The sequence below is a fragment of the Pomacea canaliculata genome, linkage group LG6 (assembly GCF_003073045.1).
Source record: "Pomacea canaliculata isolate SZHN2017 linkage group LG6, ASM307304v1, whole genome shotgun sequence".
NCBI classification, from domain to species: Eukaryota; Metazoa; Mollusca; class Gastropoda; order Architaenioglossa; family Ampullariidae; genus Pomacea; species Pomacea canaliculata.
Genome location: NC_037595.1, coordinates 20343591 through 20453905, shown reverse-complemented (window position 1 = coordinate 20453905; position 110315 = coordinate 20343591). Strand labels below are relative to the sequence as shown.

The window sequence follows — 110315 nt, the reverse complement described above, 5'->3', positions numbered from 1 at the left end:
GCAGCGGTCATGTATTGAACAAGTGAAATAGAGAAACAAAACGTGTTTAACGATTGTTTAGCAATGAATAAACTAATACATAATTTTAATAACGCCCACCCAGCACTCAATAATCTAGTTCAGGCATTCGGTCATTTGTGACAACTATGATGCTATTAAAGAGAGAATAAGCACATTTAAAATGAAGTTGACTAAATGGGCTAAGAAATATTATTTTTTTACTTTGTATCCTCAGTTAAACGTTATCAATAAAAGGAGTTCAAGTCAGTGTCGTCATGTACTAACGATGGGCAGGAGATAATATGCCATTTAAACCCTGCAGGAGGCTTTAAAACCAAAGCAGTTAAGATGTGCAGGTTATGAGATTGATAATTGTGAACACGCTGGCTAGAGAGAAAACCTTCCTCTAAAAGTATGTATATTTCTTCCCAAGATATTTTTAAAAACATGTGGTAAAGAATTAAAATCAAACGTAAAAAAATTTACTGCTTGCGTTAAAATGGGAGATTTTATTGACAAACAACATTGTATTTATTGGCGAGGTAAAGGTACAAATATTCGTAGTGGTGTTTAGCGACAACACTACAGCTCAAGCATTCTTGGCATTTGTCTGCTTCAGAGCGGTAAGTACAACTTGTAAGATACTTAAAGACTGTTTAAAGACTCTGTGCCTTGGTGTTCCTCTGTCCTCGAGGACTGGTGTTACACGTTTGATGGATCACTGGGGGTTTCAAGATTATCTTCCTTATTATATAATAAAACTTTGAAGAGCTGGACTTTTCCTGCTGAAAAAAGATTCAATATGCTGGCATCAGCAGTCAATCTTTACAAAATTACACGCAAACGGATGACAGCATGGAAAAACGGAAAAGTAGAAAGCAGAGATTTTCTCTCGCATTTAGTGTTTGTGGTTGATCACGATCATCATCATCATATCATCCATCAATCCATCATCAAACATCAATTCATTCGTCATTCTTCATCATAGCAGCATCAACATCGTCTTTCGTCATCTTTCATATCAACTACTTTCATTATGACGAACGAGTTTTTAAATTTTTCCAATAACAGATAATTTTGTGGGATTAACTTTTATGATGAAGATCGCATCCGTGTTGTTCTTGTTTCTGCTGTGGTTGGTATTAAAGTATTTATTTGTTAATTAAACTATTGTGACTTTCTCTTGGTCTTAATTTCTCTAACTGACTGGGAAATTTATTGATGAGATTTTGTAAATTTGTACTTTTTATCAAAGTCTACAAAGATTAGTAGAAAGGCTGCATGTATTAAAAAATCTTCTTGAAAAATCACTTTGAGTGATGATGCAAAACAAGTTTGTAAATCTTGTGATCATCTTCAATTAGTGGTTCATTAGCAGCCTGCATATCCTCTCAACTGTACTCGATAACTTTCGCATATATTAGCATATGTATTACAGACTTATATTTGATCACCAACACAGCACCCGGAACAGCAAAATACCAAATCCGCCACAACAAATCCAATGTCCATATCAAAACAATTCATACAAAATATTCACGTTGCGAAGAATAATGCATCAAGAATAAGGAAAATAATGAAATATTTTGATAGTTTCAGTTTTTGAAGACAGAGTTTCGTTATATTTTTTGAATACATAATGGAACACAACATAAATGAATTCGTGTCAAGAGAGGAAATAAAGAGCTTTTATCTGAAATCGACGTTGACGGTAATCATTCGTTTTTCTCCTCTTTGCTCATTTATCTCGTTTATGTGAGATTTGCATCATATATCTCTACTTAGCTCCTGACATTCATGCAACGCAGAAAAGAAAAATAATCTCGTGTCTTGTTAAGTGATCACACATCCTTATCTCTTGTTAAAAGTACTTTTCAAGAAAATTGTTGCTTTGAATTTTAATGTAAGAGAAGATGTAAGTATATATGTTTATATTGTATCATAAACTGATATAAAATCATTTTAGGCGGAGAATGAATTTTTATTTTAAAAGATCCATAGAAATGAATTTTTTTTTTAAAATCTTGTGATGTAATTTACAACAATGGACTGTAAAAATAGCTTCTTCAATAAGAACTGAAACATTCATTAATTTAACAAAGTTTGCACACATTTCTTGTAAAGGCGATGGAAAACTAAACTACGACGAGTTCTCAACACTCCGTGGGTGAGATGGACATATTTTTTTATAATAGGAACATTCCACAACTGCTACGACGAAATAGACGGGGAGTAAAGACGGTTTTTTCAACCCGGCGAATGCTGACTTCATCTTGATGTCCTGATCCAAAAAGTAAGCTAATTAGTTTGTAATAACGATTTTTGAACATGGAAACACTTTGGAAGACTTTTTGGCAAGGTTGAGAAATAATTAAATTTCTTTGCAACTATAAATTTTATGATAAATAGCATAATGTTAACACATGTACATTATTTTAATATTTTTCAGGAGTAAAAAAAGTAAACTTGGAACAATGCAGGAAAATCATGGAATTGGTAATATCATAAACTTTATTTATATGTAGATAAATATCTAGAGAGTGTGTGCGTGTGTGTGTGTGTGTGTGTGTGTGTGTGTGTGTGTGTGTGTGTGTGTGTGTGTGTGTGTGTGTGTGTGTGTGGGTGTGTGTGTGTGTGTGTGTGTGTGTGTGTTTTGATGCATATTTGTGACTGAGCTAGTAGATGCAGCTGTTTGTAATTTATTAAGTACAATATTTGGCATGTCCTATTATTAATATCTTACCTTTAGTAATCGTAACAATTGTGATCCCAAGTTATAAAATTTATGTTGCTAGATATATATTTCTGCCATTGAGACATAGCCTGTAATACAACTTAGCGGAGACATAAAGCTATATGTTGTTTAATTAAAGTTTAATTATCGTAATTCTACAGACGAAGTAAGACAATGAACATGTAAGATATTAACATATCAATAATGTGAATTTAAACGCGTGTGGCTCACGATAATACTTTTGTTGTTGACAGATCAATCGGCGTGTCGTTGACGAGGTGTCAAGATTAATCTTCGGAAGTCGAAGATTCGAAAATCGCTATTTAAAAAAAATGTACGAGAGATGAACATAAAGTATATGAAATGTGAAGTACAAATCCTAAGGTATTATTCGTTGTGTGGCACGGTGTATAAACTACTCTGACAGTGTGTTAGACGGTATTCTCGAATAAATAGATGCTCGCACAGCACAAATGAAAAGTACCTGTATTTATTCGTGAGAGATGTTGTTGTTGTTTTCTGCTGTATAGCTCGAGTTGGGACATGATGAAGAGAGGAGAAGGTAGAGAGAAGATTGAGTGTGGCAAGGCAATAAGTGTGTGTGTGTGGTGTGTGTGGTGTGGTGTGTGATGTGCTGGTGTGGTGCAGTGTTGTGTGTGTGATCGGCTTAGATGCTCCGATGACTTTGCGGACAGTGCAAGCCTTAAAAAACAAACAACAAACAAACAAACAATCAAACAAACAAACAACAAACAAAAAAAACCCACGCAAACTAGTCTGCGTGTCTGGGTTAATTTACATAGTTACTTTTCTGGTGGGTAAACGTAAATCGGACAAGGTGATGCATACCCACCTTGACAAAAATGGCAAACAACATGTTTTAGCCACGCAATACAAGAAAGTGATAAGCCCACCAAATTACATTGCAAACACAACAAAATGTACAAAAAACTATTACACTCAAACAGCTACAATACACACAACATACTGCAAACCACGAATAAAAAAAAAGAGCTTTGCGAAGAGAAATCGCCTTAAGTTTTCATGGTCGCCAAGGTGGCGAAATTATTTTCTTACCTTGAATTGGGGAAACATTTTAGTCAGTGCACGACAGATGTGCTATATCATGCACAGGTCGACCAACCTGACAGCTTAAAATAGAAAGTGTTAATCAAAGCAATATCCTGCCAGGCTTAGAAACAAAAAAGTAAACAAAATACACAATGATCAAAGTTGGTGAATTTTACTACTCTTACTTCTAAAGCTACTAAAAAGATGAAAGCAGGACCAACAGTTGGTTCAGTTCATGACGGACAGTTGGTGTGAGCGAAGTTTTGCCACATTGCCATCACAGGGGCAAATTAAGCTCATCGCAGCGGTCATGTATTCAAAAGTGAAATAGAGAACAAAAACGTGGTTATTTACATTTATTTAACAATGAATAAAATACTATATGATAACGCACCAGCATCAATTACTTAGGTTCAGGCCAGCGGTCATGTGACAAACATGATGCTATTATAGAGAAGAAAGCACATTTAAAAATGAAGAGACTAAATGCAAGAAATATTATTTTATTTGAAATCCTCAGTTAAAGATCAATAAATAGGTTCAAGCAGTGAGTCATGTAAACAGAATGGGCAAATAAAAATATGCATTTAAAACCTGCAGAAGGACTTTAAAACAAAAAGCAAGTTAAGATTGCAGGTTCATGATGAGGTCAATTGTCAACACGTGGCTAGAAAAAAAACCTCTAGGTATAAATTCTTCCAAGATATCTTTAAAAACAGTGATGGTAAAGAATAAAATCAGCGTAAAAAAAATTTACTGCTTGCGCTCAAATGGGAGATTTTATGAGAAAAACACATTGTATTTATTGCGAGGTAAAAGTACAAATATTCGTGTGGTGTTTAGCCGACAACACTACAGCTCAAGCATTCTTGGCATTTGTCTGCTTCAAGCGGTAAGTAACAACTTGTAAACTTAAGACTGTTTAAACTCTGTTGCCTGTGTTTCCTCTGTCCTCGAGACTGGGGGGACACGTTTGCAGGACACACTTGGTTTCAAGTTATCTTCCTATATATACAAAACTTGAAGAGCTGATCTTGTGCTGAAAAAGATTCAATATGCTGGGGCATTCAAGACAGTCAATCTTACAAAAATACACGCAAACGGGATGACAGCATGGAAAAACGGAAAAGTAGAAGCAGAGATTTCTCTCGCATAGTGTTTGTGGTTGATCACGATCATCATCATCAATCATCCATCATCCATCATCAAACATCAATCATCGTCATATTCATCATCAGCAGCATCAACATCGTCATCTTCATCATCAACTACTTTCAATTATGAAACAGGAGTTTAAACTTTTTTCCAATAACAGATAATTTTGTGGATTAACTTTTATGATGAAGATCGCCATCCTGTTCGTTCTTGTTTCTGCTGTGGTTTGGTAAGTATTTATTTTGTTAATTAACTATTGTGACTTTCTCTTTCTCTAACTGACTGGGAAAATTTATTGAAGATTTTGTAAATTTGTACTTTTTATCAAAGTCTACAAGATTAGTAGAAAGGCTGCATGTATAAAATAATCTTCTTGAAAAATCACTGCGAGTGAAGGATGCAACAAGTCTTGTAAATCTGTGATCATTCTTCAATTAGTGGTTATTACAGCCTGCATATCCTACAACTGTACTCGATAGCTCGCATATAGCATATGTATTACAGACTTTATTATGATCACCAACACCAGCACCGGAAACAGCAAAATCACCAAACCGCCACAAACAAATCCAATGTCCATATCAAAACAATTCATACAAAATATTCACGTTGGAAGATAATGCATCAAAGAATAAGAAAATAATGAAATATTTTGATAGTTTCAGTTTTGAAGACAGAGTTCTTATATTTTTTGAACGTATGGACACAAACCATAATGAATTCGTGTCAAGAGAGGAAATAAAGCGCTTTTATCTGAAATACGACAGTGACGGTAATCATCGTTTTTCTCCTCTTTCTCATTTATCATCGTTTATGTGAGAATTTGTATCATTTATCATCTACTTAGCCTCCTGACATTCAGGAAGTCATCATGCAACGCAGAAAAGAAAAATCTCGGTCTTAGAAAGTGATCACACATCCTTTTCTTGTTGCAAGTATTTGTCAGAAATAGGTGTTGTTTGAATTTTAATGTAAGAGAAAGCATGTAAGTATATATGTTTATTTGTATCATAAAACGATATAAAATCATTTTAGGCGGAGAATGAATTTTTATTTTAAAAGATCCATAGAAATGAATTTATTTTTTTAATCTTGGTGATGTACTTTAAAACAAATCTAACTGTAAGAACTAGATAAATAACTGAAACATTCATTAATTTAACAAGTTTTGCACACATTTCTTGTAAAGGCGATGGAAAACTAAACTACGACGAGTTCTCAAACACTCCGTGGGGTGAGATGGACATACCTTTTATAATAGGAACATTCCACATCTACGACGAAATAGACGGGAGTAAAGACGGTTATTTCAACCCGGCGAATGCTGACTTCATCCTTGATCTCCTGATCCCAAAAAGTAAGCTAATAAGTTTTTAAATACGATATTTGAACATAGAAAACACTTTGTAAGACTTTTTTGGCGGTTGAGAAATAATTAAATTTCTTGCAACTATAAATGTTATGATAAATAGCATAATGTTAAGACATGTACATTATTTTTATATTTTCAGGCAGTAAAAAAGTAAGCTTGGAACAATACAGGAAAATCATGGAATTGGTAATATCATAAACTTTATTTGTATATGTAGATAAATATCTAGATTATGTCTGTGTGTGTGTGTGTGTTTTGATGCATATTTGTGACTGAGCTAGTAGATGCAGCTGTTTGTCAATTTATTAAAGTACAATATTTGGCATGTCCCTATTATTAATATCTTACCTTTAGTAATCGTAACAATTGTATCACAAGTTAATAAAATTTGTGTGTTAGATATATATCTCTGCCCATGTAGACAAAGCTAGGTAATACAATTAGTGGAGACATAAAACTACATGTAAAACCTAAAGTTGTTAATTATCGTAATCCTACAGACGAAAGTAAGACAGTGAACATGTAAGATATTAACATATCAATAATGTGAATTAAGTGTGTGTGCTCAAGATAATACTTTTGTGTTGACAGATAAATCAGCGTGTGGTTGATGAGGTGTCAAGATTAATCTTCGGAAGTCGAAGATTCGAAAACGCTGGTTAACAAAATGTACGAGAGATGAACAAATAAAGTATATGAAATGTGAAGTACAAATCCTAAGGTATTATCGTTGTGTGGCACGGTGTCTATAAACTACTCTGACAGTGTGTCAGACGGTATCTCGAATAAATAGATGTTCGGACAGCACAAATAAAAGTACCTGTATTTATTGTGAGATGTTGTTGTTGTTTCTGCTGGTATAGCTCGAGTTGGACATGATGAAGAGGGGAGAAGGTAGAGAGGATTGAGTGTGGCAAGGGCAATAATGTGTGTGTGTGTGGTGTGTGTGGTGTGGTGTGTGATGTGTGGTGTGGTGTGGTGTGGTGTGGTGTGGTGTGGTGTGGTGTGGTGTGGTGTGGTGTGGTGTGGTGCGTGTTGTGTGTGTGATCGGCTTAGATACGCTCGAATGACTTTCAGACAGTGCAAGACGCACGAGGACTTCAAATAAAACCCGCCAACACACTGATCTGAGTGTCTGGGTTAATTTACATGTTACTTTTCTGGTGGGTAAACGACAAATCGGACAAGGTGATGCATACAGACCTTGACAAAAATACAAACAACAAGTTTAGCCACGAATACAAGAAAGTGATAAGCCACCAAATTTCATTGCAGCACACAACAAAATGTACAAAACACTATACACTTAAACAGCTACAATACACACAACATACTCAACTACGAATATAAACAAGAGACAAGAAATACTGAGGTAAACAAAAACACTTTGCAAAGAGAAATCGCATGAAGTATTCATGGTCGCCAAGGTAGCAAAATTATTTTTCTTATCTTGAATGGGGGAAATATTTTAGTCAGAGTGCACGACAGATGTGCTATATCATGCACAGTTCGACCAACCTGACAGCTTAAAATGGAAAGTGCTAATCAAAGCAATATCCTGCCAGGCTTAGAGGTCCCTAGGAAGACTATTTTCATGTAGGTGAATTCAACATGTGTGTTTTACAACCGTTTCCCCTGAAGCGGTCTTATCAGACATCTGCCGTCAACGATCAAGTCAGTGCGCATGCGCTGTCGTTTGGGCCAGGGTTTTGCACAACGGCTTGCAGAACACAGAGGACAACGCGACTACAGAGACACCTTCACTGATGACATCTACATCGGGTAAGTGATGACAAAAAAGTACAGAACTCGTCTGATGGTTAGAGCTAGCAAAATAGTTCTTGTCACTTCTATCCTTTGTTTTCTGCACTGGCTGACCATCCGTTCTCGCAGTCTGTCCAGACTGTACAGGTTCCGACCTGACTACTTCTCTCTTCTCCTGCATCCCAATCAGACAGCTGTGCTCTTTGTCTGATGACCGCAAATCTCTTTCGTTGTCACCAGGACAACAGCATATAGTCACACAAATTTTATCTACTGTGCTGTTAAACAGTGGAACTTTTTACTTTGATATCCACCATCTACCCACCATTGAATATTTGCAACGTGCACTGAAAACACATTTGTTCCACGATCATTACTTCTAACTCTCCATGTCATGCTAGGCCGTCTTCTTATCCTTACTTTCGCTTTTACTGTCTCTTCACGAAACTCTTCATCCTCACTGCTTCATGCTTGATTCCTCTTTGCGCCTTCTATGTTTGTATTGTATTTTTTGTCAGAACGATTTTTTTTATCTTTTTGTCCTTTATGCTATACACGTCTTATTATTGTCTCAAGCGTTGAGAAGAATGTTCCTTCATGAGCGTGATCATGCACGGTATAAATCACACGCTTCTTCTTTCTATTATTATTTACTAAACAGACCAAGCTGGCGAAAAGTTTCATCGTTAAAGATGTAAAGGTAGTGTGAATGCAACCCGCAGTTATGTCCTTAGTTGCTTAAAATGGAATCAGGAAAACCCGAACCTAATCAAAACTTTTCCCTCACATGGCTATTTATAGAAATATGCATTCTTGATAAGGGCTAAGTCGTTTTTTTGCGATCAACGTAGATTAAAGATGAGGAATGATAAAAAACGAATTCATCTATTCACTTCACTCTGGGAATGTGAGACCCAGCTAAAAAAAAAAATCTTCTCTGGGTACCAAGGTTAATAAGTGTAGACTTTATCCTATGACATGGTAAACGACATAAATGTTCTTTTTTTTCAGAAATGCGAGACCTTCATGACCTGGTGGTTCAAGGAAAAAAGCTTCGAGCGGAGCTAATTAAACTTGCAGAATGTCTTCACAAACATCACAGGAATGTCAAAGTAGCAAAGTTATTTGGAAGTGGATCATCGTTAGTTGGTGGAGGTAATATTTTAAGAGAGATACGTAGATGTAAATTGGAATACTCTAAACATTTTTACTGACAAAGGTACACAGACGATGATAACGTTTGTAGCGGTAATGATATCTTGATAACACCAAAGGTACAAAGGTACCTTACCATTTTAGCTGTATTAGTAAACATCTCACCATCTCGGATCCACAAGTAACTTACTTTCATTTTAAGGGATGTGGAGTTGTCGTGAAAAAGAAGTCCTGAAATACTGGGTGGATCAGTTCTATGTGAATTATATTAATGCATAATGTAAATTATTTTTGTTGGTCTTCAAAAGCGGATTGTCTTTTCTTCTGCTGCAGTAAAGAAATTTTAATATTAGATATCTTTGAAACTGTCCTTTTAAGCTTTTGTATGGTTGTTAGGAGTAATTTACCTGCTTCAGATCCAGTGGGATGCACAACACCTCTCTTTGTATATTCATGTACTTACACTGTGTCATTTTTATTCATTCTCACTCATATACAGAAATTTGAGAATATGAGAGAATGCCACGCTAACACAAGATATGATTTCTTTCAGCAACATTGACCTTTTTACCATATGCTGTAAACTTATAAACATGAATAAAGTAAACTTATAGGTATCTGAAGAATTAGAAGTCACTAAATATAAAGAAATAGAGAGACGATATAGATGTTGATGATAGTGATGATAAAGGTGACTAATAAGTAATGTTTTGTCTAGTTGTTACAGTGGTTTCCGCTGTTGCCGCACCTGCAACTGGTGGACTGACTTTACCACTTGCTGGCGCAGGCATGATGCTGTCTGGAGCTGGTGGAGCTGTCAGCGCTGGAGCCTCTTTGGCTGAAATAATTATTGAAGCTTGTAATGTAGCAGACTTACAGAAAGAGTGGGACGAGTTTATCAAAGCAGTTTTTCAAAAGTACATGCAACTTCATAAGGCATCACAGCTTTATTCTTTTAAAATAAAAGAGAATGCATCTCTGTTTGTTAATGGTTTCGAGCTAACAAAAAGCAGCATGAATCAGCTGAAAGGGGTGGGTTTAAAAGAAGTAGCTAAGAGATTATCCACGGGTGCCACGGAGATCGGTAAAGCAGCCAAAGACGGTGGACTCAAGAAACTGGCAAAACTTGGAGGCTCAGCGATAGGGAAAGAAGTGTTTTTTCTTAATGTTGCCCTGATACCTATTAATTTAGCTGATTTTGTCGGAACGGCGGTTGACCTCAGTAAAGACAAAAAGTCTGAGGCATATCTGGTTCTCCTCCAGATGGCTGACTTGGTTATGTGGATTGTCGATGACTTGATAAAAAGTGATTAAGTTTCTCTTCTTTGCCTGACAAATATAAAGCTCTTCTGCAGTGAATCCTAGTTTTAGTCGATTCTTTTTAAAAAAAATTGGAATATAAGCTGTTTTGAAGCGGCTATCGTAAAGTTATCTCAACATTTAAGCCGGCAAAATAATTTTCTTTTTCTCGCCAATATCTCCACCCATTGCATATTGTATACTCGGGTCAGCCTGGATATCTAAATTACATTTATTTTTTAACTGGGTTTATATTTGTATTTGTGTATCTTTGTAGACATCGTGACCAGATTATGAGTTGTTATCATAGAGTTACTATTATATCTGTAAAAACTGACATGTTAGACATGCTTGAGGTTGCTGGATAATACAGATGAAAGGTACTCGACGATGAGAGTGTATTTTAATTCAGTAGGCTAGCTGTGAAAAGCTGTTGTTGATCAGGTAAGCTCTGTGAGAGAGCAAGAAAGCAGAATATGTGTAAGAGTACAAATGTGCATTGATTCACTTTGGAATGGCATAGAGGTTTTGTGTTGATTAGACACATAAAAAACATAAACTTAGTTACGCTTCACTGTTCGTTGCTTACTGTTCTAGTGTTTATTGTTAGGTAGTCTAAATACCTTTCATGTCATGTGGTAGCTTAATGGGGAAGTAACAATCACCCTAGTTAGGGTCAAGGGTGGCTTGTTGACGAGCCTGACACCCCTGAGGCAAGGTAAGAGGGGCATATGTGCCATTGATATGATAACGAGGGTCCTAATGGCGAGATCCCATACATGCCTATGCCTCGGGCACCTCGGGTGCTAAGAACGGACCTGCCCACACCTGTCTGCCAGGTAGTCAACCTGTCAGGGAGGGGTGTTCTGATCGACAATTTTTTTAATGCTCAATGTTCACAATGTGTTAAATATTTTATTGGAAAATAAATTGTACCACAAAACGTACCCGAATACGTTGCAATGATATTTTCAATGTCTATTGTCCAAACTCTAACCTGTGGCGGAGTCGAGTTGTCTTGACATGGTTGTCATCTCATGGGAGTGGACGAGTTGTCCTGTGGCGTCACATGATACTCTGTTTACACTCATTGGCGCCATAATATACCGTACTCACCCTGCTTAATTAACATAGTGTGTATTTTCCAGACAGTTATACAAGTGTAGGATATTTTTGAATTACAGAAAGTCCATTGCTTCTGTAGAAAAAACGAATGGATAAAGAAAATAATAACAACTTGTTTGTAGTTATGTTGGGAATTTTGCTTCTTTTTTATTCAAGGGATTGATTTAAAACATATTTGTTTATTCTATTATCATCGTTAATAAAAATTTGTCGATTTATAAATTTGTCCCTGACCTCTGGGTAAGCGATCACGCAGAATGCTCGGGACGCTCGAAAAACTTAAAAAAAAAAAAAAAAAGACTGTCAGCACACTAATGTCACTGCCGTGTACTTCCTAAGCTAACCATCACATATAGTGTGAGACTCACGGAAACTTAACAGAAAACATGTCACACACTGTTCCTCCTGTCAGGGCTATTTCACAAAAAAAACTATAACACATTTTCTGGAGAGTCAACGACACATCAGACAAGATGATACACGCCTTGACAAGTCACATATCATTCCGTAATTTCCATAAACAAAGTTTTCATAGAGACTTTTTGAATGTTCATCAATCGGAATGTGTCAAATACTTCATTGAAAAATAATTTGTACCATAAAGGATACCCGCGAACATTACCAGGGTATTGTTGATTAAGAACCTGAAAGACCTCACTTTGGAAAATAGTCAAGTTATAAAAAAAGTGTAAACAGGGTGTTTACAACATCGATTTAAAAAACAGACAGAAGGTCAATGTGAACCATTTACCCTCCTTCCATTGTTTACTCCGCTCACCTTGTAGACAGTAGTCAAGTTAGGACTTGAACTTTATAAAATTGTGTGAAGTCTTGGCTTACAAGATGCCAAGCTAGTAGTTTTTGATAATTCAAAATGAGTGTCCTATAATGTTTTCCTCCGAGGTAGACTTATAAGAAATCTGCCGGCAAGGCCTAGCTCAGTGCGCATGCGCCGTCATTTGGGTTAGTCTCTTGTGCAGCGGAGCGCAGTACACAGCCTGGACAGACGACAGACGACAGGAACAGCTTCACTGAAGACATCAACATCGGTAAGTGATGACAAGAAACTCTGCCTCACGTCTGGTGGTTAGAGCTATCAAAAGAGTTCTTGTCACTTCTGTCCTTTGTTTTCTACACTGGCTGACCATCCGTACTCGCAGTCAGTCCAGACTGTACAGACTCCGACCTGACTACTTCTCTCTTCTCTTCCATCCCAATCAGACTACTCCGCTCTTTGTCTGATGACCGTAAATGTCTTTTGTTGTCACCAGGACAACAGCTTACAGTCACACGAGTTTAAGTTACTAAGCTTCTAAACAGTGAAATTCGTTTCTTCGATATCCACTATCTATCCAACATTGAAAATTTTAATCGTGCACGGAAAACACATCTCTTCCCCGAGCATTACTTCTAACAACACTCCGTGTCATGCTGGGGAATCTTGTAACTCTTTCTTTCGCTTTTTATCTTCTATTCGTCTTTATTGTTTGATGCCTGATTCCTCTTTGCGTCTTTTGTGTTTGTCTTTTATTATTGTTAATCTTTGTATCCTTTGTACTCTGTCCACGTCTTCTTCTTGTCTTCTTCTTGAAAGAATATTCCTTCCTCAGAGTCATCATGCGCCACATAAATCACTCATTTTTTTTATCATTATTATTATTACTAAAAAGAACACGCTGACTTAGATTTTTATCGTCGAAGATGTAAAGGTAGTGTCAATGCAGGGTACAGTTACCTATCCTTAGATTATAAAATGGATTAGGAAAAATCCGATGGAAACTTCTTCCACACATGGCTATTTATAATTAGAAACAAACATTCTTGACTAGGGCTGGGGGTGGGGATCATATGGCCTAAGCCGGTTTTTACGATCAACAGAGATAAAAAAAAAAATGGGAATGATTAGAAGCGAATTCATCTATTCACTTCACTCTGGGAATGTGAGACCCACCTTTACAAAATAAATTTTGGTACCAAGGTAGAAGTTTGCTACGACAAAGTAAACGGCGTCGTTCCCATGATTGTTTTTTTCAGAAATGCAAGACCTTCATGACCTGGCGGGTCGAGGAGAGGAGCTTCGTAAGCATCTCCTTTTACTCGCAGAACTTCTGAATAAACATCACAGGAATGTTCAAATAGCGAAGTTAGTCGGAAGTGCCTCATCGTTTGTTGGTGGAGGTAATCATATTTTATGAGAGATACGTAGATATAACTTGGGATACCTAGAATGTTTTTACTGACAAAGATACACAGAATATGAAAACATTTGCTTTGTAGCGGTCTGGACATCTGGTTAACACCAGGAAGCACAACTCTGACCGAGGGTACTTAGCCATTATATTTGTTTTTGTAAGCATCCCACCATTTCGAATCCAGGTGGAGCTAAATTGTTTTGTTTTTAAGTGTTGCGAAGTTAGCGAGAAAAGGAAGGGCTGAAATATTGGGTGGATCAGGTGTATGTGAATTATATTAATGCATAACGTAAACCCTTTTTGTTGGTCTTAGAAATGGATTTTCTTGTCTTTCGCGGCACAAAATTTTAATATGAGATATATTTGAAACTGTCTTATAAAGATTTCCTATGGTTGTTATGAGTAATCTTCCTGCTTTAGATCCAGTGGGATTCACAACACCTTTATTTATACAATTCACGTACCTTCATATTGGAAGTTTTCTTCATTCTCATTCACGTAAATAAATTTGTGAATATGGGGAAATGTCACACTAGCACAAAAAATGATTTTTGCCAGTAACACCGACCTTTTGTGCCATATGCTATAACTTTATAAACTGAAATAAAGTAAGACTTATTACTCTCCGAGGAACTAGAACTAAAACCTAAATATAAAGAAATAAATAGAGGGAAGATATAGATGCTGAATATGACAATGGTGGTGCATAATTAATGTTTTGTCTAGTTGTTACAGTGGTTTCCGCTGTTGCTGCACCTGTAACTGGTGGACTGACTTTACCATTTGCTGGCGCCGGCATGATGCTGACTGCAGCTGGTGGAGTGGTCAAGGATGGAGCCTCTTTGGCTCAAACGATTATTGAAGCTTGTAATGTAGTAGCCTTGCAGAAAGAGTATGACGAGTTTATCATAGCAGTTATTAACGAGTACCTGATACTTTATGAAGCATCAAAGATTTATTCTGCTAAAATTATAGGTAATGCATCTCTGTTTGTCACTGGTTTCATGCTAACAAATAACAACATGAATCAGCTGAAAGGTGTGGGCTTGAAAGAAGCAGCTAAGAGATTATCCACAGGTGCCACCCAGGTCGGTAAAGCAGCCAAAGACGGTGGCCTCAAGAAACTGGCAAAACTTGGAGGGTCAGCGATAGGAAAAGAACTGTTTTTTCTTAATGTTGCCCTGATACCTATTAATTTCATTGATCTTGTCAGTACGGCGGTTGACCTCAGTGAAAACAGTCAGTCAAAAGCATCTCAGGTTCTTCTCAAGATGGCTGACATGACTAGGTGGATTGTCGATGACCTGATAAAAAAGGATGGAATGTACTCCTCTTTGCCTGACTACTATAAGGCTCTTCTGCAGTGAATCCTAGTTTTAGTGGATTCTTTTAAAAATCAGAATGTAAGCTGCTCTCAAATGGTTATCTTGTAGCTAAAAATCGTCCACTTATCAAAGCCGGCAAAATAATTTTTGAACACGTGATCTGTTATTGCACCATCAAGATACATTTCTTTTCGTGGAAATCTATCCACCCCCTTTCATATTCTATACTCATGTCAGCCTGCATATCTAAATTACATTTTTAATATATATGTCATATGTAATTTGTGTATCTATGTAAACATCGTGACCAGATTATGTCGTTGTTGTAATCCTATTTTTATATTTGTAAAAACGGACATGTTAAACATGCTTCAGGTTGCTAGATGCTAGATAAAGGATAATCCAGATTTTCTTTGTTGCTGGGTCTAAGGAAGATTAGAGTGCATTTTAATTCAAAACCCTAGCTGTCAAAAACTGTTGTTTATCAGGTGAGCTTTGTGAGTGAGCAAGAAAGCAGATGATGCGAAAGAGTACAAATATGCAATGATTCATTTAGGAATGTCGGGGAGGCTTTGTGTTGATTAGGCACCTAGTAAACACAAAATTAATTAAGTTCATTACTTAATGTTCTAGCGTTTATTGTTAGGTCGCCTTAATACCTTTTAAAGAGCTGTGTCATGTCATAACCTTAATGGAGAAGTAACAATCACCCTAATTATGGTCTAGGGTGGCTTGTTGACAAGCCTGACACCCCTCAGACAAGGAAGGGTGGAGGGGTGTAACGCCAGGGTAGATGTGTTGTATGGTGTTGACAGACTTACGTGGTTACAGCAGCCAAGCGTGACCAGCCGCCTGGCAGTGGGATCAAGGGCCTAGGGAGAGACTGACACCTCACCCAGGGCCTACCATAGGGGCAGGCAGACGAGGTATCTGCCTAGGGCCCTGTGGATTTGATTAAAATGGTAACTAACCTACTCTATGCCTTGGGCCCCGAGGGGACTAAGAACGGACCAGTCCACACCTGTCTGCCAGGTTGACTGGGAGTGGGTTAGTCACCTGTCCACCACGCCTCTCTTTGGTTAGTGCTGGTTACTTGATGATTGAATGGTGAGTGAGTGACCAATAGCATCTGTCGTTATGTCATGCGAATGTGCCAAGAGAAATAAGAAAACGTGAAAGGATGAGAACGTCTGCTGGATTCACTCCACTCTAAAGAACCTGAGAACTTTGCATGAAGGTGGTGTTCGTTCGGCGGGTGTAGGTAGCATATCAGTCGTTGGAGACACCCCGTGTGTGTCACTAGACTGAGACAGGCTCAACTGTGTCGCCTGTAGAGCAGTCATTGCTCTCTGACGTGGTTGGCAGATCGGCGGGAAGGACAGGCGGAGCAACACTTTGGAGGGAATGTCATAAAAGTGACTGTCGGCTGAAGTATTGGTCTCCACCAAATCACCATCGTGGGCCCACACATACAAGAACAGCTTTAACACCAGAGCTAAATTGATGTACGTGTACTTGATGAATGGTCGATTTAGATAGAGATAACAGTGGAATAGTGGAAGTACGCTAAGCACGGATATAACTGGGACCCCCTCCGCATCAGACGAGACTTTTTAGTGTGTGTATATATATATATATCCTTTTGTGTTAAATAAATCTTTTATCATTATACGTTACATTGAGCGTCAAGTTTTGTGTTCGGGGAACAGCAGAGATGGGGGCTCGTGAGCCACGTGACCAACTGTGTGGTCGACGTGTGATTGCTGTACGTGTGGTCTCCCAGCAACGTATGTTGAAGTGTGTAGTGAGAACTGAGGTTAACTCTCACCTACTTGCTCAGTTGCCCGGGGACAGTGTTAACATTTTTGCGTAAAAATAAAAAATACTGCAACAATCTATAATTAATTTAGCTGTGTAAATACATTTAACTATATTGCTAGTCTTTACAGACGCTTGAGCTCTACAAATTAGTTGAATGGTTTAACTTCTCTTTCTGTAGACACTTGAATACCAAAATCATCTTTATTTTTCTGCATACATTTTATAAACACAGAACCACATACCAAAATGCACTTTGCTTTATTATGTGTTAAGGACTGAAATATTTTACATGTATTTATAATTTTTATAACAGAAAACCATACATGGCATCGAGCAGACTTTTTAAAACCCTATCAAAAAACCAGGTAAATACATATATGAGAGCTTTTTTATCGTGTCAAAGAGAACAAATATTAGGTTTGAAGTAAATTGCTAGAAATGATTTTTTCTTTCATTATTTACCTGTTAGTAAAATAATTTCTCTTAAAATAATTACGCTTTACAGACGACGAAATCTGTTAGCTGGCTCTAACAAAGAACTGCAAGACCTCACCAACGGACTGACAAACAGTTCAAATGCATATGTAATAGAGACCAGCACTGAAAAGAGCAAATTTATGGTCAATGGCAGCAGCAAAGCAGAGATCTCTACAGCTTGAAGAGGTCAGCAGCTTCAAATACTTAGCAGACACCCTCTCAAAGGACAGCAGTTTAAAGAAGACTCCCACGTAGCTTCTCTTTTTTTAGTGACCACCAAACACCAATTTATTTGATAAGTCATTTAATATGAAATAAATTGTAAATATATATACCCAGTGCAGGACGAAACTGTAACAATGGCACCTCGTCACGCATGAAGTATCAAGCTTGGCGAGACTATTGATCCCCCCGCAGCTGCTCTTCGCTACGCATTCATGCAGTCGACATTTGACCTGTAACAGAGTTCACGGACATCAGCTTATCGACATTTACTTTCAGCTGAAACCTTCTTTTGCGTTTCTCGGAAATGGTTACCTGAGCAAAGCCTGAAATATTTCGAACTCTGAACAATCGTGTGACTGTTCAGACTATGGGGAGCTTGGTGTGTGCATAAAGAATAATTCATCTACCGGTCAGGACAGTTCGTTTCAAAGAAATAGACAAAAAGAATAGCGATAGTGACATTCCAGGCAAATTCTTACTAAAAGAAATGTTTCAAAAATAGCCAGCACTGTTGTTATTTATAAGGCAATGTCTGAATAATAAGTGTTTACTTTCAAAAATATTTACATCTAAGGACACACATACAAACATTTTTTCTTTTCTAAACTGCGTATCTAACTGTGGAATATTGTTTTTACTTTCATCCATTGTGTTTTAGAAACTAAAAGACCAAAACTACCATCGCTTTTGTGTTTATTTCTCTGTAGCCTTTGTGTATGTGTAAGCATTTGAATACAAAGAAAACATCGGTCTAATGAGGGGTTAATTTGTGCTTGGGTAGTGGGGTTATTAATGATAGTACCCAGATGTGATGTCTATGTTTAACCAGCATGTTCTAGCAATAGACCAATAGATCGAAAATATTATACTTAGTGTAGATTTAACTGAACCACAATTACTGCCCAATACAAACGATGTCAGTGACCACATATACCACGTATGGCTAGACAATATTGTACCAAGATGAGAGGAATGTATTGGTTCAGCAAACACCGACATTAATCCAATATCTGGAGAAATAGTAAATCATCTCTACATTCAAATGAACCTTAATGTCAGTCTCATATAAATGTACTTTGTGGTGCAAATTACAATGTCGTGTGTTAATACTTGGTTAGCATGTCTGTGCTACTGGGGTCTTGTTTGGAGCGAAGCAATTTCTTCGACTGTTCATAAAGAAACACTATGAAAACTTTGTTTTGTATTTACCTAGCAACCTTTGTCACATTCCAGCCAAGGCGATGTGGACCTGCCGTCGAATCGATTTCCTGAACGGCAGTTGGGACAAATGACAGAGAAAAAAAAATATTGTCCAAAAAAAGTATGCAGGTATGCACACACTTTGCTCTGCGAAGCTTCTGTCACTTGCCCTTGCACTAGAAACATGCAGGCACATGTCTGACCTGGATGAAAATTTAAAATTTGATCGCTAGCAAATCGCCAACATAAATAACAGAACATTGATTGCATTAAAACATTTCATAGCAACAAACTAGACAGAGTAGAGCCATCATGTTTTATTAAGTTGCGATCTTTTAAACTTTTGGCTGGAATAAGAGAAAAGAAAAAGTAAAAAACATTATGTTTTTTATAAATAAATGATACTCACTCTTCTCATGCTTCTCTTTTTCTTATCTGTTCAAAAATAAATATAAACAAGATGAACATTGTAAGCTGTATATTGTAAACAACAAATCAATGCAATACTGTGTGTGTGCGTGTGTGGAGAGAGAGGGAGAAAAAAAAAAAGAGAAAAGTAAACTATGTTTCCATTTTTGCTTGTAGACATTATTTTTTGTATTGCTGAAGTCTTCCATCAAAAATGCTTCGTTTATATGCCAAAGCTAATGGCTTGTTATCCCCAAACCCTCAAGCATACGTCGTTGTTTTCCATTGGCTAGCACAGAGAGGATTGTATACGCATGCTCCAAGCTCACGTGATATGGTATAATATATATTAAAGCAACAGTCTGTAATAGCTCATTGGGTGGAACAGTTGAGCGAAAAGACTGGCAGAGCAAGTAGCCACCAAGGATACCCGGAGTAGGTGAGTGAGTCGTTTTACTATAAAAATATGGTCCTTTCTATCTTGACGGGAAGCTGAATATTTTTAATTAAATAATGTACAGCTTCAGCTTGTCTAATTTTCTAGTTAAATTAAGAAGAAGGAAATTGGAAATACCTATACTTGTCTGTCTAGAACATATTAAAAATACAACATTATTTTGATAAAGAGTTAAGATTTGCCCCACACATGAGCTGCAGAGTCAATAATTCTTCTCATACAGAGCACCACAGTGGGTGCTGACCAACTGGAGTTAGCTTCGCCATTAAGTTATCCTAACATAAATGATAGTGCGATAACGATGACATACAAAACGAAAACAGGAAAGAAAGAAGACTAACAGCAGAAAAATGTGCATCTGTATCGACAGCACAATATTGTAGCAAACATCAGAGATTTTATTTTTTGGCAGCATGTTTACAGACAACAGAGGAGAGCTGCAATAACGAAGCCAACAATCTCAATTATTGATTGGTTCTAGAGGGCTTTAGAATCAATCAATATGGCTGCTTATTCCGTTTCTCAGAAATACAGAAGTGTCAAGAGTCCTGGGTGCTTGTTTTTGACTTTTGATTTTTGAACGTAGGCATCCAAAAATGTCTGCACACAACTCCGTTAATAGTGTGACCATGTTTCAAGAATTCCTCAATAAAAAGGCCCCGATGATCGAAGAAAAAGGACAACATGAATTTTCTTGAACTGGCCTAAGTCTTGAACTTTGTGGGAGGAAGGATGACGCGTGCTTCATCTGCATGCTTGAGGAACAACAGCTGTCATCATCTGTCACGTTATGCTTGAGCTTCCAGTTAGAGGTGCAATGTCTTTGGTGGTAATCAAACCATTAACTTGAAAGTCATTGCCTGGTGTCCGCTACGTTTCATTTGACTGCCCCTCGTAAAGAAACTAGTTTTCCTAGACTCAGGAACACAAACTGCACTTCAATTAAGCCGCACGCATCCGTTTGCACACTTACACATACATATCCATGAACATACGCACACACATGAACACACTGAACCAATTAAAATTACATGGGCTTATGGATACTCCATTCGTTAATTAGACACTAACTCTGGTATAAAAGAAGCATGGCGAATTTCGTGCTTCATGTCATGTTCAAAAATGATAAAAAGCAGGAGAGTTGCCGTAGGGTACTGCCAGTAATTGGTTCATCGCGCTTAAGATGCAGAAATAAAGATGAATCACAACCTTATCCATCTACTGCCTTCGTCTTGTTTATTTTTCACATTTAACGATCACTTATTTTTCCACCTTTAGTTTTTTCAGATACATAGACAGACTGAAAGCTGTAAGTGATCATGTACATATGGTTCCAAATGTTATGATGCTTCAGTATGTTTTGTTTTATCACTAACATTTCTCATTTTACATATATTTCATTAGTTCTAATACAGTTAATCTTGTGCTGGTGTTATCTTTCATTTATTTAGGATTTTCTCAATGTGTCTGTTACTCAAGTAGCCGTTGTTTTTATGGAGTAACCTCTTTCTACATAAGTTTAAACGTTTAGCGGTGAAAGTTTACCTTAAGATAAATGAAGTTAGGTAATGCAAAAATTAATGGTAATGATATACGTTTTCCTAGAAACCCGACAGTGGTGCAAAGAGCCAGCCATGGACAAATTTCCTGGAAGTCCAATGGGCATGGAATCTGGTGGAGCAGCGCCTTTTCATGACAACTTCACAGATACATCACGTGGATATACAACCAATTTATTTCACTCGAAATTCAATTAGAATAGCTTTAAGATGTCAATTTTAACGTTTTGTATTGGAAAGAGTAATCCGTCTCTTATCTTACCTTTCAAGTCTTCAAAGTTTTAGATATACAGTAAAATAAAAATCTACTTTGTATCATAAGTTTAGCTAATGTGTATGTGAATGTGTGCGTATACATATACATGTCTATGTGTATGGGAGTGTGTTTATGTGTTTGTTTCAGACGGTGAAAATTTAGCTAAATCGTTCAGCGAGCTTCTGGATATTGAAGAACGGCCTGGTAAAGTTGACAAGGATCGGAAGAAAAGGTATAAAAGGATCAAAGCAGCTCATATTGGGGGAAGTGTCCTCGCCTTTCTTTGTGGAAGTAAGTACTAATAACAACTGGAAAATATTGTGCTTGATTTTGCATCAGCAATATAAGCAATAGTGTTACACATTTAGATTATACAGCGCTTACGAGTGTTTAATTTTATCAGAACAGGTGCTATTAAATCAGGAATAACAATATTGTTAAAGAACATCAATTCAGCTCTGTGAAAATGTCGATTATACCTTGATCAAATCCACAACCCACTTTAAGAAAAAGGTGGCACCCCAATCTAAATTGAAGCTTACAAGAGTAAGGGCACTTTGTAAAAATAAAAAAATATCACTCTTGGTACTTAAATATAACAGAGTCAATACGTGAAGAGGAACCATTGCTACTACCTACCATTAATCAATCAACTAATGTTTAAGTAACTCACAGAAGTAATTATTGCCAAGGCAACATTTGTCAACAAACAAAATAGTAATTCCATTTTTGATTACAAGCCTATACTGTGTAAATACTTTGATGGGTGTGCTGGGAATGGCTCAAAAATCTTTACGTGGGACCAACGTGTTCACTTACAAGAGTCAGTTCACTGGATGATTCCACTCTCCAGCAAGTAAAGGGAGTTAAACAGCGTCATTTGTGCCCACATCCGGTACACACATCCATAGACTATTTACACGAAGATATTGTTCAAAAGTCAATTCCTGACACTTAATTCTATAATAATCATGTATCTCGTGAAATGTGTAGCATGACAACGACCACAACTTATATCGGTTTTTCTGTAAGTGCTTCAAGTGGCAGCGGGAGCTTCTGTTTTTCGGAATAGGGGAACTGTTCTGACTCTTTTGGGATTGGGATTGCTGTTTTCCGGAGCTGGAAGACTGCTCATTGCTGGAGCATCAGTTGCTGTGTGGACTGTCGAGATGCAAAGAAAAGGAAGTTTGCAGACAGAATGGAAGGCCTTTTTCCAGCGCATTGGTAAAACGTTATTTTTTACATGTGTGAATTCAACTCCAAACTACTTATATGAAAAACTGCTTGTGTGTTCCTAAGGATAGAAACGAAAGTAGAACACCCAACTGTAAACCTTAAAACAATGATAATCTTTCACGTTCACCATTACTGGCAGAATCATACTACAGATTAATGTGGAGTAAGTGAACTAGGTTTGCAGGGCATATGAAAGGCTTTCTCCTTCTGTTGCCCTTTATCTTCACTAATAAATTAGGTACAGTTCTCGATAGGCTGTTAAGGACAACAGTTATTAGCAGGTGAGGTTTTATAGGATACGCCGTAGGCTGGTGGTTAATGCCCTCGTCTTTTACAGAAGTAGATTATGTTCTTGAAATTCCGCCCTACTCACAAGCTATAACCTAAAATTTTTTTCTAATACTCCTGGAGGGAAAAAACTCAAAGTATTATGCAGTAATGACGTTTTCCTTGTCTTGCAGTATTTATATTATGTAGTTAATGCTGATATAGTAGCATTTCTCCTTTTTTAGGGGGTGGGGTTTATCATTGTGAGATTATAAGGTTAAAACTGAATTGTTGGGACTAGTAACTAAAATTGACCATGTGCTAGTGATGCAAAGACAGGAATTGTGCAGTCTATTTGTTGTCATTTCAGTAACTGCGATGCTTCGACAGCTTCCAGAGAAATGTCCGCAAATTAAAGGAAGACTACGGCAGGTGGTAGTAGACTTTAACTACCAACAAAAAAATTCTGAAATATGTAGCCTGGCTGGAAATCTCATCGCAATCATCGGAGGAAGTAAGTAATTGGGTATCCAGACTAAGCTAACAGAAATGCGAACTATAGATGTATTTATATATACACCCCCCAGCAATTGAAAACGTTTCTAAGCATATCCAAAGTAATGTTGCCTGTCTTGGCACTGTGTAACTTCTGTTTAGAATAGATGATTTAATTCTCTCTTTACCTATTATTTGTATGTACTTTATTCAAATGCATTTAAGATTTTGATAAAAAGGTGATAGCTAGAATGCTTTTGTGCTAAAGATGTCCACATTTAACCAAAGCTCAGGAGAGTTGACGATGTGTGCATTAATAAGTACAAAGATGAAATAGTAATGAAGATGATGACAATAAGAGAAAGCGTTATGTTATCAATGAAAAGTTGAGATCGCAATGTCTATCTATCTTCATGAAAAATACAATCAAAGTCAAGAAAGCTTAAGGAATGAAAAGAGTGATTCGTTTGCACGACAATTACAGTAATTGCTGCAGTCGCTGTGGGTCATGTTGGTGGAGCTGCGTTACCTGCTGTCGCTGCAGCAATGATTGTGAGTGGAGCCGGAGCGATGCTCTATGCTGCAGCCTCCCTTGCTCGTCTCCAGCCCAAGTCGTCTGTGGCAAATGGCATTGTTGAAATATGCAATTTTACAGGTCAACAGTAAAATGTGTAAAGTTTGGAAATAGTGTATCACATGCCCTAAAATGTCATGTCCCCATCTTTTTTTCGTCACTTGCACAACAGACAAGCCAAAATAGCCAAAACTTTTCTTTGGACAAAAATCATGTTATTTATATTTTTGTTAAATTTAGTGGATATCGGAGAAATGGTTTTTGCTTAAGTTATATAATACAACAGCATAATTACCTTGTGCTATATTTATAAGCGGATCTTGTATGATTAATACACATGTTAACATTTCATATATCTGTGGGAACATATCACACAAAACACGACATATGGTACCAGACAGCAATTCATTTAAATCATGCGATGGATTAAGGACCACTTTATATCTTTAATTATTTTTGTATGAAATATTTTTGTTTTCTGAATAGGCTTAGATGATGATATCGTCAGTATTTATCGTAAATATACGGCTTTGTTAACCTGCGAAAGTCTGTGCTTATTAAAAAAAATAATTTTTGTTTTAGTTAAAACACTTTTAATAATGCACTTTTAAACGCAATAGAAAAAATTAGTTTGATGACACTATTATTTTAGAAATGGAAAGACTTCATATATTAACGAAACAACCGGAGGATATTGGAATAAATGTGCTACGTCTTCATAAGAATTACAAAGATGCCAAGAGAACTAAACTGGCTGGCAGTCTTTGTGAAATTTTTGGAGGACGTAAGTAGAAATTATAATAAAACTTTGTTTTCAAAACCGTTTCAACAAAAAAAAAATGTGTTTCTGTGGAGATAAAAGCATAAGTATGATTAAAAAAAAAACAACTGGAACTTAATGCATGAGGCATACTGAAAAATGAACTAATCGTCATGACTAAATAAGAGCATGATGAGAAGCAACTCCATAGAAAATGAGAATAATAATTTTAAAAAAACCGCTAGTACCAAAAAAACCTGCATGTAATAAATGAGATGTTGTTGCCCAGTTTTTATAGTGGCATCCGGAGGTGTTGGAGTATGGACTGGTGAAGCAGCGATAATTCTGTTTGGTGCCGGCCTGATTGTGTTTGGGGCTGCCGTGGCTCTGACGGCTGGAGCATCCTTTGCAGCGGGGATGTTTGGGAGACGCATGAAATCAAGATTACTCACAGACTGGAAAGAATGGAAAGAATGGCTTCATCTTATAGGTGAGCAATTAAAAATTTTTTGAAAAAATCGTTTGCAAAGGAGAGCGTGAGCCTTTGTGTCCTCTTTATAGTAACCATGACAACGTACACACAAGCGTGTGTTCTCTGGTATCGCGGCTCGGTTAAGCACTGTAGGAAGGACACATTTATGGATGAAATATAATACATAAACTACTATTTTCCTAAAATTAGCTCATGAGACTACTCCTTCGCCCCAACTTTTTCTATTCTATAATAACATAAAATATAGTTATTGAGCCCCATCCTGGAGCTTGTTGCTAATATTTATATTAAGTACGACAACCGATAATAACCATGCAGAAGAAAATTAACACCGTGTTCAATAATTGTAAAACAGATTCGTATTTGTTTAGGGAAGTGGGTATTGTCCACTGAAATGGCAATATAATTCTTAAAATAATTATTAGTTAGCCCGTTGTGCGATCTCCAGGTGTATTAGCGATCCATTTTCCACATGCTACTGCTGTCGAAGATGTGATTGTATATGTATGTTGTTAAAAGTTTAACATTTTAGAATAGAAAAAGTACACATGTTTACTCTTTATTCCGTTACAATCCAGGTCTTTTTAGTACATTCATTTACTTATTAATTTTTTTCATCTGAAATCAGTTAAAAAGCGCATTTCTGAAACAAGTCGACTTAGTAAGGTAGGTCTTTAGCCTCTGCAAATCAATTAACCTCATATTTCTTTGTTTATCATATGGTTACAAAATTTTAACAAGTGAACATGTAAGTGTTGTTGCTGAAGACACAAAGTTTTATCTTTTTTTAAACTGAGAGATACTTAAACACTTTTAAAATCACATCAAATAAAACCGTTGTTGCCAATACTTCTGTTCCAGAAATGGATAATTTACGTGGTCTGCAAGAAAAATCAAAGAAAATGGCCGACAAAATTGAAGAAGCTGCAAATAAAATTGACAGTTCAAAAAGTACTTGCCGCACGATAAAAGCTGGAGGAGAGGGCATCTCAGTTGCTGCTGGTTGTACGTAGTATGATTTATGTCTAAGCGAATTCGCTTTATCTAAGCACAATTCATGCAGTCAATCTCTTCAGAGGTTGTTTACATTACTAAAATAAATGCTAATTTATTTGTAATTCTAATTACCCGTGTTGCGCCCACTCAAACTCACCAAAGTTTTCCCCTCGCCCTGATTTGTGATATCATTATAAAAAGGACGAACAAGGAGGGCAAACTAGTTTATGGCGAAAACCAGAAGATGACTAACAATGAATTTGAGTGCTGTATGGGTGCACTGATTACGGCTGGTGTCTGTTGTCGCGTGGTAACGTTGGAACGGAAGTAATAATCACCCCAGTACGGGTCTAGGGTTGGCTGTTGACAAACCAGAGATCCCTTATGCTAGAAAGGGGGAGTATGTAAAAGCGTAGAGGTGTTGTATGGGCTAGACAGCCCCAAGTGGCTACAGCAATCCAAGCGTGGCCATCTGGCTTGGAGAGACATTTTTCACCGTGTGTGCATTTTTATTATAAAAATGAATGTCAAAGCTGTATGGGGTCTATCTGTACTTAACGCTATAATAATTTTGCGGTCGTTAGAGGGTTAAGAGCAGTATGCAATCAGCCATTACTATAACAGCAACAATGGTATTTAACAACCATAACCCTTAAGTTTAGTAATCGGTGTTTCAAAAAATGAAGTTTCTTTTAAACTTGTATGGTTTGCTTTAGGCATCACTAAGGTTGTAGCACATGCGCGTTAATTCAGCACTTGCATGAAAGTCATTGCCTCCATTGTAATATCAATGCGCTTCTAGTTTTCTTATATATATACAAATTTTCTACTCATGTCCTTAGTAGATATTTTACTGTTACTATTTTAAAGTTTTGGATGGCTTTACACAGTTGTTGCAGCGGTTGGTGCAGTCGGTACAGTGGTTACTGGTGGTGCGCTCCCACTTGCAGCTGCTGCTGTCGGTGCGGTAACATACGGAGCCGGAAAAATCATCAGCAGCGGAGCATCTGTAGCTCAGAATACCGTAGAGCAAACATTCCTTGAATGTCTGCAGGAGGAGTGGGACGAATTATCCCCTCTCCTGAGTCGCGAAATAGAAGTTCTGCGCAGTAAGGCCAAAGGCTCAACAGCAGAGTTCGAAACAAATTTAACCAATTTTTTTCAGACTTTAGCATCGACAGCATTCGACATCAATGCCTTAGCGACTGGACAAGCTATAGTGCCGTCAAAAGCAAAACCAGATGAACTGTTAAAATCAGTAATCTCCCCTGTGAGTCAGATTTCTATCGACTTTCGTCGCCTAGTGAGCACCATGGCCGAGAACAGCTACGAAAAAAAGTCCGAAGTCTCACAGATGCTTCGTAAACTTGCTGGCGATCTTGAGAATAATGTTGCTGGCATGATCACAGCTTGCGAAGAACTTTATTCTAGATCTTTCAGAGATTAACATACTATGCATTATGTCCTCGTCTTTGACTGAAAAATTTAAACGATATGTCTTAATAGTGGGTGTTTTTATTTAATTGTAATGAGAAAAGAAAATGTTGCTTATGTCTGCACAAAAACCATAAATCCTGCTTTGTTTTATATATATATATATTATTGGAGCATACCATTTTAGCCCAATTTAACTCAGTAGTTCTTTGATGTTTATTCACCAGATTGTCATACATGTATAGATGGTGACGGTATTACTTTGCTATCAGCACACGCAACTCACACACATTTTACTAATCCTGATGACTTTTATGGTCACACATGTCACCTATTTAAATCAATACATCGACCATACACTTACCTCAGCACCTACCAACCCGCCGGCAATTTTAAATAGAGGGCAATTAAGGTTATGAACATTTTTGCTTATCTGATTCCAATGTGACAAATTTTATCTACACTGAAAATTTTCAGACTGGAATAACTGTATTACTTTCTTATCTATTTAGAAATGTACATGTATATATTTGTTATAATGTTCTTGAATTTAACATTGTAGAACTATTTCAGTGTCTCATTCTAATATACATGTATATATATATATAAAACAGCATTTTTCGCAAATCTCTCCAGATTGTCTTTCAAGACTATCAAATCGCTCATTGTCTCCTCTCAATCAGCTCGTAGAATATAATATAAGCTAACAAATCCCTCTTAAAAATTAGTTGATAGTATTCTGAGAACTATATATATTCTGTAACGGGTTTTAGAATTAATTGTTGTTCTTTGACATTTCCTTAAGAGAAAGTTCTGCAATACTTTTCCAAATTTATTTTACCAGTTTGTTATACATGTTTGTAAAGAATTTTCCCTAAAGTATTAACTAAACGAAATTAATTTCCCTATCAGTTAGTCCTATATCATTTGTTGTTTAACCGTTACAAATCAAATAATCTAAATTTGTGTTTAAAATCAGTCAAGTGCATCAAACGATTATCACAGACTCTAAAAAGTGTGTTGTCGAATTAGGAAGTTATAAGTGGGAAAATAATGTGTGACACAGTAACAATTTTCTGAACTTTTTAGTTTTTCAGTTTGAGTGCTGAGTTTCCAAAGCATGATATTTAAATCTATTACAGTTAAGTAATGGAGTTAGTCGATTATTTTATTTAGTAGTGAATTATTGAACTATATTTTAAGTTTAATGCAGTATTTGTTATTTAATAATACTGAAGACTGCGAGTGCTTGTGGCTGTATTATTATTACATGCCTCCCTGGTATCTGTGGCTAAACATGTTATTAGTAACTCTTGTAATAAATAAGCAAATTTCAACCAGTTGATGCGTCTACGACCTCTACGCTTCAGCGTCTGTGGCCATCAGCGGCGATCCATCAGAGGCATCAGAAAAACTGGGAAGGATAGCAGACTTTTCTTGACAAGTTTGCCACTGGTAAACTACGTTTTCAACTTTCATAAGACTGAGTAGTAACAGGAAAGAGTAATAAAATCGTAAGACATATGTGATCTTAATTCTCCCTCACCACGAACCACAAGCTTGATTTATTTTATTGTGCACATCGTCAGTTAAAACTGAAGTTTACAGTTCATATGTTTAGTTAACCAGACAAGCAACAAATTTCCAAAGATTGTAACATGTGATTAACAAGTTTTTTTATGCCACAGTTTGTTTTTCTTTGTCTTTGATTTCAAGACTGTCTTGTCTTATTTAAATGAAGCACGTAGAAGAAGTATGTTTTCCAAGGCAAGATTTTCATGTTTATTTGTTTAAGATAACTTGCATCTACTTTTGGTCAGCTAACACCAGCCACGCAATGCTAGTTCATTTTTAACATCCTTTCCCCGTTTCCTCTTATTTCTACTTCGCTGCTCGTCTTACTTTTGCAAAATGATGATACCCTCAGTCCTTGTTACTTGGATCTTCTTTACGTTCTTCCATTTCTCTTTCATTCGTCATCAGTACTGTTGTTTATCCTTCCATCGTTAATATGTTGTTTGCTTGTTCTTGTGTCCTTGTATTGTGCCCATTAGGGTGTAGCGTCACCCAACGAATAGTAACGAATCAACAGGTATACTGTGGTTTTGTACAACCAGCTATGCTGCACTCAAAAATGTATTGCAAGGAAATCGGCACTGTGCAGAGCACCTCCTTTTTTAAGCCCCAAAACATCCAAAATTCACTTTTTTCAACTGTTTCCTTTTTTGTCAAAAAGTTCTATATTTAATAACTAAAAGATGCTATTTGACTGATGAAGCGACAAGCTGCTGGAGTTCTCCATGTGAGAGGTTGTTCCAGTGTGAGTTCCTCCAGTTATGTTAGTTAGTCTTGCAACTTTTCAGCACTCTCATTTATTTTGGGAGGTCGAAATTCTATTACTTGCATGTTGATACAAACCAACTGCTTGGTGAATGATCTTGATGTCATGCTCTCAAGGTAGCGGGATGGGGGTATACTCTCACCGTACCTTATGGGGAACAAAACCTGTGAAACAGACCACCACATCTAGAAAAATGCCCATTGAACTGACATCGCAACAAACCAATTCTTTCTTTAGATATTTTGTTAGAAAAATGTTTTTCTCAAGGCACAAAGAAACAAAGAAAGCACCGGTGACATTGTTGAAACTGAAGATTGTGGTAAGTGCCTCGCCCAAAGTCCCTTCTCTATCAAGGACGATGCATACGGTAAACAGATGCTAAGCACAATTGATCCTATCCACACAAGCACCCTCACACGCACATATTTTAAAATGCCTAGAATAAATTGTTCGAGAGTAGACTAGACCATTTTCTGTTCATTGTGTGTATGTTTGTGTGTGTGAGCGCGCGCCCGTGCATTGTATGCAATTAATCTCTACTTCTCATGTCCTTTGGGTTGCTTTCTGTCGCTTCTTCAGCTGTTATATTTTTTTTCAACAATCAATCTACTGTCAATTAAATCACAGCTTTTGGTGTAGTTATAAGATGAAACCTTTGTGCTCTTGATGAGAGGATGTGCCCAACCAAGAAAGTGTTAAGACTCAAAGGTTTCCAATTAAGAACGCTGAAAATAAATAGCAAAAGCCGTGGACCAACGTACCCCTACCACAGATAATCTAGTGCATTTGTGTAAATATTATTGCAGAAATGGTGTGGTTTGGATACAGTGTTGGTGCATCCGAGATGTTACACACAGCACAACACAAACATTGCATAGCACAACACACACAGCACAGCACACAACACAACACACTCGATCACCACAGCGTGGCTAACACACCATGATTTATTGAGAAAGATCAAGCGCACTGAACAGGACAAGAGATTTATAAAGAATTTATTGAATTTGATACGCATGCGCACTGCTGTGTGAACTATTTCTGTAAAACACTTCGATCCAGCAGCCTGCTTCACATCGTCAGTTGCAGAGATAAGATCGCCGGCAATGCCACAACTAAGTAAGTACTGTTACACGTAGATATGTTTATTCTTTATGTGTATGTAATGTTACACAAAAGGAATTAGACATACATATGCAGTTTCAGAGAGATCCTACGGCACTGAAAGATGGAGCGTGGTCGGCGTCGGTCTCATTTTCTCTCATAACTCTTCTCCTAAACCAACTCGACCCACCTGCCCAACATATTCTCTCTCTAAGTTCAGGTTATTGACTGGATTGCAGTGCTGGTTCAGATGCGTGAGGTGCCTCTGTGTCCGTATTTTTTCTTGATCGTAAAAATTTCTCGAGCATCTTCCTGTGTTATGGCACAACACACAAGGCAAGATGGCGGCAACAGGATCGAGCGTCAGAAGCTCACGCAACACGGCGGGTAAGGAGTATCCTACCCATGATCCAGAAGGAGAATACTTTCTCATTCTCGACGTAAGGCGAATGCCCGTGATGCGTTCGCGGAATTTTTTTCCCCTCATTTAAAAAGGAAGAAGGAATTTCAGCCAATCAGAGTGCACGAAACATAAACCCTAAAAGGTCAGCGCAGCAGACGACTCTGCTCTGAAATATGCATTGTTATCAAAACTGCATGTTAAGCATGTAGATACGAGAAACTTTTAAGTATACTTTTACTGTATACGTTACTAAAGTGCGAGATGCAGGTAACCTTTTTCGTTATACAGTTGGTTAACGCTGTGTGTCAGGTGTGTTTCCTCCGTGTTTGTTGCTTTGTTTTGAAAAGTATTTCGCATCTGTTTATCAGTAATTTGTTGGTTTTTTTTATTTTTAAATTACCATTTAGTCAGCAGATTGTGAAGTTTTATTCCATATGATCTTTACTGTTATTTTCTCTCACAAATTTGCTATCAAGATAGAAATACCTTTATCAGATAAGTTTATAGAAATTTATTAAAAAACCAAATGTATATGGATTTTTTCATGGTTTACTCAATATTCATAGTTGAAATCTAATACTGTAAATACAGACTTGCATCAAACCATTACAGTCATGTATATGCACATATGCACAATATGTGTGAAGTTAATAGTCAATACATTTATATATAATAATAATGTGAACTTATAACACGCAGCATCGCTACAAAGATAAGGGTTGGGGGGATGTGTGTTTCATACTGAGCCAGTAGCTAAGACTATATCACAGCAAGGCTGCCAGCCCTATAAACAGATACCACTCATGACCAAGATAGACCACACTCTCTAGCCAGACTAAAAGTGATAAATGAAAGATAACAGCCAGTGGACAGTGAGGTACATATATGCACATTATATATATATAAGCCCAAACATGAACAGGTACAAGCATGGATATGCATTCAACACCATACACACATAAACACACAGGTTAAAAACACTAATATTTATCATAGCTAATCATGTAATCAACATATATTAACATTTCTATATGAACAATCCTAGGTGGAAAGGACTTGAACCAGCAGTATAATTTTGACCAATTTCCAATACATTTTCTTTTAAACCATTTTTTGGTAACACAACTCATAGTTTGTTTCTTGAAGGCATATGAACGCCTGACAAGTCTATCAAAGGAACATACAGTTTTTTTATGATTAAGTAGCTGCTATTGAATTAATTCCATAAGAGTAAAAGCTTGATCTACAGTACAGTTGCCTCTCCTTAACCCTGCTTGATTTTCAATTTAATTCTCTTAATTCAAGCCTCACCAGAAATTTTGCTACAGACATCTAGTATGAAAAGGCTTCAGTAGTTTTCTAGTTTACTAGAATCCTCTTTTTTGTATAAAGGTTGTATTATTGATTCTTTCAGCTGGCCAAGAAAAAGACCCTTGTCAAAAAAGGAAGTTAAAGAATGCATAGTAAGGAAAGGTCGAGCATAATCTGAGGCATATTTATAGAATTCTCCAATTATGCCATCAAGCCCAGCTGCCTTTTTGTTGTTTAAGGATGTGACAAACGAGGCGGGAAGAAGGATGGGCCTAACTCGCCCGAAAGGTCACTTCAGCTGGCACGATCCATCCGATTTTCACCCTCACACCCAGTCACCCACCCGTTCGCACGTCCGCACGCATACAGACTAACAGTCGCACTCACCCGCGTGCGCAAACACAACCGATAAGACAAACAAACAAATTATAATTACAAGAAAATTAAGGTTGAATAATACAAGACGTAATATTGGTCTCTGAATACACAAACTAGCACCAGGTCACTTGAAGTTAAACAATGCAAAGAAACAAAATACACTTTCTTTCTAGCACTCTGAGTCCGCATCCGACGAACACTCCCCCGGAAGCGTACACTTCACCAGTCTTGGACAGTTCTTACTCGACAGTGTCTTCTCGACAGACTGCCCCTAGACAACCAGTAGTGGACAGCCACAGAATTGTCTTGGCACACTACTGTCACTACTGGCGGAGATCACAAGTCACACTCCGATGTCCCTGGCACTGACGATGGTGACGGCGTTAGAAGTGAGTTTCCTGACGCACTGTCCCTAGCTCACTGGCATTGCTGCTCCTCTGGTTGGCCCAGGCAACGGACACAGATGCGGTGACGATCTCAGGCGACAGTGGTCCGGCACCGGCTTCAGACGACCAAGACCCCAGAGATACACAGGAACAGTAATCACTACTCCCGGCGGTTGCCCCAGGCAGTGTTGCTGTTGCAGTGGCAGTGTTGCTGTTGCCGGTTCTGACGGTGTACCCCCTTCTTGACGTCTGCGAGGACGGCGACCCCTTTCTCACTCTCACGGTTCCAGACTGTAAGTGCCAGCAAGTAGCGCGATACATTCACATAGAACGGGCCCCCCACAGACTTGCTGATGCGACGCTCAGAGACGGTAGTCCCTTCTGGTGTGTTTGTGTCTGAGTAGCTGGAATTCCTCAGACCCTATTGAATGTGGGACAAAAAAATTCCACAACCAGAAACTGACTTTAACTTGGCGCTTGATCAACTGAGCCTTTCAAACGAAATACATGATTAGCTGACGTTTTTTCAGCTGTTAAAGGGAAGTAATCCCTAGTTGAACAACTCTTGAAGGTTCCAGTACTTATCTCCCTTATGTAATCATTCATTTACACAGAGAGCGATGTATTCTAATAATAATAAATACAAAATTTGTAAAGCGTGAGTGTTCATCCAGCGGTGACAGTAATACTGTAATTACTAAATATACGTGTGCTAAAATGTAACATTGAAGGTTTGATGAATAGTGACCTAGTGAAGGAGACTTCGTTCAATAAAATGATAAACACATTTACTATTGTGTGTCTCACAGGGACATTCCGTAGCACAGAACTCGAATGTTTCTCTTTTTTCAGTTTTTAGCCCAGGCTTCGAGATATTCTGTGAGTGGCAATAAACCCAACGGCAGTGTGCTGGTTATGGTAAAGAGTAGACTCCATCTTACACTGTTTATAGTACCTGCATCCCTTCATACCTTTATCCATTCCTTCACGTTCTACTCTTCTACCTCATCTTTATGTCGTTCATCATGCCTATGCATACCACACTGTCCACTGGCTGTTATCTTTCATTTATCATTATTGGTCTGCGCAGAGAGTGCCATCTGTGTTATTCGTGGTGCTGCGTGTTATAAGTTCACATTATTATTATTACTACTGCTGCTACTACCACTTCTACTCCTTTTCTGCAAAACTTATACCAACATCAGAACATTTGAACAAAGCATAGATGTGTATACAAATCTCTGAACAAAGTGAATCCATTGGCTATTCTTGCCATTATCATTAGAGTTTCCCTAATGAGTAAAAATTAATTCTGAGGATTTTTTTGTTTTCTCGACAAATCCTGGTTTTGTTAAGAGAAAAACATGAATATATAATTTCTCGTGCCTCTTCGTGATAAAGTGCCACCAGAATATATCATTGTGATAATTTATGTTCTAATTCCAGCGAATTGTGCTGAGCTCTCCAGTTGTCTTTTAAATCTGATGTAATTGCCCTTCACAGCCGGAACACAGCAAGTCTCTCGGTTGTTCTTCGTTCAGCATCTTTGTGACTATTCGTGGATCCTGTTGTTGTTGTCTTTATTATTATTTAACATTTTAACATTATTTAAATTTAATTTCAGGAAATTCATGACATATCGATGGTATTTTTCAGACCTGACTCATTCATTTAAAAAGGAGACGCACAAAATTATAAGTAAGCTGAAATACGCTGCAAAACGTCGTTCTCGTCTTTTAGAGAAATGTCAGAGGTGCGTCCCTTGCAGACATTATCTTACAGTAGCTGGAGGAGGTAAGTAGATATAGCTATAGTAATTTCATCACTAAAATGTCCCTTTTAAATTACGTTTTTACCTTTGATGTTTGATTTGCTTTGTTTAAAACTTGAAAAATATGACTGAAGTTCATTGTGAAGTCAGGGAAGAGATTGTCTAAACATTTAACCTTCGTATAACTAATTGTAACTTTATTTTCATATAAATATTGCATTTAGATGAAAAAGTAATTGCTAATGTCATCTTATGCGAAGCTTAAACATCACTTTCATCAGGAAGCTGTAGATTAAGACATCATCTTGGCTGCAAATTCTCCTCCTTAGCCTCACATTTTGCGTCAACAGAAAAGAAATACTTGATGGGGAGTATAAATTGATTGGACCATGACTGCAACAGTTCTTTTCCTATGCAATCATTCCTTTTTTTGACCAAAGTAAATCAAAATCGTGTCATGTCATCAGTATAGATTGTCATCATCTCTGTTATCTCCTTTTGTGTTACTAGTTCTACCCAAGAGGATACCAAGAGCGACCACTGTTATATGAGAGCTTGACGCCAGGCCACGAGTACACCTCGCTAGCTTCGAGCGTTCCGCGCTTTTGTTCTGATGATCGTATTCTGGAAACACACACACACACACACATATACATACAATCAAATGCTTTCATACATTTAGCACACTGATACTAAAGAGAATCAACTTTGCTGATACTCTTCCAAGGTCGGCGTGGCAGCGAATACATCCGAGTCAGAGCGGCTTCACTTTCCCACCTGTGTTCGCTCTTGGTGTCCATTTTGGTTCTACTGACACACTCACGCACCTAAACACTGTGTGAGAGAGAGAAATTAATGTCAATCTTTCTCAGCTGTTGTAGGGTTGGCGATTGTTTCCCCATTATCTACTTTGTGGCATGCCATTGCCGGGCTGATGTTGGTAGGAACAGGAAGAGTGCTCACTGCTTTCGGCAAGAGTAAGGGGTGCACTGTAAAAGAACAAATGAAAGAAGGTATGTGTTAATATAATTCATGGTATGATATTGACCTATGTCTCCTTATGAAAGGTTTTATAAAACTCACTCTTGTAGACTCTATTTCCTCATTCTGCTAATTTTTAACTCTGCCTTTATAAGTCATTTAAAAAAAATTATTGCTCTTTACAAGAGCTCTTAATCATCAGCACCATCGTCACGAAAACTCATCATTTCTGTCATGGTGATCTATCATCATTATCTCAGAATACAACCGATAATTGTGTTTTAAAACAGATGTGAATGAAATAGAGTTTATGGAAAATGAAATTTTTTCCAGATAATAACAGATTAGATGAACTGACGGGAAAAGGTCGGGAGATGAGTTCGAGGCTTCGTCAAGCGTCGGAAATTTTTAACCAGCTAAATAGGGTTCAAAAAAAGAAATTGATTGCAACTTTTGCTTCGGTCGTTGAAGGAGGTAAGTAGTACTAATATGATCCACAGAGTATGGATGACTTTTTTATTGATGATGATGATGATGATGATGATAATAGCAGAAGAAAACAATTAACAACAGTCATTTTTAAAAGTGCTTTTATTGAAAATTCACACTATTCTTTACAGACGCAAGTATATACAGGCTCACAATGCGTTTACAACACGCATATTAACATACCAAAGCATTTTTATCTTAGAAACAAAGGTGTACATACAAGACTAAATCCATTAGTATGCCTATTGCAAATTATATAAATTAAAAATTAAACATTACATGGATTCTACAGAATGTGTTACAAATTACCTTGACTAAACCTGGACATAGATTCCCAGGAGCTTACATCTAGTCTTCTGAGACAAGCACGCACACAAAGATAGAAAAGCAACCAAGACCGTTAACTAGGGTTCCTGACAATACTTGAGCGGCGCTTCAAAAGCTCGCCCGTCCTTGGGCTCAGCTGGTAAGGGACACAGAATTGGTATCAAGTATATTTGTGCACGTGTCGCCACTGTGTTACAATATCACAGGCCGAATAAACATTCAAAAAAAGGGGACCGCTTTCCGTGAAGGGGGAGAAAAACTTGGTTATACTATCAGCCAAGGGAATTGCTTTCTTTCTCACTTGTTAGCTTTCTCATGCTCTTTAGCTTTTTCTTCCTTTAGCCCTCTGTCTTTTCTCCAAGACGTCTTTGCGGCGTTAAATATTGTTTTATTATCACAAGGAAATGGAAAATGATAATACTTATAACGACACATATCACGTTTAAAAGAATCCTTTCATATCACTTTTTATTACTTTGAACATGAAATCACAAGGTGAAACAAGAGTCTTGAAAAATATAATAAAAATGATTTCCTCGGCTGTTCAAATACCCCTTTGGGCTTGAAGTCGTGTGTCACGTCAGAACTGGTGGTAGTGCAAAAGTTTCTTCTTCCAGGGTCCAAGACTGTTGTCATGTGGTAGCTTTAAATGAGGAAGTAACAATCGCCCCAGTTAGTGCCAGCGAAGAGGTGTAATAGAGGCAGGAGCGCAGAGATGTTATAAGTGGGAGACAGTCCTGAGTGGTTACAGCAGCCAAGCGCGACCAGCCGGTTGGCAGAGGTGTCAATGATGTTTATGAAGACAGTGATACCTCGGGGGCTCTCACACCTGTCCGCCAGGTTGACAGGGAGTGGGGGTTAGTCGCCTGTCCACTACGCCACTGAGGCGGGGCGGAGCGTGAGTAGGGTGGTTGTTCCCTTGCGATGCTGGCTACTTGATTGGTTGGTGAGTGAGTGACCAAAGTGCAGACCTCGTGTGTATCTGTGAGAGTGCGCAAAGTTAAATAGGAAACAGAAAACCGGCAGGACACTTACGGAAGTAAACGAACAAACAACTTGTAGTCACCTGATGCTTGCACAATTTGACAAAAATCAATGATGTTTACCATGCAAAATTAAGAAATCGTTCTTCGTCGTCTGCTGCCTAAGCATACTGTGTTTAAGATTTTGAAAGTTCATTGTAAGGCTTAATGCCTTTAATTCTAGAGAACAATATTTCACACTCGTCTCCACTACTAGAGAACGATGCATGAAGACCGTGGGGTGAACTCTATGCATTGCTCCACCTTCTGGTCTTTTTTCGTCTTTTTCTAATTTTCGTCTTGTTCTGGTAAAAAGCTTATATGACTTTAATTCACCTAAATATGTGGTCATTGTATCTTGCAAGTAGAATACACTTTAAACATCTCAGAACTGTGCCCTAGTTACAGGTTTTCTCCTCAGACAGCATTACACTTACTTGATTCAAAGTGGTCTGTACCTGTAGGAACGACATGAAATACAGCTTTAAAAGTATTAGTACCTATAAATTACCTCTAATAACATTAGTAGATATGGTAATAGTAAAATCAGAAGGTTGAAGACTGATTTTAATTTGATGATGATTAACATGTCCAAAGAATAAATGAGTTCCAAACAGTAAGAAGATGGTGTCACGTAGTTGTTACAGTGCTATCTTCTGTTCGTGCCGGTTGGACTCATCAACTAGCTGGACTGGCTACAACTGTTTTTGTAAAATCTCAAGCTGGTGGAACAGTCAGACATTATGTGTCATCACAGCAAATGAATCATTTTGAATGCGAAATAGCAAGATTACAAAAGGACTGGGATGCATTTGTCAAAGCAGTTGTTTGGGAGTCCCAAAACCTCAGTGGCATACCAGAGATGTATACCTCAGAGTTACGAGGTTATTGTCAGGTTTTTTTTCAAGAACTGGAAGCGCTGCTAAGAAGGATGGGTTATTTGCTGATGGAAGAGACAGCCAGCATGGAAGGTCCGTTTTCCCAGAATATTACCACTCTATCTCTGAATACAGCTCATTGTCTGGAGCTGGTGGCTAGTCTTATACAAGGCGACCTGTGGGAAGCTTCGCAAGGCTTGCGAGATTTGGCTGAAAGCGCCGACAGTATTGCTAACGAGCTCATCAATGCAACAGACCTTTTTGATATGTGTCTGAGAAAATGCAGTTGTACCTAATCATAATAGCTGTTCCTCGCCATAAACTCTTGATTTGTATAGCTTAAATGTCTCTTTTGCTGCAAATGCTTTGAAACAATGCGTGGTTCTGTGTTTCTGTCAAGCATATTTACATCTAATCTGTATGTAATATTTGTAATGTAATATTTGTAATCTAGATGTCACTATCAGCAAAATATGTAAATAGTGTATCAATGCAACCACGTTTCCAAAAGATAATGGAGGTTAAATCTTTGTCGCACATCGTATGAGCCTCGTCTGTGGATCTTAAATTTGTGCTCATGACCAAGGTCGAATTCCTGATTTATTGTTTTAAATGTCTCTGGAGATTGGGAAAAAGATATGACATTATATATTTCTTTCTTTTTTATCCACTTATTTTGTAAATAATTGGTTTGTATGTGTTCTGTGATTGCATGCGATTTCTGTAATATGTATATCTGAATGTTATAACACTCGTATTACATTGAACATTGTAATGTCGATATTATGTATGACACATTTGTAATGTCTATGCTGCATCAATCACTTTGCTTATTAAAATAAAGATAACTCTATTTAAGCAAGTTTCTTATTTATTATTTATTTTGTGTACCTGGGATATGCATATTTTGTGTCAGTAAGGCATGCTTTAAGTTTACATGTAATAAACCAAATTTATTATTTTGTGTGAGTTAAGTTTGTGTATAAAGAGGTTGTATGAGAAAGACTAGCACTTAGGTCCACTGTCTCTGCGATTAAAGAAAACGAGTCTTTCTTTAAGGCTATATAGTAGGTTTTATGAGCGGTACGTTGAGGTAACTTGGGATACCTTGCATGTTGTTACTGACAAAAAAATTTAATGTTGACAAGCCTGAAGAGTGGAGGGGCGTATTGCCAGTGTAGAGGTGTTGTATGGTGCTGACAGACTTACGTGGTTACAGCAGCCAAGCCGCCTGGCAGTGGGGTCAAGGGCCTAGGGAGAGACTGACACCTCACCTAGAGCCTTCCATAGGGGCAGGCAAACGAGGTATCTTTAAAGGGCGCTGTGGTTTTGATTAATATGTTAACTAGGCTTCGGATGGAGCCCATACACGCTCTAGGCCTTGAGCCATGAGGGAACTAAGAACGGGCCAGTCCACACCTGTCTGCCAGGTTGACTGGGAGTGGGTTAGTCACCTGTCCACCACGCCTCTCTTTGGTCAGTGCTGGTTACTTGATGATTGAATGGTGAGTGAGTGACCACGACACCGGATCTTCAGCCAGGAGGGCAAAACTCGAAAGGAAGGACGCTTGGGCTAGAGAACCTTGAGCAAGGAGGACAGTCAGTGACAAAGAACTATCAGGACGGCTTGCTGTCGCCTTGGAAAGCAAAGGGCTACTTGACCAGCTTGCACTACCTGTGAGAGGTAGACGTTTCCTCGGCTCTAAGCAGTGGCGGAGTCGAGTTGTCTTGACATAGTTGTCATCTCTTGAGACTGGAAGAGTTGGCCTGTGGAGTTGTGTGGTGATCTGTTTACACTCATTGGCGCCATAATATACGTACTCACCCTGCTTGCCACATCGGCCACACATGCAACTTTGTTTCATATATACATGTTGAAGTTGAATAAATATTCTTTTTAGTAAGTCTGATGCAACTGAGTAGATAACATTTCCTTTTTGCGATTTTCCACCAAGTGAAAGCTCCAACGATTTCCTGAGTCCCATATGCAAGCCGTGTGAAGTTCACCCGGTGTCAGGCCTGGCTGGGGTGGGCACAGCCTAGGGGGGGGGGGGGTCTTTTCCTCACAGAACTTAGCAACTTGAAGGGCCATGTGGGGTAACTTAGTGATGAAGTGTAGCGATATATCTATTCTTCTTAAAAGATAGATCAGGTCGGCGTTCACTTGCTTTCAGCCATGATCGACGTTTATATTTATAAAACCTCCTGCCTGTAGTGCCTGCTGTTCTGTCATGTACATGCTATCCATACATATCATTTAGATGACGGTTCCCATTCCACACCATTAAAATAAACATTTGAAATAAGCTTTTTCATAAAAGAGGTGGATCACTTCAGAGTGTCTATTTTCACGAAGCATTAACCAGATCAAGAGGTGTCTTGGGTTTATAGGTATTAGGTCAAAACAGCCACAAAATACATTACACTAACCCTAAAACGATTGACTGATCAGAATTCTAAGAAGCCAATATATATTGGATGTAAAACAGAAAGTGAAAATAACGACACAGCTGACGGCAATGTGGTAAAAAAAAAAACATCGTGTTTCTTGTTAATCAGTTCGCTGCATTTACTAATGTTGCCAGAGTCGGAGCAGTCAGCTGTATGTAGTATTATAACCTTTGACCGCCATGATCTTTGCTGACTGTGCTCCCAAAATAGGGGAATAGGTCAAACTCTATACTTTACTACATTGATACCTAGTATGAATGAAAGTGTTGACTTGAACAACAAGATCAGGCAGTGAACTGTAGCGATTTTCTGAGAAACAGGAACCAGTAAAGCTAGTTCGTAACATGACAACGAGAGAGTAGAGAATGACCGTGGAGTGTTTTTAAGAAATGAACTCGGTTCCTTCAACCGTATTTTTTTTTTTCTCATACATACTCGCACGTTATTTACAAAGGGTCACGGGGTCGGGGGTGGTCGTAGACTGGTGTTTGAGGGCGAGCAGACAACTAAGGCTGTCTCACGGCAAGTAGTCGGCCCTGTACACAAACGTCACAAGCAGAGAAAGAACACCTCTTCCATCAGACTGTTATTCTTAATAACAATAACAATAACAAACAACTTTATTAGTCCCAATGGGCAATTTAAATGGGAAGTGTGCTCTATTTCCAATATATATTTAAAAAATGTAGATCATTCCCATGCACACCTACACATCACACGCACACACACCTCTGACAGTTCATCTTTGTTTTACAGACAGTTTTAAGCCAATTGTTTTGCAGCTCAACACAGACAGATTCAATGGCATTCCAAGGACTCCCATTTTTTGTTAAAAAGAAGTCGTCCTTATGACTGAAACAGTTGTAAGACATAGTACACTAATGATACAAAAAACAATATAAGACCTACTATAACTCACTACAGGTCAGGTCAGGTCAGTCCCATGCCCTGTCCGGGCGTAGGGGGGACCGTCCGGCAGCAGAAACAGACATAATTTTCAACCCGGTCCTGTCTTGAGCAGATGAGAGCAGGTCTGGCATCTCGCGTTCGGTCCATTCTTTGATGTTGGTGACCCAGCTTTTCCTCGGACGACCACGACGACGGCTCCCTTCGAGGGTTCCTTGTAGGATCGTCTTGGACAGGGTGTTGTGGCGGGTGACGTGACCGAACCAGGTGAGCTTGCGCCGCTTCACTGTTGCCAGAAGGGGTTCATGAGGGCCCACGAGGGAGGTCACGGTGCTCCGTACGTATTCGTTGGTCTTGTGTTCGCGGTACGAGATGCGGAGCAGCTTTCTCAAGCACTTGTTCTCAATTCCGCACCTGGAATTATTGTAATATCATCACAATTTGTTGTACTAGCTTATCACTCCCAGCTTTACTTACAGTGCAGTAGGGCTGTTCACTTATAGCTTTGTGTGAAAATTTGCAGCAGAACCTGTTTCTTCCTTTAGACCACAAACCCTTATTACCGCTTAGAACTGAGTCTGGTAAGATGCTCTAACGAAAAGGTTCTAAACTACTAGTCCTCTTAAAGAAACACAGAGGCAGAGAGTGAGATGTTTATGTGTCATTTTTAGCATGAAAACTTTAGAGATAGGAACAACATAGTTTTTAAAAGTCCATCTTAGGAACTATAGTAGTTTAAAAGTTTTTCGCTTTTGTCAAAGGTCGTAAGAAACAAAATATCACTTAAGTGATGCTTTAGTTATCTGGTAAAAAAATCTTAAATTAATTCTAAAGTTCAGTTGGGTAAACATTTTAATTAAGATTAAGATTGAATATCCTATGTAGATAAGCGTGGTCTTTCTGAAAAAACACTATCGATTTTTCACAAAAATCTGTACGCTGCATTGTCTGCCCTTGCTGTTACAGTCAACTATTATAAAGAAAGTGTTATATAACCTTATCGCTGTTGGCATTCACCCAGAAGGGACAGAAAAAAAGGTATAATGCCAGTCTAACGTACTTGTGGTGATATGAGTCATTTAGTGCATTAGCACCTAGCATGAGCAAACCTGTTTACTGGAACACCAAGGGCAGGCAATAAAGTTTAAAGATTTCTGAAAAATCGCCAGCGTTTTAATTTTTTCACAAGGACCGCCACTATCCACATAGGATATTCAAATGATCTCTTTTTCGACGTGCATGCCTGTCACTCATGTGATTGTATGTGTATATAAGCCATGGGCAGGTACGTGTTGAAGGCTTTCCGAGCAGATTTGAAAGACGTGAGTGTGTTACACCAGCATTACACTTAGAAGTGCGCACTCGCATATAATTATACACTTGTACAGGCTTTCAATGGCTTGGTGCAGCACTTTGTTCATTTTTTTAAAATTCATTGTTCATTTGTTTTTAAAGATGGAGGTATCATTCTGGTAGACAAGAATGACAGTGAGAAATAAATAAAGACGACACCAGTAATAATGATGAGACTTTCTTAAGTAGAAGATGTGATTACTAACATCATGGTTACAGATTGTAATGATTTTTTTCCGTAGGATACCTAAAGTACCAGATATGGCCACATCTCCTGCAAGTCAGACAAATGGCATGGAATCTGGTGGTGCAGCACCATTTCATGACATATTTACGAAGACCTCTGATGCCACAGGTTTGTAAAAAGAAATTAATGTAGCCAGGATAAGGTATAAAGTGTAACATTTTTTTAGTCAGAGCCTTATTTCTTTACATTCATGAAAGCACATATCTCTTTTCTCATTCCCTACTCTTTGTATCAGGAAACAATATAATGCACTTAGTCTACATTAACCTTTAGATATATTTGTCTAACTCAGGGATGCACAACCTACGGCCCGCGGGCCATATCCGGCCCGCGACGCGGTGCCATCCGGCCCGCCAAACTTCTGCCCACAGTGCAGGAAATCGACATGTTAGTAATAGTAAAAGACCTTAAAAAAAACGAAAAAAAAAAGGAAGAAGAAGTATTTATCCCCACGTAGGGGCGTCTCTCAATCTTTTTTTCGATGGACGAACATTTCGATTCAGTGCTCCGATTTGGTGTCTCTACGATGAGGCCGGACATTCAGAAGTTGGTTTCGGGAAAACAACTTCAAATATCCCACTAATTACTACATAATTAATGGTAAGTACAACTTGTTTCTAATAAAAAATGGTATCTGCTCTATTTTTTTTTTCCTTTTTGTATTTTTGCGGTGAAGTGGCCCGCGACACGGTTGTCCGAAGTGGATATGGCCCGCAGGCCGAAAAAGGTTGGGCATCACTGGTCTAACTAATTTGTATAACAGATCCCCACCAGAAATAATGTGATGATGGTTATATCTAATTAACGAATAATGTGAATCAAATGTCAAAGCGCATCGAAAGCTCTGAATATAATTATAACAGTCTGTGACACATGGAGTGCTTTTTTGGTATCAATGTGCGTGTATTTGTCTGTTTCAGAGACCGAAAAGTTACCTGAATCATTTAGCATACTCCTGGGTATTAAAGAAAGGCCGGGAAAGATCGAAAAGTATCAGCTGAAGCGGCACAAAAGGATTAAAAGAGCAAAATGTTACGGCAGTGTTCTTGCCTACCCTTGTGGAAGTATGTACAAAATACGTTTTCCTGACAATATGTTGTTTAATTGACATCAGAGGTATTTACACAGGTGTAATATATACAAAAGTGTGCGATCAGATAACATGTGTCACAATTGTGTAATGATGATAAGATTAATGTTATTTACCTACTATGGCACTTTCAGATGTTTCCTGTTTTAGAACTGGTTCGATGTTAAGTGAGAAATAACAAAGATATTATCAATACTGTTATCACTGCACACGATCTTAGTTTTGGAAAAACTTAGATACAATGAAAATTTTACTCGTGTTTAATCATAAAAGAGACAAAATAGACATCTGTAGTTTGTAATTCAACCTCAGCATTACAAATATTTTATTGTTTTCCTGGCCAATTATTATTGAAAAATTTCCATGCTTGAAAAGATCCTATGTAATAATGTTAAAAAGTAGTATCTCACTACGAAACCTATTCAAAATAAATGGGACTATGCTGCAGCTTTGTTTTTCAGATTGATATTATATATATTATATTATGCTTTGGTGATTATAAGATTATTTTTACCAAATGCTTCGTATACCTTCAACAAAATCAGGAGTATTTGATGTAGCAGGTAGCATAAAATACAACGTGCTTCAGAAATCAATTTTTTACATTAATGGAAGAAGTGGATTTAGCATTGAACAGAAAAGAGAGATTACTTTTCCTGCAGAGGAGATAAAAAATCGTGGCATAGACATACCAAAATAACAAAACGTGATGATAGTCGCCAATGCTTCTGGAAAGATAAATATGAGGAGAGTGTGACTACTTTTGAATGGTACTTACAGAGAAGAGTTTCTATGATTGTAAAAGCCACAGTATTGAAATTTACGTTTGGAAAAATGTTTGTTTCCAGTGTTTGTGGTGGCAGCCGGAGCTGTTGCACTTTGGGAAGGGGGAGTGACCCTTTTTGTTCTAGGGAGCGGATTGCTACTCTTTGGAATTGGAAGACTGCTCACTGCTAGGGCATCATTTGCTGAGTGCAGAATAGAAATACAAAGAAAAGGAGTCCTGCAGACAGAATGGAAGACATTTTTCCAGCGCATTGGTAATAGATTTTTTTAGCATTCTATTGTATACATATCGTCACGGATAACTAGGTATCCTTGTTCCTTGGTTCCCCTTTACGTTTTTTGTGTTTTTATGCACCATCGGTTTGGTTATTTATCCTTCTGTTGTTTATATGTAATTGTTTGTTTGTTCTCCTGCTCCCTGTGTGCTGTCCATGTCTCGTTCCTGTTCTTAAGCGCTGAAAGCATACTCCTTACGAGTGTATGTGCAATAAAATAATGCATTTATTATTGTTTTTTGATGCTTAGCTAGTGTGAGGTTTACATTTTCTTAAGCAAGGTGAGTTGTTATGAAGTACGTCGTTCATTAGAGGTCAGTACTTCGTCAGAAGAGGGTTGTTTATTTTACATTCTCTCCTAAGCCTCTGGATAGGCTAAATGACAATTTACTTTTCACCCAAAGGAGATGCCTGTAGATTTGTCTTTAGATGAACTGCAGAACTTAAAAAAGACAATACAAGTTTAGCGTTATACAAATAAACACCCAAAAGAAATTTAAAAAAGCAAAACTATTATGTTATGATGATTTTTGTAAGCCTTGTCTTCATCCAGAACACTTAAGACAGGAGTGTACCTTAGGAGCTAGAGGAGTTCGTTTTTAAAAGTTACTGATTAAAATAAAACATCTTTTTAATTTTACTCAACATGATTACATTTTAGTTTTACCGTAATCTGCTCTTACAGCTTTGACGTGAAAATTCTACGATTAAAAAACTTTCTATAAATTCTACAAAATATACTATGACACTAAGAAAACAAATAAATTGACTGATGTAAAGCCTTTCATACGATGTTGACAAAATAATCGATTGAGAAAATTGTCACATATATATCACTCAGCTCTAAAGGGACTTTTGGGGGTTTTTTCCTGGATTTTTTTACATGGCATAAAATAAAATCCGTTCTTTGGTTAATCATTACAATAAATTATTCTTTAATGAAGAGATACGGGAAGCCCACTGTGTTATCATTTCAGTTGCGGCGATTTTTCGAGAACTTCCAGAAGAAAGTTCGCAGATTAAAGGAAAGCTACGTAAAGTGGCAGTGGATCTTAACCATCAACAAAAAAATGTTGAAATTTGTAACCTGACTGGAAGTGTTATTGCAACGATTGGAGGAAGTAAGTAAATGGGTATCGGAAGTTAATTCATCAAACAGAGATGTTATTGCTAAATCACTCGGCTATGATAAAACTACTTGTTCTTTAGAGAAAGGACTGCAAATGGCTACAAATGTGGTAGCAACATTACAACTGGAGCTACAGCATTACAGGAAACCGCTCATGCATACCCATTGAAAAAAATCCCTCGTTCAGAGTACTTGCAGTGTCAGGGTCTCGGATTTATTGCCATATTTTTATGTGGATCAATCAAATTGCTGCTAATCTATTTTATCGTACGTATTCGATGATGATGATGATGATGATGATGATGATGATGATGATGATGATTATTCTTATTATTACAGTAATTGCTGCAGTTGCTGCAGTCGCTGCAGGCCAGACTTATGGAGTGGCTTTACCTGTTGTTGCTGCTGCAATGATTGTATGTGAAGTCGGAGCACTGGTCTTTGCTACAGCGTCTATTGCTCAACTCCGATCTAAAGCATCTTTGGCGGATGGAATTGTTCAAATATGCAATTTTACTGGTTTGCAGCAAAATACACGAAAATTGCAATTAATATATCACATCTTGAACTCAATGTACACAATTTTTCAAATCGTTACATTGCATCTCGCAAAAAATGTAATAAAGGAGACCAAACTCTCTCTTAGAACATGAAATATTTTAGTTGTATTTAGATGGCATCAAAAGAAAAACATGTATTTACTTAAGTTTTACACAAAAGCGCACACAAACGCATATAGATAACTGCACAGTAAGCGTTAGCTATAAGAAGAGATTTTTAACATTAGATACACATATGCTACGTATTAAAAAATATATAGGAAGACATCGAGAAGTAAAATTCATTCCAAACATGCGATGAAACAACTTACGTATTTCTGTTCATATAAAAAACAGAACATTTTTCCTTAAAGAGGCAATGTGATGATGCTGATGTTTGTTGAAAATTTATTATCTTTGAACTATTGAAAGTTCACGTTTATTATGCAAAACACTCTTCTGTAGACTGAAATAATTTAACAATGCATTGCTAATAGTATGAAGGCTGTAAAAGTTAAGAGCAGTTCATGATAAGGATGAAATAATTTCAGAAATGGAAAGACTTCATGAACTGACTGCGAAAAAGGAGGATATTGGAATCAATGTGCTATGTCTTCACAAACATTACAAGGATGCCAGGAGAACCGAACTGGCTGGCAGTGCTTTTGAATTCATTGCAGGATGTAAGTAAAAGAGATAAAAGGAAACTTTGTTTTGTAAATAAAAACACTGTATTTTTTTAGATTGACATCAAACGGTCTAAAAAGCGTTACTGGAATACAGTGCATGAAGAATTGAAATCAATTCACGTTGTAAGAAATAAAACACAACTAAATGTTTCCATATCAATACTTAAGAAACATTTCTCTCAGTTTATAGACAAACTAGCTTTCTATGATTTTGGTTTACTGTAATTTACCAGATTGAAACAACATCTTGACAAAGTCGTTTTAGACGGTTCCCAGTCACTTAATCCCCAGACACTTCATCCCCGACACTTAATCCCTGACACTTAATCCCCAAGACTTTTAATCCCTAAGCACTTCATCCCCAGACACTTAATCCCTAAACTAAATCCTTAACTATAAAAATTATGAAGGCAGCGAAAAATTTAATTGAAATTCAAATAATTCAAATTCAAATCATGCTATTAACTTCAACGTCATTTGAACATCAACAACATTAGTTAAAGTTCATATAAGTTAGTAAATTTAATGTTCTTCAACAATATGATATGAAAATTAGTCTTGAGTGTTCGCGAGGTAATTGCTGTTAATCAATATGAAAGGTAAGCTAATGATCGGAGGTACAGAAGACGATCCATTGACTCATATCTCTCTACAATGTTGCCAGGAGTAAATGTGTGGGGATGACGTATTCTAATTCAATGCTTTGACAGAAGCATTACATAATGCTTTATAAAGGATTAAATGCCTGGGGATTAAGTGTCGGGGATGAAGTGTCGGGGATTAAGTGTCGGGGATGAAGTGTCTGGGGATTAAAAGTCTAGGGGATTAAGTGTCGGGGATGAAGTGTCGGGGATGAAGTGTCTGGGGATTAAAAGTCTAGGGGATTAAGTGTCGGGGATGAAGTGTCGGGGATGAAGTGTCTGGGGATTAAGTGACCGGACACCGTTTTAGACATAAGACTGAGCTTGTAAATGGGTATTAACATGGGTTGCAGTAATGTTCTTTAGAATATTGTCAGAAATTAAATTAAAATACTAATTCTTTAATCAACCTATTTTACAGGGAATGTTACAACAATAATATCAATACATATAATAATAATTTTGTGCATTCAAATGTGTTCGAGGATCCCGTGGGATACCAGGAGACAAAAAAAAAATAATTAGAACTAAATTTAAACATTTTATGGATAATTTAAATGATAGTTTACTACATAGAAAAAACTAACATTAGCCAACCACATACAATTGTAAATAAAAAATTGTAACATGAGAACAAATCTTAAACAGTATAACTCTGGGTGGTGTCCAGACACTTCATCCCCAGACTCTTCATCCCCAACGCTTCATCCTTAAAATGAAATTTTAACTATAAAAATTATGAATCACAATAAGTTTTACAATTAAAATACTTTAACTAATGTTGTAGAGGTTCAAATGACGTTGAAGTTAATAGCATGATTTAAATATTATTAATGTATTTCAATACTTATTTTAATTGTAAAACTTATTGTGATGTTTATATGAAGATAATTATTTGAATTTCAGTTAAATTTTTCGCCGGCTTCATAATTTTTATAGTTAAAATTTCATTTTAAGGATGAAGCGTTGGGGATGAAGTGTCTGGGGATTAAGTGTCTGGGGATTAAGTGACTGGGAACCACTCTGGGTATTTTATTTTGTTGCCCAGTTGTTATAGTGGTATCCGGAGCTGTTGCAATATGGACTCGTGGACTAGGAACAATTCTGTTTGGTGCTGGGCTGATTGTGTTTGGGGCTGCTGTAGCTTTGGCTGCTGGAGCATCTTTCAGTGCGGGCATCTTTGGGAGACGCAAAAAAGTACAGTTATTAAAGGATTGGAAAGTATGGAGAAAACTGATCTATCAAATGGGTAAGCAGTTAAATTTAAACTTATTTTTTCACAAAGAGTGAGTAGACTTGTGCGTTCCCTTCAGGGTAATGATCACGATGTACAATGTCCATGGTCTGGGTTTTGATGTTTCCTTGCACACAACAGGGAAGAAAACAAAAATAATAAACTAAATCATTTTATACACAATATGCGTGTTTGATATAAATATCTGAGCACCTTTTGGATATGCCTATGTCTATTTAAGTGACCAGAAAATATAATTGTTGAGCGTCATGCTGAAGTGAGCATCTTCGCTTCTTGTGAGCAAGTCTTGAACTTCCTCGGACAGACAATAAAGTTTCATTTGATTTATTACCGATATCAATTTTGACTAAATGAAGCCGATAATGCCATCTGCAAAAGAAAACTAATATTGGTCCAATTATTTGTGAAATATAAATGGATTTGCGTCTTTGTTAGCCGAAGCGAGAACATCATTTTTGAAAATCATTCATAGTTACCCATTTAAAAGCTATGGGTTCAATTTCAGTTCTGCTACTTTCTATTTTTAATATATTTAATATTTCGCAAAAATCCACCTGTCGGTAGTTCTCTATTTTAAAAGATACGTGTTTTCAATTTTTAATCAAAACATTTTTATATAAAATGCCTGTTGAAAAAAACAATGTATCTTTTACAACCTATCTCTTTTTTTATTTTTTGGTTTATTTATTTTTGAATATAGGAGTAGCAAGAGAATACGATTTCAAAATATAAAGGAAAATTTAGTTGATAAAGTCATGTTCTATGTCTATAACTCTACGAATCGGAATAATGCTCCTCATTTCTGTTTCAGAAATGACCAAATTACGTGACGTGGAACAGAAATCACAGGATTTGGCCAGAAAACTTGAAGAAGTTGCAAGTGAACTTGACAGATTGAAGAGTGCTTGCGAAACGGCCGAAAAGGTCAAAATGGCCGAAAAGGTCGAGGAAAGCAAGTCATTGCTTGAAGATAGTATGTTGCATGATTTCTGTATAATGATTCTATTTAATCATCGTGGACAGTTTTTGTAAGCTTTATAATAATTAATACTAACCAATTTTGAACAGTTGTGCGTCAGATTTGCGGTTTTTGTAAGATTTTAATATCAAGCAAAGATAAATGCATGTCTTTTACACGTGTTCTTTCCTTCCACAAAAGACAAAACACTTGTACATGGTGTTCCCGTTTTTTTACATTTAGGTCTTTCAAGATATAGTACTCTGATTTTGACTATTTTCTTCTTTTCTTTGTTTACAATCCTGAACAATCGCATGCACTTACAAATACCTTCACAAGGTAGACATTGATATCTTTCCCCTTTCTATAAGCAAATTCCTGTTAAATACGAACGTTTGTGACAAATATAAATTACCATACTATTCACTTCATTCGCTCACACAAGTTCTTTGTCCTGTGGATGATCGTAAAAGGCTACTTTCCGTGCTCTCAGTACAAAGGAGTAATCTCTGTGTACTTAAACATAACAGGTAATCCTTTAGTGAATCACTGCACATAGCAGGTTATTCTCCGGATGATCCTAGAGAGGATTGAATTAATGAATTAACTTCCTCCAGAAAGCACATGTCTTGTCCACGCTTATATTGAGGTACACACAGCTTTCCTGTGCAAACTAGAGCGGTACAGACTTGGTGTTTTGGGTGCGAAGAGTCTAGTCAAACCCCCAGGTGATTCTTGAAAACTCATTTTTCTATATTATCTCTATAAAACCGCTGCACTCCCTCAGTCAACGACTCGTACTCTCACTTCTTACAGAGTCTAGCCATGGCAGTTGTCTTGTCAAGACTGTGACTCTTGAGCTCACCTCTCTAAAGCTCGGAGATGACCTCCCTTAACTCATACTAATCTGAACATGAACCCAGTTTTTTTGTTTCTCCATACATCTAGTACACACACACACACACTTGCATACTGGTAACTAAGATCAAGAACTATTGTACTTCTGACCGTAAACATGTTGCGGTTTTTTCTTTTGCAAGTGTTGTGGAATTAATCCCTTAATTTGATTTATTTATTTTTGAAAATGTGAGTAAATACCGAGTATATTTTCAGAATGCGCGAATACGACCAAAACTTAAGTTGCTAAGGCAATACATGCCTTTTGTCTATGGCTAAACGTAAGGGAGATAAGAATATATTAAAACAAAAGTTGATTTTCTGAATAACTGCTTACAATATTTTACCGTGTTATTGTTGATGACATTATTGTATCTTTACAAACTGTGAAAAATCTGTAATATTGTGTTAACTTAAACTTCGTGAATTTGAAAAGTGGTCATTATTTCAGGGGTAAAGAAGGCCATGTTAAATGACATGGAACAAAAATCAAGGGACATGGTCAGCAAACTTGAAGAAGCTGCAAAGAAGATTGACAGCTGGAAAGGTACTTGCGATAAGGTCAAAACTGCTGGAAAAGGCTTTTCGTTTTTGGGATCTGGTACGTAAAATGATTTATATCTAAATCAATCCTCACGCAAACGTTTTGTAACAAATATTGTTAAGACCTTTTTACTTTACAGAGTTCTAGAATAAACACTTTTGAAAAAGTCACAGTTAAAAATTGTCTGACATATATATATCATAGATTGATTTCAATTTTCACTTGAGAACCATAAATCAAACAGCGTGAACGTGTTCTTTCATTTAATAAAATTTAGCATAATCAGGCATTCTTTTTATTTAAGTCTTAATGATTTTGTAGCACTGTTACATCAATTCAGCCCCTTGTGTACTTTATAAAAGTCATTCCCTCTCTTGTAACATTTATCTTTGTGTATTCAGTTGATATTTTTTGGTAAACATTTGACAGTTTTTGCGTGGCTTCGCTCAGTTGTTGCAGTAGCTGGTGTCGTCGGTACAGTGGTTACTGGTGGTGCGCTCCCACTTGCTGCTGCTGCTGCTGTCGGTGCGATGGCATACAAAGCCGGAGAAGTCCTCAGCAGCGGAGCAGATGTAGCTCAGAATACCGTAGAGCAAACATTCCTTGAATGTCTGCTGGAGGAGTGGAACGGATTATCCAAAATCCTTAGTCGCGAAATGGAAGTTCTGCGCAGTAAGGCCAAAGACTTAAACTCGGAGCTGGAAACAAATTTAACCGATGCTTTCCAGAGTATTGCATCGACAGTTTTCAATATTAAGGCTGTATTGACAGGAGAAAATTCAGGGGAGGTAACAAGCCACAAGGATACCGACAAACCAACAACATCTGCAGGTTTGAGAGAAGTAGTTGCCTCTCAAGTCAGTCAGATTTCTATTGATTTTCGCAACTTTGTGAAATCAATGGCTGAGATTAGCTACGATAGAAAGTCTCAGTTTGCAATGATGCTTCGTAGGCTTGCTCGTGATCTTCAGATTCTTTCTCCTTTGATGATCAGAGTTAACGAAGAGCTTTATTCTCGTACCTTAAAAAAATTAAATATTGTTCAGTAAGTCCGCGATTTTTCTAACTCTTTAAAATTGCTTGCACATTTGAAACATCTCTTAAAGTAGATGTCTTTAGAAACTAATGAAAAGAAGCAAAAGTAGCTGCATAACAGCTATAAATTCTGTTTTGCTGATAAAACTGTCTTTTTTAAACTTGAGTCACACTCAGATAAGTACTTTTACAAGTAAGACTGTCAGCAAATGTATAAAATGTATATTACACTTCTTTGCTCTTACCACACGTGCATCTCACACAATCCAACCCTTATGGCTCACATAGCTATATACCTTATAGCTATATATCTTACTTAATATTTATATTAATATATCCACCTTACATCCACCGCTAAACGTTTCCTTATTATAGTGACAAGCAAATGCAAAGCAACTACTGTAATTCTAATTTATGAACATTGTTGCTTATCTTATTGCTAAAAGTATGTATATAACCTTTATTTACTCTTATATCAGTTAATCGAATATATATTGCTATATTTTTCTACGTTTAATTGTTTGTAAAGGTAACACTGTGTAAAAGTATTTATTATAAGATTAATTCATTGTACAGTATTTTTGTAGGTTTTGCTAAAAGCTCTTTAGAGACTAGCATCATCGTATCAAATGACTTTATGTCTCCCTTTAATCAGGAAATGTGATATTAAAACGAGATGACAAATCCTACTCTTTAAAAACTCAGTTGGTTGACGATTTTAGAACATCCTGGAAGCATTTTAAGTATTTATTGCTGTTTTTGACATTTCTTAAAGACAACTTTTTATAGTATTTTTGTAAACTTATTTTTCCAGTTAACGTTTACGTGCTTGTAAAGAATGTGCCCTACAATATTAACTTATTAACTAATCAAAATTATTTTCTTTATCATTTAAGTCTTGTATTGCTTATTTAACCTTAGCTACTTCAGCAAACATGAATTTAGTTTTTCAATTGTCTAAATTCTAAACGGTTTCCACCTATTCTAAAACATTTGTTGTCAGATGAGGAAATTTTAATCAGATTTCTAATGTGAAGTAGTTAAAATTTCCTGTAGGCGTAAGGTTCATTGGTCTTTAAAGATAAATGAGACTAGCAAAAGTATTATCAAATTAGTCTTCTACTTTCTATTTTCCAACACAGCGAATGCAAAGTTCTAATGTGGGCATTCTTCTTCATTGTACACAAAAGACAAAAGCAGAGAAATGTTAACAATTTGCAGCGAAATGCTGGCAACATCAAAGAGACAAAATCTTGCAGAGCTTAATGATTCTCTTGACATCGTATTTTTAAAATAGTAATTTATTTCCATTGTTTTATAATTGTGTCTATGTGTGTATTTATGTACACAAGTTTCTGCTTATTGAGTGTACTATATAAGTATATTATTAACTAAATCCTTTTTTTCGTTTAATATGCAGACTTTTTTATATTCAAATTTGAAGGATACTGTAACAGCTTTTTATTTTATATATAATGGCTAGTTTATATATATTTTTGTATTTGGTGTTTTTGCATGACAGGATGTAACAACAAACAAAAAAGCTTACACAGTCTACTTTAAATCTAAATATTCTCCCTAACATTCTTCTTTAAATAAATACTATTTTTCATGCACTATCATGGAGGTGATATGAAGGCAGTAACGGCAAGCGAGCGAACAGACGTTTTAATAACACCAGAAAGACTGGCTGACTACTGCTATTACTACTACTACTACTAATAATAACAACAACAGCACTTTGACAAAAGCGACACCATGTAGGTTAGTAGACTTCACAACACAATGTCACCATAGAAAAACTCCATTTGTTGTACAGAAACTAAACAAGTAAGACAACGGTGTTACGCAGATCAACATTTCAGGTCTTACACAGTAAAGGGGAGGGGAAGAAAGATTTATCTGATCACTTTAAGTTTTAGGGCACCTGGATTCCAATTCTTTCTCTAGATGTTTTGTTAGAAAAGGCACAGACAGGCACACAAAGCACCGGCGACACTGTTGAAACAAAAGATGGCGGTAAGTGCCTCTTTCGTCTCTATTCTGACCGGACTACAGACTACAACCACCCGCCTCTCCCAAAGTGATGTCCATTAAGGACGACCAATTCGGGAACAGATGCTAAACACAATTGATCCTATCCCCACACATACACACGCACAAACCTTAAAATGCTGAGAATGAATTGTTCCAGAGTAGACTAGACCATTTTCTGTCAATGTGTGTGCGTGTGTGTTCCCCGCGCGCGCGTCCACCTCTGCGCGTGTGTATTGTATATAATTAATCTCTGCTTCTAATGTCCCTCAGGTTGCTTCTTGTCGCTACTTCAGCTGTTAGTTTTTTTTTAACTTTCGGTCTACTGTCAATTGAATTAAAACTTTCGGCGTAGTTAGAAGGTGAAACTTTTGTGCTTTTGATGAAAGGATATGATCAACTGACAGAATGGTTAGGCTCAGAGCTTTCCAGTGAAGAACGCTGAAAATAAACAGCAAAAGCTAATATGCTGTGGACCAACGTCCCCCTACCACAGATAATCCAGTGGATTGGCTTAGTTAAATATTATTGCCGAAGACGATGAGGTTTGGATACACAATGCTGGCGCAATCCGAGATGTCACACACAACACATGCAGGACAACACACACAATACACAGCACAACACACGCAACACACAGCAAAACACACACAATACACACAATACACACACAGCACAACTTACACAGCACCACACACACAGAGCACAACACACCACACAACACACTCAGCCCAGCATGGCACAAACACCGTGGTTTACTAAGAAAGATCAAGTACACTGAACAGGGCAAGAGATTTGTAAAGAACTTCTTGAAGTTGATACGCATGCGCACTGCTGTGTGAACTATTTGTTTAAAGCACTTCGAGATACCAGCAGCCTGCTTTGAATCGTCAGTCGCAGAGAGAAGATCGCCAGCAATGCCACAACTAAGTAAGTATTGTTACACGGCAAATGTAGATATTTATTCTGTATTTGTGTGTAATGTTACACAAAAGGAATTTGACATACATATTGTACGTTTCAGACAGATCCTATGGAAAAGCCAGATGGAGCGTGGTCGGCTTCGGTCACATTTTCTCTCATAACTCTTCTCCCAAACCAACCAGCGGTTAGGTGGCGCAACGGTTAGCGCCTGTCACCAATACAGTGAAGGTTGGCTGCCCAGAGTTCATTTCTCGTCTCGGGCACGCTGTTCTTTCTCTGCACGTGGCATCTGTTTACAGGGCTGACTGCTTGTCGTAATATAGCCTCAGTTGCTGGCACGGCGTAAAACACCAATTTCCCACCCCCTCCCCAACTAACTCGACCCACCTGCCCAACTTATTCTCTCTCTCAGTTCAGGTTATTGACTGGATTGCAGTGCTGGTTCGTTCAGATGCGTGAGGTGCCTCTGTGTCTGTATTTTTTTCTTGATCGTAAAAATTTCTCGAGCATCTTCCTGTGTCATGGCACTGCAACACAAAGGAAGATGGCGGCAACATGAGTGTCACAAACTCACGCAACACGGCGGGTAAGGAGCATCCTACCCATGATCTCATGCGAGTGATGGTAGGAGTCCAGAAGGAGATGTCATACTTTCTCGTTCTCGACGTAAGACAATTACATGTAAAATAATAGTTACAAAAAACTAGATTGTTTAAGTATGATATCAATGACATGAATAAATACCAGTATCAACTAATCTTAGAAAAGCTAAATTTTACTTCTTTGAATGAGTTCCTGCCAGTGATGTATTTTGAGACTGTGAGGTGCTTTTCTTCTTCTTGTACAAATACTGAGGTAGATTTTATTTATCTATATTAACTACAATAATCATATGTACACTGCAATTGTATAAATTATGTATATTAGCAAAAGCATTTTCAAAGACTAGCACCAAACTGATCTCCGTGCAAAAATATAAAAGAATGGCATGTCTCAAGCTCATTAGTAATTTAATAGGAATAGAATTCACTTACCATAATTTAGCTTTGACAGTGTTTCAGTGTCCTGATAACAGAAGTTAGTGCACGATATGCAAATTTCCGTCGGCATTCCGAGTTTGCTAGGTGATAGCAATGATAGTCTTGCCACTGCAAACATGCCGGGCTGCACTGACCTTTTAGGACATATGTTCATGCACTCTAAGCAGCTGGAATCCCTCAGACCCTATTGAATGTGGTACAAAATATTCCGGAACCAGAAACTGACTAACTTTGAGTTTGATCAACTGAGCCTTCGCCCACTTTCAAACGAAATACATGATTACCTGACGTTTTTCGGCTGTTGAAGGGAAGTAATCACTAGTCAAACAACTCTTGAAAGTTTGAGTACTTGCCTCCCTTATGTATTGATTCATTTACACAGAGCGCTGTATTCTAATAATAATAATGCAAAATTTATAAAGCATGAGTGTGCATCCAGCACCGACAGTAATACTGGTGTTAGTAATATACGTGTGCTAAAATGGAACATTGAAGGTGTGATGAGTAGTCAACTAGTGAAGCAGACTTCGTTCAGTAAAATTATAAACGCATTTAATATTGTGTGTAACAGGGACAGTCCTACAGCTTGGCACAGAACTCGAATGCTTCTGTTTGCTCAATTTTTTGCCCAGGCTTCAAGTTATTCTGTGCATGGCAATAAACCCAATGATGGTGTGCTGGTTATGGTAAAGAATAGACAACATCTTACACTGTTTATAGTATCTGCATCCATTCATACCTTCATCCATTCCTTCACGTTCTATTCTTCTACCTCATCTTTATGTCTTTCATTATGCCTATACATACCGCACTGTCCACTGGCTGTTATCTTTCATTTATCATTATTGGTCTGCGCAGAGAGTGCCATCTGTGTTATTCGTATTGCTGCGGGTTATAAGTTCTCATTATTATTATTATTATTATTATTATTATTATTATTATTATTATTATTATTATTATTATTATTATTATTATTATTACTGCTACTCTTTTTCTGCAATACTTATACCAACATCAAAACATTTGAACAAAGCTTAGATGTGTATACAAACAGCTCTGAACAACGTTAATCCATCGGCGTTTCTTGAATTTATCATTAGAATTTCCCTAATGAGTAAAAATTAATTCTGATTTTTCCTGTTTTCTCGACAAATCCAGGTTTTGTTAAGAGAAAAAAATTAATATAATATGTCTCGTGCCTCTTCGTGATGAAATTACATTGTAATTCCAGAAATTCCCGATGTATCGTATCGATAATATTTTTCAGACCGGACTCATTCATTTAAAAAGGAGGCTTTCGAAATTATAAGTAAGCTGAGATACGCTGCAAAACGTCGTTCTCGTCTTTTAGAGAAATGTCAGAGGTGCATCACCTGGGGACATTATCTTACAGTAGCTGGAGGAGGTAAGTAGATATAGCTCTTTATCAGTAACTTTCATAGTAATTTCATCACTAAAATGTCGCTTTTAAATTACGTTTTTACTTTTGATGTTTGATTTGCTTTGCTTAAAATGTGTAATGTGACTAATGTTGATCGTGAAGTCAGGGAAGAGATTATCCAAACACCAAACCTTCGGATAACTAATTGTAACTAAGCACTTTATTTTCAAATAAATATTGCATTTAGATGAAGTAATTGCTAATGTCATCTTATATGACTCTTAAGCATCACTTTCATCAGCTAGCTGTATATTAAGATATCATCTTGGCTGAAAATTCGAATTTGGCTGCTTGTCTCATCCTTAGCCTCACATTTTGCAACACAAACGAAATACTTGATGGGGCGTATGGATTGATTGGACCATGACTGCAACAGTTCTTTTCCTATACAATCATTCATTTTTTTGTTGAAAAAAGTAATTCAGAATCGTGTCATGTCATCAGTATAGTCATAATATCTGTTATTTTATTTTATTTTACTAGTTCTACCAAAGAGGATACCAAGAGCGACCACTGTTACATGAGAGCTTGAAGCCAGGCCACGCCCCTTTTAGACGAGTGTACGTCACTAAGTGCGAGCGTGCCGTGCTTTTGCTTTGACGATCGTGTACTGGAAACACACACACTCACACACAAAATCAAATGCTTTCATACTTTTCGAACACTGATACTAAAAAATTCAACTTTGCCGATACTGGTCCAAGGTGGGCGTGGCAGCGGCTACATCCGGGTCAGCGCGTCTTCACTTTCCTACCTGTGTTCGCTCTTGGTATCCTTTGTGGCTCTACTGACACACGCACGCACCTAAACACTGTGTGAGAGAGAGAAATTAATGTCAATCTTTCTCAGCTGTTGTAGTGTTGGCGATTGTTTCCCCATTATCTACTTTGTGGCATGCCATTGCCGGGCTGATGTTGGTAGGAACAGGAAGAGTGCTCACTGATTTCGGCAAGAGTAAGGGGTGCACTGTGAAAGAACAAATGGAAGAAGGTATGTGTTAATATAATTCATGATATGATATTGACCCATGTCTCCTTAAGAAAGGTTCTGTGAAAACTCACTCTTGTAGAATTTATTTCCTTATTCTGCTAATTTTTAATTCCGCTTTTTAGGTCATTTTAAAAAAAATATATTGCTCTTTACAAGAGCATCATCATCATCACGAAAAACTTCCATCATTTCTGTCATGGTGATCTTTCATTAGTATGTCGGAATACAACCGATAATTGTGTTTTAAAACAGATGCTAATGAAATGGAGTTTATGGAAAATGATTTTTTTTTCAGATAATAACAGATTAGAGAAACTGACGAGAAAAGGTCGGGAGATGAGTTCGAGGCTTTGTGAAGCTGCGGAAATTGTTAACCAGCTAAATAGGGATCAAAAAAAGAAAACGATTACAACTTGGGCTTCGGTCGTTGGCGGAGGTAAGAAGTACTAATAGGATCCACAGAGTATGGATGACTTTTTTATTATTGCTGCTGCTGCTGCTGCTGCTGCTGCTGCTGCTGCTGCTGCTGCTGATGATGATGATGATGATGATGATGATGATGATGATGATGGATGACGATGGATGATGGATGGATGGATGATGATGATAAAAGAAAACAATTAACAACTGCCGTTTGCTTTTATTGAAAATTCACACGATTTTTTACAGACGCAAATATACACAGACTCAAAATGCGTTTACAATACGCATATTAACATACCAAAGCATTTTTATCTTAGAAAAAACAGCCGTACATATAAGACTAAATCCATTAGTATACCGATTACTAATTATTTTTGTATTTATTTATTCTTGAACAATTTCTTAACATAAGAAGACGATGTTAAATGATGAATTGCAAAAAAGAACGAAGTAATAGTACTAGAAGGAGCAACTTAAAATACAGCTTTAAAAGTACTGGACATGTAAAAGTATTACTACCTTTAATAGAATTAGTAGTTATGGTAATAGTAAAATAAGAAGGTTGAAGACTTATTTCAATTTGATGATAATAAAATAGCATGTCCCAAAAATAAATCAGTTCCAAACAGTAAGATGGTCTCACGCTTTTGTTACAGTTCTGCCTTCAATTCGTGCTCGTTGGCCTCAGCAACTAGCTGGACTGGCGACAGCTCTTATGATACAATCTCAAGCTAGTGGAACAGTCAGACATTATGAGTCATCAGAGGACATGAATCATTTTGAATACGATATAGCAGGATTACAAAAGGACTGGGATGCATTTGTCGAAGCAGTTGTTTGGGAGTCCCAAAACCTCAGTGGCATACCCGAGATGTATACCTCAGAGTTACGAGGTTATTGTCAGGACTTTTTTCAAGAACTGAAAGCGCTGCTAAGAAGGATGGGTTATTTGCTGATGGAAGAGACATCCAGCATGGAAGATCCATTTTCCCAGAATATTAGTACTATATCTCTTAATGCAGCTCATGGGCTGGAGCTGGTGGCTAGTCTTATACAAGGCAACCTGTGGGAAGCTTCGCAAGGCTTGCGAGATTTGGCTGAAAGCGCCGACAGCATTGTTAACGAGCTCAACAATGCAAGAGACCTTTTTGATATGTGTCTAAGAAAATACAGTTGTACCTAATCATAATAGCTGTTCCTCGCCATAAACTCTTGATTTGTGTAGCTTAAATGTCTCTTTTGCAGCAATTGCTTTGAAACAATACGTGCTTCTGTGTTTCTGTCAAGCATATTTACATCTAATCTGTATATTTTTAATATTTGTAATCCAGATGTCACTATCAACAAAATATGTAAATAGTGTATCAATACAACCACGTTTCCAAAAGATAATGGAGGTTAAATCTTTGTCGCACATCGTATGAGCATCGCCTGTGGACTTAAATTTGTGCTCATGACCAAGGTTGAATTCCTATTTTATTGCTTTAAATGTCTCTGGAGATTGGGAAAAAGATATGACATTATATGGTTTTTTTTATCCGCTTATTTTGTAAATAATTGGTTTGTATGTGTTCTGTGATTGCATGCGATTTCTGTGATATGTATATCTCAATGTTATAACACTCATTATATTGAACATTGTAATGTCGATATTATGTATGTAGCCTTTATTAATGTCATGTCATGCTAGGCCATCTTCTAACCCTTTCCTTTGCTCTGTTCGTCTGTTCACGAAGCACTTCATACTGTCTGATTCTTGATTTCTCTCTGCCACTTTTCTGTTGTTTTTTTTTTTTAATCATTTGTCAGACCGATTGTTTATCCTTCTGTTCTTCGTATGCTGTCCACCTCTCGCTCTTGTCTCAAGCGCTGAGAGAATATTCCTTCTTGAACGTCATGTTGCGCGGTATAACTCACAGGAACATTATTGCTGTTATTTTTACTAAACAACACGCTGACGATGAGTTTCATAGTTGAAATTGTAAAGGTAGTGTCAATGCAGCGCACAGTTATTGGTCCTTAGAGCATAAAATGGAATCAGTGCCAGTGAAGAGTAGATATTTTGCTATGACAAAGTAAACGGCTGTTATTTCAGAAATGCGAGACCTTCCTGACCTGGTGGGTAATGGAGAAAAGCTTTGTGCGTAGCTCATTGAACTCGCAACATTTTTGAACAAACAAAACAGGAATGTGAAAGTGGAGAAATTAGTCGGAAGTGTCTCGGAGGTAGGTTGATGGAAGTAACATTTTATGAGCGGTACGTTGAGGTAACTTGGGATACCTTGCATGTTGTTACTGACAAAGGTACACAGACGATGATAGGTTGTGTTTTGTAGCAGTCTGGACATCTGGTTAACACCAAAAACCATAATTGTGACTGACAGTACTTAGGTAAGGTATTTAGGAGAATGGCTTAAACCTTTTGTGCAGAAAGTGGACCCGCGATACAAAAAGGAAGCAGTTTCTGTGTCTAATAAAACGGTTCCTAACTGTAAAACGCTTGTAAAAGTCAGCACCATGTCCTCCTACCTTCCCTGGCACAGGCGAAAACATTTAAACAAACGCCCACTCGTCTGTCTTCGTATCATGCATAGAATCTTGCTGTCTTAATTAAACAAGAAGTAGAATTCTCAGTGGATATTCAGTTTATTCTTTTATCCTTTTTGTAATTATCATCAACAAGAATCCATCAAGGCAACAATTCAAACAAGTAAACTCACTGATCATTTATTTATTTTAGAGATAGCGTAGCATACAACAAACTAAAGTACAGTGCAGTGTATCTTGGATTTTCAAGACTTTTGAAAAAACATCTTTGACATTGCATACAAAGCAGGGAGAAAATCGGCCAAAAAGGTGCTAAGGTACATGTTGAGTTTTCTTGTGCATTTTTAGGGGTTGGCTGTACACACTGAACACAAAGATACTCATCAATATCAGCACATGTTCTTTGAAAAGACAAGCTGTTTCTCTGGTAGACAAATCACCTCTCTCCTATACCATGGATTAGTATGAAGTATACAAAAATTAGGCTCCGACAAAATGTCCAGAGAAACAATCTGCATTGAGAAAAAGAGGATTTGAATGGTTCTTTCAAATCATTTGATCCTTTTAACGGAAGACATCATGCATGAGAGAGTTTGTCTTAATGTCAGTATGTGTCATTAACAGACAACCTTACATAACACTGCACTGTTTAAAATTTTAAAAAAAACTTTACACACATTGCTCATAAGGTGTCTCACTGATAGCATACCACTTTCACATACACTGCATTAATGAGATTTCACATCCTTGTTAATTATCATGCTGTGTTTAATACTGCCCTCTGCTTGGAACTACCTCTACTCAGATGGTACAGGTGACGTCACATCCCTGTGGGTGCGCATGTGCTTTTTTAACTCAACTGACCGATTACAAAATTTCTTACATACGCTGCACATCATGTGAGTCACCATGTGCTGTTTTAGGGTATCTATTCTTTGGAAAGCTAAAGGACATACGGTACACTGGTGAGGTTTCTCATTACTGTGGGTCACCATGTGTTTTTTCAGGTTATCTAATCTTTTGAAAGCTGAAGGACATACAGTACACTGGTGAGGTTTCTCATCACTGTGAACCAGTATATGCCTTTTCAGGTTCTTTAATCTTTTGAAAGATGAAGGACATGCAGTACACTGGTGAGGCTTCAAAACACTGTGGGTTATCATGTGCTTTTTATGGTCACGAGATGTATCAAAGGCTACATCACAGACAGAACACTGGTGAGGTCTCTCGTTACTGTGGGTCACCATGTGTTCTTTTAGGGCAGCTAATCTTCTGAAAGCTAAAGGACATACAGTACACTGGTGAGGTTTCTCATCACTGTGAGTCACCATGTGCTGTTTTAGGGTATCTAATCTTTTGAAAGCTAAAGGACATACAGTACACTGGTGAGGTTTCTCATCACTGTGAACCACTATGTGCCTTTTCAGGCTCTTTAATCTTTTGAAAGATAAAGGACATACAGTACACTGGTAAGGTTTCTCATCACTGTGAACCACTATGTGCCTTTTCAGGCTATTTAATCTTTTGAAAGATAAAGGACATGCAGTACACTGGTGAGGTTTCAAAACACTGTGAACCACTACATGCTTTTTCAGGCTATCTAATCTTTTGAAAGATAAAGGACATACAGTACACTGGTGAGGCTTCAAAACACTGCGGGTAATCATGTGCTTTTTATGGTCACAAGATGTTTTAAAGGCTACATCACAGACAGGACACTGGTGAGGTCTCTCATTACTGTGGGTAACCATGTGTTTTTTAAGGGTAGCTAATCTTCTGAATACTAAAGGACATACAGTACACTGGTGAGGTTTCAAGTCACTGTGAGTCACCATGTGCTCTTTTAAGTAACATGATCTTGTGAAAGCTACATGACAGACATTACACTTGTGAGGTCTCTCAACACTGTGTTGAGATCTCTTATTACTGTTAGTTTCCTTGTGCTCTTTTAAAGTATCTATTCTTGCTAACACAACGCTACATGGAGTACAACTGTAAGCATTAAAATAAGAGTGCATCATCATTTCTTTATTGTGGATTTCTGTTGCCGAATCAATGGTGACTTCAGTAACGGTCGGATGAGTCTGATGTTGATTTTCTCTCATAGTATCTGTCACCTCAGGAGTTATGCATCTAGCAACACTCATTTCTTGACAATTCTCATCAATATTATTCTGCCACATTGCATGCTGACCAGGACAACCTGTCTCCGTCTTCATCATGTGACTATGACCTTGTTCTTCTTGCTTAAATTCAAGCTGCTCCTCTGTCATTGCATACTGCACAGGATCCTGCTCAAACTTAATTGAACAGGTAACATCTTGACCATGGTACTCCACTTTCACAGCATTCTCATGACTGCAATCTGACTGCTCAATGTGCGCAGCACTCTCGGCTTTTATGGGATAAAGTTCTTCACCAGGAACTTGAGAGTTTAGCTCCAGTTTTACAGCATCTTCATGTCTCCAGTTTGATTCAGGAATATGCCAAGCATGCTCAGGTTTTATGTAAACTTGACCAGACATGTTTTCAAGCTTCATACAGCTAATTGGTGAGCAATATGTCATATCTGTATCAGAACAAAATGGGCTTTCCATCTTTACATTATCATTTAGGTCTTCTTGTAGATCAGCTACAGACCTCGGTTCAGTCTTGATGCTGTGCATACATGAGACCTGCACTTGATTATTTATGGCAGACATAGCTTCCTCTTTATCTACGATGACATTGAATTTCTTCTTTTATTGTTAAAGTACTGTCTGACTGAAACTGCACACCAATCCTGTGCTTCTTCATCTCTGGTGCAATAACAAAAACCTGCAATGTCACAATGTAAGAATAAATTAATTACATTTTACATGTTTTTTTTTCTACCATTGTTTTCTTACCTGGTCAACATGTCGTCTGTCGTCATCCTTTACCTTTGACCTACTCAGGGGAGTTCACATGTAATAAAGAGGGTCAGTGGGGTAATACCCGGCTTTGAGCTGGAGCAAATGAGTACAAATATTTATCTACCCTGGCATTATGTGACTGGGAATTACAGGCTGCTTACGTAACGGGCTGCCGTCATCGCTTGAGGGGTACTCCGTTGATTGAAAGACGGGTATACTTACCCGGAGACTAGCGTTTGTTTTCGTTGCCACCGACTGGCCGAGTATGCCGGCCGTGAGAAGAGGAGTTCACGATTGATGGTTTCTACACTAAAACTTTAACCGAATATTTTTACAAGTAGAAAATACGTTTTCTTCATTTAGGCATACAAACCGGATTCACATTACAAGAAAAGATCTTCAATGGACCTATGATAGGGATATTTCCGTTTTTGCATGGGCTTAGTGTCAGACGACGGAGGTCAAGGACGTCTTTTTTTTATCACGCCATCTACAGGTCCGCCATCTTGTGGTCGTCACGTGTCTTATCTTTTATTGATTTGTTATAACAATACATTATCATAACACACAACTACTAAACTTTTAATGCTTTTTACAGTCTTTATAAAGTGAGATCTTATTTCCGTGGTCAGTTGCAAACTTATACACGTTTTGGTTGTTTTTTCGTTTATTTTTATTGAAGGATGTGTGTGTGTGTATGACTTTGATATCCTTAAGTTGGGGCTTGGATTAGTATTCAGGCAGAATGATTAAGCAGAGAAAAGGCCCAGTCGAGTACAAGGCCTAAATGCAACATCAGAATGTTTTACTGACCTGATAATCAAGTCGACTTCCTTTCAGGATGGGGCAGTAGTTTCACGATTGACCACTTCTACCAACGCATCTCGTGTCCAGGCTGCACGGACAGTCGATCCGCTGAAGTTTGGGAGGAGAGTTTCACAGCTGAGCCAACAGTTGCTTTATTGTGGTCACTACGATTCAGCGCAGCAAAAGCTTAGCATCTCTCGGAGACAACTCAAGATGGTAACCATGGTCACAAACTCAGACTTCTATCATTTCGCTGAATATGTCTGCAGTCACAACGCTCGTCAAGTAACGGAAGTACGTCATAGGTCGGTCGGGTGCATTGACAAGAAGTGAGAGAGACGCGGGTAGGGTCCATTGTACACAGGGGAGTCGCGCAAGTGGTGGTTGGACTGACGGAAGTGAATGGTATCGTCCGTGCGAGGGAAGGTAGGAGTACACACGGTGCGGTCTGCTAGTAGCCAAGCCCCGTATGCATGTAGACCAGAGAAGGGGTATTAAACGGGTGCAAAGCTATATTTGTAAATATTTACATTTCAAGACTCTTCATTTGTCTTTGCACTCAGATGTAATATAGTCACAAGATACAACTCGCTTTGCTAGTTGACATCGCAAACCCGTCTACTCTCTGACAAATTCTTTGGCAAACACGATAACTATTTTATGTTTACATGGGCGTAATATTTGTGTACCTTTCAAGACCTTCTCGAAGGTTTCGCGGTTTTTGCCGATCTTTAGATGTATAGGCGATACAAAACTAACGGGTTTATGTATTTATACAAACCACACACACACACAAGGCCGTTAACTCTAAAGGTTTTGTTTGTTTTCTATTTGTGGTTAGGTGTTGTCTTCCTCCAGTAGATACGTTGTCCTTGCACTGAAGCTTTACTAGAAATATCTTTCTGAGACAGAAGAAGATAAGATCAGGCTGACAGTATATTTCGCTCATCTTGCCTGTTTTAAGTAGTCGCTACCGAGGTGTCAAGTTTGAAAGCCTTGGTAGGCATTCAGTGTGTCTGTGTTGTCACTGCCGTTGCTACTGCTTTACTTGTAAATAGCTTTCAGCTCAACTTGTAGTGCGTCATTACAGCCAAGTTTACTCCCTTACCTGACTTACAAACAATAAAAAAAAAAGGACCTACCAGCGGAAGGAGACCTGTTGCACCAGGTGACGGCTCAGCAAGGAAGTAGAAAAACAACCTGTTTGATTTGTGTTAGCACATACTAGTTGACAGGGACAAACGCGACCATTTGGCAGTTAGAAAGTGGCTAACTGGTGCGATTTTCAGCCACAGTAATATAATCTCGGTATTGTAAATTGCCTTAACAGGAGGACAAAACAAAGACCAGGCTGCAGAGTTGTTACCTGTGTTGTCGTTCAGCGTTTCATAGCTGTCAAAGACACCTGTCCTGAGAACCAGATTGTGACATCGCTCAGGTAAGATATTAGCAATTCCAAGAGTTTCAGGGTCTTGTGTTTTATGAGGCTGGGGTAGATTACACAAATATACTCACAGTAAGATGAACTTTTAAGGTCTTGTGTAATAAAATAAGATCATCCTTTTAGGGATTAAATGTGGTCCGAAGTGAGGTAGCGAGTTAAACTAAACTTCCACATAACTGCACAAAAGCATTAAAATTTGATGGAAACAATTAAAAATAATGCATAGTTGGAAATTGCCGATGTGATAGGTCAGAACTTACATGAACTTGCCGTACATAAGGCGGGAGAACTTACAGCTCAGTACGAGAGTAGGGAGGCTTTTTTTTTTTCTTTTGTCTGTTGAACCTTGCTCTCAGATTCCTTCACCTGAAAAACAAATGTATTGGCTCACGTGTACAGTTGGTAGCAAGGTAATAGGCAGCTGCTCCTTTGCATTATGTATCTCTCTACTTACTAATTGTTATTTACATGAATGGAAGTAACTATTCAAAATAACAAAGAACTGAACATATGGTCGTTATCTAGGTGTCCCGTTAATCTAATTGTTCTCCTTCTACTAGTCCAGATATTTAATGAGTCACTGTTCAACTAACTTTAATCTAACTGCGCGCGCAATACACGACTTCACACAACACACGCTCGCCGCTTATCTCGTCACCAAAAGTCACGTGTTCCACTGTTCGACGTCCCAGAATCTGTTTGGGTCATCCTGTCGATGGCAGCGGCTTCTCTGTCTCCAGCGCAGAGACTCTGGCACTGTCTTGTTTACCACAGACTCACTCGTGGTGCTCTTGCTCTGGTCTTGCCGTGTGTCTACCCGGCTTCTTTCGTCCCTCTAGGTCTGGGCGTTGACTCAACTGCAGCACCTCTTAGGGACCGACGCTCATTCACCAGATTCAACTTCTATTGAATTCCATCAGACAGCTGCTGGTACTGGAGCACTGTAGACTGTTACACTCGTCAGCGCGGATAGAACAGACGTGTACACCCACACTACTGCCCTATTCTAGTTATCACATGACAACTATACATCATCATAGTATTCAAGATGTATTAGGATTTTTGGTCAAGCAGATGGTAGTACAAAGTGTTTTTACCATTTTTGCAAGTAATTCATTTAATTTTAAGTACAAAAAGATAAAAGGCAGTTTGGTAGGTAGATAATAGGTTTGTAACAAGGAATATAGCAGTCATGATAGATGGTAGTCATTATGTAGTCTTTATTTTGTTCTTCAACATTTTATAACTTTAAAGTATGCCAAAAATTATTGTACACTATTTTGATGTATACCTGTGTATTCCAATAAGTTATTTTAATCCTGCTGTGTCATTTTTGTTTTTGCAATATTTTAATCTGGGGTATGCTTGAACTCCCCAAACACGCAACATCTATTGCCCTTTACATGATAATGTTCCTTAATGTAGTGAGTTTATAAAATGTGACAAACAAAAAGACTTTTCATGTTTTAATTTCAGAAATGTCAGATGCGAAGAGTTTGGGTATCAGATTTATTACGGATGCCCGGAAAACTGCAAAAAGCTCACAGATTTCCAGCAGTTCTTGAAAATAGTAAAGTTTGTGGGAAGTTTTAATGCTCTTTATTGGTCAGGTAATGTATATTTTAGTTCAGGTGCGGATATAAGAAAAGTATTTAATGATACAGGGGTTCGAGAAGTCTTGTTAATTTTTGCTTAACTTAGGATCAATGTTGTGTTGTGCAGATTTTCAGATACCCAGATTTATTCATTTAAAAATATCGTCAGTTGAAATAGAATTATTCATATACCATAGTATTTTTTAAGAAATGACTTTCTTCCAGAAAATTAAAGGAATGCTGCATATCCTATATATATATAACTATATATAATTATAAAGAAATACATATTATCGGCAATAGTAAAGAATTAGAGGAAGACGGACGACGACGACGACGACGACGACGACGACGACGACGACGACGATGATGATGATGATGATGATGATGATGATGATGATGATGATGATCTGTTGCAGTGTGCTACCGCCTTTGCAGTTTTATCTGGTGGACTGGCTGCACCCCTGGTAGCCCCCGCCATGATAATCGCTGGGATTGGTGGAGTTGTTCATGTTGGGGCGTCTTTCGCTGACATGATTGTCGAAAAGTTCAATTTAGCAGTTTTGGAGGATGATTGGAAAAAATTCGTTAAAGTCTTACTCAAGGAATGCAAAGACTTAAACGGTCAGTCAGAAAAAACTTCTTGAACAATTTAGCAGACATACAGCTATGGTTGCTAACGGAATACGCATCGGAGAAAACATGAAATTGGGAGCTAAAATAGCAAAAAAAGTTATGGTTCTTAATGCTATCGCGATACCTCTTAATTTAATTGATTTTGTAAGATCTCTTGAAGATCTCAGAGAAAATGGACTGTCAGAAGTCTGCAAGCTCATTCTAAAATATGCTGACAAAGCTGAGGAACTTATTAAAAAACTCGATACCATTGCTTTTCTATGTAATAGTAAATAAAACGGTTCGGGGAATAAAGATAGAAACGGCTCGGGAAATACGAATGGAAAGTGTTCTTGTGATGATACGAAAACCTCAAGGAGCTCAGAGTCCATTACCCCTGCATTGTCCATTAAACAAAACTGCAAGACCATCCACTTAGATAAAGGGGGATATTTTTTTTTATCGAAAATAAAGCGAAATTAAGAGGAAGACAAATTAGCTAAGCTAGCAGCTAAATACAAATTACAGTCTTGCTGGAGTAGCCATCAGACCAGCAAACACGAAGCTGTATGTCGCAAAACATCCATATGATCAAGTCAATACCTTTCTAATAACCAGCATGTACAACCAGTGATTGAAGGGGTTGGGGGAATAACATGAGATTTCTCCTAACGAATGGATGACGGACTTGCTGAACTGCTCATGAGGTTTTACGACATAATGTTTCCAATAGAACTTGGGCTTTGAGCCATGTGCTTTGATTTCCATTTTTATATTATCAATGTTCTGTTTAATTTGATGTACAATTTTTTTATGTTACATCTGCAATAGCATATTATATTGCTTAAAATAATACTCCATGTACATCACTGGCGCAAGTAGCTTTTCACACTTTGTTCACCCCACTACCACAAACTAGAAAATGCGTGGTGATATTGTAGTTACTAGTTTATTTGTTAACACACTGGAAATAGTCTGTTTACAGTATTTTTGTTCATATAGTTGTGCTGAAAAATATTGTCATTACAACATTGTACATGGATATGTTTGCATAGCAAATGCTTTATCACACTGTAGAACTAGGACTGTATGTCAGGTAGACGACGTATGTGACTACGAACATGTCATCACGTGAGGAATATGCTTTGAGAATGGAAGGATTTATTCAACCAATTCTGGGAAAATAATGTAAAATAGTGTAAGCTTCACCCAATCATTACAAACATTTGCAACCAACTTACACTGAACTTAATTTGTACATCTATGGCACACATTTTATAGTCGTGACTAATACACATAAAGACCTGAAAAAATCACCCCATGTTGTTTGGTCTTTGTATAACAGAAATTTATATTTCTTTATTATTTCAATTATCAAGCTGATTTTCTGTTAACACTATTAAACGTTTACAAATTTGTATTTAATTGAGACAAGTGTATATTTAGGAAGTGAACTAAACTGGTCATCTATTGTCAATTAAACTTTGTCCTTGTTTGTCTTGACGTCACTGACTTTTGTTTATACTGCTAATGCTGATTGTATTAAAATGATTTTATTAATGGTTTCTTGCTATGTATTTTAACATGCAATAGTTCTAATATACTTGCATGCATTATAATGTTTTATTACTATTTTAGTTTGGCTTTATCATGTTTATGCAAGACAGATAACCATAAGTTATAGAAGTGTGCTGATATAATTCATTACTGACTGACAGGGCAAACACTAGATCGTTTTTACCACAAAGAACTACTACTACTACTAATAATAATAATAACAACAACAACGACGGATTAATTTATATTTGGATTTTGGCAACTTGGTTTGTACTGATCACTCTCGAAAAAAAACATTTAACATACTTTTTGGAAATGTAAATATGTCCGAGATTTTAGGCAAAACTTTCAAAATCATTTGTCAAGCAACTGTGGGATTATGACAAGCATGATTTTAAGCTTTTATTTGGATGCAGAAATAACTTTAAGACAGATGCAGTACTGTATTTAATCATCTATCTATCTAATCATCTACTTGCATCAGGTTGCACATAAGGCCTCAACCAGAGTCCGCCACCGATGTCGATCGGATGAAACCCGCTCCAGGTGACCCCATGTCGACCCCTTTCCTGCCTCTCCCTCGATAACATTACCGTTCATGTCTTTCACTGGCACATCACTGTTCTTAAACCCGTTGTTTAGCTGTATTTAATCTTATTTATTGCTAATTAATACATATTCTCATGCAGATTAAAAAAAATCCCCAAGTTGCAACCATTTATTCGGATACTGCAGTATAGATATAAACTTGAAATTTTTAATGCACACCTAGAAATGAAAGAAGACAAAATTTTGAAGCAGTAGCTACCATATGCAACTTGTCGACCAGAATTGAAGCATAAAATGGGTTAAGCCTGTAATCTGGTCAATCTGTTAATGGAAAATAAATGTTTAAAAAAAAAAAAACACTTACGAGCATCAAAGACTGGACTGGTCGTCTTGTACAGGACCTGCTGACTATCCCCCCCAACCTTAGGTGCCGGTCATGGGACGACTGACTGACTAGAACTTTTTAGTCTAGATTATAAAGAGAGAACGTATGGTCTCTACCAACTCAAGTGCTCATAGTTATTCCAGTGTTGATGAAACCAGGACAACCTAATTGTGACCTTTTGATTGAAAGGAAGAGCAGGGTAAGCGAATGTTTATATCTTTTTAAATCGGAGTCATCGTTTATAAAAATAATGTGAAAATTTACTTTAAACGAGTCTCACGTAGCTTGTTTTTCTACCGACTAACAACCATAAAACACCAATTTATTTAAGGAATCGTTTAATATAAAATGAAGTGGAATAAACATATCAACAGTCCACAACGAAACTGTAACAATGGCACCTCGTCACGCATGAAGTATCAAGCTTGGCGAGACTATTGATCCTCCCGCTGCTGCTCTTCGCTACACATTCATGCAGTCAACATACAACCTGTAACGGAGTTGAAGGACATCAGTTTATCGACAGAAACCTTCTCTGCGTTTTTCGGAAATGATTACCTGAGCAGAACATGAAAATTTTCGAACCCTGAGCAATCAACTTCTGTTCAGACTATGGGGAGCTTGGTGTACACATCAAGAACAATTCGTCTGCCGTTCAGGACAAAACGTTTGAAATAAATGCATAGAAAACTAGCGATACTCACATTTCAGGCTAATTCTTACTTAAAGAAATGTTTCGAAACAGCTAGTACTGTTGTCTTTCTGTTATAATGTAAAAATAAATAACGGCAAGAAAAAAGCTGTAATTATTATTATTGCTTCCTGTAGATGCCGATAGAGCAAAAGGATGTTAACCATATGTTATTTATAAGGGAATGTCTGAATAATATGTGTTTACTTTCAAAAATGTTTACATTTAAGGGCACACATACAAAAATGTTTTCTTCTCTAAAATGAGTATCTAACTGTGGAATATTGCTTTTACTTTCATCCATTGTGTCTTTTGCTTTTGGAACTTAAAGACCAAAGCTACCATCGCTTTTGTGTTTATTTCTCTGTAGCCTTTGTGCATGTGTCAGCATGTGAATCCAAAGATAACATCGGTCTAATGAGGGGTTAATTTGTACTTGGGTAGTGTGGTTATCAATGATAGTACCCAGAAGTGATGTCTATAATTAACCAGGATGTGCTTGCAGTAGACAAATAGTTTGACAATATTAAACTTAGTGTAGTTTTAACTAAACCACAATTACTACCCAATACAACCGGTATTGTATCAGTATGGTTCGACAATATTTTATAACGAGCAAAGTATATTGGTCCAACTAACACCGGCATCAATCCAATATCTGGAGAATATAAAATCCTTTATACATTCAACTAAACCTTAATGTCAATCTAATATAAAGGCACTTTGCTATGTAAATTACAATGTCATGTGCTACAGCCTCTTATAACAAATTAATAGTTGGTTAGCATGTCTGTGTGTCTTGTTTGGAGCTATGCAATTTTTTCTATTGTGTCATAAAGCAACAACACCATGAAAACTTCTTTGTTTTGTATTTACCTAGCAACCTTTGTCACATTCTAGCCAAGGCGATGTGTACCTGCCGTCGAATCGATCTCCTGAACGGCAGTTGGGACAAATGACAGAGAAAAAAATATTGTCCAGAACACGTATGCAGGTGTGCACACACTTTGCTCTGCTATGCTTCTGTCACTTGCCCTTGCACTAGAAACACACGTCTCTGACCTGTGATGAAATTGTTAAATTTGATCTCTAGCAAATCGCCAACATAAATAACACGACACTGACTGCATTAAAACATTTCATAGCAACAAACGAGGCTGAGTCGAGACATTAGCTATACTAAGTTGTGATCAGTCCGTATATATACATATATATCTAGGAGCGCGTGTGTGTGTGTGTGGAGAAAGAGGAAAAAATAGAGAGAAAAATAAAGAATATTAACGTTTTTGCTAGTAGACAATATTTTATTATTGCTGAAGTCTTTCATCAGAATATGCCTCGTTTATATGCCTAAGCTACTGCTTCGTTATCGTAAAAACCTCAAGTACATGTTGTTTTACATTGGCTAGCTCCAGGCTCACGTGATAGGTCATACAACACAGCAACACTGGAATAGCTCGCTGGCCGGATCAGTTGAGCGAAAAGAATTCCAGAGCAAGCAGCCACCAAGGATACCAAGGATTAGGTGAGTGAATGATTTTACAATCAAATATAGTTCTTTTTATTTTCACGGTAAGCCGAGTATTTTGAATTAAATGATGTACAGCTCCAGCTTGTCTAATTGTCTAGTTATATTAAGAAGTAGCAATTCGAAGGATCTATGCTCGTGTGACTAGAACACATTAAAAATGCAACATTATTCAGAGTTAAGTTTAGCCTCGCGCTTATGCGCTGCCGAGTCAATAATTCTTCTCATACAGAGCACCAAAGTGGATGCTGACTAAATGGAGCTGTTTTCACAGTTAAATTACCTAACAACTACCTAGCATTAACGAGAGTGCGATAACGAATATATGTGACCCTCCACGACGAAAGGCATATTTATAAAAAGTACAGGTTCTGAACTTTCTTTTGATACAAAAGTTGTTTTTCTAGCCCTAGAATTGAGTTAGTTATAAACGTTTGAAGTGTGAAAGTACTGCCATTTTGAGAAACCTGCGTTAAAATCGTTGACATCTCAACACCCTAATTTAATAGTATAGCAGGATTATTTGTTTAGTAATTAAAACGCGGCAATCAAACATCAATGTTCGCATCTTTGCTTCATGATGTAAGCAACACTTTGGCAACCACAGGGTGATAAGGTTTTCTCTCCTACCTTCCCGAATTTTCTCCACATGTCTGACTGGCCTTAAGTTGACAGGTCTAGATTCAAAGAGCAGTATATCATCATTAAGGGCCTAACTGCATAACTGCCGTGATGTGTCTGCTCTAACTTGCTGAGTAAGAAAGAAGTTTCAGTTTTCGAGAAGTGTTTTAGTCCCGCTAGGAGACAGCTCATGTTCCTCCTCTCCTACCGTTCAATCCCTTGGTGTACATGCTTGTTATTAGTTACTACAGGTTTACTGTATGAAGCAAAGTGCTTGACGATCGGTCATCTTTGAGAGTGTATGTCTATTTTTCGTTAATGTATATTTAAGACAGCGAGTACTGTGACATTCCTTTTATAATTAAAAATACACAGGCATGCTAGGACAGGTTTAATTTGTCTTTGTTCAGGAATAAAAGAACACATACATGTCACGACGATTGTGTGCGTGTCGAACGTGCATGACAACACTATAAAGTGTTCACCATGACAACTTCGCAAAGTGTACAACTGTCGCTCATTCTCTCTCTCTCTGATTGGTGTTGACTGCAGGCAATGTTGTGAATGATGTACCAACGTGACGTAGTACCCTGTTAGTGGCGCTCGTTGATCGCAGGTGGAAATCGTAGCGGATAATTAATTAACGGATGGGTTTTGGAGGCTTAAATTAACAGGTTAGTTGTATATCACCTATATCTACTGATATTTGATAAAGCGCTAATCATGCAGTTTGGTCTTTAAACCTTTATCATTCTCAAGATTACCTACAGTATGGCGTTAATTTGTGTGGAAACATTTGTAGTGAAACCTACTTTTTTCCTCTGTGACTTACAAATTTTTATCCCCACTGAGAATTGAGTCTGCTAGTTCTCTGTCGAAGTAGCTCTAAGCCGCTGAACCTCTGGGAACATGGAGGTGCAGAGGCAAATATTTCCACCTGTCGTTTTCAGCATCAGAAAGTCTATGACACGAGCATCACAGTTTTTCTTTAGTCGATCCTAGGAATCATACGAGTTTATACTGGTTTTTTGTGTCAAATGTCTGATAAAAATATCTATCACTTTACTGATGCTCTAATTATTTCGTCAAAAACGTTTCTTAAATCATTTCATACAGTCAGTAGGGACAAATTTAAATTTGGATTACTTTGGTTTCTTTGTGAAGCTGGGTTAACCTATTCTTCTACTTCGAATTTAGAAAATTAGTTTTCTTGCATTTTTTTTCAAATGGATGATATAGGAGAGTTTTTATAGCCTCATTACAGTTGGCATTCGCCCAGAAAGGACAAATAAAAATTATTTAATGCCACACTCTAGTGTACCTGTAGTAACCTGACTCAGTGCATTAGCATAAACAACCTGTCGACTGGAACGTCATGTATCGCTCACGTGACGGTATGTGTATATAAGATAATAAGAGTATTCCATTGACCTTCACTATGCACCTGAGTGTCAAAGGCTCCACAAGGAAAACAGAATTAAAATAAGTGAGTGTTTTACATCAGTATTACACTATAAATAAATAGTTTTAATAATGATAATTATGCTTGTATGGTTACTGATACACTGATCTTACTTAACTTCCTAGGGCTCAGAAAAGTAATCAGCATTCTAATTGAACCGTAGGCGCGCACTCTCACACACACACACACACGCACATACACACGAGTGCTCATACAGTAATGCTTTTCAAATTACATGCACTGACTTCCAATGGCTTGACGAAGAACATGAAGAATTTGTTTTTGAAAAATCATCACTCCATTCTAAAATGTAAAAAGTTTCTTACCTACGTGACTATTAGGAACTGCATGTAAGCAGCTAATTGAAGATCAGTGACCTCTTCATTGTAAAAGTAAGATGAAAAGAGCAATCATACCAGTGATAGGTGCTTCGAAGAGGAGTAGCATGTCTAAAGACGCAAAGCAACCATATCTCACACTGTTTACAGAATCTACATCCATTCATACATCCCTATCTATATCCCTTCATACCTTCATCCATTGTTTTACGTTTTACTCTTGTACATTATCTTTATGTTGTTCAGTGTACCTATCTATACCTACCTCACTCTCTACTGGCTGTTATCTTTCATTTATCATTATTGGTCTGTGCAGAGAGTGCCATTTATCTTGGTCGTGATGCCAAGCGTTATAAGGTCCCATTATTATGATGATGATGATCTTATGATGAGGATGAGGATGGTGATGATGATGATGATCATGATGATTATGATTATAGGTTACGTAGCCTAAATTGTGCTTAACTCATTCCACAGTATTTAGGTGACTCTATGATCGGGGATAGAGGCGAAAAAATGATAATATACGTTTGAATAAAATCTGAAAAAAAAAATGGCTTACTATCTTATTTGATATGCTAATGGTAAACTCGAGTATAGAATGACAGCAAATCGTTCCCCTATTTGTATGAATATAATATGTGAATTAGTGCTCTGCCCACACCTATCTTTCCAATTATCTTCATATCTACATACCAGCTTATTCTCGTCGCCAAACTTCTGACCTCTCAGGATTTTGCTTTCCTCGAACTAGGCTTCTTAAATTTCGTCCAGATTCCCTTTCTCTCTGGTCCTTAAATCTCAATTAACTGTCACCCTGTTTGAAGTCACTGATTGGGTAACGGTACATAAACTAATCAACTTTTTAGTTTGATCTTGATTTTATAAACCTGATAGTGTGCATTCGAAAGAAAAGGTAGAAAACCACTCGGGTAAGACTTGCCAATTTTGCACGTTAGTCTACTTAAGCTGGGTACCTGCCTTATCAGGTAATGCAAAAGTAGCGAATAGAATGATGTTACGTAACGTGCTAGAGAGGGCGAACAACTCACGTCTTTAGGGTTATCAGGCAAAGATCTTAACATATATGCCTTTTAATTACACAATTGTTCACCGCATTTAAAAGTATGATTGATGAATTTTGTGTTGGAATTTTTTTTTAAAGGAATGTATTCCTCGGTCTTGATAACAATCTTTGCAAATGCTAACGACTTAGCTCAGAAGGACCTCACATCAACTACTGCCACAGAATGCAATCTGCTTGGAAACGGTAAGTCTGTACCATCTCGTATCTAAAAATGTGACTGATTTATCTTTCGAAAGTACAAAAAATAATTACAGATCATGCCGCAATAGTAAAAGTGTGACTTTGAAATTAAACTGGGACTGGAATCTTCTGAAGCCAGTATAAATGATATATGCCTTTTAACAAGCAAGCTTGTAGAATATTTTTATTTCTTTTATCCTCTATGAAGGCGTGGGTGGATGAGAGTGTTTAAAACTACTGTGACTATAGTCTGCAGGAAAGTAAAAACTACTAAAAAAGCCATCTAAAAGAATTACTTTATTTTGAATATTTTACAACTGACTGTGACATGACAGACTAAAAGCTGACAGCGTCGTTTTGATTTGATAGTTAATGGCGCATGGCTGTTTATGGTTGGTGCAGCGATTTGTTGGGTTAATTGCGATAACAAATGAGACTATAGCGGTTAAGTAATTGACCTATTCTCTATGTGTTATCGCTAACATTTTAGAGGACATGTAATATTTAACCACACGAGATTGAGCAATATCAGGTCTGTTATGCCTGTCACAACCAGACTCTGAGATAAGTCCGTTTTCTGGATGGTCAGGTTTTCAGGCTCCACTGTCTTGTGAGCGATCTCGCGAAAGATAAAGGCTAACGAAGCACACACCTACAAAAAAGCAGGATAATCTCGGTGTGTGATCTTCCTCGACGAAAGCACTTGACAGGGGCGTGAACTCGTTTCAGCGCCATAGGAGGCTTGTTTGGTAACATTAGTGAGTCGCTGGACACTCGTCCATGTAGTCATTTGGGGAGGAGATGGGGGCCGTCAAATGGAATGTTTGCAACATTCTGGATAAGTCGTGACCCACTCAAAAAGCGAAAGAGCACTCTCCAGAAGAAATACTGTAAAGGGAGCCGTTGTTTTCGTTCAGGAGCCTGTTGCCGCGAGACGGTCGGTTGGGGAAAAAGATCCTTCCGATGTGTCTGCCGCTGAAATCCCGCCCGGCCTCTCATCTGGCAATCAACAAAGCGCTAAGGTTACAAAATGGAACAATGTTTTCAAGTCCTAACGCTAAAAGTCTGATAAAGTACATGAGCTTAAATGCTACAGTTAGGACCTTATGGAACTGGAAGATGTACACCGAACCAGGTTCGGAGAGCCGCTGATGCTCGAGAGCCAAAAAACTGATTTTCAAAGGTGAGGAGACAAGGTACCATCATGGAGTCGGATTTTGTCCACACTTAAGTGACTGGGTGGTTCTTAGTTGGTAACCCATCTCAAGCATGCTCCTTTCTGTGCGGGTCGCTTGACTAGCCCCACAATGTATCATCCAGGTGCAAGCTCCCGCCATCTTCCCGCCAGTGCATGACCTCTGTCCCGAGTGCTGTTCAACATCATTGAGAAAATCACGCGCGATGCGCTCCAGGATCACCACATCTACATGTTCATCGGGTAGGGGTTGGGAAGGTAGCTCAGCAACCTCCACTTTGTCTTCTAGGCTGATATAATGGCGAGCAGCAATAGCGAGGGAAAGATCCTTACGAACAAAATCGCCAGCGTGTGATGGTTGTGGAGGGCTTAACGCGTGATGCTGTAAAAACTTAGCAATAATGACAACAAAAAAAGGAATGTCAGATTAAGCAATATTAGGTCTGTTTTAATGACTGTGATCGGGGATAGAGGCGAAAAAATGATAACATACGTTTGAATAAATCCTAAAAAAAATGGCTTACTATCTTATTCGATAAGCTAATGGTAAACTCGAGTATAGAATGACAGCAAATCGTCGCCCTATGTGTATGAATAAAATATGTGAATTACTTATCATGCAAAGATCTTTACAAATATGCTTTTTAATTACACAATTGTTCACCGCATTTAAATGTGTGATTCATGAATTTTGTGTTGGAAATGTTTTTTTAAAGGAATGCCTGAGGAGAACCACTTAGGTTTACTTACAAAGATCTGCGAATTGGCTCAGAAGTCCTTGACATCAACTAATGGCAAAAAAGCCAATCTGCTTGGAAAGGGTAAGTCTGTACCATCTCGTATCTATAAATGTGACTGATTTATCTTTCAAAAGTACAAAAAATAATTACAGATCATGCCGCAATAGTAAAAGTGTGACTTTGAAATGAAACTGGGACTGGAATCTTCTGAAGCCAGTATAAATGATATATGCCTTTTAACAAGCAAGCTTGTAGAAGATTTTTATTTCTTTTATTCTCTGAGGGCGTTGGTGGATGAGAGTGTTTAAAACTACTGTGACTAGAGTTTGCATGCAAGTAAAAACTACTAAAAATGCAATCTAAAAGACTTACTTTATTTTGAATATTTTACAATTAGTTATAATTGACTGTGACATGACAGACTAAAAGCTGACAGCGTCGTTTTGATTCGATAGTTAATGGTGCATGGCTGTTTATAATTGGTGCAGCGATTTGTTGGGTTAATTGCGATAACGAACGAGACTATAGCTGTTAAATAATTGACCTATTTTTTACGCTTTTCGCTAACGTTTTAGAGGACAGGTAATATTTAGCTCACTAGATTGTTCTTTCACAAACCAAAATAGAGGTGTGATGGTTGTGGAGGGTTTAACGTGTGATGCTGTAAAAACTTGGCAATAACGACAAGAAAATAAAGAATCTCAGATTCTAAATCTTTGCTATAGAGTCCGCTCGTATTTTATGTTCGAATACACTGTCCATTAGAACAGTATTGATAAAATGAGTTGACCAAACTTTAAATGAGAATATCCCCATAAATTCCTAACTGTCAGCTTTTTTACTGTATGAAAAATATGCATATGGCCATTGACATTTTACTTTCTTTTATCCAGTTGTTACAGCCAGCGCTCTCATGCTCGATAAACCATCAGGTGGCGTTTCCAAGCTTCTTGTGGGAGGAGGATGGATGCTCTCCAATACGGGGAAGGTGGTGGATTGTTGCATGGCCTATCCTGAGCAACTGAGCTTGTGCCTAACGGAGGCGGAAGAAAATGTCAATCCTCTTTTTATTGAAAACCAAGTTGCGGAATTCACAAAACTTATGACATCTAATCGCTTAGAAATAGTTAAAGCCGTGTTTAGTCTAAAAGAAGGTTACACAATTATGAAAGAAGGCGTTAACGTAATCACAAAAATTGGTTTCAAAGAAGCTGGTAAGTTGCTACTTTTTGAGGGAATTCCTACAATCGGGAAACTAGCGCTAAAAATGCAGTTTAAGCAGCTGTTTAGACTTGGTTTAAGGGCCTTACCGCAGCTATTTGTTCCATGTGTGGGGGGGATACCTGGCATTTGCCTTGAACTTCTAGCGAGTTACTTTGAAGTAGATAAGTATATCTCATCATGGGTTGGAGATTTAGGTGACAAAATTGGCTCTGGTATCACAAGCTGGTTACGAAGTATTTGGTAGGTGGTTAAGCAGCAAGAGACTCTTCAAACTGTTGAAAACAAAGTGAGTTTCTTGTAAGTTGTTTTCGACTGTTATATCTCTCTTAGTCCAATATCATTCTTAGTATGACTATTGTTGTCCTTATATTTTTTCTTTCTCATTCCGTTTTAATTCTACTTTAAAATGTATGAGAAACTTCCTCTGTCGTTAACTCGAAGAAAAGTGAGACGCAAGGAGGATCTCTATAAAAATGCTGATTACAAATAGGTATTTTGTCTGTGATCGATAGAACAGAACGTGTTTATAAGTGAGAACTTTGTGCATTAGAAATGGCAGATTACTTACCAGTTTGGTCTAAAACTGTCTCAAAGCTTTTGTGTTTTTCTCTCTTGGAGATTCTTCGTTTTGAAGTATGCTAGTTAGTTCTGTAATGTAGGGCAATTTAGTTCTGTAGCTAACATAAACCAAGTCTTCGCAAACAAGATACGGATACAGTGAATCAAGAGTATTATCTTTTCTTTCTCAAATAGATGATGCTGTCATGCGGTAAGTAAACATTATAACGAAATGCCTTCTCCTCTTCGGGACCTCTTTTGAATGTTTTTGAAGAATCATTATTGTTAATGTAGTCATAGTCTTTCTTTTAAGGTGTATTGATAATTGCCGATCCGACTGATTTAAGGCCAAGCACCTGGGTTAAAATTGTCGAAAATTTTAAGATTTAGCCATTTTGAGATTACTTCATGTTGTGAAAGTTCAAAGTCTGTTCTATTCACTCACCAAGTGATTTTTCATAGAACAATCTAGAAATATGTCTATTTCGTCAATAAAAACATCTACTTCTATCCTATTTACTTTTCCCGAGCGCAGAATTAGCGAGAATAGCGAATGTTTGGGACATAGCAACACACTCGCCCACGTGCGAAACATCGTCACATCGCATACCGAACGAAAGGTCACTGCGTGTACTTTCAAACAAAGGCTGTGTCAAAACCCATAGAAGGCCCCACGCTATGATACAAGCTCTTTTGTAGACCACACAAAGAGTCGGAAACTTCCTTATATGGACGCATGTGTAACATACTTAGCATATAGCCAATCAGATTTCACTAACGCCGACCTTCACGTGGTCATAGGTCACACGAACACACTTCGGCAGTGCTCGGGTATCCCACAAGGCAACTGTCATGGCCTCCGGATGTAAACAATGTCGACACTAATTCAAAGCATTTTCTGGGATATTTTCGTTCTAAGACATTAACGCTTTATATTAAATGTTCATTGTGCCTGTCAGACGCTCATTTCTTCTCACAATACCACGTGCGAAAGAATAAAAACCACGTGGACATTCTTAGACCGTCGTAGCAGCTATAAAAAGTAACTTAGTGAACCGAATTCGGCTGTCGAAAACACCATCAGTCATGTGGTAAGCGAGCTGAAAATAAAGCGAAGTTTTCATTTCTGCTGCAAATCTCGGTAGTAATCAGGACTAGATGCGAACATTTACACATTTAAGTCAACTTGCAATGCTAGTTATTTATGTACTTTGTCAGGAATGTAGGGAAACAGAGCTTACATCATTTGCATAGAAAACAAAGGTTGGGTGGGGGTTGGATTGTCTTACTCAAACCAAATGTAACAAACAGAATTTGTGAAGACATTTATGTATAGCACTCCTAACAATCAGAAAGAAAACTGCTATCTAGTCAAGTTTGAAGCCATTCAGTATCTAGAGAGCACATCATTGTCAGCCCCCTAAAAGGCCAGACAGCTGGTGCTTTTCCCATAAATTTTTGACAGAAAAAAAGAACCACCTAGCCACAAAAATCAAACATCTTTAATCCATGTGACTACAGATGTATAATTCATAAAATAATCCTAGCATACAGAGGAACAGAACATGAGCAGCTGCCCAAATTCTGGTGCACAATGATGTATCTCTAGATTTCATGAATAGGTTATTCTTATTCCTATTTGCCCCCAGTGGAGCATAGGGCTGCAAGAATTGGTTATACTCCACTATAAGCTTTTGAAATAATTTCTTTAATGAAAGAATTATATATTGATGTTCATCCCATCACTCTGCAACTGAAGGCTAAGAAAGATGAGAGTGTTTCCTACTAAAGCTGCTACTTCAGTAGATGCTCACAAAAATTTAAAGCAATATGCGAGACAGCATCACTAAATGTTAGATAGCAAAGGACTATAAATGGCATAAAACCATGAAGCTAATGGACACTGAACTTCTATATAACTATCTAAACCTATAACTGTGTTGCTCAATGTTTGCAAACACCATTGTTTTTATTACTATGTACTTCTCTGAAGCCTGGTCAACATTTGGGTACACAACACAACCATGTTGACTTTACTAAAAGTGAACAAAATAATTAATTTTATTAGTAATGTTAAAGTTATGTGTAGTAACACATTGAAAGATGGTTATAGTTTTTATTCAACAGGTAAATTACATGAAAGGCTTAGATAAAACAAAGTTACTAAGCTTGAACTTTCTGTTCTCGCTTTTTCGTTCCTTGTTTATGTTACAGTTTGTTTACTTATAAACCCTATAACTTTATATTAACATGTGCTACAGGCTTAAAATTTGGTTGAAGGTTTCTTTATAACATATCTAAACATATCCCATGAGAGCTTTTAAAAAAACTAATTATTGGTTTAATAGTTACTAAGCTTTTAGTTTGTTTTCCCTTGCCTTTTCAGTTTCTTGTTTTGGTAAGCTTGGTTAGTTCAAAAGCTTGTAAATTAATATTGACATGTGATATAGTCATGAAATTCGGTTGAGAGTTTCTTTATATACATGTCAACATTTAAATGAGGGCACTTTTAAAAAATATTTAGTAGTTTAGTAGTTACTAAACTTTCAGTTTTTCTTCCTCGTTTTCTCAGTTTCTTGTTTTGGGTACAGACTGTTTACTTCAAAAGGACAGAACTTTTTATCGACAAGAGATATAGTCGTGCAATTTGGTTGAGTAATTCTTCATACATATATAAACATTTCTATGAACGATTTTTAAAAGAAATATTTAGTAGTTTGGTAGTTATACTGTTTTTAATCAAAATTTCTTGAAATTTAACACAGTGTTTTACAAAAAAAAATTCATAAAAAAAAACCTAAGCCGATTTTGCAAATCTCTTTCATAGAAATGTAGATCTGTCTTTTAAGTAACTATTTCAATAAAAAGTTCGAGTCTACTCACAAAATTGACAAAGTTTTGTATTTTTCAAAATGTTTGTTTGGGCGCCATTTTGGTTTGTTTCCATGGCAACCGATGGTGTGACAAGTGCAGTAAAACTATTTTTTGAACCTTCAGTCAAGGGCTAAATAGCTGATACCAAAAAATCCTCGCTATCGCGTGAAACGTAAAAGTTTTTTTTTTGGCAGGTGCCTAGCCTTAAAGAATGTGTAGTTACATTTATTAAACAATCATTGTTTCTAAAATCATTTTTAGGGAGATCTTTGTTGGAAGCATCCTTACAGTCAAATATCTTTGGTGTTTTGACGTAAACAACATTGATGTATAAACATGTTTGCTGAAACATATGGAAAGCTTTTGAAATGTATTTGTCAAGGTTTTTGTTGCAATATATAAAAAAGCAAGGGTTGTATCATTCTGAAAAATAGCGTAATACTGTTTATTTTATACGCTTATAAACCATTCATTAATATTTTATAATTAAAATATGATGAAAATTTGTTCATGCAAGATGCGGGATATGAACAAGAGCTCTGCTTAATGCAGAAATTTAGAAGACAAAAGATTTTACTGGCCCCTTCGTCGAAAATTGCACGTTTCTAGAAATGTATGCTGTGATAAGATGTCGTTATCTATTATTACACATATTTAACACATTATAAGCCTCACTGTTTATGCGATGCATACTTTATTTGTGTTCTGTGACCCTCTCTTAAATATTATCTAAATACAGTCGGTTAGTGTTGTTCATAACTCGATTGTTGTAAAGAAACTTTCCGGCAACAGATAAAAGATAAAGTATGCATCTTGTTGTACATTCACTGTAAATAATAGTTGTGTAGTTGGGGGCTCTTTTCTCCACTGGGGGCGGAAAGGAATAATAAAAATAAGAAGTAATAGTTGAAAGCTTTCTGCTACAGTACATGCCATTGTATATTTTCTGCTTGTCCATGTCAAGGCAGTTAAAATGCAGAATAGTCTTATCAACGAAGCATATGGAAAGTAAGCGTAGGCCACACAATCTACAATGAAAATATGGAAACCTACTACAGACGAATGAACAATTTCGGAGTTCTAATTTAGTTAGGATGAGCGTACAGCTTAAGGATTCTGCCATGTCTGTAGCGACTGTAGAACTATTCTACACATCTTCGAAAAGTCACATCCAGAAAATTATTTTAATTACCACTTACGTCAAAACTTTCTTGAATTTTTCGTTTGTTTCGTTCTGTCTGGGCTATTCATCAACATAGATACTTGTTGTCTGTAATTTAGTGTAATCCTGGCAGAAATCGAGAAAGTTTTACAAAGTAAATGGATATGATTATCTTCCCCCAATAATGGCAGCTGGCCTATTTAGATGTCGAGGATGGACAGCTTAAGACATTAATATCTTAAAATACACTGCGACCCTTTAAGAGCTCTCTTTAATATGTCTTCTAACAACTCAGAATTAGATAATTCCCCATCTATCCTAAAAAAAAGATTCATGATCACGAAAGATGGTGTTAACTTCTTCAGAAAATGTACCTGGCTTGTAAATTACTATGTAGGAAGAAAACTCTTGATCCTGGCATATTATTAGTAACAATGTCTTAAAAGTAATATTTCTTCTAAGCAAAATTCAGAGTTGATAAGGTTAAGTTTAAGGGCTTTGTCGTGACTGTGTTGACTGTAGAGCTATGCTAAGCAATTTCGAATCCAGGCATTGTTTAGATTACCACTTACCTCTGAAACTTTCTCAAAGCTTTCGTTTGTTTCGTTTTGCTTGGAGTACTCATAACACAGATACCTGTTGTCTGTAATGTATCGCAATTCAGTTCTAAGATTGACAGAAATTGAGAAAGTTTTACAAGAGGATGGTTTTAGTCACAATACTTTTATTTTCTTGTCTTTCTTGGTAAGGGAAGCACATCCATTCAGATGTCGAGTACAAACAGGTTCATACGTGGACACTTTATAATGCCATAGTGACTCTTTAACAGTTCTCTTTACACACACTGTAAACCCTCTTTAAGCCCCAGTCTATGTAACATAATTTTAATGTCTTTCAAAAATCATTTTTGAAAATGAAAGCGATTCCAATATTATAATAACTATTGACATTTGTCTTTTAGTTTTGCGGAAAGTGTGGAAGTCAGTAAGGATTAGTTTCAAAATGTATTAATTAAAAACAACTACTGCAACTTTTTGTTTTGACGTGAGAACCACAAGGGTCCAAATGAGGGGTGCTGCCCAAAACCAGGTCCACTGGCGAGATGTTGCTGCGGCCCTATGTTTCTACAGGAGTAACAAAGAATAAACTAAAAACTAAGCTAACCAAGATGATGAATTTACTGTTAATGGATTACTATGTACACGCATTTTGGTGTCAAGGTGAAATGTGTGGAAGGCTTTCTAAGATTTATAATCTGTTCTTTACAAATGCTCTCAGTTTTGAAACATTTTGACTAAATGTAACTACATTTTTATGCGTTTTATGTTTGTATATTTGAAGACAATAAATTTATGTATATATAATTCATGTGCTATTTGTGAAACATGAATAATATTTCTATTGACAACAGAAATATATAATTTGATTAAAAAATGTAGCATGTGAGATTTTTATGTTCTCAGTTTGAAAAAAGTTATAAATGAGGAAAGGTATACTAAGGTTCTGTAATGTGCACATTGACATGTATTAAAGATTAAATTCCCACATTCTTAACCAACTTTATGTTGTTGCTTGTTTTTGGTTTTTTTTTTTTTGGTTTGTTTGTTTAAATGAAAACTTGCTTACATTTATCGGTGATAACTATACAAAAATGGTATTAATTATTGGAAATTAAAAATTCTACCCCCTGTGTCGGATTATTTATCATTTCCAGTACAGCAGCCAGTACATAGCAAACCGGAGGGTTTTAACTGACTTAATGTTATCATCAGAGCCAGAAAGGTCTCCAAGCTGCTTTAGAAAAGAAATGTAGCTCAAGGAAAGTGATGTCAGACGAACCAGTGACCTCAGCGTTCTGTACATGTAATGTTGCTGATCTGAAATTGAAATTATTTTGTATCTTTAATTTATGTTTTGTTTAGCATATATTTACCCAAAACTCTCGCATGTATATATTACAACAAAACAGAACAAGACAATAGCAGTAAACATTCTTTTACACAGTCAAAGCGAGACCATCCAAAATAATAAAGTGAAGGCTCATCAGTTATTTCCCTTACACCATATGTGGTATAGAAGTCGTGCGGTATCGCCACATACAGTTTAGTGCAGCATGAGGAGCAGACCCCAGAAAGACCATCAGCTAAGACGATTTATAGAATCTCGATGTACCAATCAAATTAATAATTTTTGTTATTCATTTCGCACATTTTCTTACCATGCTCAAAGCGCTGTACATAACCACACACCTGTCACATACAGGAGCACGTGCTCACGTATTAAAAGCACCAAAAGTACATTGGAGACATGTACACCGACAGCATAATGCAGCAGATGTTTCAAGTCATTGATTAGTCACAACAAGCTTCACTCACACCACTTCGCTCAATGCTCACAACATAGAGCTGCTTATGGAGTGATCAACCTTAATAATAAAAAGAAAATATCCTCTGTGTGGATACTCGGTACCTTCGGAAACAGCATATAACCGATCAGTAGCTGACCACATTCATTTCTCTAAGGTTTGTATTTAATTTATATCCATTTGAATTACGATATAAAAAGTGTGGTTTCTGCAGTTATTTCTGTTTCTTTCTCTTAACGCTTGCGTAATAATCTATTAGAAAAATCGAGGTATGTGGGACGAGGTACTTGATAAATTTACGAATTTCCTACATTGAAAGTAAGACCACACCATACCACTCGCATTTTACAGGTTGGGTCCCCTTATCATGTATACAAAACAATCTTTCTCTTTCACAGATGCAGACAGACAAGCAAACGTGATGAAATGCCGTAAAAACCATGTTTTCTTCTTAACCGGTTATTAAAAATACAAGACCTTCTTCTGTCATTAAAATGTGAAATATGTATAAATCAAATTATTCGTCAGAAAATATGTTTCCCTCGCATTTTGTTGGTGCATCTGATTTAGAGACCCTACCAGCTCGTGACCCCTGACCTTCTATTCAGAAACGTATTCTGAATTCTAAGAAGTGACTTTCACTTTCATCTCCAACGACGGTAAGTGTGGCAGGGCTGCAGGTTGTCTGCAGGTTGTCTGTAAGAAAATTCGCGATAAGATCTTCATATATATCTGCCACTACATACAAACCAGGGTGAGGGTACAAATACCCAGAGGAACTCCAGTCACGTGGTATCTCCAAGGCTACTATCTCTCCACGAGTAGCTCAACTCACACCCGGTGTTGTAAGGTCGGTGAGACATTTTGTGTGCGCCTGTCTTTCATTTTTACTTGCAAAATCATTTTCAGGAATATATACATACTTGTTACACGTATTTAAATGCTTTTTTGTGAACTCTTCAGCTGGGGACCACATTAAATGAAAAAGAATATGTGTAGTGGCGCAAGATGTGTTGTATGAGAGAGCTCGCATTTCAGTCTGCATGTGCCTGTGACAGCATGGATGTTCTCTTTGTGACAGTTGACATTCTTTCAAGATTAATCAAGCGTGTGTGTGTGAGAACTCTCTTTACGTTACTTGTACGGCTATTGGCTTTAAGTTACTTATAAATTCTTTCATGCATTCTTTGACTCGTGTGCAGATAGAGTTAGTACTTTTCACTTCAATGAGTTAAAAATAATAAAAGAGAGAAAGAGAGTAGTCGTGCACTACCCTTCCCCCCCCAAAAAAAAAAAAAAAAAAAAAATCAACCTTCAAATATCAGTTCACTTTGTTCTCAAAGTTTGACTTGCTTCTTCTCCTTTTATATTCATTAAAGTAAACATTTTCGGCATTGTCTCTTTTCTCTTCCTCCTCCCCCTCCTCCGCATCTTTATCCTCATCCTCCTCTACAATATCCTCCATATTATCCTCCTTCTCCTTTGTCACATTACCATCAACTGTCCGTCTATCAAGCTTGGAACGACAAGAAAGAACATAAGCCGCCTGCTGTTACCGTCATCTTCCCTTTAATGACAAAATGTTTCACCGAATTTTACTTTTCTTTTCGAACAGACTTTTATTATTGAACCAAGCACTTTGACGCAGATACAGAAAATCCCATAGAGGGGACAACTAAAAAGTGTTGTTAAGGGAGTTCATCCGTAAGGTACCTTGTAGAGACCTGTTAAAACTCGAGTATTATACATATGTTTAAGACAATATATGGACATGTCTTATTATGTTTGAATTCTCTGTCGTCTGCCTGCTGCACAAAACTGCAATGTGGATCACGTGATTCCTTCGTCCTGCAAACAGTGGTATTCATGGCTGCAGTCGAATAATACAGGTGAAATCAAAACATGGAGTCAGCCCTTTTCCGATCAAAACTGTTACGGATTTTAATTCAACAGGTAAGTCACATGTAAATCTGTTTTTAATTAAAGGCTAATTTAGCTGCGATGTGCCAATGTTTCTGAAGCCAGATTCAATCAGGCGAGTAAAATATGTGCTACCCACGGACCGACAACTGTTGACAAGAGGGGTGCAGGGGGTGGACGGGATGGAGGACTGTCAGCACTTGGCCTTTTATGTGAGTGAAATGTGTTGCCATAATGACACTCGACACCACGAACCTCGAGATTCCTTCCAGTGTACGTCTCTAGTGAACCAGGAAGTCGAGGTTTTTCTTTAGTTAGCCTTTTCACAACGATCGTTTCCATGACAACCAAAAGCGTGACATGTGCAACCACAAAATTTATTAAAGTTTCATTCAAGGGAAAATAAAACATTAAAAAATTAGCGATACCATGTAGAAAGTATTTTTTTTTTAGTCTTGTTAGAGCTTATCACGAAACGACAAAACATGTTGCATGGACTGCAGTGTTCTGGCGGTGCATGTCAGTGCTCTTATCTGCTTCTGATAACAACACGTTCTTTTCTCCGGAAGCCTAGATAAAGGTAAGGGTGGTCACATGACCTTTCTCAGAACGTTAGGATATTCGAGACTTTGCTTTTCACGGGGCGAGCTTTCGGCGAACGTGGTGCCCATGGCTTTCTTACTAACCCCAACCCTGTTTTAGAGTCAGGTACCAGTTCATGCCAACTGGGTCAACTGCTTGGCATTACACGGGTATCGAATTAGTGCACCTCTCAGTTCGTGCGCATGCGCTCTAATCACTCGGCTCACCACTTCCCTCAGTCTGCAGTTCCTTAACTAATAACAAACATGTACTCCACGGGGTGGTCGGAGCTGGTCTACTCGCTGCAACTCGACCATGGTAAGGGGATACCACTCTTCTAAGAAGGACATGTCACCCGAGGGCGTCAGGCTTTGTGGAGACGTGCAGTAGGAGGGTTGCGATGGAGGAAGAACTATTATCTTGTGCAACCAAGAGTGTTACTGTTCTCCTAAGTGGGACCTATTGCCTTGATGTAGCTCACGTTCGCCGAAAGGAAGAGGAAAGGGGAGTCAGTTGAAGCTTTTACTTAGCTGGTTGGTTGATTTTGCAAGATTCTGCGCACTCTAAGGGTAGTGAAGGGTGGAGTACCCGAAGAAAACCCGTGACGGCCAGCCCTGTAAACGAGGTCTGAAACCATTACAGTGATGACATGCGGGTGTTTAGACCACCGTACTACCGCCCCTACCCTCAATCTGTAGATGTTCTACCAAGCAGAACTGATCCCCTTTCGGCAGCTAAGAAGCAAGCACAATGTTTTCCCGCCATGTATACTCAGCTTCGGGTGTTATCTCGCCCTCTTCGTGATCATTTACCTCCTACAGTCACTCACTGAGGCCACGTGACACAGTGCTTGCTGTGGGTGACTTCAACCAAAGCAAATCTTTATAAAACAAGTTGCACCAGAAATCTTTTACTCAGAGAAAACGTCAGAGTTTGTTTTTATTTTGCAATTTTGGTCTGTGAGCCAGTATGTTTGTATGAGAATATTCATCTGATTAATGAACGAAAGGACGTAGAGAGAAATGAATTTTCCTTTACAATGTTTTGTCTCCGTTTGAGTCTGAAACCTAATCATTTGTGCCAACAGGCGCTGATATAAATGGATATATTGATCAATGGATCACAGTTTGAAATCGCAAATGTGTTAGTTTGTTGTTGTTGTTTTTTTTGGGTCTACTGGACAGCTCCTTGATTACATATATATAACAAAGGTTTAACGATTGTAATTGATTTAAAAATATAACTTGATACTTGTGTTGTCACAGAGTTGCACAACAAGAGTTACATTTTATTATAACATCTATCTGTAAAATATTTTATTGTTTTCTCATTTTTACTGCAGGCTATTGTCTCGTTATTTATTTCAAGCTGGTGTATCACACTTGCTCGAGGTGAGATTTTTGTGTAATGTAAAAATTAAAGAGACTAAATAGTGAGGAAAATGTGTTAATACCAGTTAGAAGTACGGCTGAACAAAAGTATAAAAGTGACCTTGCCTTTCTGTGGCTGTTTGATCATGATCTTAACAACAAGTACTAGCTGTATATTCTATGTTCTTCATTATATTTTGTTGTTCTATATATCTAAATCGATTGTGTGGAAGAACCTGTTTAAGTGTTAATAACCTGATGAATGTTGAGGTAATATTAATGACATCGGCTTGTCAGATAATTGCTATCCAACTGAGCATACGCTTGCGTTACACTGGCGACCCTTCATTGCCCACTGTACCCACAATCTACACCCAGTGCAGTCTGTGCAGGACGCACACGATTGTAGGTGATGCATCCCACCCGGCCAATGTCCTGTCTCATGACCTCTGGGGTCAGGCATAGACTCGTCCGGACCAGAACTTCCCGACTGAGATAGTCTCTTTGTTAAAGCGATAGTCTTCCTAAACTCCGCCGTCTCTCGTGTCAGACCAGTACTAGTCGACTGTGTCCTTATTATTGATTGTGACTACATAAATATTGTCACCCTTTGTCACGTTTCAGCCCTGCCTAATCGAGATGAGGATATTATTCCAATGCTCCAAAAAGCCGCAGAACACCGCCTTCAGCTTCTGAGGACCAGCACAGCAGACATCGAAAAAGCCAAAGTCTGTGGAGGCTTTCTTACAGTTGTTGGGACAAGTAAGCTGGAACTATGTTTTTTTATTCTAAAAAAGTGTAGGATAATAACTGGTTTAGGATGGATCTATGAAAACTTTCAGACAAAATAATAATCACGGCAACAATAAAAGAAATAAGAAAGAAGAACATTTTTGACGACAAACTAATATAAGATTTGTTAAATAAAGATTCTCATTCTCAGTTTTTGCAGTTTTTCCTCCTGTTCGGAAAGTCGGCTTCTTATTGCTGGTTCCTGGAGTAGTGGTGACAGCTGGATCCTTTTATGCTGAGATTATTGTGGAGGAAACAGGAGAAAAAGGTTTGATGGGGGATACGGTAGTAATGAGAGATAAAGAGTTAACTGACATGCTAAGTCACGAGCGTTATATACAACTGAGTTGTTTATTTCTGGAAAATAAACTATTTAAGTATACAACACTATGCAAGTGGCATCTAAAGATTTTATAACAATTTTACTTTAAATTCAAGTAACTGTAATTTGCTGCATTCGCGAGATACACTTATATTCAAACATTGTATTAGTGGATTTTCTTTTATTCGTGTAGTGTTTTTAATGAGCACTCTGTTTCGCCATTTCCTGCAAAAAGAAAACTTTAGAAAAAGTGTTACAGGTATTGTAAAAAGTTCGTTAATGTATTTTTTAGATATCGCAAGATTACAGATACTGAAGAACAAAGCTTCTATCTTCGCTTCAAGGTTCCGAGAAGCTGCGGATTTTCTTGATGCCTTTCACGGAAGCCTCAGGAAGGCAAAACTGTTTGGATCTTTCAAGGCATTGGCTAGTGGAAGTAAGTAAATAATGACAAATAAAGGTATCTGGCATGTTTTAGTCATGAGGTTACTAGATGAGGCGTCGTTAGATTCGCTAGAAGAACCTCACGTGCAAAATCAAACTCACCGACCTTTGCTTATCCCGGGGAAGACAAACACTAATCAAACCTCGAGAATAAGACTACACGGACAGAAAATACAAGGATGAAACTTGATTGAAATGAAAAAAAATGAAGTTCATGAGACAAAATAGAGATTTAAACGATTATAACAAAGAAAAAGAGACTGCGCAGACGACAACCACTATTAAATGCCATACTGAGCATGCGCAAAACATGCTACAGCGACACTTAGAATGTCACACACACTACATGTGTGACTGTACAGGGTTTGGCAGCGACAGAAGGATCCATCTACAATATCTAAGCCATGTTAAGTCGTTTGAACTGGGGTCCCACTGCACAGGACTGGAGATAAGAGCAAGTAAAACGGTGTGAGCTGAAAATAAACTTTTAATGAACCAGGTGATAGGGTGCGTGTGTTGGGGGAAGGGTATCTAAACGAGAGACAAACAGGGGTGATTTCAATGAATATTATTACTATTTACAAGCTAAAAAATAAGACTGCTTTGCTTTTTTCAGTTTTCTCAGCGATCGCTAGTTTTTTTAACTTTAAGAGTGGAGGACCGAGCTTACCGTTGGCTGCCATCGACTGGATGCTGGAGGGAACTGACGGTGAATTCAGAACTGGAACCCAATTCACTGACAAGATAACTCAGAAAGTAGAAGCCTTACAGGCTGAGTGGGAGGACTTTGTCAAAACAGTTATTCAAGAGTGTGAAATCCTGCACAGCATGCAACACACGATGTACTCCAGAAACCTCCTAGACCATGTTTTTCATTTTCTGGAAAGATTACAATTGTTCACAAGCAGAGTGGGAGGTAGGAAGGATTCCATTACTACAGGTGTAGCCAGGAGAAGTTCTACGTTCAGGGGACTCACAGAACTGGCAGAACTTGAAGCATCAACAGGATCACTAATGCGTTACAATAGCCCTATAATGATACCCTATAACTTCATTGAAATGATCTTAGCAGCTTTTGATTTTGCGTTTGGCAGACAGTCGGAAGCAACACGAACTCTTACACAGCGCGCTAACATCGCACAGCAAGTTAGTAACATGTTAGTCAGAATAATTGACACGTTTGAATGGACAGAGCTATAACATCCCATAGTGTACATTCTTATTGCTTGAAGCTGAAATATTTGTATTTTGAAACACGAGTTTTTCCTTGCATTTAATACCGGCAAAAATAAATTATTGTCATATTTGCTTGGATTTTCTTCGCCATTTATTTGGTGATTCGTAGAATGCAGCTGTGGAAATGACTTGAATAAAAGGCTTGTATAAAAGCTTTTGTTATGGCAGAGAGGTAGATAAATGTTGTAGCCTAAGCTATCACAAAAGAAACACTTTGCTTTTGGAAAGTTGCTCCTCTTCTTCATAGTTTTTGTGCACAGCTATGTTTACTATAATAATATGCTTGTGTTTACTATCGAAATATGGTTGTGTTCCACTTGATATTAAACTTTAAATGATGTCATCACTAAAGAAGCACCTTTCTGAGGGAAAGTTATTCATTTTGGTTTCCTGAAAACGCTAAATGCATGAATAAAAGTTAGTATGGAGTACTTTATATTAAAGTTATCATTTTACTTCGATTTTTCCTTAGAATAAATTTAAGTGTAGTCATTTTATATTGATAATGACAAAAGTAACGCATACTTCTTAAAGCCAGTGTCTGTTAATCGGGGGAAAAAGTTGTACTATTTTTTATTCTAGCACATGTTAATCGATATTATTTCATGTGAAAGGCAATCGATTTTTCATTAAGAATGTTCAGTAGGAATACTGTTTGCACTGTGTAACGCCTCCGCTCATTGTTACATATTTGTACTTGCAACCTGCTATTCTTCGTTTCCATATTGTATATGACACATTTTTTTGATTGAAACAAATGCTTCAGTGATGTTTACTTTCTTTTTTTCAAAGACATTTTATGTATCTCAATATTATGCTTTTATAACCAGTTATTTCATGGCGACTATATTAAAGCGCAAAAAATATTATTTCTTTTAGTGTTTGTTTTCTTTTTTTAGAAAAAAAGTACTGCTGTATTGTCATTTACAAATTACTAAAGGGTCCCCAGAACTTAGTATTTATTATTTTTGGAAATAAAGGCACCCCAAACCCTTTCTGTTAATTTTTGTTTATAATTATAACCTCCAAACAATCCGAATGAGCCGTAACAAATTAAGTTTATGAAATGAATTTATTCATATAAGAGACGAGTACAACTTTTGATAAACTTTTATTGCTGGTGTGTTCTAAATCACTCATAATATCTCTGACTATATCCTGTAACTATAGAACCGGACATATCATCAGTTTTCGTTTTATTTTGCAATGAATGTGCCCGCTAATCTAACATTGAAGCTTTCATTTTGAAGTGGTAAGTCAAAAGTTGAACTTTGTTGATTGAAGGACTTTAATTTCAATACTAATTTTTATTTATTGACTTCTATTTTAAATGCGTCAAGTGGGTTATGAGAAAAACACCTGTGTTGATAAAGTAAGTGAGATCATATTTTAACGATATGTAAGAAATGTATTCTGTCTAAATGTGAATAATCATTAGTGTTATTTGCTTGAAAAAGATCTTATATCTATGAACACTTTTCGACGTGTCAGGGCTTAGAAAGACAACATGTCTCTAAAGACACTTGTGATAGTACCTTTACCACTAGACACAAATCAGGGTGAGGGTACAAATACCCAGAAAAGCTCCAGTCACGTGGTATCTCCATGGCTACTATCTCTCCCCGACGCGGAACTCAACTCACACCCGCTGTTGAAAGCTCGGTGAGACATTTTGTGTTCGCCCTCGCCTTGCTGCTGTCTTTCATTTTTACCTTCAAAATCATTTCAACTGAGACAACTACAACGGCGATGGCTACGGCCGGTACAACTGATGACGTCACGTCTATTTGCAGCGTGTGTCTGGAGCCGTACAAGGGCCGCAATCCTAAACTGTTGCCATGTTTTCACACCTTCTGCCTGCCTTGCTTGAAAGATCTCGAGAAACATCACGCGGTCAGTATAAAACTGTTAGTCATATTTACTTCATTCTCCAGAACTGGTCTGAACTATCTGATGACTAGTCCTTTTTTTTTTCTTCTTTTTTAAAGTGCAAATTTAGGGTCAGTCATGTTTTTCATTTAAAAGTATGACCAGAAAAAGCAATTTTCGAAATTCTCCGGTTGAGTGCAGTTGTCTTCGGTTACAAACCTTCATCGAATGAATCTTGACAACTCAGTAACTCTCCTTCCAAAGATAAAAGAAATCGATAAAGTGTGGGTTTTTTATATATATATATTCTAGGGGAGACAACAATTAACTGTAAACCACAAAAGCAAGAGCAGAGTTACTCCCCATCTTTTTCACTTCCCTTTCATCAGACGAAACAAATGTCACTTTTTATTAAGCGCTATGACTCCTGCTTGACATAACGTGATTCCTATGTTAGTAAAATTTGAAAAGTAAATTCTTTATCGCAATTTTACTTCTTGAGCTTCGCTAAAACTGTAAATTACATGTTGAAATTCTGCCTTTTTCCTTAATCAAAGGAAATCAAAAAAGACTGTTAGGCTTATATTTATTTTCCCGTTACACTTTTTATTTGGGGACTTCGTTGTCATGACTTAACAGGCATCCCTAAAAAATGAAGTTTACGACGATGATAACGGAGACAAGACAGTTGCCTTGACCTTCCCTTGTCCAAGCTGCAGAACAGTTATTACAGTTCCACCTGGCGGTGTCTCTCAGTTTCAGGTGAGCCAACAATTTTTTTTTAATACATTCAGCAACATTTTGTTTTAAAATCAGCCTATGCATACACGTGCATAAAAAGGACACATGTTAGATTATCACTATTGAAAGATGTAATTACTGGGTAATAATCTTCTGATTTACAATCACATTCAGTTCCAAAAGATACAAAGATTGTACATGGTGTAACATAAAAAGAAAAAAAATTAAAACTTAGAAAAGACATTATTATTTCAGAATTTATTATTTATTTATTATTATTTCAGAATTTGAAAAGGAAACAAACTGTTCAGTATAATTTTTGTAGATTGCTTCAGAATTTAGTAGTTGTCCTTGCTCTGTCAACTCATGTGTCCAGAGATATAATAAAATAGCGTAAGAACATGAAAATTCAAACAACTGAATTTAATTTGTTAGGTCGGTGCGACCTACGCAAATATTCTGTTATTGTACCTGGCTCTGATTTCTTCTTTCAGACCAACTTTTACTTGAATCATGAAACGGTGACGTGCAAAGTATGCGACCTAGGTCAAGAGGCCAAGTACAGCTGCACTAACTGTGGTCACATGTGTGCCCAGTGCCAACGGTATCACGACAAGTTTACCTCCGGTCACCAAGTGACACCTCTGACCCCTAGCTGCGAGCAGTCTGTTCAAAGCAGCATAGACCCTACATATAAAGCAACAATTGAACAACACCTCAAGGCGCTGGATGCCTCGCTAATGACGATGAGGGAGGAGGAGGAGACTCTGCAGCGGGAGATGAAAGCGGTGGCTGACGTCATCAGTAGACGCGCAGACGACCTGAAGGCGCTGGTGATGCAAGCGGAGGAGAGAGGTCAGAGGGCGCTGGCTGAAGTTGCCGAAAAGCTGGACAAAAAGATACAAGAAGACATCGTTACTAACCGTGAAAAGTACAGCAGAATATCGCTTCTGTCTGAGCAAGAGAGCAGGGAAGGGAAAAACGCAATCTCTCTGAATGATGTGCAGGCACTCCTCAGTGATGACGACCTTCGGCATTGTCAGCAACGAAAACGAGACCAGAATCAATTTTTAATTCCTGAATTCGACGAATCGGCCATTGATATGAAGGGTGTGGAGGCCTATGTAGGAAGTGTGTGTGACGGTACTCAGCTTCCAGGGGAGACAAACTTCAACCGATTTACGGTTCCTGTCTGTGGCGAGGGCGAGTCTGTAGTAAAGACTGAAAGTGAGACTCGTGTCAAGTCATTAAGATTCGACATAGTTCATCTGGAATCTGAAATGTCATATGTGAAACGCAAGTTGTCAGCAATGCAGACATGTATTGACAACTTGCCTGAGGAGACACCCAATGAGGTGTTGGAGAAAGAGTTAGGGATTCTTAAGACAAAGCTTTGTTATGTAGAGGAGGGCAAGTTACAGACAGAGCGACACATCGCCACCATTCAGAAAGATCTTGAAACGTTCAAGAGAAACATTTCAACTAATGTAGAGGACAAGTTAAAGACCGAACAACACATCCTGACCATTCAGAAAGATCTTGAAATGTTTAAGAGAAACATTTCAACTAATGTAGAGGAGGACAAGTTACAGACAGAACAACACATCAGCACCATTCAGAAAGATATTGAAACGTTCAAGAGAAACATTTCAACTAATGTAGAGGAGAACAATTTACAGACTGAACAACACATCAGCACCATTCACGAAGATCTTGAAAAGTTCAAGAGAAACATTTCAGCTAATGTAGAGGAGGACAAGTTAAAGACAGAGCAACACAACCTCATCATTCAGAAAGATCTTGAAATGTTTAAGAGAAACATTTCAACTAATGTAGAGGAGGATAAGTTACAGACAGAACAACACATCGGCACCATTCAGAAAGATCTTGAAACGGTCAAGAGAGAAATTTCAACTATCATTGAATGCATGGCTGACATTAAGCAGGAAGTAAAAAACTTTAGGGGAAATAACTCTCCCATACAGACGGACATTGACAAACTTAAGCACGAGATTGAGGCCACAAAAAGAGAGAACGACAGAGTCCAGAAGGACTATGACACACTTAGCCGTGATTTGTTGGCTGTGAAAGGTAAGATATCCCTTCTATACAGGTACGAAGTAATGACTAGTAATATCTGTCTTACTGTCATCCATTGATGTCATCTAACCCAATCTAACCCAACTGAAACTTACAAACGTGCGTGAGATTTAAAAGCAGTCTTTAATGTTTGATATAAGCTAATTACCAGCTAGGGGCAACGTTAGCGATAAGAAAACAAGTTCGAACATTACTGAAATTTTTATCCTTTTTTTATCCACGTGAAGGTCTTTTATTACTCTTTCCTTTCATCTTTCAGGAAAATGCAGCACAATGGTGGCTTTCCATGCTACACTCAGGAGCGACGCGTCTTTTCCAAGTCCACGCCGCATCGTCATGGACGGCTGTCTGACGAACGTGGGTGAGGCCTACAACCCACAGAATGGCTTTTTCACCGCTCCTGTCGCAGGTGTCTACCTGTTTGTGGCCACAGCGCTCAGGTGCGAAGGGCGGGGAAGGGCGTCGCTTCGGCTCTGTTCGGATAATTTTAACAGCGGCTACTCACAGTCACACGAAGGCAGCGATAAGCTGGGAGTGAACTGTATTTCACACGTGACTGTGAAGCTGTCTGCGCGGCAAAGGGTGTGGCTGGAGGCGTGGAGCGTCACAGACTTACTGTCTGAGTGTACGTCATTCAGTGGTGTGCTGGTGCAACCAGAAATATGACGTCATTCAGGAGTGTGCTGGTGCAACTCAGAAATGCGACATCATTGATCGGTGTGTGGTAGACAAGGAACGGCAACCCAAGCGATTCAAGCTGCTTACTATGTAGCCTCCCTTTTGCGTCTATGCATCTGCTTTTGTTTCTTGTGCTCCTAATTTGAAAATATGAAAAAATATTACGCTTATAACTAAGATATATTTTTATTATACTCAGTATCGCTGTCTTAAAAAAGTAGTGTAATGCAATTATCACAACGGGATTTCACTTTGCTGAGACTCTGTTGAAAGTGATGAGAAGTAGGTGATCAGTTTACTGTTGTAGACTGTTAGAGAATGAGCCCAGGTCTCTAAGATCTCATTAAATAAACCAATCTTTTCTCGTCATTAACGACCATACAGTTCATTGTTAGAACTGACTAGTATCTTGTACTAATGTTATTAAACCTGTGTTGTAAATGAATTTAATCGGTACGATCAAACACTTGACTGTTTACACAACTTGCTTCAAGTCTATTAACTTTATACACGGCGTACTGAAACCATGGTGGCCTTGATAGTGGGATTAATTGTCAGAACACAAATGATACTTAATGTTACCTTGTTCACATTATGGGTTATGTATTATTTGGTGGTTAAGAGAGTAGATCTTACTTGTTTTGTGTGAAATTGCCACATTCGCTTCACATCAAATACCGTTATGCCATGTTATTTTATTTTCATTATCAGTGTATGAGTTATGCTATGAAAAAGTGGCTTATGGACTAAAAATATTTGCGCAACAAGAAAAGAGAGATAGAAATATCTATATCAGTCTACTATTTAACATTGCTTCTACAACTGCAGGTAGTAGTAGTCGATGATGCACTTTCTTGTAAATATATTACTATAAATATAGTTATTACACAGTTTATATCATGACTTACGCTCACAAATTATTATTTCAATAACTTGCCATGTCTTTGTGTGCGGATAGGGGCCGTAATCCTACGCTGCGCGTGTTTAGTCACGATTTGTCCTCCTTGTTTGAAAAACAAACCCTCAATCGGTGAGTGTGGTAGTCTGTAGCGGGGGTAGACTGCACTACTTAAATCCCTTTTATGAAGGAGAGGTTTCTCCTTACCCTTACATGTCTGAGTACAAGGCAAGCATTTTGTCACCATGAGGAACGCACAAGTGTTGCCAGGTCTCATCTGGTTTCGAGTTACAGAACAAGTAATAAAACCAGTAACTGAATTTAAACCTCTCATTCTATTTAATTCCTTTTTTATAACTATGGTCTACACTTTTTGTAGCACAGTTTATTTTAAGGCCGCTCATATTGCTTATTTCTTTGCGTTTACTCTTTCTATATTTTACACAATGCTTACTAGACATTGTGTGCAATTTTTATTGTGAGTTTTATTATTTTGTTTAGCAAAATTGTTCTAAATATCCCCACTGGGGATTACGAGTAAACAGTTTAAAATTGTTTGAAATATTATTGTGATACACCTTCACTTTGGTTGTAGCCTATTTATATGGTAACAAAATAAACGTGATGATTAATCCGGTTTGACGAACTATCGAAGAAGAAAGAAATTTAATTGAAAATGCACTTTCTTTCTAGTTTTATACAGGTGCTGCATCTCTTTTTGGGGGCTGGCGCTGAATCTTACATCTTTAGTCTATTATTTTAGTTCATTAGGCCAAGTGATTGATCTTGCAACTGTGTGAGACCATCCAAACTGGAAAAAAGGCGGTCTTCGTGGACCGTGTAGCCATCATTAGGTTGTAAAGCCACCAGAACACACCAGTTGTAACAAACCCACTTGCAATAACACGTACACGATCTTTCTTTCTCTCTCACTCATGGTGGTGTCACCGTTCTTTGCTGTCGTCTCCCATGACCCGGTCATCCTGGGAGCATGCGCGCTACACATATCCAGCTACCAGACTTCTTTCCCTCACTAGTTTACAAGAAACAGGTTCAAGTCACTACCACGCCACTAAATACCTCAGTCTAGTGTACTTTTTGTTCATGGTGTATATAGTCTCCAAGACTGTAATCAGTGGCGACAGCATATACCTGTAAGACTTTTAACTAGTCAATGTCAAAAAGTATCGTCCCAGCCACCCCTCTCTATGTGGAGTGTAATACAAGCCTTGTAAAGAGGGTCAAAGAATTTATAACAACCGTGTTTTTTTACAACATTCGCGACGGTCGTCATGTCCTGTGCTGGACGTTTGCTTCGTCATTCGATATCTTATTGGGTCACTTAAAAATAAGGTCAAGATGCAGCCCTTGTTAGTACCCGGTTAACCAAGAAGACTCGCTTTCCAAGCACTCCAAGTGACAGCACTCCAAGGTTTAACACTGCTGTTGATATACACCTGCTAAATATAATCTCCCAGCGAGTGGGGCATGTGTCAGTGTGTTGCCTCACAACCTTCACTGACCTTCTCTGAACGTGATGTTTAAATCCACATCCTAATGACCCATGTCCAACTGTAAGTAGACTTACCATTTCTGAACAATCTTCATGCATAGTACTTTAAGGGCTGAGTACTGGTCTTTCACTGTGCATCTCTGCAAAATAATGATTAATGTCAGTTGTAATCAAGAACGTAAGGGACAGAGACCAGACGCCCTTCTATAGTAGATCAAGGGAGGAGAAAAGAAGTATCTAGAAGTTATTGAGTCCATTGGAGTGTTTGATTAAAATTTGTCTGATCGAGCTCTGAGTCATCGTTCTTGCAAAGTTGTGTTTTGTAGGCCTTTGATGTTTATAGAAAGATCTGTGGTCTGAATTGTACTATAAGAATATATCTGTGAACTGGGCTTTGCCATAAAGAACATCTGTTAACTGAACTTAGTTTTGTAAAATATATATATGTACAAGATTGTGCGGAAAAATATGTGTTTTATCCAAACGAGAAAGGTTCGAACAAATCAAGATTCAACAGTGGATGCACGTCCTTGGTCCTTTAACCACGACATCATAAAAGTTTGTAAAAATTTGTTTGCATGCTTTTTATACACTGTCATATATATTTTATAAATATTGTTTGTCTCTTTACTTAATTATATTTCCTTTATTTACTAAAGTACATTTTTTTTTTGCTTGAATGGATGCAAGTAGTTGAGTTAATGGTGTTGTAAAGCTTAACATTACATTTCGTTGCATGAATGGATTCGTTACTGTCCTATAGTCTTTGTCGCGTCACAACCACGCTTGGTGAGGTTTGTAGATGGAGCGGCATCGGGAAAAACCTGAGTTTAGAAGCTTGCCACTGTTATTGTGTGGAAGTAAAGAATGTTACACGTGATGCACATTCATCTAGGTTGTAATGTTAATTTGTCACAAAAATCGTTCTTTACGGATTGATTGCGATTGCTGCTTGACTTTTCCCATTACCTTTTGGGCTGGATGCTCGCAAATGCAAATCTGATACAGATCACGATAATCACTACTTGTAATCCTGTTTAAATTTTAAGTGAATAAACGATAGTTAGGCATAAACGCATAATGATTCCAATATTTTTGTTTATAAGTGGTTCACGTTTTAGAGAATAGTGCAACACGGTATTTGTCTTTTGTTTTTTGTCTTTCTTTAATGCTTGAAGCTTAAACTTGACTGCACGTTAAAACATTAAAACTTTTCGACAAACTAATAATTACCTCCCTTGACATAATTCGGCTTCTTGATTGCAAAGTTCCATATGGTCGACGTCTACGCCTTATGGCAGTGTGATAATTTTAAGAGAAAGTGACCGTTTTGTAGACCTCGGTTAACATATAACAGTCTGCAATACGCTCAGTTGGACGGAGGCCTCAAGTCTTTTTGTATCCTCGTGGTGTTCTGTTGAGGCCTAACTCTCTCTAAAGCTCGTTTAAAACCGTCAAAGAAGTGCGGCATTCTTTAGAAGGCACTGATATCAGCTGTAATTCAAATGGACGTCAACACATGGTTAGTTTTAGACTAGTCATTGTTCTTAAAATCAGATAAATATATTTTTTCCTTACACAGGTTTCTGACAAATTGAGGTCCTAAAACAACAACAACAACAACAACAACAACAACAACAACAAAAACGTTAGAAGAAGATGACTGATGGGCGAATGAAGGCTGGAGAAATAACAGGGGGAAAAGCGGAGAATGGATAAAAGGTATCAACATTAATAGAAATATGAAATAAGGAAGAATTTATGTATGCAGGATGGAAGACATTTGAAAGATAGACAAATGATTAATGGAGAGTGGATAAAGGATAGGTTTAGAATGAATTAGTGAATAGATTGAAGCATTGTTGTTGATGAATGGAGGATAAATGGATAGATGGATTATGAAGTGGGGATGTATCAAGAGGAAATGAAGAATAAATGGACAAACTAGAGATTGATATCATTGTCTGTAAAAGGATGGTAAAAAATGACGGCTTTATTGCTGATTGAAGGATAACTGACCAGTTATAGGTGGATGACGAATAATGGATGATGGGTAATGGTGATAATGACTTTAATGGTAAAATAGCTCATTTCTGTTCTTACTTGACACAGGAACTTTCCCAGCAGCTCCGAAGAGCAGACTTACTTTACTCCTTACAAGGATCCATCAGAATTTACGGGGTCAGTCCTAGAGCAGTCTTTGTCCTTTAATGATTCATACATTGGTTTTCATGTCTTCCAAGAATAATCATTAGCAACAGCTCAAAGATCTGTGGAATAACTGAATGGAAATTAGTAGTCTCTAGTTGTGAGCAGATGCAAACATCAGGCAGCATTGACTAGCTGAACATGGTGGGCTTGCTGTACCAACGACAACCGCCTTTGAAAATGTGAAAAGAAAAGCTTGACACAACATAAACTAATTTTTGGTGTATTTCGATGCTGTAATCCAGGGATGCCCAACCTACTGCCCGCGGGCCATATCTGGCCCGCGACACGGTGCCGTCCGGCCCGCGAAGCTTCTGCCCACAGTAAAGGAAATCGGCATGTTAGTAATAAAGAAAACCTAAGAGAAAAAAAAAAACGAAAAAAAGGGAAGAAGAAGTATTTATCCCTACTTAGGGGCGTCTCTCAATCTTTCGATGGATTTCATTCTAGATTTTCGTCTTGGGAGGAAACCAGTGTTTGAGAACGAGGGACACCGCATTCCACAGGGGATTAGTGATCTTTTGATTGATTAATATTTGAATCAGTCGTTAAAGAGATTGAAAATACAGACTCCGGGCTTTCTAGCAAGGTATAAAACAATGGTGTTCTGATAAGGAAGCAATACCAAAACAGCGTTTGAATTTCATCATTTTCCTGTGGAAATCAGGACGGATTGCCTTAGGGTACCTCGATTAAAATGTATTTTCAGACAATTTCTAACTTTTATTTTAACAAGACAACTTCAAATATCTCAAAAACATGTTTTAAACACATACACATATGCACTCACACCCTCGCTCACACACATATTCTACTCTATTCTCTTCTATCTCTATTGCTATGTACAAATGATAAATAGACAATACATATCATATATTTAAAAAGAAAAAAAGGGGAGAGAGAAAGGAGAAGAAAAGGGAAAAAGGAGAAAGAGAAAGGAAAAGGAAAAAAAATTTTCTTATTTGTGAAATACAGGTGGGTGTGACATCATAGATTCAGTCAATGATGGAACAACATATATAGCACTGTAATAATAACTTTTTTCCTCTAAAAGGTATACAAATTTAAGAATTGTGTAAAACTGATGTTATGTTATTTTTTTTAAAGTGAAATTAGTAGGGATTAGGATGTGTAGTCTCTAGGGAATATCAGTGGTAATTGTAATAGTTGTATGCTCAATGGCATGGGAAATGTCTATGTCTTGTGTAAGACCCACCTTCATTGTTATGTTTATTTTTTTGTTGATGTAAATCATAATAATAATAAAAAAACTTCAAATATCTCATTAATTACTACATAATTAATGGTAAGTACAACTTGCTTCTAATAAAAATGGTATCTGTTCTATGTTTTTTTCTTTTTTGTATTTTTGCGGTGAAGTGGCCCGCGACACGGCTGTCCGAAATGGATATGGCCCGCAGGCCGAAAAAGGTTGGGCATCACTGCTGTAATCTATATTACATTTTGCTCTTGCTCTTTATACAGCAATATAGCAATCGAGAGCATGAAACAACTGATAGTAAAGATCCGATCAGACATTAAAGAGTTTATCGACATTCTCAAAGAAATTCACGAGAAGTCACGGAAGCGGAGGAGAACAGGAGTTGGTATTGCTGTGGCAGGTCTAGGTAAATCTTACTGATTTCTACTTACCATGTCAGATGATCAGTATTTGGTATATTGCTATATCTAAATCAAAATCTTGTGTGTATATACTGCAGCCCAGAGAAAATGGCCACACACCTCTAGCTTTTATTGCTTTGTATGTATTGCCCGTTTCCCATAGTGATTAGTCTGCATAATAAATTAAACATTTAAATAGTTGTATGCAAGCCAAAAGCAGGTTTAATTATTTAAAAGACATGTTATTAGTAGTATTTGTCTTAAACATCATATAACGTTATTAAATACGTTGAAAATCTTCATGAATCGATAGCTCTTGATTCAATACTGGCTCAACGGGTGCACTTATTTGACACACACCACACATATACAATAACTTCCCTCATTTGTTCTTTAATATGGTCCTTGGTTGATACTGTAGGATAAAATACACTTTAGCCTCCAAATACTACATGACATCTGCCAGGCTGCTACTCAGTGGCAGTACCCTGGCACAGACACTTTCGGCCTAAGACTTCAAGCACTCCATGGTCCATAGACTGCGCCTATTGACAGTTAAAACATAAACAAATTATGAATGCATACCTATATAAAGAATAAAGGAAAAATGAATCTTATACAACAATTCATAGGTATATAAAAATATGAATACTGCACCTTTCTGGAACGACGTAGTCTCCTCTCCGCAATACGCAGAGTCTCGGAATTTGCCTTGTATCTCTAGTAAGTGAAGAGGTTGACCAGCGACCGTTAATGATTGTCTTCCCTTTTTCCTTCTTCAAGCTATCTTTAAAAAATCCTATTACTTATTCAGCAGGTGAGTCTTGGTCACTCGCGCCGTGCTAACTAGTTAACATTATCTGATGAACTGACATCTATTTTGGACCTTGAATAATGTCCAAACATTTGGGTATTACAGCTGATCCAGGTCAAACCAGAAGATTTACAACAATTTGATCGCTTGGATCCACCTCACAGCGGAAATAGAAATAAGAAAATACGTAGGCTTCACTACAGTGCCTTTTTGACACGTTTCCTTTTTTGCATGACTTACAAAGGTGAATATAAAGTGCAATGTCATGACAGGTAATGTTTTTGTATTTGGGTGCCAGCTCTTTCAACATTCTGTCCTGTCCTTCATGGCCAATGGCCAAACGAGCATCGTGAATTTTGTCAAATGTTACAGAATCTCTGAAGCAAAACTGGATAGCACTGATGTCTTTTTAACACGAAAAATTAACTTACTTTTGTTTTCGACTATCATTCCATTTTAACGTTTGAGCAGCTAATAGGCGCGTGGTTCCCTCTGAGTAGTCGTTTTAGCCTTTGTCACATCATTCACTAACATTTTGTATGTGGTTTTTGCTAGAAAAGCACAAATTTTAGCAGTATTGGGTCGCATTTTAAAATGGTTCTTTTTGTAACCGTTGTCACGTGTCAGAATGTCATGATTCTTGCCTTTATGCTGCATTCTGTTCTTCCGTCTTCGCACAACACACTACGGGGAAGCTATTGTAGCGGCAACATACTCCGCACAATGAATGGAAGTTTGCTGCGGAAAACCAAGTACACTTACTTACACACTCGTGGTTCCACACATAGTAAGCAAAGATCCGAGCGAAAGAAAGAGAAAAAAATAATTTGGCGGGAAAGTTTATTCTACACTCTGCTGATTTGTCATTTAGGTATTACATAGAATGCTTAGGAAATGTATAAATATGATGTATTTCATACATTAACGTCCCATTTCCGGCATTGTATACATTGCCTTTGTATTCTAAAGAATGCCTGTTCTTACACATTGCCTATAACAAATAAATTTCTTGCAAAGTTAACTTGCATATTATTTACCGGTTAAAAGGAGTATTTTGCTTAGATAAAAAGTTTTTTTGCAAACGTTTTTTGACCTGATGCACTGAAAACCTTCTTAGCATGTAATAAATTTCAGTTGTACAAAGTAACACACCTTATAAAAGATCAACGCTTTGTGCTTGTGTGTGTGCGTGTACGTGCGCATGCATAAATGGGTGCGTTTGTGTAAAAGCTTGTTTTGCAGTCGCGCTGGTGATTGCAGCCACTGGAGGACTGGCCGCCCCTGTCGTGGTGGGCGCCGGGGTTGCTATAGGAGGGGCTTTCATCATCAGTGTTTCAGCGGCTATAGAGCAAATCGACACAAAGAAAAATATCAAAGATGTGGAAAAGAGATGGGAGCAGTTCGTACACGAGTTTCTGGCAAAGTATGTCTACTACTGTGACTCTGAAGACACCGCCAAGATGATATTAACTCACGTCAAACATGTAGTGTATCAGGAAGAAGATAGTTATGAGTTTTTCAGGCTACTCTTAGGGAACAGAAATCCTCTGGTCACTGAATATTGTTCCTCAGGCAGTCTCTACGGCTACCTTGAGGACGCCTCTCACATAGACCAGGGTTATAGAGGAACGAGAGAATTTAACAGTTATTCAGACATACTCTACGGCTACCTTGAGAACGCCATTCACATATACAAGAGCTATAGAGCAGATGAAAATTTTCAAATCAGTTCGCATATTCTCTTTACAATTCTTGATTTGATAAAGTTATCTCTTACACTTGATCGCAATTCCGAATCCGCTGCTTCACAACCACTGCGCAATTTGACAGATTTTCTTGACATTGTCATAGTCGTTGTGGACAATCTTCCTAATTACTGTGACTGCTCGCGATACAAAG

General features: G+C 37.6%; 9 protein-coding genes across 12 annotated transcripts; 8 read left to right on the top strand and 1 right to left on the bottom strand.

The window, feature by feature from the left end:
• The first annotated feature begins 8019 nt into the window (after positions 1-8019).
• On the top strand, positions 8020-16825 carry LOC112567293. Its single transcript, XM_025243929.1, has 3 exons — positions 8020-8114; positions 9108-9251; positions 14594-16825. The coding sequence occupies exons 1-3, from the start codon at positions 8099-8101 to the stop codon at positions 15232-15234; spliced, it is 801 nt and encodes a 266-aa protein (XP_025099714.1). The 5' UTR covers positions 8020-8098; the 3' UTR covers positions 15235-16825.
• A 2869-nt stretch (positions 16826-19694) lies between these two features.
• On the top strand, positions 19695-28516 carry LOC112567340. The gene is made up of 11 exons (XM_025244007.1): positions 19695-19762; positions 21386-21496; positions 21743-21886; positions 22628-22819; positions 23469-23612; positions 24078-24248; positions 24820-24951; positions 25217-25417; positions 26282-26425; positions 27307-27620; positions 27666-28516. Exons 2-11 carry the CDS (start codon positions 21415-21417, stop codon positions 27861-27863), a joined length of 1722 nt encoding a protein of 573 aa, XP_025099792.1. The 5' UTR covers positions 19695-19762; positions 21386-21414; the 3' UTR covers positions 27864-28516.
• Positions 28517-43733: 15217 nt separating this feature from the next.
• Positions 43734-56410, top strand: LOC112567205. 2 transcript variants are annotated; one of them, XM_025243810.1, is made up of 11 exons: positions 43734-43883; positions 44194-44306; positions 45119-45262; positions 46137-46328; positions 47327-47470; positions 47818-47997; positions 48569-48700; positions 50396-50596; positions 51414-51575; positions 52909-53058; positions 53452-56410. In XM_025243810.1, exons 1-11 carry the CDS (start codon positions 43876-43878, stop codon positions 54048-54050), a joined length of 2025 nt encoding a protein of 674 aa, XP_025099595.1. In that variant the 5' UTR covers positions 43734-43875; the 3' UTR covers positions 54051-56410. The 2 variants fall into 2 exon arrangements, with proteins under 2 accessions (XP_025099595.1, XP_025099596.1); XM_025243811.1 differs by having other exon boundaries at positions 43753-43920.
• Positions 56411-56939: 529 nt separating this feature from the next.
• Positions 56940-62436, top strand: LOC112567361. The gene is made up of 5 exons (XM_025244059.1): positions 56940-57000; positions 59302-59439; positions 60325-60465; positions 60761-60901; positions 61545-62436. Exons 1-5 carry the CDS (start codon positions 56988-56990, stop codon positions 62069-62071), a joined length of 960 nt encoding a protein of 319 aa, XP_025099844.1. The 5' UTR covers positions 56940-56987; the 3' UTR covers positions 62072-62436.
• A 1193-nt stretch (positions 62437-63629) lies between these two features.
• Positions 63630-65230, bottom strand: LOC112566853 (gastrula zinc finger protein xLCGF3.1-like). The gene has a single exon (XM_025243252.1). The coding sequence runs from the start codon at positions 65184-65186 to the stop codon at positions 64233-64235; it is 954 nt and encodes a 317-aa protein (XP_025099037.1). The 5' UTR covers positions 65187-65230; the 3' UTR covers positions 63630-64232.
• Positions 65231-67349: 2119 nt separating this feature from the next.
• On the top strand, positions 67350-71686 carry LOC112566933. The gene is made up of 5 exons (XM_025243362.1): positions 67350-67465; positions 68072-68095; positions 68467-68574; positions 70057-70190; positions 70593-71686. The coding sequence occupies exons 1-5, from the start codon at positions 67350-67352 to the stop codon at positions 70820-70822; spliced, it is 612 nt and encodes a 203-aa protein (XP_025099147.1). The 3' UTR covers positions 70823-71686.
• Positions 71687-75408: 3722 nt separating this feature from the next.
• Positions 75409-83893, top strand: LOC112566854. Its single transcript, XM_025243253.1, has 4 exons — positions 75409-75497; positions 79087-79191; positions 81100-81204; positions 82017-83893. Exons 2-4 carry the CDS (start codon positions 79089-79091, stop codon positions 82589-82591), a joined length of 783 nt encoding a protein of 260 aa, XP_025099038.1. The 5' UTR covers positions 75409-75497; positions 79087-79088; the 3' UTR covers positions 82592-83893.
• A 5422-nt stretch (positions 83894-89315) lies between these two features.
• LOC112566852 lies at positions 89316-96825 on the top strand. Of its 3 annotated transcripts, none has more exons than XM_025243250.1 (8): positions 89326-89463; positions 89877-90156; positions 91165-91259; positions 93151-93199; positions 93803-93940; positions 94122-94238; positions 94585-94728; positions 95353-96825. In XM_025243250.1, exons 3-8 carry the CDS (start codon positions 91209-91211, stop codon positions 95934-95936), a joined length of 1083 nt encoding a protein of 360 aa, XP_025099035.1. In that variant the 5' UTR covers positions 89326-89463; positions 89877-90156; positions 91165-91208; the 3' UTR covers positions 95937-96825. The 3 variants fall into 3 exon arrangements, with proteins under 3 accessions (XP_025099036.1, XP_025099035.1, XP_025099034.1); XM_025243249.1 differs by having other exon boundaries at positions 91131-91259; XM_025243251.1 differs by lacking the exon at positions 89877-90156 and having other exon boundaries at positions 89316-89463.
• A 2158-nt stretch (positions 96826-98983) lies between these two features.
• On the top strand, positions 98984-102691 carry LOC112566932 (myosin-13-like). The gene is made up of 2 exons (XM_025243361.1): positions 98984-100673; positions 100942-102691. Exons 1-2 carry the CDS (start codon positions 98984-98986, stop codon positions 101346-101348), a joined length of 2097 nt encoding a protein of 698 aa, XP_025099146.1. The 3' UTR covers positions 101349-102691.
• The last annotated feature ends 7624 nt before the right edge of the window (positions 102692-110315 follow it).

What these genes read in the sequence shown, in the direction of transcription:
- LOC112567293 (XM_025243929.1), top strand. An exon ending in ATCATCGTTAGTTGGTGGAG is followed by an intron (nt 9,252 to 14,593) that starts GTAATATTTTAA and finishes TGTTTTGTCTAG; the next exon opens with TTGTTACAGTGGTTTCCGCT.
- LOC112567340 (XM_025244007.1), top strand. Translation starts at nt 21,415, where the DNA reads ATGGACAAATTTCCTGGAAGTCCAATGGGCATGGAATCTGGTGGAGCA. An exon ending in AGAATGGCTTCATCTTATAG is followed by an intron (nt 25,418 to 26,281) that starts GTGAGCAATTAA and finishes CTTCTGTTCCAG; the next exon opens with AAATGGATAATTTACGTGGT. An exon ending in CATCTCAGTTGCTGCTGGTT is followed by an intron (nt 26,426 to 27,306) that starts GTACGTAGTATG and finishes GGCTTTACACAG; the next exon opens with TTGTTGCAGCGGTTGGTGCA.
- LOC112567205 (XM_025243810.1), top strand. An exon ending in AAAACTGATCTATCAAATGG is followed by an intron (nt 50,597 to 51,413) that starts GTAAGCAGTTAA and finishes TTTCTGTTTCAG; the next exon opens with AAATGACCAAATTACGTGAC. An exon ending in CTTTTCGTTTTTGGGATCTG is followed by an intron (nt 53,059 to 53,451) that starts GTACGTAAAATG and finishes GGCTTCGCTCAG; the next exon opens with TTGTTGCAGTAGCTGGTGTC.
- LOC112567361 (XM_025244059.1), top strand. An exon ending in GAAAGAACAAATGGAAGAAG is followed by an intron (nt 60,466 to 60,760) that starts GTATGTGTTAAT and finishes TTTTTTTTTCAG; the next exon opens with ATAATAACAGATTAGAGAAA. An exon ending in GGCTTCGGTCGTTGGCGGAG is followed by an intron (nt 60,902 to 61,544) that starts GTAAGAAGTACT and finishes CTTTTGTTACAG; the next exon opens with TTCTGCCTTCAATTCGTGCT.
- LOC112566853 (XM_025243252.1), bottom strand. Translation starts at nt 65,186, where the DNA reads ATGGTTACCCACAGTAATGAGAGACCTCACCAGTGTCCTGTCTGTGAT.
- LOC112566933 (XM_025243362.1), top strand. Translation starts at nt 67,350, where the DNA reads ATGGTAACCATGGTCACAAACTCAGACTTCTATCATTTCGCTGAATAT. An exon ending in GTCGGGTGCATTGACAAGAA is followed by an intron (nt 67,466 to 68,071) that starts GTGAGAGAGACG and finishes TCAGGCTGACAG; the next exon opens with TATATTTCGCTCATCTTGCC. An exon ending in TTTCGCTCATCTTGCCTGTT is followed by an intron (nt 68,096 to 68,466) that starts TTAAGTAGTCGC and finishes TTGCCTTAACAG; the next exon opens with GAGGACAAAACAAAGACCAG.
- LOC112566854 (XM_025243253.1), top strand. Translation starts at nt 79,089, where the DNA reads ATGTATTCCTCGGTCTTGATAACAATCTTTGCAAATGCTAACGACTTA. An exon ending in ATGCAATCTGCTTGGAAACG is followed by an intron (nt 79,192 to 81,099) that starts GTAAGTCTGTAC and finishes GTTTTTTTAAAG; the next exon opens with GAATGCCTGAGGAGAACCAC. An exon ending in AGCCAATCTGCTTGGAAAGG is followed by an intron (nt 81,205 to 82,016) that starts GTAAGTCTGTAC and finishes TCTTTTATCCAG; the next exon opens with TTGTTACAGCCAGCGCTCTC.
- LOC112566852 (XM_025243251.1), top strand. Translation starts at nt 91,209, where the DNA reads ATGGAGTCAGCCCTTTTCCGATCAAAACTGTTACGGATTTTAATTCAA. An exon ending in TACGGATTTTAATTCAACAG is followed by an intron (nt 91,260 to 93,150) that starts GTAAGTCACATG and finishes TTTTTACTGCAG; the next exon opens with GCTATTGTCTCGTTATTTAT. An exon ending in GTGTATCACACTTGCTCGAG is followed by an intron (nt 93,200 to 93,802) that starts GTGAGATTTTTG and finishes GTCACGTTTCAG; the next exon opens with CCCTGCCTAATCGAGATGAG.
- LOC112566932 (XM_025243361.1), top strand. Translation starts at nt 98,984, where the DNA reads ATGAAAATTCAAACAACTGAATTTAATTTGTTAGGTCGGTGCGACCTA. An exon ending in TGATTTGTTGGCTGTGAAAG is followed by an intron (nt 100,674 to 100,941) that starts GTAAGATATCCC and finishes TTCATCTTTCAG; the next exon opens with GAAAATGCAGCACAATGGTG.